At 45.9% G+C, this 125,751-nt stretch overlaps 1 protein-coding gene across 1 annotated transcript; it reads right to left on the bottom strand.

The window, feature by feature from the left end:
• Positions 1-32,664: 32,664 nt before the first annotated feature.
• NFYC (nuclear transcription factor Y subunit gamma) lies at positions 32,665-117,532 on the bottom strand. The gene is made up of 10 exons (XM_048500419.1): positions 117,340-117,532; positions 62,119-62,231; positions 54,453-54,524; positions 53,791-53,904; positions 51,427-51,522; positions 42,808-42,981; positions 41,293-41,451; positions 35,200-35,307; positions 33,818-33,877; positions 32,665-33,565 (listed from the first exon to the last, which is right to left on the bottom strand). Exons 2-10 carry the CDS (start codon positions 62,221-62,223, stop codon positions 33,446-33,448), a joined length of 1,008 nt encoding a protein of 335 aa, XP_048356376.1. The 5' UTR covers positions 62,224-62,231; positions 117,340-117,532; the 3' UTR covers positions 32,665-33,445.
• Between the last annotated feature and the right edge of the window lie 8,219 nt (positions 117,533-125,751).

The following is a 125,751-nucleotide window of genomic DNA, read 5'->3' as shown; positions in this document are numbered from 1 at the left end:
AGATGGCCCCTTACCTTGGTATGGTTGATCTGGCCACCTGGATCCACACCATGAAAATATAGAGACTAGATTACCACAGTGCACTGTACATTGGTCAATCCTCAAAATCAATTTGGAAACTTCAGTTGGTACAGAATGCTGCAGCTCAACTTTTATCAGGATCTGAATGAAGCACACACATTACTTCCACACTGGATGCCCAGTTGTTACCGGGCTCAGTGCTTTGGACCCTCATATCTGTGAGACTGTCTTTCCCCCTATGCTCCACCATAATAGCTTTGCCCATTGGAGCATGGTCTTCTGCAGGGGCCATCCCGCAAATGGGCAAAATCAATGTGTGCATTCTCTGCTGCCGCCGCCCACCCCCCCACCCCCCCCGCCTTGTAGAACACCCGGCCTGAGGAGGTCCAGACTGCTCCCACTTTTCCTGGCTTTCTGCAAACTATGCAAAATTGAATTATTCATGAGGACTTTCTACATGGACCCAAAGCTTGCACTGTGCTAAATGATTCACAAAGATACCAAGACGAATTATTAGGGATTGTGGTCTATATCACTGTGATACAGATCACATCTGCATCATTTAGAAGAAGATTTTGGATTTATACCTCACCTTACTCTCCTGTAAGGAGACTCAAAGTGTCTTACAAGCTCCTTTCCCTTCCTCTCCCCACAACAGACACCTTGTGAGGTAGGTGGGGCTGAGAGAGTTCTGAGAGAACTGTGACTAGCACAAGGGCACCCAGTAGGAATGCAGGAGTACGGACAGTTACACACAGAGGTGGGATCCAGCAAGTTCTCACAGGTTCCCGAGAGTAGGTTACTAATTATTTGTGTGTGCCAAGAGGGGGTTACTAATCGGTGATTTTGCCACGTGATTTTTGCCTTAGTTACACCCCTCCTCTCAGCAGTAGCACGCAGAACTGAAGCAGTCTAGCAGGAGGTGCACCGGCGTGCGTGGCAGCCTGTGCCTGCGTGCATTCATTTCCTGCCCAAGGACCGGCGCAGCGGCTGCGTCCTTGCCACAGCCCCACCCAGGAATGCCCCGCCCACAGAATGCCCGGCCACGCCCCCGTCGTGCCCCACCCAGCCCCACTGGCGCTACGCCACAGTTTGAATCCCACCACCATGGGAACCTGTTACTAAAATTTTTGGATCCCACCACTGGTTACACATCTGGTGCACCAGATAAGCCTCTGCCACTCAGGTGGATGAGTGGGGAATCAAACCTGGTTCTCCAGATTAGAAACCAATTGCTCTTAACCACTACATCACGCTGGCTCCCAGTTTAATATGTCGTGCTAACACTTATGCTTTACTTCAGTTCTGTTTTGTATCTTCTGGTTGGTTGTACAACCCTAATCCTATTGCATTGTTTTTTAAAGGTCCCATCCAGTGGTGGGGTTCAAAGAATTTAACAATTGGTTGTTTATAAGCACCATTTAACAACCGGTTCTGCCGAAGTGGTGCGAACTGGCTGAATCCCACCACTGGTCCCATCCATCAACTATATTGACTCACTCAGTATTATCCACCTTGAGTCCAAGTGAGAAAGGCGGACTGTAAATAATGTTAATAAAATGACATAAAAATCAGAACAATGCCATATGGACAGTGTATACGTGGTGCACAGCAATATAATAAAATTGGATTCCCAAATTAGAGAAGGATGCACTTACGTTGTATCATACATACAGTAATGCAAGATTATGGGACTGGAGAATAATGCAGTAAAACAGAATATTATAGGCAGTAACTGATTATATAAAACTGGGTTACAAGAACAATGCAATAAAAATATGCAATGAACAATCCTTTGGGTAGCAGCTGAGACACTCTTAAAGAAGAAATGTTGTGGAAAGGACAAACAGAGGAGTCCCTCCCTATATTTCTGCATGAGTTGCTCCACTGGGGAGATCTCACTGGTGCAATAAGCATAGGCACTCACAGTAACCCTCACAGAGATACTGCGGTCAGCCTCCTCCGAGGACTGGCAATTTTGCTGCATCTCCCCATCAGGAATAGTTGAATGATTCACTCTCATTCCATGTGGAGAAGTGACAGAATTACCTGCTCTCAAAGCAGAAGCTGATGGAAAGGAGCAGTAGACAGAACAAAGACTTAGGAAAGAGGCACAGCAAGCAACCTTCACTATGGTTCCTTTGGACTCCCATGACTCATTTTATTTGCTTTCTTTCTTGCTTGTTCATTTATTTATTTTCATTTACCAATTACTGTGTTACAACTGACACCAAATAGGAAACACTGAAAGGAAATTAACTTCCTCAACACTGTTAACCGATACAGATCTACATCTTAATTATTTTTAAAGCATTTCGATCTTTATATTATTGATAGGAAGAAAGAGCAATGTTAATATATAATGCTATAACATTTTAAATCCATGACTCGGCTAAATGGAGCGACTCCAGAATTACATCTGAGTGGAGTTTAGAGAAGTCTCAAGCACCATAATAACACTACTGTTCCCAGTATCCCTTTCATATAAAGCTGTTCCGATTGGGATAAAACCGGAAGGGGTCTCAAAATCATTCAGCATATTTACAGCCATTAAAAAACACACACACAACTTTTCCCATTTGGAGAGCAATTAGATTTTCAAGAGGTTAGAAAAATACCAGTCTGCAGAAGAAAGCAATGGCAAACCACCTCTGCTTTTCACATACCTTGAAGCTCCTTGTTAGGGTTTCTGGTAAGTAGGTTGTGACTTGACAGCACTTGCATATGTAAACAAAATACCACCTATTCGAGGCTTAGCAAGGGCAGCAGGCCAGACAGGAGATGTTACTATAGCTTTTGTTGGCTCTTTGCCTGCGAAAAACATTCAGCCATGATTGCTACTAGTAGAGGGGGGAAATGGAGATGTGACTGAGACAGCTGTTTTGATTGGACAGCAGCAGTCAGCACGGTTTAGTTTTTCGTTATAGAATAGCTAGAGCCTTCTAATGAAGCTGGAAGAATGTGGTATTTCAGCAGCATGACTTTTAAAGGTCCACAGCCATTATTTGCACATCCCAGATTTCATCACATTATCAACCTGCATGGGGGTCAGTCCAAAAATAACACACTTCCCTTCATCTGCTTCCAATTTACTTGGAACAGTCTCTTTTTTCCCCTCTGGAGAATTATTTCACCCTTTGGAGGGATGTTCATTATGCTTTTTACAAGGTAAAGCGTAGAAGTGGTCTCCTCTGGGCAAGCCTGGGTCATTGCCAATCCATTTGGCATGTATGAAAATACCCTATAACTTTGGTGCCTTGCCTCCTCCCCCCATTCCATAGAAAATGAAAAGTCATCCCAATGAACTTCTATTAAAGGGACAGGACATTTTTTCCAGGCTGTCATCAATCCTAAACTAGATTAGGCAATAGTCTGACTTTAAGGCTCCGTGCACTCAGCACATGCTTTTTGGCACACATGCACCAGGCCCCCTCCAATTGTGGTGACCTAGGTTATCTCCTAGATTTTCCTAGATCTCAGGCCATCCCTGCATGAAATGTTTAGGCTCACATCCGTTTTTGAGTAAAGGAGGCATGGATACATGTTGTGCATGTGGCAGGTCCAGCACAGGTGAGAGGTTGAAGAGGTGTCACTACTCAGAGAGGACAGCTTTGGGCTGGAATACTTGCTTTGGTAGAAAGACTTGTCCCACTGGGAGTATGCACCAGCAGAGGTGTAGCTGGGCCAAACTGCACCCAGTGCACATACTATAATCCTCCCCGCCCCCCCGTGGCACCCCCCTCCCGCGGCGCCCTCCCTTCCCACACTTACCTTAGTTCCTTTCCTTTTTGAGAACTTTTTTAGGCTGCAAAAGACCTGTTCTCAGTAAAAAAGGCCTGACAAGAATTATACTTCCCAGGAGACCTTGTGAGCCCCAAGCACCCGCGGGACCGTCTTGCCCCATACGTCCCGAGTCGGCCTCTGCGCTCGGCAGAGGCCAATTTGCTGGTGGTCCCTGGCCCCTCAATGATGTGGCTGGCCTCCACCCGGGCCAGGGCCTTTACAGCCCTGGCTCCTGCCTGGTGGAACGCCCTTCCTCCAGCTGCCCAGGCCCTGCAGGACCTTAGTGAATTCCGCAGGGCCTGTAAGACCGAGCTGTTCCACCGGGCTTTTAGGGAGACCGAGCGCTGATGCTCCCTCCCTTTATAACATCAGTGGACCCTGCCGCCTCCCCTTCTTTTAGGGGGTTTAGCTATGAGACACCATCTGCTGTGTTGTGTAATTGGTACACTGCATTTTAAAAGGGGACTAGTTTTAATATGTGCAGAGCTATAATTTAATTATTTTCGGTTGTTTGTTGATTTTGTTTGTATTCTGCCTGTATATTCTATGTTCACCGCCCTGAGCCCTTCGGGGGAGGGCGGTATATAAACATCATCATCATCAACAACAACAACAACAACAACAACAACAACAACAACAACAACAACAACAACAACAACAACTGTAGTTCCTTAGGCTGTTTTTACTGCGAACAGGCCTTTTGCAGCCTGAAAAAGTGCTGAAAAAGGAAAGGAACTAAGGTAAGTGTGGGAAAGGGGAAAGCAGTGGGGGGGGGAGAAAGGGGGAGGGGCCTGGGTGATTTTCTGCACCTCCAGGCGTGCGCCTGGTGCACGGCGCACCCCCCCCCCCATCCTCTTGTAGTTTCACCACTGTGCACCAGGCATGCGAGTGCCTTGTTCTGGCATAGGCTTTGACTGAGATTAAAATCCTGGTTTGCTCTCCCCTTGGCCTTTGCTGCTAGAACCACTTGTTCAGTTACAGATGGATCCCCAGAGAAATTGGGTCTACTTTCAAAAATGGGCTGCATTTCCTCCAAATGCACCCCGGGGATCCCACTTGCTTAAAGTCAAAAGGAACAGGGATGAAAATTAAAGGCCTGTATTAGTGAATTATTCAATGTGTGGTTGAGGGGTTTGGCACAGGTGCCCAACTCTAATGAACGCCTTTGCGTTTGGGAGGCACTTAGAAACACAGGCTATAAAAACATCAATAAGTAATACTTCTGCCACCTACATTCTCCTCCCAGCGAAGAGGTTTTTTAATTGGTTCTTGGTAGGGAGAAGGGGAAAAAAACCAGGAGCAGAAGCAAATCTCCTGGAATCCAGGAAACAGAGGGGAGTGGTCGGCAGTAGCGTGGCAGGACCGCCCTGCAATACCAGCTGGCCGACAAATAGTTAACCTAGGGTGGTATGGCAAACTCCCAAGCCTCCTGGTGGATCAGTCTGGTCCCTTGGATGACAATCCCTGACTGGAAATCAATTCATTTACACCAGGGGTGTATCCAACTCTGGCGCTTCAAATGTTCATGGACTACAATTCCCATCAGCCCCTGCTAGCATGGCCTTGGCTATGCCAGCAGGGGCTGATGGGGATTGTAGTCCATGAACATCTGAAGCACCAGAGTTGGACACACTCCTGGTTTACACTAACAAGGAAGTAAATCGGTTTAACCAACCATTAGGTGGATCTGGAGATTTCCCACTGTTACAATTGATCTCTGGACTACAGAGGCCAGTTCTCTTGGGATTAAGAACAAAATTGCTGCTTTGGAAGGTGGGTTCTATGACGTTGTACCCTGCTAAGGTCCCTCTCCTCCCCAGCCTCTCCCCCGTGCGGCAATCTCCAGGTATTACCCAGCCTTGAGATGGCAATTATAATTTAGCAAATGGAGGAATGAAAGACGGTTGACAGGCTGTCCGAACCAGATGTGTTTCCGCACTCCTGCATTCCTGCTGGGTGGCCTTGGGCTAGTCACAGTTCTTCAGAACTCTCTCAGCCCCACCTACCTCACAAGGTGTCTGATGTGGGGAGAGGAAGGGAAAGGAGCTTGTAAGCCCCTCTGAGGCCCCTTCCGCACATGCAGAATAATGCATTTTCAAACCACTTTCACAACTGTTTGCAAGTGGATTTTGCTATTCCGCACAGCTTCAAAGAGCACTGAAAGCAGTTTGAAAGTGCATTATTCTGCATGTGTGGAATGAGCCTGAGTCTCCTTACAGGAGAGAAAAGGTGGGCTATAAATCCAAACTCCTCCTCCTTCATGTCGCCGTTCCACGAGAGCATAAAGAACGCAGCCAAGGTGCTGTTGGAAGCTGAAGTCAGTCTCCTGAGGATTTCAGCTTAATTTGTCTGCCTTTCTTCCCACTGAGAGACAAGGCGGATTACACAACGATAAGTCAATACAATCAAGAGGACAGGACGTCCAGTAAACAATATGGATTCGGCTGGCAGAAACCTGAAGCCAAGCAGAAATTTGAATGCAGAGCTGAAACGATGCATAAGCATTAACATGACACGCTAAACTGTGCAGGAAGTTACGAGTCTCGGCCCCTAATGGCTGCGAAGAAAAGCGTGGACGGTGACTGCTGAAATTTCAGAAGCCAGAGTGGGTTGCTGAGGAAGGTTTCCGGAGGGCTTTGGCGCCTGGTATACTTCCGTGCCCTTTGCCGAGTGGTGCCTATACAAGATCTGGCACAGCTGCCATTTGTCAGCACCTGCATTAAAATGTCCCCGATGGAGTTTCTTTAAGGTCGAGCTTTTGGTAATCTCAGAGCTGAAACGTCTCTTTAAAGCCAAATACGGCACTGGCTCTCTGGGAGTCGACCTGGCCGTCGGAAGAGCTGTAGCCAGGAGTCATCTAGCTGAGAAGGGCCCGCCGTTGGGGATGCTCTGAGAAACCTCCCTGGCATGGGCCAGTACAAAAAGCCAGTCCGATAATGAAGCAGGACAAGTGCTCTACTTTTCCATCTACCCGTCGCTGCCTCTTTTGAACCTGGAAACTTCCTCAGATCAATTTCATAGCCAAGAATGTATTTTGTTATGTTTTGTCTCTGGTCAAAAGCCAAAGAGTCGAAATCAATATGGCACCGGAGTATCCATCAGATCTGTCATGGGTTTCGGGAAGCCGCTTCTCTTTTGCTCTTTCACCCTCGCCTGCTGCTGCCACAACCTCATCTGGTTGGGCAGGGCTCAGGAGCGTTCTGTTCTCCTCCTCCTCCTCCTCCTCCTCCTCATGATGAAACTTTAAAAAGGCTTTCCAAGGCCTGATCTAATAAGTACGGGGAGTCCTGAGCGCCTGGAGCCCTCTGTACTCTCGGGTCTCCGGCTACAGTTCCTGGCATGACTCTGAGGATAGCGGTTGAATCCACAGGGTTTCCTGTAAGACTTGATACATGCATGCAGCTCAGCTGGTGGGCGGGGGGCGGGGGGGGGGAGGGAGGGAGGGGGAGGATGACAACACCCTGTGGAGAATCAGGATTTGCATCCTTGGCCCACAAGTCGAAAACTCGAGACCTGTTCCTACAATCTGTGCAGTTGCCAGATCCTGAATTGGACTAGATCAGATTGCCTATGTTGGGGCCTCATTCAGCCAAGATTTGGAGGGCTGACCTGGTTCCCTGAGGTCAGATGCTAGGGTCAGAGTTGGTGCAGGAGAAAGGGGGACTTCCCAGCGACAGGAAGCATCTAATTTTCTCCCAGGCCTGGCCAATCTGGAGCATTTTTACTGCCAACCAGTAGCAGCAACAGCTATTCCATTCTCCTGTTTTCTTCTGTGCCTGATACTTCAGTATATGCATGCCACAGGCAGCTGTTCACCAGGTTAGGTCCCAACCCAAAAGTCCCGATTTGAGTGCTTAAAACAGGTGTTCTTGTGTGGGGCAATGTCTGATGTTGCTCTGGAGTAGAAGCTCAGAACATGGCACCTATGCCAGTGCAGCTGCCTAGTGCCAGGGTGTGCCCAAATCAGAGACAGGTAAAGACTGGTAATGAGAGCAAAGAAAGTGAGATGGTGACCCTTCTCTGTTGGTTAGGATTCAGAGGTAGACTGCCTCTGAGCATGGAGGTTCCATTTAGGTACGGAAGACAATAGCTGTCCATGAGACTACCCTCAATACATTTGCCTTACCCTTCATCTTCAATGGATTTTGGAAGGGTTAATTCTTCAAGTCAGTTGTGCTTCTATATGCATAATAGCGACATCCTCATAACCAAGGTCATCCTCTCCCTCACACACACACCCCTTTACCTTGCTTTGGTTTAACCAGCAAGCCTAGGGGACAGTCAAAGACATGCCCATCCCAGCCACTGAGTTGCCAAATTCCCAAGGGTCTCGATCTCACCTTTTGGGAAAAGAGATGCCAAGGTAGGTCAACAAGTGAGCTGATCTTCCTTGCATCTCAGTGGACATAATGCAAAGCTTCCTGCTTTCCATTGGCTGCCCAGAACCTAGGGAGAGTTGCGAAGGAGATGAAGTCAAGAAGCAGCGGATGTTAAAAAATGAAATCGAGGAAACAGGTCTCTCTCTGCACTTGTGATGATACTTTTGGCACAATTGGCACTATACTTCACCACATGTTAGAATACAAGTCGAGATGAGGGTGGTGGCGGTAAATAAATCTCCTAAGGCCACGGAAACCCTTGTGCCTGTCCTGATCAAGGAAGCCTTTCAAACATTTATGAGCATTCAAAAGGAGGAGCAGGACACAAAACACAACTCCGGAGTCCCAGGACACATTCAAACACTTAAATGAGCGCTAAAGCCTATCTTCTTCAGCCACCGCCAAGCACTGACTGGCCTGTGCTGGAGGAGTCGTGCTAGAACGGGAGCAGCTGTAGGGAGCAGCATTCAGATGACTGTGCCGCTGAGAACTCTCTCCTGGACTTTGAAATCTCCACCCTTGAACCTGCTACTTAAACCACAGCGAAAGCAATGCCAGAAAAATGCTCCCAGGATCGATATTTTAATATTTGCATTCATTAAGATCATATTCCTAAATGCATACCTAGAGCAAAAACATTAAGTCTTCATGATCCTCTTCCGAAGGATTGGTTTCAGCCTCAATGCCTGAAGACTGCTTTAAGTCTTCATCGGTCTGTCTTGTGTGCATCTCTGGCTCGGTTTGCCAGTGAATAGGCTACCAAATGAATGAATTTTCAAAGGCTTGAGCATCTAGCAAGCGGTGCTGGCCAGACTCCCAATCAAGGCTGGCGGTGCAGGCTCAGTACAGTGTATCTTAATCTGCAAAACAGGAATGGATTTCCAAGCAGACCCTCTGGTGAAGGGTTCTACGATCTATGGTTCTAGAGCCCAACGGGACTCAGTAAGGAGCCAAACAGGACTCTTTAAAAAAGAAAAGTAAATCTTTAAGATAAGGCATATTGGAAGGATAAGTGGCATACTAGAATAAACAGCATGTCAAGGGAATGGCGAGTGAAGATCTTTTCATGAGATGAAAGGGCTTGTATGAGATGCTTTACAGAAAGGGAAGTGATAGAGGAGAACAGTTCCAGTAATCCAGGGGCAAACTATGTCAGATTTATGCCAGTGCTTCACAAGATTGTGCACTGATGTGGTGGCAGGATTTAGCATTTTTAAAATACCTTACCCTCCCCAGAGCTGGCCTCAGAGCACCTAACATACATCTTTAAAATACAATAAATATCATACGTGATTAAAACATTCCCAGTAATACCCTGTTTCCCCGAAAATAAGACATCCCCTGAAAATAAGACGTCGTAGAGGTTTCGCTGAAGTGCTAAATATAAAGCATCCCCCGAAAGTAAGACGTAGCAAAGTTTTTGTTTGGAAGCATGCCCGTCGAACAGAACACCAGAGCATGCAGCTGTGGAGCAGAAAAATAAGACATCCTCTGAAAATAAGACATGGTGCATCTTTGGGAGCAAAAATTAATATAAGACACTGTCTTATTTTTGGGGAAACAGGGGTATTAACAATGATGATTTAAACACATAGGACTACCCCACTGAGGTCCCTTTCCTTGCCAAACCCCGCCCTCTCGATCCACACCTTCCAGGAATTTCCCAACTCAGAGTTGGCAACCCGACCTCCCCAACTCCAAGCAGCTTCCAGATCCCCCGGGGCAAAGGTCAGGCTAGACCTGTAAAAGAAGCCAATCAAGAGTTTGGCTGAGGCTTCCCTTCTGCTTTTCTCAATCAGACTCCAGGGGCAGCCCGGCCGTTAATGCTAACGTCGGGTATTCCTCGGCCTGCTGCTCTGGGAACCGAGAGCGTTTATGAAAGTTCTTTACTGCACAGATTTTGCTCTTTTTCTAACTGCTGCGCCAGCGAGAGAACGGAGTGCTGATCACCCGTTAAAGCTGCAATGGCCTCTCAGGGGAAAATCCTATCACTTAAGCGTTTTGCTGTCTTTTCCCACCCGCCTTCCATTTGCCTTGGCACAAATCGCTCTCCTGTTCTTTCTTTTTAAAACAGAGATGGGGGGGTGGGGGGAGGAAAAAAAACACATTTGTTTTTACCATCACCGCCAGAGGAATTTAGCTACTGCCTCCCCAAGAAATTTATTGCCGTTTGCTTAAACATACAAGCAAACAAATTACAGTGAGTCTCTTGCACAGGAGGAATGCTTTCCGCAAGGAGGGGCCGGCGCTGTGACCAAATGTCATGGCTCCTATTTATATATATATGGGCGAAGGTTTCAGAGTTGGCCCAGCACAATCTGGAGCATAGAAGTCCATGAGGTCCATACTCAGGAAAACATTTGTTTTCCTGCCACAGCCTTAGAGTTTTAAGCTAACAGTCTGAGAGGCAACTGTGTTCTCCAGTCTATTTCCCCCCCCCCCAACTGTGGCCCATTATTTTCCTTGCCCCTCCAAGTGAATTGGGTGAGTGCAGGGCAGGTTCACGGGACTTCGTCACTCCAAGCGATATACATTTCTCTGCTAGGCAGGGGCAGGCAGGGGCTTTCGCTGGGGATCCATGAATGGAGCAGTGAAGGCGTTTGACTGTGGCAATGAGAAATGAGCTGCTCGCTGGGTCTGTTTGGTTCAGCACGACTGAGTCAAACTCCTGCTGGACAAACTGGCGTTGGACTTCTACGCCCCCAAAAGTGGGCATGCGCAAAAACGCTCTGCGGATCCAAAACTGATCGGCAGCCATTAATGTCACTTCATTCCAATTAGGTGAACACTGAATGGTAGGATGTTTTAAAAGACAGCATTTGTTTATGACTGATTTGTATGATTTAATTGTACGTGTAAAGAATTCCCTGCTGAGCAGCAGAGGGATAGCAAGGGGGGAAAGCACCCAATGCACTGGTGTGTCCTCCGCCCCGTCCTGCCCCAAAACGCCCCCTGCCCTGGAACATCCTTGCCACATCCCCACAGGGGCGCGCTCCCGATTAGTCACGCACCCTCTGGTCCCCTTGGAGCTACGCCTCTGCTGAGCAGTACAGTAGAATGCACAAGCAATTGGGTGGGTGGGGGAATAGAACTGCCCTGGGCTTTGAGAGAATGGGCGTGTGCTATGGTTGGGGAAAGTGCTGCCAAGTCACAGCCAACTTGTGATGACCTCATAGGATTCTCAAGGCAAGAGATGAACAAGAGCGGTTTGCCATTGCCATTGCATGCCCTGGCTTACCTACCCTGGACTTCCTTGTACTATATTATTAAGAAGGAACTGCTGAAGCAACCTACCAAACAGTCCTTAATGACCCAACAAATAGATGAACAGTCTACTGAAAAATTGGTTTCTTGTTCACGAGTGGCAAACTAGAAGTGAACCGAACTGGCAAATGTTTGAAAAGCACTCCCCTTTGTCACTGATCACCACGAGCGAGCCAAGATCCAGTGGCCCGCTGTTTCCCACCATACTGTGCTGTCTTGCTGGGGTTGGGGCTGGGACAGAAAACAGAAAGGCAGTACATGCAGTTGTTAAGGATTTTCATAGGAATCATAGAGACCTGGGTTCAATTCCCTGCTCTGCAAAGAACCTCCAGGGATCTTTGGCATGTTCATACACAGACATAGCCATGACTTAATTTTCCTCCAGAAGGAGATAGAAAGAAAGACAGACAAAATCTGAACCCAAATCTTATCATTATTGACTCAATTAGGTACAGAAGGAATGCTCCGACAAGTAAAAATCAATTCTAGATATAAAAACAATTTCAAAACTGTTCTCGATACAGAAGAAGAAGAAGAAACAGAAAAAGAAGAAGAAGAATTGGATTTATATCCCCCCTTTCTCTCCTGTAGGGAGACTCAAAGGAGCTTACAATCTCCTTGCCCTTCCCCCCTCACAACAAACACCCTGTGAGGTGGGTGGGGCTGAGATAGCTCAGAAGAACTGTGACTAGCCCAAGGTCATCCAGCCCACTCAAACTAATCTGAATTCCCCAGATAAGCCTCCACAGCTCAAGCGGCAGAGCGGGGAATCAAACCCAGTTCCTCCAGATTAGAGTAGACTTGCTCTTAACCACTACGCTACTGCTGCTCCTGAGTAATCCTCAGCAATCCTGAGTAACTCATGGGAAATTTAACCCAGCTCAGCCAAAGTCCAGCATGCTACTGCCGCTGTCTCCCTTCAGGGACTCAGCATATTCACGGAGCTCAGTCTGGGGAGTTAAAATTTTTATAAGTGAAAACCAGCAATTGTATCACTGTTCTACCTAACATGGTTCTACCTAATATAGTTTGGCTTGGTGAAAAAAGCACTATCAAGCCCTTTCCTCTGACCTTGGAGGCATTGTTTAGAGGAGACCAGACCAATGGGGTTTGGAAACTGGCAGCAAGGCCCAGGGGGTGGGGGTGGGAGGGTGAAACACAACCACCAAGTCCCGAGTGTCTCTTGCAAGCTCTCGTCTTCCTTTTTGACATGGCATTTTTTGCTTAGCTAATCACGAGAGAGGAAGGGAAGCTGGAACAGTTCTTCATTGATCCTCCCAGACTTCTTGCAATGAATATTTGCAGAGGCGGGGGAGCTGCTGGGAGGTGTGGAGATCGTCAGTACAGCAGATAGGAAAACTTGACACCAATACACAGGCTGGCACACACACGCCTCTTTCAAATCACACCTCTCTGGAAAGATGGCCCAGCTAAATACCTCAGTTGCTTTGGGGAAAGGCACACAAATGATGTCGGCAGGTCAGCGGGTTCTAGTAGAGAGAACCTCACAGCTACCAGCAGTGGCGTAGTGGTTAAGAGCAGATGCACTCCAATTGGAGAACAGGGTTCAATCCCCCACTCTGCCACTTGAGCTGTGTGGAGGCTTATCTGGTGAACCAGATTAGCTTGTGCACTCCAACACATGCCAGCTGGGTAACCTTGGGCTAATCAAAGCTCTTTGAAGCTCTCTCAGCCCCACCCAAATCACAGGGTGTTTGTTGTGGAGGGGGGGGAAGGGAAATGAGATTGTAATCCCCTTTGAGAGAAAGGGGGGTATTAATCCAATCTCTTCTTCTACCAACATTCCACGTGCCTCCCCCCCCCCCAAAAAAAACCCATTTTCTTTTATTTGTTCCACATTTTTACATCCCATCCTTTTTCCAATGTGCTCCTTGGCATATAACAAGTGGAAGGGTGTTCCATTTCTTCCCTTGACAACATTTCTTTCCCCACTGAGGGAAAAGGCAAGATCTTCCTTATGTGTTAGATCAGTGTAAGAGAATGACAGGCCAAGGGATTCATGTAGGGATTTGAAACCAGGTGTCTCTCCTGCAAGTCCAAATCCAACCACGACAACACATCTTAAAACAGCTCTCCATGTTCGCACCAAAGCTGCATGACCAACCCAGGCTCCTAATAATCCCCCAGGGTCAGATATTTCTGACAGTTCTTCTTTGCCTCCCCTGGGCAGGAATTCTTGTACTCACCCTGGCCTCTGTGGGCAAGTCTGAAGCAGGGAAATGTTGAGAAACTGACCAAATTGTTTCATCAAACACACAAAACCTTAAGCACGTTTAATCTCGTGGTGGATCTTCAGATTGCAGAGTCTTGTAAAACAGCTGTCTCTTAAAGATACTGCACACCACTTTCCGGGAACCAAGTTGTTTCAACCCCCTTTTTTTAAAAGGCAGATTTCAGCCCAAGACAAAACCAAGAGACTAATTCACTAGGGAGAGGCCCAGACAAAAGGGAAATGAGGCCCAAGAAGGAGCACTGGTCCAGAACTGGAATTAGCACATGCCACATAGAAAACCAGGAGCAAGAGATGGATGAAATCGGGAAGCCGTAAGGTTAGGAAGTCTGTGTGCAAATGGATTGGGACTGCTGGTGTGGAAGGTCCCTGGCTGACCTTGGACCGGTCACACATACTCACCCTAACCTACCTCACAGGGTGGTTGTGAGGATAAAATGAAGGATGATAACATGTAAGGCACTTTTGAGTCCCCACTGGGGGAAAAGGCATGATAGAAATGAAATTTAAATATTGCCAGCCTGAGCTCCTCTAGTAAAGGGCAGGATAAATGAAGTCGGCCCGCGAGGGTCGCAAGGAAGAGGCGAGACGCGGAGATATCATCCGGTGGAGAGAGCCAGCAGCAGGAAGCGTGATCCGTGGATCTGGCAACTCTGCCGTGTGCTAGTCCCTGGCACCTTTTATTAGGGTTTACAATAGGGGCGGACCGGGAGGCGGGAGAGTGGGAGAGCGGGAGAATATCATATAATACATGACATCATGGGGTTGCCTACGTGCGGGAGGAAATGTTCGCGTCTGGGTCTAATCCATACCTGGGGGCAAGCGCCCCTTTGTCCCTTTGTCTGGGACACCTGGTGCCGTGAGTCAGGTAGTTCATGACCTCTGACTCATGGGGGTCTGGGGGATGGGTGAGCGTGTGCGCCCAGAAGGACACAGATGGCACAGGCATTCCTGCGCTCTTTCTGAGGCTCTGCTGGGTTCGCGGGGCTCATCCCTACAATAAAGATATGGTAAAAATATGCTTTAGAAAGGGCAGGATAAAGATATGCTAATAAAATTCACTCTGACGCACTCTGACATAAGTTAGGAGGCACACAGTGGGATTCACTTTTGAACAAACATGCCAATGACTAGGCTGCAAAGAGAGGTGGCATCATGAGCAAGGAAGGAGTCCACATTGGGACATTAGTCCACATTGGGACGGCGCATGTGCACAGCCAGCAACGAAAAGATCTTGAGCTTTTCTTCTCCAGAGGGCGCTCCTGCGATTAGATGTCCTTGCACATTTCCCTTCAAACAGCCACATGTGTAACGGTAGGATGCCCTCCCTCCAGTTCTGTTTTCGCCACAACATAAAAGGTTGTGTTTTTCCGAGCTGTGTGTGCACTTTGTTGTTGGCCTTGCTGCTGCAGTGGGGTGTAAGTAGGAGTGGCCTGAAGATGGCTTTGTTCAAAAAGAAATGTGAGGGTTGTGGGTCTAAATTGACCCAAACTGATGATCACTCCCTTTGCGTCATTTGCCCCCTGCGTCCCACTTTTGGAAGCCAGCGCACCTCCCTCAGGGCTCCAATGGCTAGCCCTGTCCTGCCACCCTTTCAAGCCTGGGGGGGAAGGAGACTCAGTCTTGGACCCAGCTCGAGCCCCTCACCATTGGTGGGCTGGGCTATGGGGGAGGGGAGAAGGGAGAGGGCTGCTCCCTCAGCCAGCGGAAGAGGAAGGTGGGGGTCCTGGCTGGCGGGGGGGCGTCGGGCGGGGCGCCTCTCTGGGGGAGGGGTAAAGGGGCGATTTTGCGCCCCTGTGTTTCCTAATGGGTGGTGCTCGGGGACATGTGACTAGAGGTGGGATCCAACCAGTTCTCACCACTTCTCTAGAAGTGGTTACTAATTTTTTCTGAGTGCCGAGAAGGCAACCTCCCTGCCCAATAGAGACTGGAGGTGCGCGTGTGCGGCGGTGCCACTGTTTGAATCCCACCACCATCGGAACCTGTTATTAAAATTTTTGGATCCCACCACTGCATGTGACCTTCCATGTCCCTCTGGCAGATACGCCCTGTCTGGCAACTTGAGTACTTCCAACTTTTAATGTTTATTATGAATGGCTGCTTTATCTCTTTTTATGGTATCCAAGTGAGATCTGGCAACTGGAGCACTTCAAGTCTCTACTGATTCGCAAGGATTTCACTGAAGGGATATTATTTATACAGAGACTCATGATCTTTTGTGCATATTTTGGGATCCTTCTCTGTCTGTCTGTTTGATCATGTTTTGCATTATTGTTTCCATTGTTGATATTTAGGTTATTGGGTATAGTGCTTTTAATCATTTCTATTAAAGTTTATGGTTTTATTGCTGTTCTTTGGAGCCAGGCAGAGTAATTTTTCTTCATATATCCATACTGTTTCTGGCTCATTCTTTATATTTAGGTCTCTTGGAACTGTCTGGTAAGAAAGCAAGAAAGAAGTCCAGGCGTCTGGAGGAGCAAAACCCGACTGTGGTTGGGGCTGAGAAGGATAAAGAGACTGGAACTGGATTGTTGCGAACTCCGATGCTAGCTCCATGCCCAGGAATACTGAGTCGAGGTCTTGAGCAGCCGCCTCCAATTGTGCCAGTTCCTCTTCCTATCGAAGCTCATCCATCGGTTCTGGGAGCTACAGATTTGGCCAGGAGTCTTCTGCAATCGCCTGCGTTTCAGCAAGCCTTGGGGCAGGTTGCAGCAGCACCACCGAAATTGATTTCAGAGGACTATGGTCTCGCTGATTTTAAAAGTTCTTCATAAGAACATAAGAAAGAGCCTGCTGGAACAGACCAGAGTCCATCTAGTGGCCCACCAGATGCCTTTGGGAGCTCACATGCAGGATGTGAAAGCAATGGCCTTCTTCTTCTGCTGCTGCTGCTCCCAAGCACCTGGTCTGCTAAGGTATTTGCAATCTCAGATCGAGGAGGATCAAGATTGGTAGCCAGAGATCGACTTCTCCTCCATAAATCTGTCCAAGCCCCTTTTAAAGCTATCCGGGTTAGTGGCCATCACCACCTCCTGTGGCAGCATATTCTAAACACCAATCACACATTGCATGAAAAAATGTTTCCTTTTATTAGTCCTAATTCTTCCCCCCAGCATTTTCAATGGATGCCCCCTGGTTTTAGTACTGTGAGAAAGAGAGAAAAAATTATCTCTGTTAACATTTTCTGTCCCATACAGATCAGGGGCTTGATTCAGACCTGGATAGTAGCCTGTGCAGGTTGGGGTGGTGGGGGGGGGGGGGGGTTGGGAGGGCAGATCTGGATAACACTTCACCTGATGATAAGAAGAAGAGTTTGGATTTATACTCCACATTTCTCCCTGTAAGGAGACTCAAGGTGGCTTACAATCACTTTCCCTTCCTCTCCCCTTGTGAGGCAGGCGGGGCTGAGAGAGTTCAGAGAGAACTGTGACCAGCCCAGGGTCACCCAGCAGGAGTGCAGAAACACATCTGGTGCACCACATAAGCCTCTGCCACTCAGGTGGAGGAGTGGGGAATCAAACCTGGTTCTCCAGATTAGAATCCACCTGCTCTTAACCAGTACACCACACTGGTACTGGTTCTGAGGGGTGAAATGTTTTCAGTGCCTCTTAGGGCTGATGGCATCTACGACAGCAGTTTGTCCCTTGGCTAGGCTAAATAAGAAATTTGGTTTTTAGATAACTTTAACCTGGAGTGGGACTCCCCTTATGTCAATATTACCATCCCAGGAGTGATTGCTAGATCATTGAAGATTTGGCAGACCCAGAGTTTTACTTATGGGGATGGCCTTTGGGATCAGAATGCATGATATTGTTGTTATGTCTAATGCTTAGATCAGGGGTAGGGAACCTTTAAGACTCAAAGAGCCATTTGGACCCGTTTTCCACGGGAAAAGAAACACTTGGAGCCGCAAATAATTTTTGACATTTAAAATAAAGATAACACTGTATATATTGGGGTTTTTTTACCTTTTACTCCGCTCATTCTGAGAAGCGCATGGATGCGTCCGCCCTGCTGCCTGCAGGGTGGGCAAGGATGGGGCCAGCAGCTCGGCCTCGCCGGCCGCCGGGAAAGCGTCCACCCCGCTCAAACGGGGCGGGCGAGAGGGAAAACCCACGGTGTGGCCCAGCCAACCGCGGGCAATTGGTGCGCCCGCCCTGCTGCCTGCAGGGTAGGCAAGGATGAAGCTGGCGGCTCAGCCTCACCAGCCACTGGGAAAGCGCCCACCCCGCTTCAACGGGGTGGGCGAGAGGGGAAGCCTGCGGCGCAGCCCAGCTGGCCATGGGCAATTGGTGCGCCCGCCCTGCTGCCTGCAGGGCGGGCAAGGATGAAGCCGGTGGCTCGGCAAGAGGGGAAGCCCGTGGCACAGCCTCGCCGACTGCCAGGAAAGCACCCGCCCTGCTCCAACGGGGCGGGCGAGAGGGGAAGCCCGCGGTGCAGTCCAGCCGGCCGTGGGCAGTTGGTGCGCCTGCCCTGCTGCCTGCAGGGCAGGCAAGGATGGGGCCGGCGGCTTGGCTCATGGAGCCACAGTGCAAGGGCAGAAGAGCCGCATGCGGCTCTCGAGCCGCAGGTTCCCTACCCCTGGCTTAGATCATGGCTGGGTGGGATGCTCATTATTTAGAGCATTCAGTCCAGGGGTCATGGAGAGCATGAACAGGGTTTGCATATAAATGTGTTAGAGCGAAGGGCGATTAAATTGGCCCTAATGTCCTTCACTGATATTTTGCAGGGGAGGTCTGTCTTGGTGCAGATGGACACACAGTGTGGCCAAGTATCACCTAATCAAGCAAAGGGGGGAACAGGATCCCACTTGATGAACACGGAGGGTATTGTTTTTTGGCAGTGGGCCATACAGTTCAATGTACACCTGCAGGCTGTTCACACGGAGAGTTCCTTAAACGCTGGGACAGATTTTCTAAGCAGGGTTAGAATAGAGAGCCACAAATGGAAGCTCAAAGACCAATATCTGGATGCTATATTCAAGAACTGGGGTCGGCCAGGGGTGGACTTGCTCGCCTCACAAATCAGTGAGAAGGCTCAGAGATTTTGTTCTCTTGCAGGGAAAGAAGAACAGTCAATGGGGGACGTGTTCCAGCTTTAGTGGAGAAGCGCTCTATACTGTGCATTTTTTTCCACTAGGCAGGGTTCTAGCAAAGGCAGCACACAACGGGTCCAATTTGATCCTCATTGCTCCTTTCTGGCCGAGACAGATCTGGTTTCTAAGGTTAATGAAAATGGCCCAAGGAATGTTCATAGAGCCTTCCTTTCCTGAGGTGCAAGGGGCCAGGCAGGAAGTATGCCATTTAAGGTTGGCTGTATGGAGGATTTGACCTTAGTAATGGTGTTTTCTGATTGGGCTGGCAAAGGTTCTGGTAAATTCCAGGAAAGCCTCCACTTATCACTAGAAGTGGTGTAGGTTTTAACAGTGGTTACTGGCTAATAATATGGCTGTTAACAGAGTGAGTAGCCACAGGTTTTGGAGTATTTGTTATATGTGAAGGGAGCAGGGGCTCTCGTTGTCTTCTGTGAGAACGCATCTCGCTGCGCTGTTTGCATTTCATGAGGGAGTAGGGGGACGTCTCTATTTTCTCATGAGACGTCTAAGAGGTTATAAAAGGAACTTGTAAATAAGAATCCTCCCAGGGTGTCTATTGTTCTCCAGTGGTCACTGGCCTTAACTATGTTCACGAATAAACAATTTGTGCCAATGGCAACTGCTTCACTGCAGTTTGTGTCCATGAAGGTCTGTTTTTGGGTAGTTATTACATCTATTAGAAAGGTCACTGAGTTGGCTGCACTTTGTATTGATCAATTTCTGAAGATTTTTGAAGAGAGGGTAGTTTTGCCTAAGGTGGTTTCTAGGTTTCATTTGGGGCAGGGTGTAGTGTTCCCTGTACTTTTTCCAGCCCCAAAATTGGAAGCTGAGACTAAATAGCTTGGATGTTAGAAGGGCAATATATATTTTATTTACAATACACAGGGACGTTCAGAATAGATAGACCTTTATTTGTGTTGCGTTCAGGTAGGTCCAGGGGTAGAAGGGCAACTTCACATACACTTTCTAGATGGATTGTGGCTTGTATTACGGAGTGTTATCAGTTAGCGGGGTTACATTGTCCTGTAGGAATACATGCACATTCCACTAGGTTGTACTCTTATTCAACTGCGTTCCTGAAGGAAGTGTCGCCAGGGACAGAGCGAGGGGGAAGTGCACCTGATGCACACGTGCATCCTGCGCCCCTCCAAGGCCCCCCCCCCAGAACATCCCATCCCGCCCCTAGAATGCCCGCCCTGCCCCTGGAACACCTCTACAGGGGCGCGCACCCGGTGTGTCGCCCCCCGCCCCCTTGGCGCTATGCCTCTGAGTGTCGCTAACTGATGTCCGAAAGGCGGTTACATGGGGAGGGAGTTTCTCACTTGTTGAGAACCATGGGATCCGCAACAAACTGAAATCTGCCATTCCTACATAAATAAGCACGAGACAACAAAGGCCAATTTACAGAAGAGCCCCTGCCAACAGAACCAGCAAGAGAACTCAGTGAAGTGCCAGTATAGGGGTCATCAGGGGAGAGAGGGCCAAGAGTTAGAAGGAGTGAGACTTGGTGGGTGGGTGGGTGGATGAGGGGGGAAAAGTTGAAGGAGTAAAGGCAAAGAGGCAGGAAGCCTGCCTCCTGAGATAGCTGGTGACGGATGGCGCCAAGTACATTGTGTCCTGCTGATCACCTCCCAAAGTAACAAAATCCAAAATTTTCCGCTGAGCAGAGACAGTTGGTGCCTTTTTGCAGATCTTAAATGTCCTGCCCTTGAGAGCCTTGGAGTATCCCTTTGTTCCTCAGCCCCAAGGGAGATGCCTTGACATTCGAAAATCTTCCTTCCTGGGCCAGTCTTCTGCTATCTTGCAACCACTTGCATTTCTTTTTATCCCATCCCAGAATCCCAGGATAACCCGAGTGTCAACTCTTAACATGGCAAAAGTCTCATATCTACAGATGTTCTGGGAGGCAGCCTGTATCTGAGGTGTTTGCAAGGGATGGACACACACACACAACTGGATTTACAGGTTGCCACCTCCAGGCTGAATAATTACTGGAGACTTGCCAGTACAGCCTGGGGAAAGCAGAGTTTGGGGAGGTGAAGAACCTCAGTGGAATATAATGTGAAAAGATGCAAAACTCTCATTTTCTCCAAGGAATCTGATGGTCGTTTCCCCACTTACCTCGACCAAAGGTTGCTGCGCACGACTCCCAGCGCGCGTCATTTCTGGCGCGCTCCCGAGCGTCCCCACGACCCCGCGCTCTCTGCACGGGGTCATCAAAAGGCGCCGTTTTGAGGAGCGCCAGGAATGACACGCGCTGAGGGGGCGCAACAGCGGCAGCATCAGGGCGGCTGCGTTGTTGCCGCCCCTGTAATGGGGAGTGCCAGGGGACCCCGTGCTACTTTGGGAGAGTAGCGCGCAGCAGCAGGTAAGTGGGGAAACAACCTGATATCTGGAGATGAATTGAAAAACAGGATATCTCCAGGCCTGGCTGGATTTTTTCCTTTTAGAACCCATGAGGAACATGAACCGTCCTTCATTGTTTGGGCCTGGCCCTTTTCCCTGGGAGGTGCTTGCAGGCTGTGAGCCCCCATCTATTTTTATCCACCTCCACTTCCTGGGAACTTGAGGCTTGGTTTCACTGTAGCACTGATTTTCCTGTGGGATTTGGTGCTTGCACGTGGCTTGAAGAAACTGGGCTACTTGCTGTACAAAGCAGCAACACCAACACCCACCCCCACTTTCAAGCAGATGATGTCAGGCACATGCAGCTTCCCATGGGGAGGCATTTACCTCAGAAAGTGTCACATTTAAACCAGGCATTCAATTTACCTTTGTGCTGTTCCCTGATCAATTCTTTCCTGCAGAAATTAAAACAAAGTGAACAAAAGGTGGGGGTAGGGAACAGGGAAATTTCTGTACTGTAAAGGATCATCAACTGAGGGGTGTGGGAGAGACACACAAACAAACCTACGGGGCCTGGCAAATAGTTGAGAATGGAAGAAATCAGAGAATTCTACCCTAAAAATTATTTTTTGGGATCAAAATCTGCTTTGAATTCACAGCATTTGAATGGGAAAACATAATTTGGATCCAGCAGAGCCTTGTTTTCAGTTTGAAGGTCTCCGCCTGAGGAGGAGGACTTTTCTGCATCTCCCTTCCAGTTCCAGACACCTGCAAATGTTCTCTCAGAATTTTGTTTTGATGAGGTTAAGGGTCCCCTCTAGGGACAGCATTTCAGCTGTTCCAAGACAGGCCACAGTAGGAGTGCGGAGGTAAGAAAGCCACATCCCACAGGTAGAAATCTTTCTGTGCACGGCAGTGCTCCAGTTGTTCCAAATCCCCAACTTGCCATGTTTTGTGATTTAACAGGACGTTTCCAAACACTGTAACGTTTGAAGGGAAGTTGTCAGCAACAGAACGTGGACAAACATTCTGCGAGATTTAGAGAAACTCTACAACAGTCCTAGGCAGAAACAAGGAGTCACTGGAAGGTGACAAAGGGGATCCCTCCCCTCCCTCAATTTCATAGTGAAATGGTTGGGGGGTGGTTTAGCTCCAGCCTTGAGTGTGATAAGATAAATACAGTATGCATTTTGCAGAATGAAAGCATAAAATGAATTGGATGCAGTAAGAAAGAGAGAAAGTTCTGGAAATTTGGGCATATCTCCACAGCTGACTGGGATGTGGATGGTATGGCATAGCCTGAGCTTGTCAGATCTTAGAAGCTAAGCAGGGTCAGTACTTGGATGGGGGACAACCAAGGAAAGCTCTGCAGAGAGGAACACTGTGGCAAACCACCTCTGCTTCTCACATATCAAAAGCCTCTGGTGGGGATTACAACTTGACAGCATGTACATACATACACATGGGATTGAAACTCCGTTAATTGTAATTTCCTTTCTAGCGAATCCCTGAGAACTGGAATTCCATGATACAAGATGGATGTTAAAGGCAGGGCTCTTAAAACCATTCAGTGCTCCACCAAACTACAGTTCCTGAGATTCTTTGAGGAGGAGGGGGGGGGGCAATGACAATCCTTGAACATCTACTAAACCAAGACTACAGCGGAGACCTGCAATCTTTTCCTTTAGATTTGCTAACCAAGAGACTCCCCGTACACAAGTAAACCCCGTTAGTGCAGTGAGGAAGATACTCCCTATGTGCCATTTAAGCAAAAATGCAGAACTGCTTCTTTGCAATGCTTCTGCTTGCCAAAGCCCAGTGACATGGCAACAGGGCATCAGCTATACATTAAAGAAAAAAGACAAACCTCGAAAGGGACATTTCACAGTTTCTGAACTGAAGAAGCAGGAAACCAATGGGAGATGTAGAAGTGGGTGTTATGCCCCCTCTAGTGGGCATGAATGAGACATGAACCCTAGGATTGTTTTTTCACTGCAACTTACATTCTACAAGGGTAGACCGCAATGTGGTTCTTTCCTTCCTTTCTCCCAATCAGGTCTTCCCTTCACAGTTTCAAACCATGGTAGCACTGGACACAATGTGTAACAGACTTCCCTCTGTGATACACCTCTGAAGATGCCAGCCACAGATGCAAACAAAACGTTAGGAACAAGATCTGCCATACCACGGCCACACAGCCCGGAAAACCCACCACAACCACATGATAGCAATCCTTCACAAGATTTCCAAAAGGCAGAAGTTGCAACATGGAGTAAGAAGTACATTTTTCTTAGACTGATTAACTACCATGTCCAATTGACTTTGAATCAGACTGTCCAACTAGGCTCTGGGAGACCCCTCTGCCATGGGTAATGTTGGGCCACCCACACTCTCTCAGCCTCACCAACTTCATGGGGCAGTGGTGCAGACGTGAGGGGTGTGCCTTGCACTGGGTGCACACCTGGGGGGCGTGGAAAATACCCCCCCCCCCGCAGCACCCCCCCCCACACACACACACTTACCTTAGTTCATCCTGAAAGTGTAGGCTGGAAAAAGTGGCCTGTTCACTTGAGGCTGAAAACGGCTTGGTGGGAACTACACTTCCCCAGGAGACCTTGTGAGCCCCACGGTCTCCTGGGAAGCGTAGTTCCCACTAGGCCGTTTTCAGCCTCAAGTGAACAGGCCACTTTTTCCAGCCTGCACTTTCATGCTGAAATGAGGTGGGGGGGCGGGGGGCAGAAAACGCAGAGTGCGCACCGGGCGCAATATGGCCCAGCTACGCCTCTGCAGTGGTGAAGAGACAACGGAAGTGACCATGTGTACTGCTCTGGGCTCCTTGAAGGAAGCGTGGGTTAAAATTGGGGTTGGTACAGAATTTTTAGACAACATGCTTGAAATTGTACACAGAAATACAGTTATGGAGTTACAATTTGACTTTTGTAGGTGCCACTAAAAGGAATGCATGCAGAATAGTCATTCCCTTACCTAGCAGCTGGACACAGAAGTAGGCTGTGGGCCTGTCTTCAGACATACTGTGAGGAAGCAAAACCATCAACGTCTCCCAAGAGGCTCAAACAATTGTGCTCAAGTTGCCTGCTGGATTTCTGCGTGAGGCACTAGAAGGCCAAAACAGGCAATCCGTTTATACAGGCGTAGAATTTAATCTGCAGAGGAGGCTTCATGTTGTTGTGTCTCTGTTCTGGGCTTGTATCATCTGCCCTGGGCTCTATTGTGAAGGACAACAGGAAGGTCCTCCTGGGTTTCACACAAGTTACGTTACAGCTAACAATAAGACTAGTTAGAACTATAAACATCTACACAGAAGCTCTCAGTCTGGACTCTTCCAGGCCTCAGCTACAACTGCTTTTGCTGGGCCCCTTAGCTCCGCCCATTAATTCAACTCCTTAAAGGCACACATCTTCCCCCCCTTTTGAGTCTATAACAACTTACAAAATTATCTGAATAACAATATAAATAAGTACGATAAATATATACAGGTTAACATCCTGACTCACAGCGGTGAGTGGACTATCATGCACCCTGATAGCACCTGGGGATTATTCTGCCCAGTAGTCAATTGCTATTGCTATCTCCAAATCAGTCTATATATCGTGCAGGTTTTCTGAAGTTTCTCTCTCTCTGGCTGACAAAGGAAAGGAAGTGGTCATCACTGAAGGCTGAGCTTGAACTAGATCTGGTGTAGGAGATTTAATGCTGGTTGGAGAATCTGGTTCTAGAGTCCCTGATTCTGGAGTCTCTGATTCTGGAGTTACTGGTTCTGGAACTAACTGGACATGTTTTCTATTTCTTTGAATAGTTCCAGTGTTGGTCTTCCTGAGGTACAATCATGGCATTTGGCATTGGTCCACGACTACTGCACAGTTGGACTGATCTTAATCATCATCCAATCTAACTAATATCTGTGATCCTATTGGCACTTTGATTTTCTTGTCATTAATTCAAACAGTCTTCAGATTTGGCCATTGAGGGTACAAGGCTATTCCAAAGGTAGGAAGTGGTGTCTGGATTTGGTGGTCCATTATCCTGTAGCAATTCCTGGAGTAGCACTGCAGGCCAGTAAAGCTCAGGCCTTCCATTGCCACTATTCTTGCATGTGGGGGAGAGTACTGAGGAGTTGTAGGCCCGGGTTTGAGTCCTGCCTGGTGGAGGGCTAGTGGCTATCTTGCTTCCCTTGCAGGCTCTGTAACTTCTGGTGCCACTGGTATGTCCTTAGCAGATGTTGGTACATTGCTGGCAGACCATGCTGTGGAGATGGGCCAGAATGTATAAAATTTGTATTTAATCAAGGAGGATTAATTCACATGAACCAAAGATTTAAAGAATCAAAATGGAAGCTTCTCTGTGTAATAGACCAGCAGGCCTGCATGTTACTAGCTTGCTAGCAAAAGATGCAGGCAGGTACAGATAACATCTTTAGAATCTTGTAACTACAGGTTACTATATGACAGAAGCCATATAAATTTTATTACCTTGTTTTTGTGGGTTAGGACCAGCAATAGGGGATAGCTAAATCAATGTGATTAATTAAATAAGGAAAAAGTGTTTTTCTATTTATGTTGAATGAACACAGAAATGAAAGATTCACATGTATTAGTATTTGATCATAATTCTATTGTTTTAGAATCGAAGGCATAATTGTTGTTAGAATCAATATTTGTTAATAGGTAAAATCATTGTATTAGAATCGAAGGAAGTTTATTATCTAAAAGTATGTTAAGCCTGCATTGCCTAAAGGTATAGCTCCCTCTGGGAGCAAACCAAGAATAACAAGTTATTCTTGAAGACAACAAGCTACCTTTATTGCTGCCCTTTGTATATGCACAGAGAGAGAGCACACACTAACAGCATGTAGCGTTTGACGTAGAATAAGGGGCTGTCTTCATGTGACCAGGAGACAGATCTGACCAGTGGGGTTTGAACACACATGGTAGCACGTGAAAGTGGTATGGACTATGATGACTGTGTGACGTTTGTCTTTTTGCATCTATAAAAATTGGTCCCTTTGTATCAAGGGTGTGCCTCTTATCCTTAAGGGGACACCCTGGCCAGATACTTATGCTGTCCAGTAAACTTATCTTTTGTTTCAAAACTGCTTCTTGGGTGTTTGCTAATTCTAAGTCTTTCTTAAACTAATTCAGCTGTGTAGGACCAGAGACGCTGTGCCCTCCCTTGATCCTTGGTCCTACTCATCACTGACCTGGGCTGCTCAGAGGGGATTATGACTGTATCTAGGCACTCAGTAGCCATATGGAGACCTGAGATTTATGCAGTGGCAGAATCCTTGTTTACACTTGAAACCCATGTGTGGCTAAGCCAGGGGTAGGTAACCTGCGGCTCTTCTGCCCTTGCACTGTGGCTCCACGAGCCGAGCCGCTGGCCCCATCCTTGCCCGCCCTGCAGGCAGCAGGGCGGGCGCATCCATGCACTTCTCAGAATGAGCAGAGTAAAAGGTAAAAAACCCCCCAATATATATAGTGTTATCTTTATTTTAAATGTCAAAAATTATTTGCGGCTCCAAGTGTTTTCTTTTCCCATGGAAAACGGGTCCACATGGCTCTTTGAGTATTAAAGGTTCCCTAACCCTGGGCTAAGCAAACAAAAGCTTACCAGTGTGTAAGCCAAGCAACACTAGGGGTTTCCAACTTTTTTGAGCCTATGGAGACTCTTGGAATTCTGACACAGTGGTGTAGATGTAGTAACAAAATGGCTGCCACAGTGGCTGGAGCCAGCCACATAACGTGTGCCACAGCCAGAGGCGTAGCAAGGGAAAAGCGCTCAGTGCATCGGTGCTTCCTCTGCCCCGCCCCGCAACGCCCTCACCACACCCCCACAGGGGTGCGCGCCTGGTGTGTTCCGCCCTCTTGGAGCTACACCTCTGGCCACAGCTTACCTGCAGTCATACAACAAAACCCTTTTGTCGTGGTAGCAGCTGCTGCAAAAGCAACGTTTATAAAAATCTGCTCAGCCAATCCTATCCCCATTGTCTGGCTCTGCTTTCTGTAAACAGTTGGTGGGTGCCAGGAAAATGTTGGACACAATGGTGCCCATGGGCACCACATGAGGGATTCTTGACTATATAATGCCACAACCCCAACAGATTTTGTGTTTTCTAGTTCAGAATTCTGCTGTGGGTTTGGGGAAATGCAGGCTTAAGGCCATTAACAGATTCATCCTGCTGGCCAGTCATTAAATCTGTTAAACTGTAGCAAGTGACCGACTGAGCACACATTTCTTTCTTAGAGTGGCTCCCTCTGGCCCTGCCAGATGCCTACAAGAAACCTGCTGGCTGAGTTGGCTCGTTCCTCAGTTAAGGCCAACTCCTGGCCAACCACACAGCTGGATGAGGACGAATGGCTTGTACAATTTTCCCCTGAAGGTAAGGGATGCAATGCTTTGGACTATCCCCTGTAATTTTTTTTAAGGTCTTATGTGTGTGTAAAGTGCGGTCAAGTTGCAGGCAACTTCTAGCGACCCCTGGTGGAGTTTTCAAGGCAACTGATTAAGCAGAGATGGTTTGCCAGTGCCTTCCTCTGCAGTCTTCCTTGGAGGTCTCCCTTCCAAATACTGACCCAAGATCTGACAAGATTGGACTATACTCTATACCATTCCACATCCTAAAACATTCTTAGGAGAGAGCAGCAGTAGCATAGTGGTTAAGAGCTGGTGCACTCTAATCTAGAGGAACCGGGTTTGATTCCTCGCTCCACTGCTTGAGCTGTGGAGACTTATCTGGGGAATCCAGAATAGCCTGTGCACTCCCACACACACCAGCTGGGTGACCGTGGGCTAGTCACAGTTCTTCTGAGCTCTCTCAGCCCCACCTACCTCACAGGGTGTTTGTTGTGGGGGGGAGGGAAGGAGTTATGTCAGCCCCTTTGAGTCTCCTTACAGAAGAGAAAGGGGAGATATAAATCCAAATCTTCTTCTTACAGGTAGAAAAAACAGTAGCTAGTACATCTCTCCGGTAGTCCCGTTCCCTCCCCTCCCCCCGACAATGTTTCTTTAAATGAGGAAGCTTTCCAAAAAGACCTCTTTGAAGTGGCGCAATCCACTGCACCGAGGGCTCCCACAGGCTACTTGTTTCACTAGAAATGTCCATCAGAGATATTTTTAAAACTCACGAAACTGACAGAGAAGATGTAATACTATGAGAATCCATCAAACATGCTTTGAGATGCAGTTTCATTCAACAAGCACGCACCCAACAGTGCACTGAACTGATGTCCCCAGTTTGTCTGATCCTAGCAGACGCTTGATGCTCAGCACCATCAGCCCTGGTTAGTGTTTGGATGGGAGACCACCAAGGAAGTTGAGGGCTGCTACATGGAGTCAGACAATGGCAAACTACCTTTGAACGTGTCTTGCCTTGGGAACCCTAAAGGTTGCTGTAAGTTGGCTGTGACTTAATGACCACCAGGTACAATAACTGAAATGTAGTCAGGAGGTTAAGTTTTTTATCAATTTGAAAAACTATTTAAAATCTGAATTTCACACACTATGTTTTAGTATTTAGTTAATAAAAATCCCTTTTTCTTTTGTAGTCAACAGGTGCTGCTGTCCTGTTCCTATTTTAAAATCAGAGCCCCTACATGTCCCAAAGCACCTTGGTGAAACTAATAAAACAACAGCCCTGCTAACACTTAACTCCAGGGACATTTTTAACATTCTAAGGGCACAAATACCCTTAGCAGATAGGTCTTTTGGTCCTATATTAGACTCAAATTCTGAATTTTTAGACTATGGAATTAAAGCAGACCCACATGATGCGAGACCCCTCCTGATTTTATTAAAATCCACCTTGTTTTACATGATTAAAACAGAAGTGTATCTTCATCCGCAGTCTCTGCCACGTTCTGTGAAGCCAGATTTTGTTCAGGCAACCAGCTCCAATGTAGCTATTCTTTGATCTGGCTGTAAATATTTTTTAGAGGAACAAGATTAGATAATAAATTCTCACTGCATCTTCTTTCACGGAATGTTGCTGGATGGAAATCGAGGCTTGCTAATAAAGAAGTTTTAAGTTTTTAAAGTCAATTTGACATTATCCCCCTTCTGGAGATTTGGTCTGCAGTGTTAAATGACATTGCCTGGATATCTTTATCAATGAGTGCTACGAATACGTATACCAGGGGAAGATTAAAAGGGTGGTGAGTTTAGCTTGTCAAAACATAGTTGTGCATTTGAAGGCAGTACTCATGCATTCTTCTCTTGCCCAAGCAAGCTTAATTTATGTGGGCTTATGGCAGCTATTGGTACTAAATGTCTATGTACACCGCCACCCCCACCCCCGCCCATAGTTGGTGGGATAATAATTAATGATGGGACACACTTACTTTGTTGTGCCACAATGCTGAATTTCTTCATCCTAACACTCCAATTATTTTGGGTGGGGATTTAAATGCTCAGATTGGCGTATCTTTGGAGATCTTCCAAGATGTGGAATTCTGGTTGCTGTATCATTTTTTCCCCTTCTTTCTCAGGCCTGCGATCATCAAAAGTTGTCATGGTAAATTCTGGTGTCCGTTTTTTCTTAGGTTAGTCACTAAATTAGGTTTGATTGTTGCAAATGGAGAAGCTAGATATGATAAAAGAGATTTTACTTTTGATTTTTTTTGGTTTCATTCTTACCTCTGTATTTGACGGATTTAATTCAGAAACTCCTTTGATAGCGACTGTTTACCTTTACAGATGGTGCTGAATTTGGGAATAAAAGACTGTTCTTCACAAATTATGTGGGAGGATGTTTTCTCTGTTAGAGCCAGAAAATGTCCCAAAAATTGGTTCAACAACTCCAGTTTCCAAAGTTGATGGCTATAAGGAATAGAATTCTTTCAGGATCTCTAGATAGTATTCTTTATCCCCCCCCCCCCCCCCAATTTCCTACCATGTTTCTCCGAAAATAAGACAGTGTCTTATATTAATTTTTGCTCCCAAAGATGCGCTATGTCTTATTTTCAGGGGATGTCTTATTTTTCCACTCCACGGCTGCATGATCTGGTGTTCTGTTCGATGGGCATGCTTCCATAACAAAAACTTTCCTATGTCTTACTTTCGGGGGATGCGTTATATTTAGCACTTCAGCAAAACCTCTACTACGTCTTATTCTCAGGGGATGTCTTATTTTCGAAGAAACAGGGTAGTTACAGAGATTATTACAATCCTTTTTTTTCACAATTTCAAGATCAGTTGTAAAAAGGGATAGTGGAACACTTTGGTCTGACAGATTCTGTAAAGCTCTGAAGAGGAGGAAATCCCAAGTATTATCTAACTTTTGTAGAAGAAATTCTCTTCTACGCTTCTGATATATTTACAGGCTAAATGTCAACTTACTAAATATAGTTGGTTAACAAAAAGGGTTTATCAGAAGCATTGTTGGTTGTGGGCAGGATTCCCATATATTGTGGTGTTTGGTAGCGAAGGATGTTTTATTGACTCCATTTGCCAGTAATGCTTACAGAATGAAATAAATATTTTAATTGTTTTTAATGATGACAGCTTTTTGCCTGATGGTCCTCTCCTCCAATTATAAATTTGGATGATTTGGAAATTTGGGATCCTGTTGCTATTGAGGACATGTCTATCCATCTGGCAGAATTGAAGGCTCTTCGCTTTGACTGGGTCCCCATTTAGCTTTTAAAGTTAGATACCAATTAGTGGGCTTCTATTTAGCAGCTGTACATACATAAAACCTTTATTAGGCATAAAACGAATATAACAACCAGCATTATCCAGACAGATGTTCCATATATAAAACCACCACAGGTATTATTCCAAGGTTCCTAAAAGGAACCTAGCTACAGAATTTAAAATCACAGAAGAAGAGTTGTTTAGTAGGAATGCCACCTTCCCAGCAACAGAGTATTCCTTAAACTTAGCAGGAAGGAAGGGTATTTAGCAGCTGTATTCACAGTCATTGATAATTCAGGTAGAGTACCAGATATATAGCGTCAAGCCATAATAATTCCTGTCCATGAAAAGGGATTGCTTAACCTGCTGTCTAATCGACATCCCATTCGTTTACTTTCAGCTCCTGGAACATTACATGCTCCCTATTTTAAGTTAATACTGTGTTAATGGATGAAAATATTTTCTGTAATTGGTCCAGAACAAATTGGTTTTCAGAAAGGTTCATCTATTCTCCATCATGCTTAAACTTCCTTTTTTTGGCAGATACGCATATTTCCCTTTAGTAGGAAGCTATATGTCACTTTTATTGACTTGCGTGCTGCAGTTGATTGGATTTCTCACATCTGTGGAGCAAACTGGAACAGTTATACCTGTCACCGAGAGTAATATTTTGGATTTTACATGAATTTCACATCTTTTGTTAAGGGTAGATGCCCTGTCACCGCAAAGTACTCCAATCTAATGCCAGTAACAAAAGGAGTTCTACTGGGTTGTATTTTGGCCCCAGCTCTTTTAAATTTGCATTTATACACTCTCCCTTGCAATAATGCTCATCCTCCACCAATTTTAGTTTTTCCAGAAAGTGGGCTGCCATCCAAACACCATTTCATAGACTTCAGGTTGCAGAGAGGACAAAATCATCATGTGCAAGTAGGCGTAGGAGGTTAAGAGCTTGTGTATCTAATCTGGAGGAACCGGGTTTGATTCCCCGCTCTGCTGCCTGAGCTGTGGAGGCTTATCTGGGGAATTCAGGTTAGCCTGTACACTCCCACACACGCCAGCTGGGTGACCTTGGCCTAGTCATAGCTTCTCAGAGCTCTCTCAGCCCCACCCACCTCACAGGGTGTTTGTTGTGAGGGGGGAAGGGCAAGGAGATTGTAAGCCCCTTTGAGTCTCCTACAGGAGAGAAAGGGGGGTATAAATCCAAACTCCTCCCCCTCCTCCTTCTTCTTGGCAGTGGTCTTCTGTAGCAATGTGGCCACACTGAACCCAATCCATAGTTCTGAGAAATACCATCAAGTATCCTTCTATGAGATGCTTTCTATTAAAGGCAGAAAAAGCATGGGTGCACACATAGCCAAGTAACAGGAGTTGGGGGCATGCCTTGGGAGAACCTTGGGACTCAGTCATGGCACAGAGGGTTTGCACTCCTGCCGGCCTTTCCCATAACGCATTGCTGCCAGCTCTCCAGCTAAACAAACAAGAGAGAAACTCTACCAAGGCACTGCAGCAGGGAACTGCAGACACAGTGGAGGATAGCCTTGTAGCACATGTCAAATGAGTGCTGTCCCAAGGAGGATGGAACTGTGTTTTAGAATGGCACTGCTTCACCCTCTGGGTGAAAGGTATGAGACACTTGCCAAAACAAGTCCATAAACTGGATCACAGACAGCAGAAAGAGGACCAAACAGCGTCCCTTTAATAGTGCACTGCAGGGCTGGACATCTCTTTAGCTTGGCACATGAGGGTGTGATTTACAGCTTCTGCCTCAGGCACCAAGATGTCTCGGCCCATCTTTGACCAGGAGTGGTGGTCTGCTGTGTTTTGAGCTGGAGCAGCTGATGAGACGAGACACAGTGAGACATGAGCAGCTGGACTCTCTTTAAAAAAAAAGTTTATTGCATTTCATGCAGCTTTTAAATACATGCACTGACTTTTTACAGTTGACCGATAAATCATATTTGTGTGTCCAAATTCTCTCAAGTGATTCCAAAATAGAGTCAAGCCACCTTTAAAGCCTTTAGAAAATAGACTTAAACATAGGGACGGCTGAAGGGGGCCTTTTCGTCCTTTCTGAAGCTGCAAATACCAATACTTAGGCATAGGAATTTCTTTTAAAAAATGGGAAAAACCCTTTCTCACACACACACACACTCACACACACGCACATATATATATATACAGATGCTGATGGAGCCTTGCTGAATTACAAAGGTGGGATATGTTTGTCTAATGTTAAGTAGGGGCGACAATAGTATTCACTGGTCAGAGAAGGACACAGAAAAGATGGCAGACTGCTGAATTAACAGGAAGTAGAATAACCATAGTGCTCAGCAAATCCCTTTTAAAAAAAGCGGGTACCAGATGGAATGGTAGAATTCACAATTTCCTTTTTAAAAATACACACACTCACACACACAAAAGAAAGAAAAATATTGCATTACTGTCCATTGGAGGATATCTCTCCTCCCAACAGACTGAAGCAGTTCATATTAATTACAGATCGCAGCCCTTGACGGCTTTGCCTCAAAGGAAGAGATATCATTAGAAAGGGATCTGGGGATGGGGTGGGTGAACAGGATTGAAAAGCATCTTCAGACCAGGTTGGCAGGGTGGCAACTCAGCTGGCGCAAGTTCTGTCCCATTAGCTGGGCCAGCTCAGTCTGCTGTGACCTGGGGGGCCTGCCCATCTGTTGTCTGATTGGTGGACTGGATGAACATGGGTTGGGTGATGTCCTGGCCAGCAGGCATGGTCACTTGCTGGATCTGGTACAGTTGCTGGAAGACAACAAAGCAAGGAGATCACTTAGATTTACCCCCTCTGACGGATCCACTCCGCACAGTGAGCAGTACCTTCAGAACTGTGAAGAAGTCACATGTGAGGAAAGCACAGAGACTGGGTGGGGGTGAACCTGCCTCACCCCACCCCACAGTTCCATTCTTGTTTTGCCATCACCAGATTCATCTACCTATTTGCAGAGCAGTCCTGACCGAACCATCGGTAGCTGCAACAGATTTTGGAAGTCATACCTGTCCGTCAGTAAACTGGCTGAATTGCTGCTGCCCCTGTTGGACCTCTGTCTGTGCAATCTGCAAGACACAATTGTTGATACATCTATATAGGTGATCTCACTCACACAGAAAAGATTCAGTGTACAAAACTTAATTAAAAAAACACACAAAAGACCTGGGATACCAGAGGCCACCTTGAAGCCAATACTTGACCACCTCAGCATGGCTCAACTCCTTGGTTGGTATCTAAGCACTTTGCAAACAGCAAAACTCCACATTGCTCTATTTAATTATTTACTAGCTGAAGGGGACAAAAGGAACAGAGAGAGTTAGAACTCTTTTTGTCAGATGCAAGCCCTGCACAGGAAGCGCACAGCAATTTGCAAAGCAAATTCCCTGCACAAGAGACAGGACTAGGAAATAAACCACAGGGGGCACAGACAGAATAATCATGGTGAGCTTTTGGCATGTGTAAGATTTCCATGCTATTTTTACTTCACTGATACAGAAGCCAAGGCAGGCACCAAAATGAAGGGAATGTCCACATGAGCAGGTGAGAAACTGAGCAACAAGACCATCTACATAACACTACCCTCAGCCAGAAACTTTTGAACAAGCAAAGAGGGCAGATCTTAACATTTGCTCTTCACTGGTGCCTTTGTTGTGGAGGGTCGTGTGGGTATGTGTTAAGGAGAGAGATGAAGAAAGGAGAAGCGGAGAAAGCAGGAGAAAGATGGCTGGGTATGGCACAGCATCATGCATGGGATCAAAAGAGACTCCAGGCCTGAAGAAGCTGAAGATTATGACTACACAAAATGTAACTGTTTAAAAAATGATTAACAGCAGCTAAAATAGTTCTTGCTGGGCACTGGAACTTAGATTTGGTGCCTGTGCAAAAAGAATGGTTGAATGAAGGCTGGCAGACAGCTAACATGGAAAAGCTGACTTACATAAAATGGGTAAAGGAATAGGATTGAGTTGAATTTCCTGGTGATAACTACCATACTTCCCAGTGCCAATATGGAAACAGTAGGACATTCCTTTTGCCCCCTATCATTCTGTTTGCTGTGCAAAAGATGTTATTTGAAAGCGGGTGCTGAATTTTTACTGTAAGTGATGAATCATTATCTCTACCAGTAAGAGGACAGATTAAGCAGGCTGGTTTCTGGGAGGCATCTTATATGCACTTGTTTGATATCTGAAGGCTGAGGTAACCACAAACATTCTGAAACTACTCTGTGGATCTTGTCCACCCTGCCTCGGGAAAGGAGATACATCCATGCAAACTGCAGAAACCAAAAAGGTCAGAAAAGCTGCCCCTTTGTAGGGGCCCAGTTTCTTCCTCATGAGTCAGGGTTATGTTATAAGCTGCTTTCAAGTCTTTCAGGACCAATCTATACCTGCTGCGTGTTGGCTGTGAGCGTCTGGATCTGGCCCTGGACCACCTGAGTGCCCGACACCGGCTGAGCCAAACGGATATACTGCAGCTGGCCAGCGTTGAGCTGAACCTAGATGGAAGAGAAGAAAGAGTTGCTTGAAACACAGTTTCTTGTTGCTTGAAACACAAGTCAGTTGCTTGAAACACATCCCCTTGCCTTCTTGATTTGGGGAAACATAACCATGTCCAACAGAATCATGCCTGCTGAATAAGGACTGCAGCTCTTTTGGCTTACAAAAGGGGTGAGATTTCTCCTCTTCGATGCCCCTCTCCCCTGCCCCAGCACCTTTAGTGAGAAGGTTCAAAGGGCCAGAAAAGGAGCTCTTCATTCTCAGCATTCAACATCTGTCCTCCTTCCAGAAGGACTGAGGCAGATTAAGAGAACGATCTCCCTTACACATAGGAAATTGACAGCAATTCAGCCTGAATACCAGGAAGCACCCCACAACCACTGAGGGAAGGAGAAGGGCAAGCAAGGCGGGGGGGGGGGGTCATCTGCTGGATGTCTCGTACTGTACCTCTACTATCCAATATCATTCCTTCCCAATGACCACATTTGATTTATTTAAAATATTTCTATCCCGCTCTCTCCAAAATCGGCCCAAAGTAGCTAAACAGGATGAAAAAACCTCTACCACCATTTTGAGATACTTAATTTCTCCTCTTCAACATTAGATGCTAGAATATTACATACAAGGTGTCTTTTTAAAAGGAACTGGGGAAGAAGCAGTAGAGATGGTAAGGTTTGTCAGACATGTTTTTTAGACAGACATGTTTTAAAAGCCAGTTTGGCCTGAGCTTGTCAGGAATTGGGAACTAAGCAAGGTCAGCCATAGCAAGTACTTGGACAGGAGATTGCCAAGGAAGACTGGCGTTGCTATGTGGGGGAAAGCTACAGCAAGCCTCTAGGACAGTGTTTCCCAACCTTTTCAACGTCGTGGTACCCTTAACCTCGCTCTTCATATCTCAGGGTACCCTTGAGGAAAACACCTATTTTTAATTGATTTATTTTTATTATTAGTGACGTGAGAGACGTAATAGTTTATTGCCTGTTTATTAATGATGTGAAAATGAACACAATTTAAACTGAAATGCTGGGAGTTTCAAACAGAAGTGCTCAAAGGCAACATAAACCAACTTATAATTTTAGATCTAGCTAGGGAAAATTCTCTAAATGAAGAACTACTACACCAACACACCTCATGAAAATTTTAAAAGCTTTCAGGTCTTCAACATAAATCACTTCATGCACCAGCCTTCCTATAAAGCAGCGGGCATCTCCACCAGGATTTCTATGTGTTCTTGGCAGGATGCAGATAGGATGCAACAACCTTACACCTTGGCCAATCCCCCATCGAAAAAGTCCACTATCTCAAATGCTGGAGGGGATTACTTATGAGCAATTATATTTAGGATTTCATTCTTACAGTTCAAACCTATGCATGTTTACTCAGCAATTACACAGCGGGGCTTCTTCTCTTAAGTACACACAGGATTACAACTGCGTCGAGGGGTACGCAGGGGTTGCGTAGACTGCTTGATGTTTAGAAGAACAAATGCTCAGCCCATTTGACTTCTAACTGGGAAACTAGAAAGGAACCTATCTAACTTTTTTTTCCAGGAATGCTCTCTTACACCGATTCTTGCAAAGCAAGACGCACCCTACTGTGCACAGAAACGAAATACAAATCCGCTACGGAAAGGGAGAGGAGGATGAGCGAGGAAAGAGCTACAAACTTTGTGGGTCTTTTTAAAAAAGATGCAGCTGGGACTGTTCACTCTGCCTTCTACTCCTCCATCCAGCAACACAGACGCTCCCCTCTAAACCGCCCCCCCCCCGCCCATGTCGATGGAAGAGGCATCGAGAGTTCAACTCCTCAAAAGTTTGCACCCAACCGCGCAGAAAAAAAGTGAAATCCTGGAGGGCTTCTGGGCACAAATCCCAAAACAACTGGGTCGCCACTTTCTGGCTGGTGCCTGGAAGGGAGGCTCACTTTGCATTCTGACGCCGGGTGCTGCTGCCCCTGAAGTGGTGCCACGGAGGGGATTGGGGGGGGGGGGGTTTGCAGCCGGAGCCCTTTGCCACGCAGCCCCTCCTCAAGCCTGCCCCCTCTCCCCTCACCACCCTGCCCTGCCACCGTCCTGCAGCAGCCACAAAGTGACCCCCCCACTGCCCCGTCCTGCCCGCCCGCCAAGCAGGGAAGTGGCTCCAGCCTCCAGGCTGGAGCTTCTGCAGGGCGCCAGGCGGAAAAGCGCCCAACTCAAGGCACTGCCCGCAAGGCCAAAGGGGAGGGAGGGAGATGTCGGGCTAAGGCCACCAAAAGCAGTGGAGTTAAGAGTGAGTTGGGGGGGGGGGGAGTGGTGACACAACCCAACCCAATCCCCGAGCAGGGTGCATGATTACTCCTTCCCCAAATGCCAGCTGCCCACCTATCCTTTCCCAAAAACACTTGGTTGCTTTAACTTGCTTACAGGCAGGATTCAGGAACCAGCTCAAAAATTGCCATGACGGTCTGAGTGCCAAACAAACGCGCCACTCGTCTGCTCCTGCGCCGCTGTATGCCTGCTGCCTTCCCCCGTTTCAAATCTCACTGCTTCACTTGAGGGGCTTGTAGTCAGCTGTTGTGGGGAGGGGGTGAGCCAGAAAGATGGTGCTCCGTTGGAATGGGCAGCCCTCCCTGGGACAGTACGCCACTGCGGGGGAGGGAGGGGGGTAACGTTTCCCGCGGTACCCTTGGGAAATGTCCACGGAACCCTAGGGTACCCCGGTTGAAAATCACTGCTCTAGGAGCAGCAGTGGCATAGCGGTTAAGAGCAGGTGCATTCTAATCTGGAGGAGCTCTCTCAGCCCCACCTACCTCACAGGGTGTTTGTTGTGGGGGGAAAAGGAGATTATAATCCCCTTTGAGTCTCCTACAGGAGAGAAAGGGGGGATATAAATCCAAGCTCTTCTTCTCTCTGCTCATGTTTTCGCTCGAAAATCTTACGGCTGGTGTGGTCAGTTGTGGCTTGACCACACGTTCTTTTTAAACACCTTTGCTCCTTAAATCAAAGTTCTGGAGCGTAACAATTTCTCCAGCACTCTGAAAGCATCCAATATTTATTCCTGAAAGCAATCACCCCCTCCTGCGGGGGGAGGCTTTTGCAACCAGAGCCATTTAGTTAGATTGTAACTAGAATAACTAACTCATTGGAGAAAATGGATTCCCAGGGATGCAACACTTCTCTGCTTTAAGCAACCACAGATTCTTTGGCTCAGAAGAGACTGCTTAATATTAAATGCTCCCTCCCCTACCAAGTTGTTAAGGGCCACTATCAATTTGTATCTGCAAAATGACTGTTAACATTTCCCTAAGGTGCAGCAGGTGTGTTTTGTACACATTTGGTGAGGATCTTATGTAAACATTTTTTCCTAGCAACGATTTATTAAGGTGCTGTGTGGTTTCCGGCCTGTATGGCCGTATTCTAGCAGCATTCTCAGCATTCTAAGGAGAGAATGCTGCTAGAACACGGCCATACAGCCCGGAAACCACACAGCACCCAAGTGATTCCGGCCATGAAAGCCTTCGACAATAGATTTATTAAGGGATTTTTTACCTTTCCATGTTATTTTATGGGTTGCGAACGATGCTAGTTTTATGAAGAAGGGCAGAACATACCGTATATACTCGCATATAAGTTGAGGCAACTAATTTTACCACAAAAAACTGGGAAAACTCATTGACTCACGTATAAGTCGAGGGTGGGAAATGGTAAATTTCAAAAATAAAAATAGATACCAATAAAATTACATTAATTGAGGCATCAGTAGGTTAAATGTTTTTGAATATTTATTTCAAAGAAAAACAGTAAAATAGCTCTGTAAGTGGAAAAGAGGGCCAACAAAAACAATATGGTCTCAACAATAACTTTAAAAGTACAAAAACCTTCGCTCAACCAGCAACCAAGCTACAACACAAGAGTAAACATCCTTCAAAACTGGATTTTTGGTAAGGGGAGGAATGTTTATGTTAGAAGTACCAACATTTCTGAGTATCTTTAGGAGACTCTCATAATGATACCACCCAGGTTTGGTGAAGTTTGGTTCGGGGGTCCAAAGTTATGGACCCTCAAAATGTAGCCCTATCTACTATTAGCTCCCATTGGAAACAATGGGGGATGGGGCACCCCTTTGGGGGTCCATAACTTTGGGTCCCCTGAACCAAACTTTACCAAACTTGGGTGGTATCATCAGGAGAGTCTCTGGAAGAATCCCTGAAATTTTGGTGCTGCTAGCCTAAATACTGCGCCCCTTGGCGGCCGACAAAGTAAAAACCCTAAAATATTTTTTAAATACACCTGACACGTGTATAAGTCGAGGGGGGCTTTTTCAGCACAAAAAATGTGCTGAAAAATTCAACTTATATGCGAGTATATACGGTAAATAAAAACCAGAGGGGCCAATCACAATGTTAAAAAAGCTCTGGCAGCAACAGAAGAAGTATTTGAATTTTATTTGCAGCACTAAATATTATTTATGACTCGAGCATACCACACAAAACACACTGGTAATGATTACAGGTTTCTTAGCTACAAGATGCAGCAACCTTAAGACAGGCAAAGCAAATGTTTGAAGAGGAACACCCACAGAGAGGGACTGGCTTGATGGATGGGTGAGGGAGGTCACTCAAGACCTCCTTGGGACTTCCTTCAAAACTTCCTGTCCTTCTGAGCCCCAACTTCTCTGACAGTCCTCTGTATATCAGTGGAGCTAAAGTGAGGAAAATGCTTCTAAGCTCTATTTCAGGGGTGGCCAACCTATGGTGCTCCAGATGTTCATGGACTATAATTCCCATCAGTCCCTGCCAGCATGGCCAATTGGCTGATGGGAATTGTAGTCCATGAACATCTGGAGCGCCACAGGTTGGCCACCCGTGCTCTATTTGATACATGATCCTTCCTGGAATTTTGCACCACTTGTTCAAATGGTCCCCCCAGCCTAAGTAGAATTCCCCCTCGATTCCCGAGACACCTACCCAACGTTTGAAAAATGCTGGCATTAACAATGAGCACCAGCCATGGTATAGTGGTGAAGAGCAGTGGACTCTAATCTGGAGAACTAGGTTTGATTTCCCACTTCCCCACATGAAGCCTGCTGAGTGACCTTGGCCCAGTCACAGTTCTCTCAGAACTCTCTCAGCCCTCGTAGAGACAGGCAGTGGCAAATCACCTTTTAATGTCTCTTGCCTTGAAAGCCTTGTGGAGTCACCATAAGCCACCTGTGACTTGACGCCATGTGCACACACCACACAGGTCACCAGCGGCAAAACAAACAATGACAAGAGAAGACAAAGATGTGCAGAACAAAAGAGGAGCAGGAATGAGAATTAGGAAGGAACCCAGACAGGAACAGAGCAGGGGAGGGATTATGGTTTGGTGCTGGATTTGCATGAAGGTTCTATGTCCAATCAGTACCACCACCCACCCAAATTTCCAAGCTAAAGGATCTCAGCTCAGACGTTCTCTGCTTCAGAGAAGACAATATGGAGCTCACCAGAATGATATAAAGAGCTTAATGGGCTCCAAGAGAGCAACAGGGAGTCCAGCAGGTTCAAGAGACTGGCCAACAACCGATTTCAAACATTCAGAAAAGGCATTTCAAGGGAATGCCAGGATGCGTAGGGAAGACTTTGGCCTTCCAACTAATGGAACTATTAAATGTGGGGGAGGCATTTAAACAAACAAGCCCTTACCTGCATTATGTCAGATCTTTCTGAACTTCGCTATCTGATAGCAGAGCTGACTTGATAGCAAGGAGAAGGAGGCTGCTACTTGAGGGAACAGCACAGCAAAAGGCAGAAGTGAGAGATGGAAACATGGGAGGGCTGCTACGTATTCTAAACAATTCTGGGCAGGAGATTCAAGGGTCATTAGCTAAAGAGGGGAGCTTTGAAGAAAGGGATTGAATGCATGTCCTCTGAGCAGAAGGGGAAAAATATGTACTTTTTGTGTTCAGTATTGTGCTTCAGCTTCCAAACAGAGGAAAGTCCTGCAGCAGAGACCACAAACGACTTACCGGTATTTGCTGGATTTCACCCGTGTTGGTGATGATCTGTTGCATGACTTGCATGGTCTGCCCAGTTCCGCTCTGCGCCGGCTGGGTCTGCCCTTGAGGCTGCGCCTGGACAATCTGCACCTGCTGGCCCTCTCCCACCTGCATGGTCACAGGGGCTGTCTGGGGAGAAAAAAGAGCACAAGAGGAAGAACCAGAAAAAAGAGCACAAGAGGAAGAACCAGAGTCGGCCCAAAGTGGAACCCTCAGCAACCAGACAAGCCTGGCCAGGTTCCTGCAACACTGCCAATCTGAAGGGAGTGTGTGTACACAGATCAACACACGTACACAGAGAGGGGGGAAAGATGACATCACGGGGTGAGGGCGGGGGGGGATTGTGCAGTGATAGATGAAAGGACAGTGCAAGAATTTCAATATTTCCAGACATTTTGCTTGAAACATACAAAGAGTGGAAGCAGCCTGGACTATTGCTGACCCACTGCCTGTGCTGCAGAAGTAGGCTGACAAAGCAAATGAAAAATGGTAGCCGTCAGCCTTTCTGGTAACAGAAAACTACCCAGCCAGCTTTGAGCAGCTGCATTCTCATAGGAAAAAGTGGACTGATTTTCAACTTGGGATAGTGTAAACATACAGCCTGCTATGCTGGAAGGTCTGAGGGCAAATAACACAAATTGGAGAGAGAGAGGATTTCTTATCCCACCTGGAATGAGGATGGAGAAACACATGACTTCTATAGCTGAACTAACTTAATTTTTCCCCAGTTACTCTTGGTAGTACAATCAACTTTGTAGTACAACTTGTTATTGCTGTCATTGTTTTATGTTTTACAGTGACTTGCTTTTTAAATTCTACTAGTGGTTCCTGGCCCCAAAGATGTACGGTAGCCTCAGCTAGGGTCAGGGCTTTCTCGGTCCTGGCCCCAACCCGGTGGAATGCTCTGTCAAGGGAGACCAGGGCATTGTGGGATCTGATGAAGTTCTGCCGGGCCTGTAAGACAGAGCTGCTCCACCAGGTGTACTGTTGAGGCAGCTAGTTTCCATCACTGGTTTCCCCTCCCCCCTCCCTTTCCTTTTCAGACTGGATGTGAAAGATTATATATCTGTCGCCTTCAGGTTTTTAATTAGGTTTTAACAGCGAATTGTATTCTGGTTTTATTCTATTTATTATAAAATGTGTTGGGAGTTTGCCCTGAACCTGCAAGGGGAACAGCAGCGTATAAGACTAAAATAAAATTAAAAATCGTGCTGTTATTGCAAATAGGCAGTTTTGAAGCTCAACAGGCAGCCTACAAGCGGAACACACATATAACACACACACACACACACACACAAACCAATAGCTCCAGTGTCCTTATATATGACCAGCTCTGGTGGAAGGCTCACTGTGTTTCTGAGAGATTTTTCAGACAGGTTGGCATGCCTGTATCCATTCTATTAAAGATGGCCTTTTGCCCCCAGCACCCAGAAACACCACCTGACACAAGAGTTTCCCTGTACTGGCAGAAGTCTGCTTACTGACCTGCCCCTGCTGAGGTTGTGCAATTATGATCTGCCCAGGCTGGATAGTGGTCGTGGATGAGGTGGTCTGCTGCCCCTGCTGCTGCCCCTGGACCTGGACGGCAGCAGGCTGCTGCGCGAGCGTAAAGTAGTACTGGACAGGTTCTGCCGGAGTCACAGCCTGGCGCACCTCCTCCTGTGCCAGGGAAGAAGACAGGAGGGTGAAAAAACCAGACTCGCTGGCTGAAGCACTCCCCTTGCTAGCTTGAAAAAGAATGGACTCGGGGAAACTCAGTGAAAACCAAAGCATTTCCAATTCCTGAAAAGTCAGCTAACCATTCTGCTTCCTCACCAAGAGGCACTTGACTGAAGTCATGAATCAGCAGCTTGCTGTGTTCAGGCAATCGCAAAGGTATTTTTCTTATTCTCCTGCTCACAGCACATTTTACTGTGGATGAGCAGGTTCAACTACAGGGGGTGAATGGCATGTGTAGATGGGGGACAACATCCAGTATCTTAGTACAAGAGAAAGGGTGGGAGTTCATAGATCTAGGGTCAGGGGTCAGGGGAAACTTATGGAAGTGCTCTGAAGGATTATTACATTTGGCACAAGAGTTGACAACCCTTTAACTGAACAGCCAGCATGATGTGGTGACAAAAGGAAGGGGGGAGAGAGATGACAATCAGGACTCCATTCAGTACTCACCCACTGTGGGACCACTGGTAAGTGAGTTTCTCTCCACCTAGCCACCTTGATCAGACCACGCCCCCCATTGGCATTTGATTTTACCTGCTGTTCCTCCACTCAGGGAACTGTATGAACCAGCAAGGATATGAACTCACATCTCTCTAATCTTAGCCCAATGCTCTTATACAAGCTCTGGCTCGCTCTAAGGGTAAAATGGAAGGATCCTTTGGAAGCCTTCCTTGGAAGAAGGGCGGGATAGAAAATGTGACAGAGACACCTCTCAGTGTGATCTTTGGCAGGGAGGCGAACACCTCTTGATACTGACTGCCGGAGAGCTACCTCAGGGTTTCACCTCTTCTGAAGCACAGCATAGTTGTCTGTCACCTGGAGGTGTGGTCCTCCATGCTATCTACCCAGGAAACTTTTTGGACCCTCCTCACATCACTAATTAGCATCCCCCAACTGGACCCAATGGAAGCTCAGATAAATTTGTCCAATACACCATTTTAAAAAAAAATTACCTCCCTTCATTTTGAATCTCTCCTTAGCAACCATGCAAATCTGGGGACGGGAGGCTCAGCAGAGCCAATTCTAGCCCCACCTCCTGACGCTGGCGGTAGCTGGCGTAAACAACCTTCTCCCAGCCACAGCGAAGTCACAGCTGAGAGTGTAGGATGTTTACACGTGCTGCTGCATGGGAAACGCCGGGCCTGCCAAGCTCACACAATGACCTGACAAGAGAAGATGGCTTGCAGACCGACTTCCACTGCCTTGCCTCTGATCCGCAATGGTTGAGAGCCATGATTCTCAGCTGAGGCTGGAAGCTAAGAGGAGATGGGGATTTTGCAAAAGCCAGTGGCAGCAGCTGAACACAACTCTGGCCCAGCGGCAACTTGCCAGACTCGGTCTCCTGATCCTGCTAAGCAGAAAGGTACGTGAAACAGAGAACCCTGCGAAATGCATTTCAACGTCCGAAAATATCCCCAAATCTCTCTGGGGAGCCCCTCTTGCACCTGATGGGTAGAGGCTGCCCATGATTTCTACCCAAACAGCATCAATTCCAATATTTCCTCTGCCCCGGGTACAAAGTTTGTGCGAAGGGCGGTTTTCAGGTTATTCTAAATATATCTCAAAAGTAACCGCTGTAATTTCCTTCCTAGAGACACATAGGTTTCTCTTTAATGCGCTCTAAAAATAATAATCAGAGTACAATTGTGCGCAAAACTGTTTTTGGATGGTTTTTTTTACATAGCGACTTGATTTTAACCGAACCAGTGCTGAAAAATTCATCATCGCAAACAGTCACGTTACCTTTTTTTTTTTTAATTTAGTGGGGGCCAAGAGGCAATGTTGCCGAGAATGGCTGGAAAGAATTCCACCCACAATGTGCCACTAGACTGGATTAAGGCAGCAGCCCCTGGCTCTAGAAAGCGGGCTGGCTATTTTTGCAAGGAGGGAAACATTCCTTTGTGACTTGAGGGCTGAAGACGGATTGCTACAACCAGACCAAATTCCTCGACATTTTTCTGTTCCTTCATCTAAGGCCAGGCACTGTCATGCCTGGCAAAGGCTGAATCGACGCACCTGAGCTTGCTCCAAATGAACGGATAAGCTGATATCGTTGCATTACTAGAGACTGAAAACAGACAGCCGTTAGCAGAAGCCGGGCCGGTAGGGACCTGGTGCCTGGTTCAAACTTCGCTGGTCTTCAGGATGTAAAGCTTCGTTTTGCCCCACAGCATTGTGAAATTACAACTTGATGCAAGCTATTAAGATGCGGAGGGTGACTTCACCTGCCCCAAAGCTAACGAAGATTGGAGTGGTGCAATCACCAGAGCTGCAACCAGCTCTGGTGCATGGCCTTCTGGGGCAAGATGAACTGCAAAGGCGCACTGGCGTTTTTAAGAACTGGTGGAAACAAATTAGCACGGCCTTGGAATTCATGAAGGAAAGAGGGAAACACAGAACAATGTTTCTGTTGGGATTGGGTCAGATGATTCCTTATCAGAGGACAAGGACTCCATGGTGGCCATTTCATGGAAGACAAAACCAAGACGGATCCTGAGGTGCCGGGGTCCTCAAATCCACACAGGCTCTCAGTCAACCTGCAGCCAGCTGCGGCTACCAGACCACAAGCTCAAGAGCCACCACCAGAACCTTAGATTGTTGAGGGACCCATGAAGGAAAGTGGCCAGTTATCAAGGCCCCCTGTGGTCACCCTCAAGAGCAGCACCAATGGCAGAGTGCACGACAAGCTGCCCAAGGCCTCTATGCAGATCACGAGGCAACTGGAGCTCTAGGTCCATCATAAGGTTTTACAGAATGCTGGACAAAATCCATCTGTGACTTCCCGCAGACTCCTGGTTACTGCTACAGCTACAGGCACTTACTCCTCTTAGGAGGCTCAGTTCAGCTCTGGCTGCCATAGGATCAACAGTTCCAACAGCATTTGCTATCCCTGCCTTGACTCCTTCCTGCCTCAGATCTCTGGGTGTCAACAGGATACTTTTAGAGTAACTCAGGCAGAGCTGGGACGTCTGGCAACACTGTAATACGTATCACAACTCAGCTCACAGTTATTTGGATCCTGCTGGCAGACTAGAAAACTCACTGTCCTACTTGACATTTTGAAGGATGGGTGGGGCGGAGGAACCCATCTTCCTACAACCTGCTGGGTAAGCAGCACTACAGGTTGTGTTTTTATTTATTTATTTATTAAGCCATTTATAGGCTGCTTTTTCCCATGGTTCAAGGTGAATTACAATAACCAAGTCCCTCCGCCCTTTAAAACATGTCTGCTATTCAAACCCCCTCCAAAATCTTGGCAAACAGGCAGGTTCAACTCTTCACTTGTTTGCAACATAGTCTCACGAGAACTGAATGGAGTTTAGTATGTATGTTCAGGACACAATTCCATGCTCCAAGTTCAACTGCTAACTCAATTGCTGTATCTGTTCTTAAAGGGTAGAGAACACCGCAATGCATGATCTAAAAGCACTGAGTAGCATTCAAGTATTTCCATTCACTTGAAAATGTCAGCCCTGCTCACCTGCTATAGGCAGCACAGAATACTTCAGCTACATTTTCCACTATGGGGGATTTTCAAGTCCCCTAGAGTAGAAAATTACTTCGGTGTCAATTCCAAAGGTTGTAACTTTATGAAACGCCTACGGAAGAACAACAAAAGGAGTCCCGCCGGCACCTGAAAAGATTAATGGACTTCTTGTTGCATAAACACCTATGGACTAGTGTTGCATTTTATCAGATGCACAAAGAGAATTCATGCAGGCATCTGATAAAATGGGCTGTAGTTCATGGCAACTTATGCAACAATAAATCTACTTGTTTTTAAGGGGCTGCAAGATTCCCGTTTTGCTTTTCTGGCATCATTTTACCAGCCAGTTTCAAAATTCCAGGCGTATGCATTCCACCAGAATGGAATTTGGAAGCAGGCGCTCCCTTTGGTCATCAGATGACAGAAGCCCAGGCCGCTGTCTTGATGTGGGATTGAATTTCAAAGGGAACAAACGAGGTGGCCCTCCCAGTGATCCTGCAGACTCAAGCTTCCTTGGAGCTGGAGAATCAGCACTGGGAGCTGGAGAATCTAAAAGCTTCTGCTGGAAGGCTTAAGAGAGAGCCTCAGACCTTCACAGCACAAACGAAAAGGAAGCAAACGGCAAGGGCTCTCTCTCTCACATTCCCCTGGTTCGATGAGTTCAGCAGGAGGAACTTTACAGCAGCAAAATAATTAGTAACCCAACAACTAACTGCCAGAGGCAATAAGTAAGCACTGTTTGCGCCTCTCTTCACTCCACTTGAAAAGTGTACTAGACTGGTCATTAACCCTATAATTTTCTTCCTTTCCTAGCAGGGGACTCACCAAAAAAAGAGGAGTGTTTACTGTTAATTGCAGTCACAGATCAAGATCGTATCCTTAAGAGGCATCCAAACGATCATTTACAAATGGTTGAAGACCTCTGTCTAACATAACCAAGCAGGCTGTTAATGACAGGATGTTTTGGAGGTCACTAATTCATCAGAGGGAGACAAAGAGTTGTTTTTGATGCCCTGATTTTTCTCTATCTTTAAGAAGTTGCAAAATGGCTTACTAGTGTCTTCTCCTGCCACAACAGACACCTTTTGAGGTAGGTGGGGCAGAGAGTGTGGAGAGAACTCATGGGGAGGAGTGGGGAATCAAACCTGGTTCTCCAGATTAGAGTCCACCATTCATAACCAACTACACCAACCTGACACAACATGATCTCATCCCGTCAGATCTCAGAACCTAAGCAAGGTTGGTCCTTGGATGGGAGACCCCCAAAGGAGACACTACAGAGGACGATAACAGCAAACTGCTCCTGCTTCCCATTTGCCTTGAAAGTCCCTTGCTGGGACTGATGTAAGTTGAGACTTGATGGCACTTACGTACCTAATTCACAGGGTCAGGAGTGACTGGACGGCACACAACACACACAAGGATGTAAAACCTGCATTTGTTCACACTTTGCTCCATGTCACCTGATCTTTCTTCTCTTTATGGTCACTCCCGCTATCAAAATTTAGAGTGCAAACTCCCTGGGGACAAGGACCTACTGTTGAGATGCTGGAAAGTAACACACAGGTGGATATTATCAATAGCAACAAAATAAATACATCACTCCACTGCTGCAGCATGGCCAGCTGGCCTATTTTTCTCATGTTCTTCCACATACAGTGTCTCAGCCAAAAGAAAGAAAAGAAAGGCAGGGAGATGTGGGTGAAGAACTACGGAGGCCACCTTTTTCTCCTTGGTGGAAGGGGTGGAATAAGAAGGCAGCAAACAATCCACACAAGCTACACGATACACAAGATATGGATCTACATGGAATATTTGTGTGGATGGATGTATTTTTTTTACTCAGATGATTAAGTGGAATGCTGTGAACTTATAAGTTGATCCTGAACAGATGTCACGCCTGCAAGCTTCCTCCCACCCAGGTGACTCCCCCAAACAGCTCTTCGATACAAACTCACTTCCGGTCAGGACTGCGGCAGCCTGCCGCTGTAAACATCCGACTGAAAGCCCTTCTGAGCACTGTACAGCTTCCAGTCAAGGATGTTTACAGGAGCGACGACGGCCCAGAAAGGTGCAGGAGATGGTGGTCCTGGGACAGGGAAGAGGATGCCGCTCACTTTTTGCCGTGGGGAGGAAGTGGTCCGCACAGCTTCTTTGAGGCACCGGTCTCGTCTAGAGGGCAGTGGCGCCGGTCATTATTCTCTCTGTACATCACTGCTCTTTTAAATGAATGTTTGAAAAATATCTGGCCAACATTTGACCGGCCCAGCTGTTGCCCCAGACAACTGTGAGAGAAACATCAATAGCCATCTCTAAAAGTCAACCACAAGAAGACCAAGAGGAACCGCCACATGCCAACTTGGGTGAAAGAACACAGCACCTCCATCCCATGCACCAGGCAAGCGATCACCTGGAATCAACTCCCAGTGTCGTGCGCAGATTATGGCTTATGTAAAGGAAGCCCGCTGTGCAGGTAATCAAGTGCCCAATTGTGTGCTATGCCTGTGGGGGAGCGCTGAGCCCTTCAAAATCAATACGCATGCTGCTTTCCGCAATTTCTGAAACATTCAATTACCTGCCTCTGAAGCAGCAGCAATACTGTTTGTCACATTGACATGACAGGAAAAACCCCCAAGGGCTTCAAAGAATCAGCACTGGTGAATACAGATGGCAACCTGACCCTGCCCCACTCAAGACAGCAGCTGTAGCTGGAGTGTGCCTGACAGGCTTGCAGCAGGAGTGGCTGTAAACTGTGGCAGATACCCCAGGAAGGTGCAACTTCCATTTATACCCAGCAATTTCAACATCAACACAGCCCTCTTATCCATTGTCTGGGAAAAGCATCCTGTGCTTTCCCCATCCATTCAAGCTGCTGTCAGGCCCCTTATTTATTTCCCTACCAGGACTTTTGTTGCTCTAGGGGATGGTGGAAGAGAAAGCATTTGAAGGCTGTCCTTAAATTGTACCCTATATTCTACACTTGGAAGCCTAAACCTAAATCTCATCAGAGCATGCAAGCTAAGCAGGTTCAGCCACAGTTAGTACTTGAATGGGAAACCACCAAGGAAGATTGGAGCTGCTATGGTGAGGAAGGCACCGGCAAAACCACCTCTGCTCATCTCTTGCCTTGAAGACTCCACAGTGCTGGGCCTGCCAAGAGTCGGTTGTGACTTGATAGCATGGAATTATTATCATTCTGCACTTGGCCACCCAAATCCTCCACCCAGTTAACTCACAGAAGTAGCCAGGGTTGGAGTGCACAGTGCAGAAGCATTCCCATCACCATTCCCATCCTTGTTCATGTTCATAAATCAGCACCTTGCTGTGAGCCCCACACACAGCTACTGGGACAAGGAAATAGTTGAGTGTCTGCTGCCAGAAACTCCATTCAAAAATCTCTTGAATATCCTGGCCATGTGCAGCTTGTAGAATAGGCCAGAGTTGGAGGAAATGGACTATTTCTGCTGTCAGCCCCAGAAGGAGGGCCCACATGCTGCCTTTAATTTCCATCACTACTGCTGCCATCAAAGGAACTTTTACAGATATTAGTCAAAGGATCACCCAGATATGGTGCTTCAAGGTGCAATGAAGAATCTGTCTTCCATGGAGATGATTCTTATGATTTCTTTCCTGAACCTTTATTGTGCCTTGAGAATGCCAATGGAAAGGGGAGATTGTACATCTAAGAACATCAATCTAGCATTATAATTGGGCAAAGCAAAGGGAATCCTATTTATGTATGGGACTGTAGCCGAATTCTGTAAACAGATTCCACTGCCTCACTGAGAGGGACAGAGGAGTAGACACTCTACCAGTGCTCAGCTTGTGAAGTTGCCTTACATCAGGGGTGTCCAACTCTGGTGCTTCAGATGTTAGTCCATGAACATCTGAAGCGCCAGAGTTGGACACCTCTGCTACACCAAATAAGACCATCGGTCAAAGTCAGTACTGTCTATGCAGACTGGAAGCTCTCCAGCGTCTCAGGCAGATGTCTTTCATGTCACCTACTGTTGGGTCGTTTTAATTGGAGATGTTGGGAATTGAACCTGAGATCCTGCTAACTGTAGATGCAAGTACGTATTTCTCTGACAGTTTTACCCAGCTGTGCCAAATATTCACTCCTTTTGTTTTTTAGGATGACATTAATTGCAGCCAGGGGGTGGTGGTGGTGGGAGAGGGGATATCTTTCCACGCAGTGCTGAGAATGTTCACTTTTCTGCCACGACTGACCACCCTCCCCACCCCCGGCTACTCTTTGGCCTTCTTTTCCCCTCTTTGGTACAATGTCCTACTTCATGGAGAGCAAGATTTAAGTCCAGTAGCAGCTTAAAGACCAACAAGCTTCCAGGAGCCAAAGCTACCTTTGTCAGATCCAATGAAGAGAACTTTGACTCTTGAAAATATATACCCTGGAAATCTTGCTGGTCTTTAAGGTGCTGCTGGACTTGAATCTTACTCTAGTGCAGACCAACATGGCTGTCCACATGAAGCCTTCAGGAAGTGACCCCAGGCAACCATGGATCATGTAGCAAATGTGATGACATCACAACTCTGAACAATCAATCAGACATTACTATGTGCTGACATCTCAGAAATTTGTCACCAAACTGTTCACAGCAGATTTTATAAATGAAAGGCAATCCAGAGGTTCTAGGACTGGTGGGCAGGGATCCTTGTCAAGCAGAAACTTGCTCCAAGAAAGGAATTTGGAGTGATGTTCTCTGAAGAACTGAACGTTTTTATCTCAGTGCAGTGACCTGCAGTGATCCCAAGACTAGCCCGCTCCCCAAAGAAAAAACACCAAGGAAAGATAGGAAATACTACAGAATGACAATGATTTTGACAAAAGGAGCCTCTGCTCTGCTCACTCACTGGGACATAATAACTTCTAGTCTCACCTGGCGTTTGGGAGGTTTAAGCTCATCCCTTGGAACAATATCGATGAGAAAGTCAAACTGATCAAACTTGGTAATGGCCATGGCAATGTCATTTCTCTGCAACAAAGAAGAAGAGGTGACATTCAGAACCTGTTACAGGTGCTTACCTGCATGTGAGTTGGAGACTGTCTCACTCGGGGTAACGTGCAATAGAGCCTCAGAACCACCAGAACCCAGCTGGCAATGAAACAATAAAATTCTCAACAGCTAAAAGCATTACGACGACCTGAAAGGCAAAGGGTATGTTTGACCTTTCCAGCCTCTTAAGTCTGGAAACACAATCAAATACAGGAGGTCTTATATGGAGCTCTTCTTAACTGCACTCAATATTATTCCTGTGGACAAGTCAAAATGTGGCTGATGCCAGAGTCAGTATCCATAAATACTGTAAATGTTACCAAGGGATCACAAGTGGCATCATTCAACTAACTCTGAAACTCGAGTCTCACTTATTCTGCTTCCTTTAAGCTCATCATGGGATAGAATCTCGGCTTCCACTTTTGTTCTAAATCCAATTTTTAACCCATCCCTGATGCAGAGACCACTTGGGACATGCAAAGACACTGTGCAGCTTCCTAATGAGGTCAGGATGAAGTTTCGAGGCAGACTTGTTAAAGCTAAGTTATAGAGTCTCAGCAGAGCGCTTGGATCTGCCAGAGCAATGGGCATTTAGTCAGGAGGTGCAATACCAAAATTGGGAAAAATCCTAGGACTCTGGCTGTTCAGGAAGCCAAGATCTGATACTAGATTTTTATTGTTTCAAATCAGCACAGCACTGTCTCTTTGAATTTTTTTTTTAAAGCAGGGATCTTTTGAGAAATTGAAAATATATTGCTAGACTCAGGCCCACTTAGTTCTGGTCAAAAAGCCATGTCTGAAAATTCTGAAAAACAATCCTACTAATCAGCTGGGTTAGTTCACTAAAAAGGAAGCTGGTTCCAGTGGTGTGACATGGTATGTGGGTGTGCGTTTGCACCATCAAGTCACAGTTGATTTATGGCGATCCTGGAGGGCTTTCAAGGCAGAAGGGATTTAGAAATTTTTGTCATTGCCTGCCTCTTCAGGGGCTGAAAAAGTTCTGAAGAACTGTGACTAGCCCAAGATCACTCTTAGCAGGCTTCATGTGGAAGAGTGGGGGGAAAAACCCAGATGAGAGTTTGATGCTCTTAACCCATATGCCATAAACTGTTTCTAGATTAAATTCTGAAACTTCCTAGATTTAACTCTGCATTTCACAAAGAGACAAAGGTTATTAAATGGAATTACAGTCAGAACTCCCATGCCATTCCCCATACCTGCATTTGCTCTGAAAGTTATATATAGATGATCCTGCACTTCATTGTGCATCAATAGCTACAAGAGCTGCATTAGCTACATTACTCTAGCATAAACTTTCAGGGCCTAGATTCCACTTCCTCAGATGCAAGAGAAGAAGTTCAAGGAGCAGAAGTACTTAAGGAGGACTCTTGTTGTTCTCTCTGCCTTCAAGCTATGTCTAAATTCAAACCAGCCCAGTTGCATCAATTAACAAGAATAGTTTGGCTGTGGTTCTAAGGGCCATTTTTCCTTGGCAGTTAGTTGCACAGAGGTTCAACAGAGACCCCAAAGATGAACACAAACTGAAGGCAGAAGCTTAGTGTGACCCTGTAAACTAAGAGTTGCCCTCACTATAGCATGGCTGACAAGCCACCGTTCTTCTGCCTCCAGCGCTTGTGCTGCTCTGGGGATGGAAGGCAAGTTATTGGGTTCATGTGGAATATTTTTAACACATTTTCAAAGGGAAAAAACCCCAAACCACTTAAAAGCACATCTCTAAAACAAATGGGGTAGAAACAGCAGATGAAATCAAGAGTAGTGGCACCAGAGACCTGTAAGATAACAACAGCTGCAGCAATGATGAACTGTACCAGGGAATCACATTTGCCAGTCTCCAAAGCCATTTTTGAAATGAAAAGGTCTTAACAGAAGGCCTGCAGGCAAGGAGTAAGAACTCGCTTGTTTGTTCAAAACCATGGCCTGGTGGCATCTTGGGGTTCAGCCTGTCTTACAGACCAGTATCTGCAATGGAGTGACTCTTTGAGGGAAAAGTGGATGGGAGAGAAGGCAGTAGCAGGGAGGAAAGAGAGGGAAGAGAAGGGAGTTCAGAGCCCCTCCTTGTTCTTAGATTCTTCACTGTAAATCAAGCTCCTGTGCACCAGAGAACTGGAAGAGAGGAGTTTGTATTCAAAAATTACCAGTGAGGACTTATCCTCTCTCTGCCTCCACTGAAATGGCAGTGGAGATGAATGGCTCCTTATGGTAACTTAAAAATAAGTATATGGTTACCTGCAAAGTCCTGCGTTTGTTATCTTCTGTGTGTATCCATGCCCGTAATGTCAACTCTGTGATGAATATCTGAGCAGCCTTGGCAAACAGCACAGGTGCTTCTGCACTGATCATCTGCAAGCAACATTGTCTATTTTACTCTTTTTTACTCTTACTGCAAACCCCCTAAAATCTTGCTTCATCAGCCCTCCCCAAAGTATGCAGCATTGAATTCCATAATAGGAGAAAGGTGCGGAATAAATGTACTGGGAAGGTAATAAAAAATGTTGGCTAAAGCAGAAAAGTCCCCTTTCCTGCGGAGAGGGTAGGAGACAGAGATGGGTTTACAGATCTGACATGCAGATGGACTGTCCTACAACTACCATGCCATGGGAGGGCTTTACTACATACAACAGCCTTGTTACATTTCAGGTAACAGCACCTGGCGTCAGAAATCCATCCCTCACAAAAAACAAAAACAAGCCAAAAATCATTTCAGTTTCCCACAAGGCTTTCCACTCTGGCTTCACCGCAATGCCTCATGTTATCCATTGAGAAGGCGGGCCCATTGAAAGCCAGACTGCACTCTCCAACGCAAAGAGATGCTTCAGGGGTGAAATTAAAGTAGCTCAGAATGCATTCATCCATTGTATGTCAGGTCAAAGGTCTCGCTTGGGGTTTACCTTCACATCTTCATCAAGTTTCATGATCTTCTTAATGCGTGCCAGAGGAAGCTCCTGGACCCTGAAGTCTTTCTGCAGAGTGCAACAAGGAAAGAGAAAGGTTGACACTGCCTCTGCTAGCCAGCAGACAACACACGCGTAGGGGTTGTTCAACAGTATCAATAAGAAGCAGACCATCATTGTCAAGGTGGCTTAGAAATGTATCGCACTCCCTGCAGGAGATTACTCATCCTTCTCCAATGATAATGCACTTGATAGCTCCTTTCATTAGCAATGTGCTTCAACAGTTACACAAGTAACCTGTACTTCTGAAAAGCACAATTTGGTTCCTGTAATACAATCAGGACACTCCACAGACACTTAAGAAGAAAGAAAACAGATGATTGAATACATCATGATGGCTTTCAAGATGAAACACATTGAATACATCATGATGACTCAACCTAGTGTGTGTATGAAACCAGAACTGCTGGCAACCACTCAGCTAAGCTTGGGACAACTCCTTAGCTTTATTTTCTTAGGGGGAAATCGGGGGGGGGGGGGGGGCCCACAAGCTTCAAGGCCCTGACCTAACTTGGGAATTGTGAAGTGTCTCGGATCAGTTGTGTGCTCCTGTGAAGAGTACATTAGACTTGCTAAAATGTATAATACAAAATTACTCCAAGAAACAAACCACAGAAACAGTAAATCCATGTTAGAATGCCCTAAAAACCCTCAAGAAACAAATAACACTGCACACTTTCCCCCTAAAGGTTAGCAAGCAAGGACAGGTGCTTCTAAAGGGGCAGTAGTTTCTGCAGTGTTGGTGCCACTGCAAAAGAGACGCTGCTGAATCCTTCATCTACTCTCATGTTCTTTGGTTTGCAAGCACAGCCTCACCAGAATGCCTTGATCTGGCCCATGGGAGAGACATGGGGCCCAGAGTGCACAAAGGGTTTGAAATAGTCAACATTAAACACTATGAATCAAGGTCAGAAGTACAAGAAAAACAGTTCAGTTAGTACAGTACAGGATGGATATCTGGAAGAGAAATGATACCTTGCTTCCATACCCTTTCAGTCCTCAAGGTTACAAAAGCATGATGATGGTGCCCACAAGCTTGAGTTCAGGAGGAGTAATATTGAAGTGATTAAAGATGCTTGTAAACACCGTCGATACATACTTAGCCAGCAGCAAAATGAAACTTAGCAGCACACCTAAGCGGCAAGGTTGCTCTGTCACTGGTACTTAATAGCAAAACCAGTTCACCAAGAGCACCTTGATTCCTTGCCACCACTCAGAAAAAGTGATATTCTGTGTCACTGTTACACAGAGGATAATGGAATAAAAATTAGTAGCCACAGTGACAAAAGTTGTAGACATCCTGGTTTTCAAACAGCTCCAGGGAACTGGGTGTGTGTGTGTGTGTGTGTGGGTGTGTGTGGGTGTGTGTGGGTGTGTGTGTGTTTTCGTTCCTTGGAAGCTTTAGGGGGTCTGTAGTGCGAACATACGTAATGGCAGACAAGCTCTCTTGGAGGACAGTGTGGCTATCTTTGCCAGTGGTATAAAAATCTAACTAATAAATAAATAAATAAACGGACAGAAATGCACAGGGGTTGGGTATGCCCCACTTGTAGTTTGGGAGGTATGATCCTGAGGCCCAGAACATCTGGCCACTATTTTACGTGAATCATGCACACCTCTCCAGCACACCTTGGAATCTGCTGCAGGCTATAGGGACTCCATGGCTACTTAACAGAGAATTCGATGTGGAAAGAACTCGGTGAATCTAGAAAACGTGAAAAACATTTATCTTGGAGAATCAACAAAGAGGTCTGTCGACCACTCAGTGAAGATGATACAAGGACAACCACTAATGATGGCTCTGTCAGGTCAGATACCAGATTGAAATGGGCCTTGTGCCACACACATTTATTTCGCTGGGGGATGGGGGTGGATCACATCCAAGACCACCATGCTGGGATGGAAGAAGAAGAGTTTGGATTTATATCCCCCCTTTCTCTCCTGCAAGGAGACTCAGAGGGGCTTACAATCTCCTTTCCTTCCCTCCCCCCAACAAACACCCTGTGAGGTAGGTGGGGCTGAGAGAGCTCCAAAGAACTGTGACTAGCCCAAGGTCACCCAGCTGGCACGTGTTGGAGTGCACAAGCTAATCTGGTTCCCCAGATAAGCCTCCAGAGCTCAAGTGGAAGAGCGAGGAATCAAACCCGGTTCTCCAGATTATAGTGCACCTGCTCTTAACCACTACACCACGCTGAATAGCCAAGATACCAAGGTTGCAGCAAGCAGCAGAAAACCTGAACTCTCTTGGTGACTTGTTTTGTGGACTTTTCTTTGTATGGGGAGATCCACACGCAGAGAGCATTCAGCAGATTGCCTTCAGAAGGCATCGTTTTGGTGCTGATTCCAAGCAGGGGAGCTGCAGAGGTCTGTTTTATAATTATCTTTCCTCCACAGTCCCTATTAAAATTTCCACTCAGGCAGACAGGCTATGGCTTGACATTGGGTGTTTTGTTCACTCGTAGTGCAATAAATTGATTCGTGTGATTAGGATGCTTGAAATTAAAAGCTGCCGAATAAGGCTCATAAGAGTTGAAAGCTCAGAACCTGCAGCTCTCGTGTGCCAGAACTCTACATGCTGAGGAATTGGAGTAATTAATTCTGGGTTTTATGCATCAAGATTTCTCCTTCTGCCTCCCGAAAGGCAGCTCCAAGTGTCACACTGAAAAGCGAAGCTTATCTTCAGCCTGCTGATTCTGAACTGCCCCTTTGTTTTAACAGGGGGCATTTTCTAAACTAGCAGTCTTTTGCTTTTGGAAAATTTTCAATTGTGTTCAAGACTCGGCAGTTAAGGACCAACCACTGTAATGTGGTGGAGATGCTGACCTCTCAAGAGAGCCTTGTTCTTGACTCTGTGCAAAACAAATGGGGGAAAGGGAAGAAACCCAAAATGAAGTTTACATGGCCTGTTCCTAGTCCCCGTATAACCATTTTAAACAACATTTGGCAAAATCATGATTGTTTTAACTCAGATTGCTTTCTTCACTGCAACCCAGACTGATGTTAAATATCATCATATAAATCATTTTTTAAGACTTCGGCATTCAAGAAGCGGGAAAGGGGAAGAAAGCGGTTTCTGCACAAATCCAGAAACCCCCTTATCCCCTCCCCCGCCAAAAAAAAAAATCCCCGCACTGGAAATGATGCCGGTTTTCAGAATTCTAGCCAGAACAGGCCAAAGTCAAGAAGAAGAAGAGGAAGAAGAGTTTGGATTTATATCCCCCCTTTCTCTCCTGTAGGAGACTCAAAGAGGCTTACAGTTTCCTTTCCTCCCCACCTCCCCCCACAAACACCCTGTGAGGTGGGTGGGGCTTAGAGAGCTCCGAAGAACTGTGACAAGCCCAGGTCACCCCAGCGAACACTGGGGACCTCCCCCCACCTGGGCAAAACACACAGTTCAGTCTAGTAAACCTCGTTTAACATTTTCTCCAGAATGTGAAGTTTCAGCAGGAGGCAGCAAAGCAAGCAACTCTCTTGCTGGAAAAAGTAGGCATGCCAGTGCCAATGGCAATGATTCTCTTGTGGGCAGGAAGTCTATATCTTCATACAATGAAGAGATCCAATTCTGTTCTCCCCTTGCCTCAAGAAGACAGCATGCAATACACAAAGTTTGGGTGCTGTGTGGTTTCTGGGCTATATGGCCGTGTTTTAGCAGCGTGTTCTGCTAGAACACGGCCATACAGCCCAGAAACCACACAGCACCCAAGTGATTCCGGCCGTGAAAGCCTTCGACAATACAATACACAAAGTTATTGAGATATAACTAATCTGAGATTTAAGACTATATAGCTCTGAGTATGGATGTGTGGCCACAAATGAATACCAGGGTCATTGTGCAGAGACAGGCAGTGGCAAATCACCTCTACATTTCTCTTGCCTTGAGAACCCTATGGGGTCACCGAAGTCAGCTGTGACTTGACAGAAACAAAACTCTGCAAACCATTGCCTGAAAGTTCTGCAGTGCTTTTTATGGGAAACCAAATGCCAGGAAAAGGCACTGCTATTTTTCTAGGCCTTTAGTGGTCTTGTTTTTCTGTTCTGACCCCTGTGATAGTGTCTACAAAAGGCTAGAGGGCAAAACACATAAATCCCAGGTTAGGGACAGAGACAGAGTATACAAGTGTCTCTATGCTAATAGTAGAAGCATTCGACCTAAAATGGGGGAGCTGGAGTACAGAGTTTTGAAGGAGGGACGCATTGATATAGTGGGCATCCACAGAGACATGGTGGAATGAGGAGAACCAAGTGGGATGCTGTTATCCCAGGTTTCACAGGCTCCTACAGGAAGAAGGATAGGACGAGAGGCGTATTGGAGGTGGGAGTGGCTCCTCTACATCAAAAAGAGAGCATAGTGTCACATATAGGAAATAGACAATGCAGGGGAGCTTGATTCCCCCCTACAGAAGCACTGTGGATATCAACATACCAGGGGTGAAGCATAGTTTAACATTAGGAATATATTATCGTCCCCCTGACCAAAGCGCACAAGAGGATTCTGAGATGGAAAAAGAAATTAGAGAGGCCAACTTAAAAGCAAAATAATATGTCTTCATTGGTAATGGGGCGTACTCTTAACTATCCCCATATAAAGCTGGAAAAAATGCATGTTCAAGGGTCCATAGTAAAGGAGAGGAACATCTCCTGGATATGCTTACAAATGACTCAGTGGCTTAGGAGCAGATGGTTGTAGAACCAACCAGGGGAGATGTGGGATCCTAAGATCCTAATTTCCTATGTGGGACCCAGGACCTGGTAAGCGGGAAGTCAGTGTTGTTGAGCCGTATTAGGGGAAACAGCGACCACAATGCACAACTGTATCAGATTCGAGTATCTCTGCATGTCACGAACAAGTGACAACTACTAATGTAGTTACATTTGCCTTCCAGAAAGGGAAATTTCTCAAAGATGAGGGGGATAGTGCGCAGGAAGCTGAAAGAGGAGAAAAAAATCCTCAAGAGAGAGAGTCAAAATGTCCAAGATGCTTGGAGGGTTATTTAAAAACTACAGTCTACAAAAGCTCTCAGCTGGAATGTGTTCCAAGCTTGGGTTAGGAAAGACAGCGCCCAGTCCAAAAGAAAGCCACCATGGTTAACAAAGGGACAAAGTTGAGGGAAATTATTAGGGAAAAAAAAGATGTCTTTAGAAAATGGAAGTCCAACTTAACTGATAAAGAATACCAAGAGAGAACACAAATGGTGGCAAAAGAGAAGCAAGTTAGCTGTAAAGAGAGGGAGGTGTGCAAAAAAAAAGAGTTATGAGGAACACATGGCTGTGAACATCAAAAGACCAGCAACAAACAGTTCTTCAAAGTACATCAAAAGCAGGAAAACCAGCAAAAAAAGGGAAGCGGTAGGCCCGTTGGAATGACAAAAGGAACAAAGGGTGTGCTAAAAGATTGACAGGGAGATTGCAGAAAAGCTGAGATGAATTTCTTTGCATCTGTCTTCACCCAAAGAGGGAGAAGTGAGGAAAATTCACACCTGCACCTGAACCAAGAAACTTCTAGCAGGAGGCGAATCCAGAGGGAACTAACAAAGATAGTGGTAGACAAGGGAAGAAGTTCTGGCAGCCATTGATATTAAACTAAATGTTACCAAATCCCTGGCCCCAGATTGCATCTCAACCCAAGAGTTCTTAAAGGAGTCTCAAGCATGAAATTGCTGATCTTCTCACTTTAATATGCAACTTATCCTTGGGAAATCAGGCTCCATCCCTGAAGACTGGAAGATGGCCAATGTCACACCAATCTTTAAGAGAGAAAGGATCTAGGGGGGGACCCGAGGAAAATTACAAGGCCAGTCAGTTTGACATCTGTTCCTGGTAAATTAGTGAGAATCTGTCATTAAAAGATAAAATTATAAAACATGCTTAAGAAAGAAGCAAAGACCTGCTGGAGAAAGAGTCAGCATGGCTTTTGCAGAGGCAAATCCTGTCTTACAAACTTACTAAGAGTTCCTTTGAGGGATGTAGAAGACAGGCATGTGTGGATAAGTGGGGGAACCAGTGGACATTGTGTTCTACTTGGATTTCCAAAAGGCTTTTTGACAAAGTTCCCTCACCTCAGAGACTATTGGAGAAAACTCAGCAATGAAGGAATAAGAGGGGAAGTCCCTCCTATGGATTAAAACTGGATTTGAGAAACAGGAAGCAAAGAGTGGGTGTAAATGGGAAAATTCTCACAATGGAGAGAGATGTGTAGGGAGGTAATTGTCCCCAAAGGATCCGATATTGGGACCAGTGCTCTTTAACCTATTCATAAAATGACCTGGAAGTAGAGGGGTGGGTAAGCGTGGTGGCCAAGTTTGCAGATGATACCAAATTGCTTGTAGGGTGGGTGAGAACCACAAAGGATTGGCTTGAGGAGCTCCAAAGCTGGACAGCTTGGATAAATTAGGTGAGTGGGCTAAGGAAATGGCAAAATGCAGTTCCAATGTAAAGCAAAACAGAAGTGCAAGTAAGTGATGCACATAGGGGGGCAAAAAAATCCAAAACTTCACATATACATGCTACTACAGGGGTCAGTGCTACATCAGTCACAGACCAGGAGGAAGGGATTTGGGCGTCTTAGTTGAAGTAGTTCCATGGGAATGTCAACTCAATGTATGGCAGCTGTAGAAAAAAGGCAAACTCTATGCTGGGGATAATTAGGAAAGGGAATTGGGGAGAATAAAACTGCAAAGATTGTCACATTGCCCCCTTATATAAAGCTGTGAGCATCGCTGACCCGCGCAGAGTAACTGTGTTCAGTCTCTTGGTCAGCCACATCCTGCAAAAAGGGGATATTGAAGAGATAGAAAAGAGGTGCAGAGAAGGGCTTAATGAGGATGATTGAGGGACTGCAGCACCTTCCTTAATGAGGGGAAAAGGGCTGCAGCGTTTGGAGACTCCCTTTTAAGTTTGGAGAGTGAGGCGTCTGAGGGGGGGGATATGGATTGCAGAAGTCCTATAAAATTATGCATGGGGTAGAAAATGTTGACAGAGAGAAATTTTTCTCTCTTTCTCACAATACTAGAACCAGGGGGCATTCATTGAAAATGCTGGGGGGAAGAATTAGAACTAATAAAAGGAAACACTTCTTCACGCAACGTGTGATTGGTGTTTGGAATATGCTGCCACAGGAGGTGGTGATGGCCACTAACCTGGATAGCTTTAAAAGGGGCTTGGACAGATTTATGGAGGAGAAGTCGATTTATGGCTACCAATCTTGATCCTCTTTGATCTGAGATTGCAAATGCCTTAACAGTCCAGGTGCTCGGGAGCAACAGCCACAGAAGGCCATTGCTTTCACATCCTACATGTGAACTCCCAAAGGCACCTGGTGGGCCACTGCGAGTAGCAGAGAGCTGGACTAGATGGACTCTGGTCTGATCCAGCTGGCTTGTTCTTATGTTCTTATGTTCTTATGTTCTGCCCTTGATTTGTTTCCAATGTTCTGCTGCTGTTCTCCTTTCCTGATGGTCTGCCACTCTGCCTGATTTTAGGTGACATTTAGACTTGTGTTGGGATGTTAATTGTAAACTGTGAAATTTTTTTTGTAATCTGCCTAGAAAATGGATTTGTGGGAGACAGCAGGATGAAATCTTTTTAAAGCAAACCAAGATCTTACCACGGTCAGGTTCCGAATCTCTTCCATGACCCGCGGCCAGAAAGACTGAAGGCATTGCTGGGCATCGCTGTTGGCCCCTGCACTAAAGCCGCCATCTGTGGACATGATGGTAACTGAAAAAAAATGAGGGACACATTGGAAGTAAGTAAACATTCAGGCTGAGGAGCTGCCAGGTTAGAATGAGCTCCAGTAACATTTGCCACCACCCCACCTGTCAACATTACTTAAAAGTCCAACAGAGGCTCCCCATAATGCTCTTCAGTCAGCACAGATTTCATTCTGCCTGAAGCATCCAAAAACATTTCGATTTGCAATTGAGCCACATATTCTCAGGGCGTGTTCCACTGCACATGAATCTTCTTGCCCTGTCAAACTGCTTGGAAGAAGCAGTGCCCTGCACCTCTGCCTTCCATACGGCAAACCCTGAAGATGTAGATCGCTCTCTCCAGCAGTACCCAAGAAGTGGAATCACCCAGAAAAGGTCACCCCCACCCCCACCCCCAGGAAATAGAGACACTAGAGGTGGAGAGGGATACAAGAAGAGGTGAAAAGTGCATAAAAACAAGGCAAAATAGAGAAATGGGAAGGCAAGAAGTCAGGAGCCTGGAAAGATCGTGCTCTCCTGGTCAGAGGCAGGAAAAGCACTGGCAAAAAATGGCCAACGAGCCTCTAACAGGAAGTAGCAGAAAACTTATTCCTGTCTCCCTGATGAAGGGGTGAGGAATCACCCATCCAAGATGTCCTCCACCTCCAGGAGAATAGCTAGACTTGAATCCTGTAGCACCACAGAGACCAACAAGATTTGGGGGCTATAAACTTTTGACAGTCAATGTTCCCCTTGTCAGATATTTACCTACAGCACTGCAAGAACCTGAAGTGCAGACAGAAAAAGAATTATAAATGTTCTAATGTTGTCAATAGTGCCCAGACTACTGTTACCTTGTTGATATGAAATGCATCAATAGATGGGGGTGTTTTTTTAAAAAAAGGGGCAATATCTGCTCTATAGGAAATAGCAGTACTATTAAATAAATGAAGACACCTGTTGACCCAAAGAAGAGCCTATGTACTGCCCCCTTGCATGTTTCACTGCATTAGTTTGCCCTCTGTCCAATCAGCTTTTGGGGGATAACTCTCATGTTTCAGCACTGGGCAAGACAGGAGCATTCATTCATTTCTCACATCAACATGTAGCAGAACTGGCTGCTCTTACAGGAGGAGGCTGCCATTGTTTCTTGACACAAATCACTGCCTCTTAAGGAAGCAGGAAACTCTTGCCGCCACACACCCCTGCCCCGCCCGGAGGTGAACTCTTCTGAGGGCATGTAATTCTTACTGGTAACGCATCCTAAAAATACCTGTTAGGTGTTGAGAGTGAAGCGTTCCTCCAATTTTAAATCTGAAGAAAGGGTGCTTGCCTCACCTAATCAGATATTTGGGAAATACTGTACGTTACAAAACTGGAGCTCCACACAACTCTTCTACATATCGTTTTAACATAGGTCATGAAATACAGTGTTAGGGCGGGCCAACAGCATTATGAGAAACGCCAGCAAAGAAAGAGAAGAGTTCCAAATGGTGATGGATCTCATGAATTACAGAAATCTACAGGACAAAACTTGCTCTAGGTACCAGAAATTCCAGATGATATTTACTACCCAACTGTGTAAAAGGGGCAGCCAGTGCATTCTTAAAAGGCTGATGGTGATCATCCCAGGACCAAGACCCAATGCTGCTTTTTGATCTGAGTTTGACATACATTTCTAAATTTGAACAGAAAGGGGAGAAGCCACGAACTGCTTTATTTAAAAGTCTGAATAAGCAGCTGAGTAATGAGAAATGGCTCAAAGCCAAGAATGATTCTGGCATAAGCGGGTTCAGTTCTCAGTGACTTATGATCCATTGTGTACTGAAGGTTTTATTTTGGTCTTTTCTCAGGCAAAAAGAGGGAGGAGCAAAAATTCCTGCTTTGGAAAACAAAAGGCGGTACTGAATTTGTCATTCTTTCACAAGAGGTCAGGTCTGTCACAGGCCTGAAACCTGCTTACACTGGACCCTTCCTCAAGTGCTAGGAGCTTCCATTTGTGCAACCCCAGAGCCTTTCATTGAGTCAGTGAAGGACCACCTCTGCTCACAAAGCACCTCACCACCTCACAAAGAAGCAAGGCTTATGATCCAGGCCACAGTCTCTGAAGCAGCGATTCCCAACTGGGGTTCCATGGTATCCTGGGGTGCCGTGAGCATGTCCCAGGGGTACCGCGACAATGCTACTGCCCCTCCTCACTTTGTGGTGTCTCCCAACAGTCCAGCCAGCTGTGGCCCTGAGGGCGCCTGGAAGCCCGTGGCAACAGCGGCACCTTGGTCCCGTGTGCCCAGATAGGCCTCTGGGGTGTGTGGCAAGCAGGAACACTGGGAGGGGAAGTGGGAGGTGGTGGCAAGCAGGGGCACTGGGAGGGGAAGGTGGGGGGTGGCAAGCAGGGGCGCTGGGGGGTGGCAGGAGCATACTACCCACAGGGTACTGTGAGATATTAAGAGTGAAGTCAAGGGTACCGTCACATAGAAAAGGTTGGGAAACACTGCTCTAAAGCCTTTATAAAGAACAACCTTTTTAAAATGTAACGAGCTGAGAGCCCTGATAAGATACAGAAATTAGGCAGTGATACTTAATTTCCATAACATATTCCAAGCAGATCACTAACATGGAGTCGAAAAGGCCAAAAAGCATGCAGTCAAATTCCCCGCCTCAAAATCAGGACCATCCACCCACCAACTATATGCATATATTCAACCAATGTGGTCCCCATCACACAGCACCCCACAGGAACAGCAAAAACACGTAACAGGGAAAGTCCAAAAGGCCTAGAGGAAATGAAACAGAATGGTCCATTGGTCACTTACCGTGAAGGGGCCTTCTCCTGTGGGGTGACGTGGGCGTCTTGGTTGGGTGTTTCCTAACCCTTCTTCTGAGAGGCAGGATGTTGTTTTTTCCAACTTCCTGTTGAAGGCCCGGTCTCCATTTTCCCAGTGGACTCCTGACAAAGCAGTGACGACTCCTGAGGCCTTCAAGAAAAAACAACAGGAAGACTCCCCTATGGGACTCCAAGCCACAATTACATTATGTTCTAGAGTATCATGTCTTTAGTAGTGTGTGCATCCTTGCTAGGTCATCGAAAAGTCTTGGAGATTGTATAATCTCAGGGAGGGGCCAAGACGCCCACGTCGCCCCACAGGAGAAGGCCCCTTCACGGTAAGTGACCAATGGACCATTCTCCTGGAGGCGACTTAGGGCGTCTTGGTTGGGACCTCCCCGAGCAGTGTCCCTTGAATCTGGGTGGGATGATCAGTCTCCGAAAATATGCTCCAAGACCCTTGAGCCGAAAGCACGTTTCAGCGGCCGGGAATCGGTGGATCTTGTAGTGTCTATGAATGTCAAGCTGGATGACCATGTGGCCGCTCGACAGATGTATGCTTCTACTGGCGTTTACCGTCCTTTCGAAGAGGCTCGGTACATTTGCAGCAGCAGAAGCCGTGTAGAGTGGGCTGTGATGATGCCCTGTAGGCGCTGGTGAGACGTGATGCCACCTTATGCAGGCCCCTACGATGATGCACTGTTTTGATGAATTGCTACTGGATGCGTGGGCCCGGGACATTTGTGCCCCCCCCATGTAGGGAGTGTGAGATGTTTATGAATAAGCTCCTCAGTCCGGCTCTGAGGGGTCTCCGTGCGACGGATGAACTCCTTCAGGGCTCTTTGACGTCAATAGCCCATGCCATAGAACCTCTTTGGGGTGAGCTGGCTTCGGGAAAAAGGTCGGGATGATGACCTCCTGTCTGACGTGGAATAAGGTACCCACCTTCGGTAGAAACGTTGGGTCTAAGAGCATAGCACTACTCTGTTCCTTATGGAACACGCATAAGGTTGGCGTTGACTGAGCAGTGCTCTGAAGTTGGATTACCTCTGCGTGCGAAGTGATGGCGGATCAAGAAGAAAGTACTTTCATCCCTCAGCCATCTGAGGGATATCTCTCGGATATAAGAGTTCGAAAAGGTGGTTTTAGTTAGCGCTTCGAGGAGGGACCGTGTTGAGTCCCCAATGCGGAAACCGGTGTATTGTTGGGGAAGCTGTCTCTGCTGCACCCCTTTTTAGGAAGCAGATGATGTCCGGGTGTCTTGTAATCGGGATTGTCCACTGTGACTTGGGCCAGAACCGTCGCTGAAAGCGCCTTACGCTTACCTGCACCCTGGCGTAGAGGTCGCCGACTCCGGTAGTCCTTTTGAAGCCCGCTTTGTAGGAACTGGAGAATGCGTGAGTACCGAGGGGTCTTACTTCGGGTCCTATTTGTTGATTTTTTAGCCCACCTAACAAACGCTCTCCATGAGCAGTTAGTAGATGTTGAGTGGTGGATTGTCTTCTGGATGCTAGTATAGTGTCCTGCTGACCCTCGGAGTACCCCTTCCTCCTTAGTTAGCTTGGCGTTCCAAGCCGCCAGGCGGTCAGACAAGAACCACTGTAGGGTTGGGGTATGATATGTACTGGCCCCTGGGGACAACATGTCCAGTGGAGTAAGGTGAGGGGTGGGGAGGTGGAGAGGTTGTAGAATTGAGGGAAAACCATGAGTCGTCCTCGGCCACCATGTTTTTTCACCAAGGATGATCTCTGCCTGTTCCGCCCTCAACTTCCTTAGAAGCTTGGGGATGACTGGCACTGGTGGAAAAGCGTACAGGAGGCCTTTGGGCCAATAGTGATGTCAAGGCGTCGGTTGCCACAGCCTGATGTTGATGGAACCGGGACATGAAAAGCGGCAGTTGGTGGTTCTTGTCTGAGGCAAAGAGGTCCACGAGAGGGTTCCCGAGGTGGTGCACCACCCACCCGAAGATCTCTGGATGCAGCTTCCACTCCGCTTCTGCTACTTCTTGTCTGCTTAACCAATCCGCCTCCACGTTGAGAGTGCCCTGGATATGCTCTGCCGTCAAAGGGAGGCTAGATTGTTCTCACTGCCCAGGAGAGGAATCTGGCATGCCTCCCGATGGAGGGTTGAGGACCTCGATCCCCTGGTTGTTGATGTATGCCTTTGTACGTTATGTTGTCCAGAGTCGGGATCAGGGCGTGTTTAGCCAAAGCGTAGAGTGGTCTTGGAAGTGCGTAGCAGGGCTAGGTGGATTGCCCTGGTCTCCAGGATGTTGATCTGGAGCGTTGCTTCCTTGGGGGACCATTGACCCTGTGCGTAACTGCCTTGGCTGGATGCCCCCCAGCCTGTGAGGCTGGCGTCTGTGAAGGCCGGCACCTTGTGCAGTGTGAGGTAAACTTTTCCTCCAAGGAGGTTGTCTTTCCGGGTCCACCATGCCAGGCTCTCCTTGAGTGCCTGGGGTAGGACCAGAGGCTTGTCCCTCTTTTCCATGATCCGTACCTGATGTGGGCGCAGAAATCTCTGTAATGGCCGGGCATGTAGTCTTCCCCACTGAATCATGTCTACTGTGGATATGAACAGTCCCATTAAGCTCGCTAGCTGGAGAAGAGATGTTTTGTTGGATGTGTGGAATGACGACGAAAGGCGAAGTATCCGCTGAGCCTTTTCTCGAGGTAGGAAGAGGGAGTTCTTGGACGTGTCGATTATGGCTCCGAGGTGTTCCATCACTTTGGGATGGAGTTGAGGGAGCTCTTTGGTTCGAGGTTTATCAAGTGAAGCCGTGTTTGGTCAAGACCTCTGTGACCCTAGCCAGGTCCCGCTTTTGCCTGTTCCTCCGAGCTTGACCTGATGAGGATGTCGTCCAGGTACGGGTGTATGTGGATCCCTTCCTGGCGCAGCGCTATGATGGGGGCCAAGAGGGATCTTGGAGAAAATTCTCGGGGCTGTGGCTAGTCCAAATGGGAGCGCTCTGTACTGGGTAGTGATCCTCCTCTGACTGCAAAACGCAGGAATCTGCGGTGGAGTGGGTTGATGGGGATGTGGGAGGCAGGCCTCCCTCGGTCAGGTCCAGCTTGACGTCCAAGGTAATCCCCTGGTTGAAGGAGTTTTCTGTAATGGATCTGGAGGGTCTCCCATTTTGAATTTGAACAGGCGCATGTGTCATGTTTCGGCCCGTGCTTGGAGATTCAAGATGGCTACGCCAGTCTCCGTTTTTCTTTGGCTTTACCCGTGAAAAAAGTGTGAGTAGACCCCTGAGGACCTCTCCGAAGTTGGCACCGGCTCGATCGCTTGGATTTCCAGCAGGTGCTGGATGGCCAGCTTTGTTCGTTGGCTTTTGTCTAGCCTGGAACTCTGATGGAAACTGCGGAAACGTTGTCTGGGTGGAGTTGTCAGTTCTAGGAGGTAGCCTGATGTAATGACCTCCCTTGTCCATCGGTCTACGTGATCGCCTACCCACGCATCCAGGAAGTGTTGTAGGCGGCCACCGACCGGAGTGTCCCTTCGGTCAACTGCGATTGGGGCCGCATCGGGCGAAAAGGGCTGTCCTTCCGCCTTACCTGGCTGGCGATTAGTTGCCGCTAAAGGAGCTGGGAGCAGTGCTCTGTGAAAGCAGACTGGCAGCTACGGCGAAGCGGGTTGTGGCTGGTGGGTTCTTCTGCCATCTCTGGTCGTTCGAGGCAGAGTCCGTTGTGATCTGAATGTAGTGTATGACTTGAAGCTGCTGGAGGATTGGTCCCCCCTGATGTATCTGGGCAAGGTTTTTCCACTCATATTGTCCCTTGGACTCCAATCTCGCCAGTACCGTAATCCAGCCTCCTGTCCAAATAACAGCCGTTTCCGTGAGAAAGTCGTAAGTAGCCACCACCTCGTTTAGAATGAAAATGTCGGCTGCCCAGGAGCGCAGCCAGGTGTCGCCGCACCACTGTTGCCAGGGCCATTGCAATCCTGCGAACCACCAGCATCATGGCATCGAGAAATGTGGAGTCCGGGCTAGGTAGGAGACTGCGGACAGCACTCTCTCGATGCACCTTCTCTGACTTTCGACCTCGTCTTGTGGTGCAACTCTGTCTAGGAGCCTTCTAGAAGCCAGAGATATGGAAGCTTCAGGGCCACGCGGTGGCTGAGGGTGCTAACACCTCTGGTCGCCAACGATAACCCGATCGTGTGTCTTTCTCAAGAAGGTCTCCATGCTGTCTATCCGTGGGGTCCTTCAGGGGAACCCTCGGCCATAAATTTGCGGTCACTAGGCCCCCTGACTGGATGGAAGCTACTGGGGCGTCCACCAGGGGGACCTGCAGCATGTTATGGACGTAATCCGGCACTGCATAGAGCCGCTTGAATGAGGTGGGAATCCCCTTGTGGGTGCCTAGGTTGGCCCATTCCCTTCTGATTCGCCTTTCAAAGTATTCTGGTAAGGGGAAGACTTCCTGCGCCTTCTCTTGTCTGGGAAAAATGTCCTTTGTCCCTTTTGGACACCCTTTGATTGGTTTGGTTGTGGCTGGGGCAGGGGCCGATGGGTCCTCTGCGTCCTCTGGGTCCTGCAGTTCCAAGGTAGAAACTGTCTTGGCTAAGTGAGGTGAGGAGAGATTTTCCCTGCTTGAAAAAACCTCAGGAAGGTCTCTCACTAGGTTCAGTCGGGGGGACTCCTCATTTTTCAGAGAAGTGGTCTGGACTGTTCCTCCAGTTCTCCCTCACTGTATTCCTCAGATTGTTCTCCTGGGACCCGCAAGGGTCCCCCTTTACTGTTCCCTGGACTGGGTTCCCTTCCATGTGTCGGACTGGGGGACCACTATGCCGTGGTCTGTGGCGTGGGGGACCTGAATGGTGACCTGGGCCTGGGTCTGCGTTTGGGGCGGCTGGCCCCCTCATGGTATCGTGTAATCTCCTCCCTCATGAAGCCCCTGAACATGTTCGCGGGGAGGCCCTGAGGGAAACCTCCCTCCATGACCCAGCTTCTGGGTCACTGAGTCAGAAAGTGAGGAGGGGATCTGTCTCCCCGTCTGCTGGCTAGCCTTCCCTCTGAAGGCAGTCTGGAGGATGACCTGTCCTCCCGATTTATGGAGAGTAGCCACCTCCGGAGAGAGGCTGATAGCAAGCTGCTCTATATAGTAATCCTGGATGGAGGATGCCCTACCCTCAGAAGGCAGACTGTAGGTTGCTCTGCCCTCTCCGCCCTACTTGGCCTTGGGCTGGGAAGTTGCTCTACCCTCCCGGGTAGCGAGGGATGCCCTGCCCTCCGAGAGATGGGATGGGGGTTGAAATCCTCCGGTTCGGCGGAACTTCCCCGTCCAACGGCCCCGGCTCCACCTGCCCTGATCTTGCACCTTGATTCCAGGCGATCCGGTCCGGGCATCCAGCGTGCAGCTCTCACTTGCAGCCGCTCTCCCTCATCAGCCCTGCATGGGAGGCGGCATCGTGGCGCGATCGTTCGTCCAGCATGGGAGGTCAGCAGTGCCTGGTGTGGGGGAGAATCGCCCTCAACGACCCTGCATGGGCCACTGGCGCTCCCCTGCGGCGGATCCCTCGGCTTCCGGGACTTGCCGCCGCGTTTCTTCTCCGGCGCAGCCGGGACGCGCTCTCGCGGCATTATGCCGCCGTCGGTGATCTTCCGGGCAGCCTGGGTCTTCCGGATGGCTGCCCTCGTTCCTTCTGCCGTTGACCTGTGAAAGGTCTCCGGCGATGAAGCCCTGGTCGCCATCGCGGCCAGGGCCGTCAAGGATGGTGTTGAGGTTCCCGGGATTTATCCCAGGGAATCCGGCGCCATCCGCTGCAGAGGAGCCAAGAACGCTCCGTCTGCGCCCAGCCGGGGGTAGAGGGGGCCCCGCTGAGCCTAAAAAATCCAAAATGTGGCAAAAAGGAAAAAACCTGGCTGCAGAGCCAGTAACAACCTGCTCTCCCTGCTTCAGGCAGGAAAGAACTGGGAAAATGGAGACCGGGCCTTCAACAGGAAGTTGGAAAAAACAACATCCTGCCTCTCAGAAGAAGGGTTAGGAAACACCCAACCAAGACGCCCTAAGTCGCCTCCAGGAGAATAAATGGCTCCCTGCCATGAGGTACTATGGCACAACATATGTGCTGTGTTGATGGTGCAACTAATGCACTCACATCTTCATACCAACATGAGCCCCTGCCAAGGATGCAGTTGCTTTGAGAAGCCCCATAAAACAAACCACAAAAGATATCCTTCAAAAACCAATTATATGGTATAATAACATTTTTCAAGGGAAAAAAACCAAAAAACAAACCCCTGCCCTTTGCCAAAATCACTGGAGTTCTTCTAATGTTTTGCGATTTCTGACTCTGTTTACATGATACCTTATGTGTACTTACCTACACATCATATGCTAATATCTGATGTTCTGGCCTTTCTTTTAGAGTAGTTGTTTTCAGAACTATGCATTAAGGGTTCCTCAGAAACTTACCGGGAATTCTTTAATGATAATGTAAGAATGGAGTGTAACGCGGTAACAACTCGGAAAACCCACAACACCGTAATGGAGTGAAACTTTCACCAATCCCATACCTCCAAGAGTTCAGAATATAAGAACGTAAGAACATAAGAAAGAGCCTGCTGGATCAGACCAGAATCCATCTAGTCCAGCACTCTGCTGCTCGCAGTGGCCCACCAGATGCCTTTGGGAGCTCACACACAGGATGTGAAAGCAATGGCCTTCTGCTGCCGCTTCCAAGCACCTGGTCTGCTAAGGCATTTGCAATCTCAGATCAAGGAGGATCAAGATTGGTAGCCATAGATCGATTTCTCCTCCATAAATCTGTCCAAGCCCCTAAGTTGTGAAGCAGACCACATTCCAGTCCAACTAACTTGACCAGTGTTTTAGATAAACTGAGGATGCACTAACAAATGCACTCCCTTCTCCATGATGTAGTGGTTAGAGTGTTGGACTAGGGTTGCATCTTAGAATCCCTGCTCTGTCATGTAAACTCACTTGGTGACCTTGGGCCATTCACACACTCTCACCTTAACCAGCCTCACAGATGTTTTTGGGAAGATAAAATGGAGGAGGGGTGAACGTTGCAAACTACTTTGGACTTGGGGGAGAAAAGTGGGATATAAACAAAGTAAATTAAAAAATTCTCCTAGGTGCTGCACTGAGTGGTAGTTCTGTGATGGACACCCAGAAGATTCCTCACAAGACCAGTTGATGATGTCTCAGGATTCTCTGAGGGTGGAGAGTTTAAAAACCACTGATGTAGACAGCTGCCTTGCCAAAAAGCACAGACTAGCATAAAATTCACAGGGAGACTAACTATGATCCATTTGCTGAGTTTACAAAATGGAGGGGAGGAAGGAATCAATGCTGGAAATGGAAAGGAGAGAAAACCTTCACAATCGCACAAGAATCTGTCAACACATTTCAATCCAAGAGATGCTTCCACAGCAGAAACAAAGTCAGATTCTTTTGCGTAAACCTCTAAAAAAGCCTGGCACACTCTTCTTGGGTAACATGCAAGATAGTTGCAGTCAGCAATTCTCAAGCTTTTTGTGGCAGGGCCCACTTCTCGACTTTCACCACCTTTGGGAGATGCAAAAAGGGAGGGCAACCCTGTTGACTCTCCTGGATCTCTTGCTGGCTTTCAGCACCATTGAACAAATTAGGCATTATTAGCTGGCTGGCTGCTGGGGGGCACTAACCGCCGGAGGTTTGATTCCTACATGCCAGACAAGAGTTGCTACTGTCTCCCCATGCTTACAAGAACAACTCCAAACTCTACAAAGTCTTACTGGGTCTCTGACCAGGATTCTCGAAGGACCACTGTCTCCCACATGAATCTGAGTGCTGATTGAGATAATCCACACAGGTTTTTCACTGGGAATCCACACACTCCATATACTTTCGGAAGTCATGTTGTGGCATTGAGGCCCCGGAACTCCCTTCTCCAAAAAGGCCTTATCTAGATGCCGGCTGAAGACACTTTTATTCTCTAAAGCCTTTTATAAGATGTCAGAAGAAGTTCCAGCGGAAGGTTCTATTTCCTGATTTTAGCTGTTGTGAAGATTTTTTTAAAAAAACTTGCTGTTGATTGTTTAATTTGTAGGTGGTTCTTAGATTATTATATGAATAGCTAAGCCTTTCTCCCCTGAGCAGGAAGACATTTTGGGTGTTTTCCACTGTCTGATTAGGGAGGCAGGATTAGAATTTTTGTCACTTCCTGTTGAGACTGTGCTCACTCTTTCCCCAGTTTCTTTCCTACATTCAGGGAGAACAGTTAGCTTTAGCTGCTTGAGCTTTTACCTTTATTTTCACTTCTATTTCTTTTGTGTTTCTCGTCTGATTCCTTTTCCCTCCTCTTTTACTCTTTTCTCTTTCTTTTTTGCCCCCTTTGGTCACTTTTTATAGCCTTGTTGGCTAAGACAAGGTGAAAGGAGTCAGAGGCAGCCGCACAGGTCTATCTGCTGAACAATGAAGGTAATGATGTCAGTGGCTGCAACAGTGAATAATGGATTCCTCTCTGAAGAGAACTTTGAAGTCCTGATCACGGGGCCACCTGAGCAGGCAGACCCCTGATATGGCTACCCTGACATCTGCTTCATCTTGCAAGACTTCCTCTGCGCAGCAAGGAAAGGGGACAAAAAAAATCACGCCAAAAAGCTGCGGGAGGACAAGATGGCCGCTGCTGATTTCAATACTGCTGCACTGGCCCCAGAGCTGCAGGAGGACTCCAAAGCAGTGGCGGAGGGAAAGGGAGACCAAAATTCAGCTCCCCAGACCCCTGGGGAGCAGACCTTAGATTGCCTGGAGTCTCTTGGCTTTCCAGAAAACCAGAAAAAGAGTTCCTTAACCTCTTCCCAGGACCTGGAACACCTGGGAGTACTAATCAACACTACCACCAGCTAACTGTTTGTGACTCTTCCGAAGGCTGAAAAGATCAGGGGAGTAGCCACTGCAGTGATTCGGAGCCAGTCTTCTTCCCTCCTCCCCTGTCCAGTCCCATGGGCAGACTCATCTCCACACTGGATGTGCTGCAATGGGGCAGACTATACTCCATGGAGCTCCAACAGTTCATTCAGCCCTTTTAATTCCAAAACCCAACAGGAGGGACATATCTCTCTCAAAGAAGGTCAAGTCCAATTTAGTGTGGCAGATGAATCCCAACAATGTTTAGCCGGGCAAACCATTTTGGATTGCATCCACCCAAGCAGTTGTTGTTTTTTTACCAATGTGAGTCTGACAGGCTGGGAGTGCAACTCTAGAAGAAGTCCTGGTACAGTGATGTTAGAGCCAGATAGAATCTCAACTGCCAATAAATTGTCTGGAACTCTGGGTGATTTTCTTGGCACTTCAACCTTTCAAAACACAGATTCAAGAATTCCATGTGCTGATTTGCACGGACAATGTGGCCTCCAAGACCTACATAAACGGACAAGGAGAGTCCAGATTGTTGGCCCTTCACAGGGAAGCCCTAAGGATCCTCAGATGAATGGAGCAACATCTACTGTCCCTTGGGGCCAAGTTCATGCAGGGAGTGATCAACATCTAGGCAGACTAGTTGAGTTGGCAAGACATCAGGCAAATAGTCCCTCAACAGGGATGTATTCCACTTCATTGTTCAGCAGATAGACCATCCTGTCTTAGACCCATGTGAGTCACATCTCAACTTCCAGATGACGAGGCTCTACTCTCACTTCTTCCGCCCCAGAGCGGAAGCAGTGGGTGCCCTGTTAACAGAATGGCCAGGGGTATTACCATAGGCCTTCTCTCCTCTTCTGGTGATTCCCAGACTTCTGCTCAGCATAAGAGAGCAACAGACAGAAGTGATCCTGGTGGCACCCAACCGGGCAAGAGGGTTGTGGTTCACCACCATACTGCTGTTATCAGCGAAACCTCCTCTGTGGCTGCCAGCTTGAAGAGATTTGCTTTTTTGGGGACCAATTTGGCATCCCAATCCAGAACAGTGGCAGCTGACCGCATGGCTTTTGAGACGGGATTGTCAGTTCCACAGGGCTACAGTTCGAAGGTGATGGACACCATCATGGCGTCTCAGCAGGTGTCCACCTCTAGGATTTACAACATCTAATGGAAAGTCTTTGTGAGATGGAACAGAAGAAAGAAACTTGATCCACTGGTTCTGGCCACCAAAAATACCTTGGAGTTTCTTCAGGATGGCATCAAATCCAGGCTGAGGGCTGCCACTCTCAAGAGACAAGTGGCAGCTTATGTCATTCCTTCCTTGGAAGGATGGGATACATCTAAACACCCCACATCCATAGATTCCGTAAGGGGGCGACCCTCACAGATAAACCACAGGTGCCCCATTTCCTAACGTGAAAGTTCAATACTGTGCTTTCCACATTGACAAAGCCTTCATTTGAGCCAATTAAGGACATTTCCTTGAAATACTTAAGACTAAAAACCATTTTTCTGGTGGCTGTGACTTCAGCTGGATACGTATCAGAACTAAGCGCCCTATCAGCCAACCCATCTCTGTGTGTCTTTCATAAGGACAAGGTAGTCCTCAGAATGGACCCGTCATTTATTCCCAAAATACATTTCAATTTTCACCGGCAGCAGGAAATCTACTTACCTTCCTTCTGCCACAATCCTAACTCATTTTAAGAAGATTTTTTGGCACTCTGTGGAGGTTGAAAGGTGCAAAAGCCTTTAATTGTGAGAAGGGTTCTTCTCCTTGGAGTGTAAGGAGAACATCTGTCCCTCCCTATTCATCGTTTTTTCAGGGGGGTTTTTACAGGCAACTAGGCATAGTTAGACAAGATAGTTTTGATAATTTTTAAAGTTTTCTAACTGCACTCCTTCCTGTTATTTCTATTATTCTCACTGTTTACTGATGTTTACTGGGTTGTTTGTATCTTGTTGATTTTTGTAAGACTAGTTTAGCTAACACTTGACTGTGTTGTGAGTACCAAAACTGGAAAAGAAGGGGTGAGCACTATCTCAACAGGAAGTGAAAAAATTCTAATCCTGCCTCCCTGATTGGTTAGTGGAAAACACCCAAGATGTCCTCCTCAAGCTCAGAGGAGAAGGACCCTTCTCGCTGAGTATCCAGTGGTCGTTTTGTGCTGTGGTTGCTTTTGTAGTACAACTCATTGGTTTGTTGTTTCTGTTGTTCAGATTTCAGAAACCTTTAATAGGCATTAGAAAAAAACCCATTTAAGGTTTCTGTTGTTCTGAAGTGTGCCGTAAGCCACCTTGAGTGTAGTCACAGAAAGATAGGGTATAAATATTTTGATATGATTTAGAACCAATGTGATATGGTGGTTAGAATAAAAAGGACACCCAATTTCAAATCGCCAGTCTGCCATGACATTCACAGCACGATCTTCAACATACCATTCTCTCTCAGACTAATCTACACTACAGAGTGGTTGTGAGGATAAAGGCTTACAACCATACTTGTCACCTTGTACCCTTTGGAAGAATGGTGAATGAGAGACAGTCAGAGAATTAGTTGAACATATTTGAATCACTGGTTGCTGGGAAACATTGGGATGGCATCAAGAATTTGAGATGTTTGCCTGCTTGCTTTTTTTGCACAAACAAGACAACTATGGATTTAAGCACACGCAAACTAATCCTCGGAATCTGCTCTGATCTGGCAGGAGACTTATATAACTGATCACCCAAAATTAGCCTCACTAGCACCAGAGGAGGACCTTCCCCTTCCCAAATGGTGATGCAACCTACTCAAAAAGGCAATATACTGTTTTCCCCATGCTATTTTGCATCCTAATCTACTTCTTAATTGTGTGAAAAGAAAGAAAATACTGACCCCATCAAAATCATAAATATAACAGTGGCTTGGAAAATATTCACTTCCAGCTATGAATATGGCCATTAAGTTATACCACAGGATCAAACAATTTTAAAAGATTTTTCTTGAAAAAAAATCATAACATATGAGAATGGCAGTGGGAGGAAAATCAAAGTTAGTGACTAAAATGAAAACATCTGATAATAAATCTGGAGTATGAGAAGAGAGGAAGAAGTCTGATTTCTTTCTCCCAAGAGGAATCTAAGAAATCTGCAATAAAAACATAAATACGTTTTATTTATCAAAAGTAAATCCCTTGCACAGCTGGGAACATGCAACCATTTTCCTAGCATGTACATGGTACAGAATGTCAACAAGAAATTAAAACTACGGTTTTCCAGTTTTCCTCTAAAACAAGTGACAAATCTGGATGAACAAGAAGTTAGAAGATTCAGCTCTGAATCAAACATGACTACTTTGAATCTATACTTTTAATATTTAATCAAGAAAATGGCAGCTGACTGGTCAGGGCTCTTTTCCCTTTTTCCATAAAGAGGACACAGTCAGGTTATGATCCCGCCCCCCCCCCCCCCCCCCCCGCAAACACAGATGCAAGTGTGGAAACTATGAAATGATGGTCACTACATGTACATGTGGTCAATGTTGTGGGAAGAAGGAGAAGAGTTCGGCACAGGGATGCCACTGTTACACAGTCACATGTTGAGTGCGATATGTCATTCCATGCTAACAGGCCATTATCATCATCCCTATATTTCAAGAGGGTGAGAGGCAGGCTGAGAAAGTAAACTGAATAAGACCACCTAGCAGATTTACTGCTGAAGCAAGATTTGGAGATTATGCTATGCTATCTCTCTGAACCAAGAGTAACGTACATGTGGACACAGGTTAAGACTGCAATCCTATGCATGCATGAGGTTGAACGTGTTGTCAAGTCTCAGCTGACTTATGACAACGTCACAGGCCAGAGACGGACCGAGGTGGTTTGCCATTGCCTGCCTCTGTGTAGCACCCCTGGACTTGCTTGGTGGTCTCCCATCCAAATGCCAACTAGGGTGGGCCCTGCTTCACTTCAGAGGTCTGTCAAAACCAAGCAAGCCTGGGCCATCCATTTCAGAACATGAAGGTATACTCAAAAGTAAACAACCCTAAAATCAATAGGACAAGCTGAGCTGAGCTCAGGAAGAGCATCTTTTATCTTCTTAGTCACTGCTTTTCTGGGGCAGTAGTCAAACCTGGTAGGTCTGACCATCAGCTCTCTTGACCCAGGAATGCCATCTAGAATGTACAGAACAATTAATAAAATTGTTTAGTTAAAAGGGAGATGACCAGGGTGGGCAAGCTGTGTTTTAGTGAGGCAATTCCACAAAAATTTGTCTGAAACCTTCTGTTCCTAATTAGCACGTGATGGGTATATACTTAAAGCCGGGGGGGGGGGGGGATCACATGCTCATTAAAGGTTTATCTCAAAACAAGGGAACATGTTTTTACAAACAAAAACCAATGTTTATTAAAAAGGATTATTAAAGAAAATTAAAGTGGGATTCAGTGCCCTGATATATAGTTAGAACTATCCTCAGTGCATTTTTTAAACTTGCCCACACACCTCTTAACTTAAAACCACAGGTCCACCGAAATTCTTCATAAATGTGGGGGAAATAATACTACCACCGCCATATGCAGTTCGGCTTAATTTGCATAGCTTTAAATATCTGACAACAGAACCTGTTGATTTGGAATCCAGCAGAAATGAGATCCCCTTCCAGTTCTGGGGTCACTGCACACACAGATGCTTTCTAAACATGTACTAATTTTCCACGTTGGGCTGCACTGTTCTATATTTATCTTTCAGAGCAAGGCTAAAGTGTACACTGCATGTTCTCGGCAATGGCCATTTCAAAAATACAGGATCATTTTACATTAGCTTTTCTTGGACTAGTTTATCACATCATTCCCAAAGTGATTAAATGGAAAAAGGGGAAAAACAAATAAACCTGAGTAGATAACATTGCACACTAGAGCCCAAAGGTTCCATCTGCCTCAAAACATTGCCCATTTTTTGCCAGGCCACAGAAATTTAAAATGATCTCTTCTTTAGCAACAGCATAAATAGCAATCCAAGAGATGCTCCTTTGTTCTTAGATAGCAACAGTCAACGATGAACATAACACATAATCATTCAAGAGACATCAACAAACTTCAAAAGAGACACATGTGGCAAAAGCAGAGTGAGGGGGAAAAGCCCACATCTGGTTCTTTACAAGTAGCGGAAGATGTTTCTCTCTAGAGTTGTTCCAGTCTTCCAAACTGTTGCCCTGCTCATGCCATCCCATTAAATAATAGCATCCTACAACATGGCACTCTGATTTATTAAGCATAACTTTAACATCCCACCTTTCCTCCTAGTTCTAGATGATTACCTCTGGGTACCTCTGGTTGCAGCCCTGCCCAGTTTTACCCCCCAAGGCACTCAGATAAGGCTGAGTACTGGAGGCCACCCCAGAATGAGGCAGCTAAGATGCCTCCAGGACCTGCCTCTGACATGCCAGAGAGTCTTAGGATACTATGCCAGCTTAGGATACTATGCCAGCCCTGAGATACAGCCCTGCCTTCCTCTCTAGGTTTAGAAGCTAAATCTCATATCCTAGAGCTCCCTACAGTCCCTGACAGGTCTCCCTAGCTTCAATTCTCAAATGCCACAAGGCCAAGTCTGACCCCCAACTCCATAGAACCCCTGCTGCCATAACTGGGCATTGTGTTTCTAAGAACTAGTAGTCTGCTCCTAGAGAAGAGGGGCTTGCATCTGCACTCCCTTGCAAGACTATTTAAGACCTCGGTCCAACCTCAGTGCTTTGGTGGAACAACATCTAGGTTCTTTGAATCACTGCTCCAGAAACATGACTTGTGGACACCAAGCAAGACAGCTAGATTGCCATGCCATCAACCCAGTCATCACTCCTATGAAACCCCATACTACCCTCATGCATTTGCTGACTAGCTTTCAGGCAACTCACAGTCCTTCAGGGTTGCTTCACACATGGCATTTGCTCTACATAGGCCTGCACAGCTTCAGAAGAAAACCCAAGCGGAACATGTTGTTTAGAGAGGACAAAGGGTCAATTTTGGCACACTCATGGCAGATAAATGTTCAAACTAGCAGCTGACTTATCCAAGGAGACATATTACTTTTACATGTGTATGGGCCCCTGTGCACAGCCGAATGCCAGTCTGCCCAGGGCTAGTGACACATGAATCTAACTCCTAGACCAGTGGTTCCCAACCTTTTCTCACTTGTGTACCCCTTGGCAACCCATTACCCTAAAATTGTACCCCCATATTAGCAAACTCGTTATGTAATTTTTTTTTGCATACTCCTGAACACTCTGGCGTGTACGCCTGGGGGAAAATGTACCCCAGGTTGGGAACCACTGTCCTAGACTGAAAATGGTGTGGTACTTAAGAGCTATACTCCCAGACTTGCTTGCAGTCTTTCAGGTACACAAGTAGTGAAAGATTCATACAAACAACTGCTAGCTAGAAATTCTGTATCTGCAGTGGGGTATTGCCCTGAGCTTAGAAGGAAGTAGGATCATGGAGACCAAACACACAAATGTAAGCACATACAACCAGGTCACATATTAGTCACACGTGGGGGTGAGCATGTCCCATTATGTCTAAAGCACAGGAAGGGATAATAGACAGCTTGAAAAAATGACTTCATGCGGAAGAAGTTTATCAACAGCTAATGGTCATGAAAACCTCTATGAGCAGAGGCAGGCATACCTGAAAGGCAGATTTCAGTTGAAAACAAGAACAACTTCCCAGAGGTACTTGGCAGGTCACTGTGAGGGCCTGCTTACACAAAGTTCTGGTGGAAGATACAATTTTGTATTGGCAGAGATTTATGTATACAGTGCATTTAGGTATCCAGATTTATGTATAAATGTACCGGGCAGCACAGAAACTGGCTATGTGAATGCACAGTTTTGAGAATGCACACCTTCACACATACAAACCAATACTGGTAACTTCAATACATCAGGCAGAGGCCAGCTCTAGGTCACAGTGAGCTTAATGACTTGGATGTGGATTGGCACTTGGATCTCCCTGGTCCATCCAGCCCCTACCAACAGTCATCACACTGGTCAGCCCAGGTTACCCTATAGGCAATGACTACTTTCTTTTTTCTTTTTTTGGCATATCTTCCAGCTTTTTGCACAGCTATGAGGACTAGAAACTTCATTCTTTGAACTGTCTGGAGGAAAAGAAGTACAAAAATATATTTGCCGCTGCCTTGAACACTATACTATGATAGAGAAGCAGAGTATAAACTCCACAAATAAACATAAGAGCCAAAAGGGCAATGAGAATTTGAAGGGACTAAGGTTTTTTTTTGGGGGGGGGGGGGGGGGTGTACTAGACACGTAATAGATGGAGAAACAGGTAGAACGCAGGAGCTACGAAAAAACACCTTGCTAAAAACACACACTTATACTGAGCACAGAATATGTCTCTTTCCCATCCTGGGCAAAGTATCCATTGTTGTAGGCTACTTCCCCATGCAACTTTGAGAATAGTCTTCAGTTTACCAAAGGAAATGGCCAGAAAAATTGTTGGAAGTATTTTCATTCAGCAAATTCACATACCTGGTCAGTTTTTTTGCTTAATCCACGGCATTTAGTCACTCTAGTTAATGTGGATTACAAAACAATTTGCAAAGATAATCTGGCAAAGAATGACGTGATGGTGTGGTGTACTGCTGAGCTTGGTCATTAGGCCTGGAGAGTTGTTGTTCCATGCACTTGAAACTCATTAGGTGACCTCGAGTCAAATCTGCTTCACGGGATGGTTGTGAGGACAACTGAGCAGGGGACATCTGTGTGTCAGTCACTATGAATATAGGATAAAAACTTAACCATGTAGACTTGCACACATGTTGAGCCACTATTGCATATGTCTGCAGGTGCAGGGAAAGGTTGCCACCATTTTCAAAATGGAGATGCATATAGAACCAGAGAGTCAGATGCAGAATCTGCCCATTAAGCACAGATCCTTCTGATTCCTCCTACTAAACTGGTATATTCGATCTACAAAATCACAACCAAGCTCATAACTAAGTCCCAGCAATAAAGTATCAATCAGTAAAGGCAAATGAAAAATAAATGACTTTTTCCTAGTGACCCCCCAGACTTGCACAATCTCAGCCCATTTAGGAAAAATGGTCGTTTAAAAAAGTAATCTATTAAATGCTAAGTAAAACTCACTGGCGTTGCCGTTTCCATCAATTATTATAGTGGCCTTTAAGCTGAGCAGTTCAAGGACGTTTAAAAAGGGTACTTTAAAAGTTAAACATTTACCAAGTTTTCATTAAAGGGTGCATTATATTAGGTCTCCCTACTTCCTCCCCTCCAACCTAGGTTTTCCTAGGTTAGCAAGGTGTTTTCCAAATTCAGAGCTGACTCGGAAAAGAAACTGTCAACTTGCTAATGCTTCAGAGCCACGACTGAAGGCAGCCTGGTGGTGCAACACAGCGCAGCAAGTACTGAGCAGCATCACAGGTGGTGCAAACCACCCTCTAAACCTGAGAATCTAGATCAAAAGCTCGGGCGTTATCCTTTGTGCTGGCAGCTGATCTATGGCGACCCTGTCCAGTTTTCAAGGCAAGAGAGGAAAAGCGATTGGCCAGGGCATGCCGCTGAATAACTATCCTGGATTTCCTTGATGAGCCCACATCCAAGTTCCCGAGATCTGATGAGACCAGGTCAGCCTGGACCATGCAGGTCAGGGTTCATCTATTCTTTACATTAACATAATTCTGGTAAGCAGCAAATCTGAGGCTCAGGACACACTGATTCCACTCCAGTCTGTACCTATTTCTAGCCATGCATTTTCAAGAGACATTAGGACACAGGCAATGGATCTTCCCAGAAATGATCCTTCCCAGCTTGCCTTTCAAATGGCCCCTTAAGGCATATCTTCACTCAATCATTCCAGGAAAGAAAGGGAACTGGAATTTTGCAAGGATCGTTGCCACACCCATCACCAAACTATAATTATCAGGGCACCAAGGAGTGGAGAAAAGAATCAGGATAGTAAACTTAGTGTAGACTTGGTTTAAACAGCTAGTTTTATTGGTGGGCTACGGTATGGAGGAAAATGCAGAGAGGTGGGCCAGGGTCTAGAATACACATGCCCATAAAAGGACTATGACCCATACCCCTCAAAAGTCCGCCACAAAATGCTCTCTACTTCCTGGTGAGGGGGACCTGCAGTGCATGATGGGCTCCATCTATGCTCTATTCACCCCGCCTCTAGAATAATTTCTCTTAATAGGAAAACAAAGTGGTTTACATTACGTTATCCTCACAACAATCCTGCCAGGTAGGTGAGTTTGGCAGAAAATGAAGGTCCAAGGTCACCCAGCAAACCTCCCTGGCAGAGTAGGGATTTAACCCTGTGCCTTCCAAATCCTAGCCTAACACTCTAACCACTATTTACACTGGCTTTCACTGTCCATGACACCCTATCTTTCACAATTAACAGACACTGCTTACACTTAGGAATCTGAGTAGGGATTTTTCTTTTTTTATTAGCCATTAGATGCTGCAAAGCATTTTCACTGGCTGATGTACACCGAACTAAAAAATATGTAAGGTAAATTATGTGGAATAGCAACCAAAAGTTATTTTTTTCTAGTTTGTATGTACAATTATTAATACATCAAACATACATACATACTCTTAAGCCAGGTCATGTATTTACAATCTGGAAAAAATATGTATATGTTAGCTGACCGCACATACAATATTTCCAAATGGGAAATGTGTTAGACAAGCTCGATTATGAAGTACAAGTTTAACAGCTTTACTTAGTAACAAGTTCACACATTTTAAATTGTTATAGCAATCAGTTAAACTGTTGCTTTGTGGCAGAAATATATCAATTTCAAAATGAGAAAGGTGATTTAAATCAACAATTTACACTCTTCGTAGTGTCAGAAGTTTATTGTTCTCTGGAAGAATTAAATCAATCTACCCTGACTCCAGGAGGCAACAATATAAACAGCCTATCCAGATTGAGAGCTTTCAATGCATGAACAATCACATTTAATTAAAATTTTCAATACATACCTTTTATTACCCTGGTCGCTACTGAATGTTTAATAAGAAAAGATACTGCTTAACCAAATAAAAATAAAGCCCTAACTTCTCATTAAAGGATGTAACTTCTGCCCTCTTCAGTCAGCGCTCCCAAAGGAACCAGAGTTTAGGTACACACCAAATCAATATCAAATTCCTTGAGTCTGGAAAGAGATTTGATTACTACCCCTTTGACTTGTCTTTACAGCAGAACGAAAGAAAAGTGATTGTTTTGTTTTCACATGGATCAAGACCTAAGAAAAATGCCTATATTTCATCCCCTGACCAATTCAGGGCAATCGCTTTCATTTTTAAAAAATACTAAATGAAACAGTAATGATTTGAGTGTCCAGTTTCATGGGTTAATAGTAAAAGTGGGAGGTATCTCAAATCCCAAGTGCCAATAATTACAGAGTTTCCAGATTTTCAAACTACCAACATATAAATGTACCCCTTTTAGTTTCATTTTGTTTTCTTATGTCATCTTTGTGATGATGTGTCACCTTCTGCTAGTTATTTGTCACCTTTTGCTCATTTCCTTTGGCTGTGCTTCCAAATAGCTGGTTTCCTTTCTGCAACTTTTACATTATAAGCAATTTGATGCCATTTTACATGAATAAACTTAAAGTAATGTAATTTAATGGCTGAAACGCGATATGAAGAAATGGAAAACTGTGCAAAAATAAAGATTTACAGGTTCAATCTGACCAAGGCAAAAGTGAGAATGAGCTGGGGATTTTCAGCTTGAAACAGGGGGGCTGAAAATTTGGCAGAATCCTTATTGTGAGCCAACATCAGGTTCAATCTACTGAAGCTTCGCTGGGAAGTAAGTTCCACTGCGGAATTCAAGGACAACTTTTATTTAGATATTTATATCCTGCTTTTCCCCCCCAGTGGTGACGAAAAGAAGTTTACAACAGCATTCTCCCCCCTCCATTTTATTTTCACTACAACTATCCTGAGAGGTAGATAAGGCTGCAAGAATGTAATCAGCCCAAGAATATCTGGCAAGCAGTGATGTGGGATTTCTGGGAAAATTTGAATTGGGAAAACTTCCAATGCAGGTTTAAATAAACATTGTAAACAATGTTAGCCAAGGGAGAAAAAAAACAACCCCAGCACACACATATCAGGTACAAACCTGGACCACTTACAAGTACTGGGGTCTGCTCAAGCTTCATATCCTGCATTTAGCCCATCTAACATGACTGATCTGCGGCACAAGTGCTCTGATATCTATGAACAAATTATATTGACATACGTGGGACAGATTTTTTTCCCTCAGAAAAATATAACATTGGAAAGTTTTCCACCCTGCATCATTGCCAGCAAGTTTGCATGGCAGAGTGGAGATTCGAACATCTCAGTCTGACATTCCAACTGCTACGCCCCACTGGATCTTGAAGTCCACAAAACAAGTCATCTTCCCCAACTAAAATTCCACAAAGGGTTAAAATAGCAATGCTGCATTCCTACGGAAAACCAAGTTGTTTTCAAAGATATTGAGAAATTCAATATGCTGGAGAGACATCACACGTTAGCATGGTCTCTGTTCTTTAGGTTTTGCCAGCAATGCCATGGGTTTTCCCAAACCTTTCAGCTAGACAAGATGGGAGGTTATCAAAGTCTGACAGCCCCTGACCCTGCTCAGCAACACACATCTCTATCTCAAGGATCACAGTTCAGAGAATAGAAAAATTGGCCACCCTGAGCAGAATTTAGAACTGCTTCCTGAAATCGTACCTGAAGCTGGCTTGCTTCAACATGAAACTAGTGTTTGTCACTCTGCAGTCTTCTAACAGCTGTCCTTCCTCCTCTTCATGGCATTCATTCTATTTCTATACCCCATCTTTCCTAGCAAATCAAGTCGTTTGGCATCTGATCTATTTTCTTTTAAAGACACAAACCAAGGCAATGTGTGGGAAAATACCCCTCCAGGCATAAGGTGCCAAATGTTAATGGCTTTCAAACTTTCCATCTTTCAGAAATGTTTTGCACACTGACTTTTCCATTCGGGAAACCCCTATGATTAATATCCTCAGAATCCCTGCATGTTGCTAAGGATTCTGGGGCATGATCTAAAGTGCACACTCAGATTCCCTGAGTGATTAACAAACCCTACTGGGCTTTACTGTTGCTTCTGATAAGCTGAGCACATGTCCTACTGAAAAGATACCCAGTATAACCCAGTAGCTGAGCTTTGAAGGGGAAGATTCGTTTTGATGGGCAAACAGGCTTTCAAGGAACCTTGTCCGCCATTAGAGGTGGTCTTCTTGAGAAACTCCTAACAAGTTTCTATAAAGCCCCAGGATCCCCCACAAGGAATACATCCAGAAAAATACTCTGAACAGCTGGAAAAAAAGCCAAGATCTAGATACTTTATGTGTTTATATATCCCTCCCACCAAAAGGGGTTCCCTCAGAGCCAAGCCTCTTAGCTGTTCCCCCACATACATTTATCTTCTTGGAATCCCCGATTTATTTTCTCTGAATCCCTTCTATTAGCCTACTGGCAACCTTACAAATACAGTGACCAAAGATGAGGCCTGAGCAAGGCAGCATTCCGACCACCCCAAAAGGCTATCACATCATTTTTTTGTTGTTATCACACTTCCTGACCTTTACATTAAGCTCTGCAAAAAAATTTAGCTTGCCAGAGGATTCAAGTGTGGAAAACATGGATAAAGGAGTGGAAAGTGTGCTTAAATTTTATGCGAACACACATAACTGGAAGAAACTGTGATCAGAAGAGAGGTGGGCGTTAACATAACCTTGAGAAACTGGGACACGGGTGCAAACAAGATCATCTTGTTTACGATTATATACACACACAAACACACCAGAGCAGCAGTTGCCCAACGCACACCTGGTGCTTTTTGTTTGTACTCAAGCAGGCAGGGAAGGGACTATTCATTATGAGTGATGGTGGCCAAAATATTGTGCCTCTAATCTTATCAGTCTCTGCAATCGAGAACCAGTACTGGCAGAGCACAGGAGTCCGTTGGAGAGGAATAAGCTTATTTATGTCAGCAGAACCTGCCAGCAGCACAACCCTTCTGTACAAGCCACGTCGAAATATATGGGAACTGCTCATGGGTAGCTCCAGCTCATTTCAATGGGGCTGGCAAGTAAAGGACTGGGAAGGTCTGGGAAGGACTGTACCCCACCAACAGGAGAGCAAACATTTGTCGAGGTGAGGGAAATGAAGACTTGAGTGAACTACACAGAGGAACGATCCTGTACTTGCAGGTATGTTTCAGTCTCTTAACATCTCAGTTGGTGCTTAACTGAGACATGATCCCAGGTGATGCTTAACTGAGACATGCTCAGTCCTACCTGGAAGTTATAGGCTCCAACCTGGAAGGCCTCCCTTCAGTAATCAGTGTTTACTTGACAACAGGGATGAAGAGGGGGCTGTGGCAGTTGAGTCCACCACATATCCTACTGACTGGCTTCTTCAGCAACTCCGGCTCGACAACCCTCCTTCCTTTTCCCATAATACCTGGAATTTTTTTTGCCACCACCAATCATGAGCAGGTGATATTTGGAAGGCTGCTGACATCCACATTTCAAAATCTCCACTTGGTAAAGTTTATTCCAAGTATGCATTCTTTCATTTCCCCTGTGCTTAACAGTCGCAAAACAGACGTTGTAAGATTGGTTGTAATTCTGTCCCACCTTGCAAGATAAAAATTGACACGCCGCTTTGTGCAAAACGTTACTTCCAACGCTAGCAGAGGACAGTTGAACAATGACAGAAAAGCATCCCAGAGACGTGCCATTCTGCTCATTTCTGACGGCTTGAAGTATCACAGTCACTTGGGAGAGGAAAATAAACAGCTTCCTGGTTCTTTATTAAAATGGCTTCAACTTTAGCTCTGAACCTATGCATGCCAACTACAGTTCTCTCAGCTATTATAAAACTATTATTTCCCTCTCAATTTGGATGCCTCTGGCCAGCCGAGAGGAGCATAAAGAAACTTTGTCCTGCAGTCATTCAAACTCAGAGGAGCCGTGCTTCAAGGTCACTCTTGCTCGCAGAGTAAGGCCTTGCTCCGGCAACACCATTCCAACAGGGGGCTGGGGCGGGGGCTCGGAGAAGGCTGTGAAATCCCTGAATGTCAACCTTTACTAAGGGCAAACAGGTGACACTCTAGCAGTGGAACACATTCCAGAACACATTTGTTCAACTTCTTCTGCTGCAGGGTAACAGATCTCACAAGCAGAAACGTTCTGGTGACCTTCAGCATCTATTTGCAACAGAGGAGTCTTGTATTTAGAAAAGAGTGAGTGGCAAAAGAACCTGGCCAAAGAGAGCCCAAACCTGACAGCACCTCCAAATTAACTACCACTGCTGCAGCCTGTAGCAGGAGAACAAACTCCTCTTCCTTATCCAAGATCTGGGGCAGAAATTGAAGGACAAGAGCTCTTGCCTCCCTTTAACTTTCAGACTCTGCCCAAATGTGGGGCTGGTGCAAAGGTTTCGTTTAAGAATGTAGCGCATGGAGACTGAATTTATGGCACAGGCGACAGGGACAGTTACACTTGCCCACTTTAAGGAGTGATTTTTTTTAAACAGGAAAGAAAGAATGCATCCCCTTGTGAGTGAAGCTGTATAAACACATGGCAGGGAGGGAAAGCTGACATTAAAAGTGTCAGCACTAAACATACTTACAAATACATGGCGTGTTCACCAAATCTATTATACACACACAAAGTAATGCATCCGTATGAGGCCTAAGATACTACAGATTGAAAAGTATGGCAGTAGGCATATTAATGTAAAACTCCCCCCATCCCTCCTCAGTGCTGCCTATGTCCTTTGTGTCTCCCAAAATCCGAAGGGCAACTGAAGAACAACTCCCTTATGTTTTTCTCCTTCTATGAAAGCTTCAGTGCATTTGAACAAAGACAAATTATCAGGGGGGAAAAAAACCGGGTGGGTGGGTGGGAAGAAAGAGTTCCAGCTTTTCAAGCCAGATCTTGCACAAAAGGGTTTATGCTTCTCTGTGCAAATCAATCTCTTTCCTCACACATCTCCTTTTACAGCTACAAAACTGGCAAGAAAAGGGGGGGGGAGAGTAAGCGAGCAAGTATGCACTGAAGGGCATGCACAAACCAAGGAGAGCAAGGTAAGGTAGGTGCTCCAAGAGGTATGCGAGGAATGCAAAGGGGGCCATTTTCTGAGACCGTTTCAACTTATCTACATTCTTGGATTCTTCACTACTGGCTAAGATCACTACGTAAAAGAATTTAAAAAAAAACTTACCAAGTACTGTGTTAATTTTAAAGCAGTTAATTATGTCTCCTCTGACAGAGCTAATTAAGTCATTCCTAGCCCTTCTCCACAAAAAACAGAGTAGGTGGAGGAGGAAACAAAGGCAGCAGGGGAGGCAGGAAAAGGTTTCTGGAATGTCCACTGCAGTACAAAACCGAACAGCTGCCCTTCCAACAAACTATTCGCCATTTTTCTTTGTCTTTCAGCTGACCCCTGCCTCAGAGAAAAACTCCCGGAGACTCCAATGAAACACTGTGCAGCCTCCTTCCACTTTAACAGTCAAAGACATTCAATCTAGCATGCTATTTGACACCAAGCCTCGCCTCCGCCCGCATCTCATTGGCTGAGCCTCTTTCTCTAGGAAGAGCCCAGCGCCTGGATTGGCTGCTCCCGTCATCACTAACCTCCTTTGTACACTTCCTGTTTTAAAGTTACCTTGAGATGCAGAACAGGGGTCAGACACAGAGACTTCAAACTAGAAACAACTTACATAAAAGGAATATTTGGCAAAGGCAAATGATAACTGCTTGAAAGCTGACAATATGTACTCAGTACACTGCCAGCTTTGTCTCTGACACTCACCTTCATATTCTAATGGAATCTTTTTGGCCCTGCTAGTTCCAGGAGTATTTTATGGATGATCTAAAGTCAACGGGTGGAAGGTAAAATCTAGCAGTATTGCCTGGGCCCCACAAACTGTATAACAACAACATAGTTTTGAGGGAACTGAAATAAAGAAACAAAAGTACTGACCAAAATACTGTTTTGGGGGAAGAAGCGAAAGAGAACTGCCTGAGACTTCAAACTCTTTGTTAAGAAAGTAACCACACACACACGCGCACGTGTGTGTGTGTGCACAGACAGAACTTACCATATGATTACTTGGGGTCTGTGGTGGTGTCCGGGGCCCCTTTTCCACCCATCCACTCTTTTCCGCAAAGAAGTCCCTCAGGCAGAACCAGTTGCTCCCCAAGGGATTACCTTACTGTACTGCAGTTTCTCACATATGAGTTCAACAGGAATGCTGCATTGTCATATAGGTTTCCTTAGATCCCCAAAGAAACATCAGAATTCCAATGAGGGAAACACTGTATGCTTCCATATATGCATTGTCTAAATGCATACCTTTCCATGAGAAGATTTCAGAGACTGTCTATGCCAAGGGTCCCCAACCTTTTTGAGCCTGTGGACACGTTTGGAATGATGACACAGCACAGTGCGCGTGGCAACAAAATGGCTGCCACAGGAGGCAGAGCCAGCCACAAAACAACTGTAATAGGTTAATATCAGTAACACAGTGAAGATCCTTGTTTTGGGAGTTGCTGCCAAAGCAACATTTTTTGTGAAAAATCTGCAAAGCCAATCAAATCTCCAATAGACAACCAGAAGCCTTGTTGGGCAAAAGCCCTGCCAGGCCCCACTCACATCCTAAAAACATTTGGTGGGTGCCAGAAAAGGTGTCAGTGATTGCCATGGTGCTCACAGGCACCATATTGGGGATCCTGGTCTACACGTGCAAACAATCTCTAAAGGCCTGGAACTCCCTCTCTCCCCCCCCCCCACCAGGTGTTTTCCCTCATTCCTTTGGAACACTTCCTATCACAGGTCAATTCATATTCCCCCCTCCCCCGCACATCCCCTGCCACAAGTACCGCCACTTTAACAGGCCTTTGGACTCAAGTTTTCACTATTTTTCTTATTCTAGGCCGGGGGTAGGGAACCTGCGGCTCGAGAGCCACATGCGGCTCTTCTGCCCTTGCACTGCAGCTCCACGAGCCGAGCTGCTGGCCCCATCCTTGCCCGCCCTGCAGGCAGCAGGGCGGGCGCACCAACTGCCCGCAGCTGACTGGGCCGCACCGCGGGTTTCCCCTCTCGCCTGCCCCATTGGAGTGGGGCGGGCGCTTTCCCGGCGGCCAGCGAGGCCGAGCCGCTGGCCCCATCTTTGCCCGCCCTGCAGGCAGCAGGGCGGACGCATCCATGCGCTTCTCAGAATGAGCGGAGTAAAAGGTAAAAAACCCCAATATATACAGTGTTATCTTTATTTTAAATGTCAAAAATTATTTGCGGCTCCAAGTGTTTTCTTTTCCCCTGGAAAAAGGGTCCAAATGGCTCTTTGAGTGTTAAAGGTTCCCTACCCCTGTTCTAGGCAATGATATGGGGTAGAAAACGTTCTGGTGTTATATTTTCCCATGGAGAATATTCCAACCCACAGATATACAGTTTCTCTACAGTTGTCAGGGCTCTTGTGCTACAAATCAATCATGTTTATTTATTTACAAAATCTATACCCCACCTTTCTGCCCTCATAAGGGCCACCAAACTAGCTAGCGAAGTAAAAACATATGTAATAAACTCACATCTTATAAACCATTAAAATCAAAACACATCATTCAACAATTAAAACCAGAACTAAAATACACAGAGAAAAATATAAAAATGACACGAAGCAGGAAGAATGGATCACTGAGAGAATGCCAAACAAAATAAAATGTTTTCCCTCACTGTTGCAAGATGGCAACAGAAGTATGAGCCTCCCTGGGGAGAGTGTTCCAGTGTTTTGGTGCCTCAATTGAGAAGACTCTCACCTGAGTCTAATCTCGACTAATCTCAGAAGGTGGGGGCATCTGAAGCAGAGCCTTGGCAAATGACCACAGTGGCTGAGTAGGTTCATAAGGCATTAGGTAGCCCATCAGATATTTTAGCCTCAGATGATATAGGGCTTTAAACATAACCATCAGCACTCTGAATTGAACATGGAAACAACTAGGAGCCAGTATAGATGGACCAAGACTGGAATAATATGGTCCCTATAACCTACTGGCTGCAGCATTCTATACCAACTGATGTTTCTGAATGCTTTTTTTTGGGGGGGGGGGGCAGTCCCACCCAGAATTCATTGCAGTAATTTAATCTAGATGTAAACACAGCATGTACCACTATGACCAGATCTTTTAAGTCCAGGAAAATTGCAGTAGCTAAGCAGACAAAGCTGGTAAAAGGGATTCCTGGCCAGAGCTGCCACCTGCTTATTCAAAAGTAGGCCTAACTCCAAAGTCCTCCCCAGACTATGGACACATATCTTCAAAGGAACTGCAACCTCATCCAGAACAGGCTGCAACTTAAATCCTGAGTCAGACTTTGAACTCACTAAAAGCACTTCTGTTTTGTTAAGATTAAGCTTCAGTTTATTAGTCCATATCCTCTCCAAAACTGCCTGCAGGCACCAGTTCAGGGTTTCTACAGCCACCTTGGGCTGGGCCAGAATCATAAGATAGAAGAAGTTTCATGCAGATGTTAAAGGAAACTGTGGACAAGTCAATGTCTTGCAGGTCAAGAACAGTCTGAGGCCAAAGGGGCTAAGAGCTGCTCTGCAGCATTCCTTTCAAAACCCCGCCCTCCAGGTAGGTCTAGATTAGAACCAGCAAAGTGGTGTCTCCCAGTCCCAGCCCAGGAAGGATGTCCAAAGGGACTGATGGTATCAAAAGCCGCTGAGAGGCTCAGGAGAATCAACAGTCACACTCCCTCAGTTGTCTCTACCAGAGGAACCAAAACAGTTCTAGTATCCAACCTAAAACCAGTTTGAAAACAGTCCAAACAATCTTCTTCATCCAGGAAAGTCTGAAGTTGTCCAGCCAACGTCTGATCAATCATCTTGCTCATGAATGGAATGTTTGAGACTGGTCGATAGTCATTGAGATCTCCTAGGTCCAGGGTAAGCTTCTTTAACAGTGCGCGTACCACAGTCTGTTTCAAGGTTAGGGTGATTACCTCCTCCCTCAAGAAGGCAGTAACTACCTGCTGGACCCTGTCAGCCAGCCCCTCCCAAACAGATTTAAGTAGCCTAGAAATTCCAGGGTGGTAGGTCTCAAAACTCCAAGGAGTCTATCCATATCCTCAGACTGAATAAAAGGAATACTATTCTGAACAGCTGGACAAGTCAGCGCCCTGGCACTATCTGACCCCGTCACTGCTAATGCAGAGTCTAAGTCAGAAGGGATGGGAGAGATTTTATCTGCAAACTGTTGAGCAGAACAGCCACAGCAGGCCACAGAATACCTTCTCTTGCAGGCAAGATCCCAATAGGCTACATACTGTATTATGTTTGTAAACCACCCATCCCTATACAAATATAATAAATGTGGGAAATGAAACATGGCCAAACCCAGTGACTAGACATGTTCTAGGCTTGCATGTGGCCTTTTTGCCTTCTCTGGCTACCATTATTTAAATCTGAATTTAAAAAATTTCTGGAAAATTTCCCCGGAAAACCCATATCACTGATTCTAGACTTTTCCAATGGCTAAGTATTGAACGAGTCAGCAACCTTTCTGTATGCTTCACCACTGATATGCTGGGGCAACTTAGCTAACCTAGGCTAGAAATTTCAACACCACCGTCACCAAAACCCATGCTAATCTGTCATTGTGGTGTAAGCAAAATAGCTTGTCTGAGTAAATACTTCTTAAGATGTACTACCCTGCTAAGAAACAGATCATTTGAGGGAACCTGAACTCTGGCTAAGCACATGCAGCACTGATTCACATGCTATTTTTTTTCCTTAACTGTCTATCCTAGGAGTTCAGCAACTGGAAGCCCTTGGCCCAAATTAAACCACACTCCGAAGAGGGAGGGAACAACATGGAGCAGGACAACAATTTCAGTTCAAGAAACCTGTGGCTCAAGACTCATGCACTTACAGTTAACTACCTCCCTGGGGAGAGAGAATTTCCTTGCCAAGAAGGAGCTTTCCCAACCATCCTCACAACTTGCAGCACAAGCAGATAAATTGTTTTATATTTATCTGCAAGACTGAGGTGGTTTGTTTACAATAATCCATTAAAAAACACATAGAAGTTAGAGAATGGAAGAGCAAGAGGGCAGGGTGATGGTGCTTAGATAATGCAAACTGCAGGATCGGAGGATTGGGGGAAAGTAGTATCAGTAATGGAAGGCACTGAATCTCTGTCACCAGACCCCTGCTTTCTAGCCTGGCATTATTCACAGGGCTCCAACCCTGGAGGGTTAAAAACTTGAGATTGGCTTTTAAAAATAATAATCCTAAGAACATAAAGCCTTCTGCCAGACAGCAGAGTCTATACTTGATCACCAACAGGTTGAGAGCCAGCAAGGTGCAGTAGTTACCTTACTGGACTAGGTTCTGGCAGAGCCAAGCTGGAATTCCCACTCTGCAATGGAAGTAAGCTGCAGTAGTTACCTTACTGGACTAGGTTCTGGCAGAGCCAAGCTGGAATTCCCACTCTGCAATGGAAGCTTTCTGGGTGACCTTCGTCCAGTCAGAGACACATTCTCAGCTTAACCTACCTCATATGGTTGTTGTGAGGATCACAATGGTAGGGGGGAGAACAACAGAAGCAGCTTTAGGTCTCCACTGCGGAGAAAGGTGAGGGTATAAATGAAATAAAACAAATTCCACAAAAACAAAGAATGCACACAACCAGCAAAATGCAAATCTGACTTAATTATCAGCCACTATGGGCTCAACTCATTTGGGACGAATGGGGTAAAAATCGAATAAATAAATAAATCTGATACGCTAAATTATTAAGCTGTGATTCATTTTGAAACTTTGATCACTTTGCCCTTTCAAATGCTTAATTTCTCCTCCTGCAATATCCAGTCCACCTGTTAAAATCCGCCTCTCAAGCCCTTCTCTCGGTGCCCTTGCCTTCAGACATTACTTGGGGGGTGTTACTAGAGATAGGACATTTTCAACAAAGGCAATATACCTCTGAAACACTCTCCCCACTTGACACTCGTCTGGCGCTTACTTTGCTTTCTTTTAAGTTCCAGGCCACAACTCATCTTCGTAACTAGACTTTTAACGAGAGGCTTTTATCTTTCTCCCCCTCCCCATCAAGTCACATCTGCCTTATGGCCACCCTGTTGCCTGCCTCGTGACCCTGGACTTCCTTGGTGGTCTCACATCCAAATTCTAACCACTGCTAACTGCTTAGATTCTGAGATCTGACGAGATCAGGCTAGCCTGGAATATCCAGGTCAGGGCATTTTTAAAATCTTATCAGGCTTTTTAAATGGTCTGCTTCTGCTTTATGAAGGTTTTTTTACACTGTTTATGACCAATGGCTTGTTGTTACATTGTTTTAATTGTAAGCTGCCTTGAGCAGGACTCTGAAATGGCAGTGCAGAAATATTCTGAATTAATTAATATTATTCTTGTCAGGAAATGCATATTAATTCTGCACAGAACATCCACTGTCTGAAGGATTTTTTTCCTACAAGATAGGAAGAAAATTGGTCCAAATTATCATTTCTTTCCATTTGGAGTTTTGTTTACACCACAAAATATACATGCTGCATAGTATTTGTACTCATTATAAACATTTTGTTCGGCTTGTAAAAAGGGTCAATAAAATGTTCAGCTACGATTCCAGCCCAAAAGAATTTACTGCAGAAGTAAAGAAGACTGATACGTTTTACTACAAGAAATCAATCCATTACAGCAAACAGGACTTTAATGTTTTAAAATGTTGCACGTGTGTTTCTTTAAAATGAGAGGTAAATTGTAGAAGGATGGTGGGTGAGACAGGGATGAGAGAGCAAGGAAAGTGACCATAGAGTCTGTGCTGAACTCAGAGAGTGTCAGATTGTGTGGAAAACTTAGCAGAGAGACAGTAGTCTGCTGTAGACTGACAGGGGGTCAGTCTGAGCTAAACTGAATCAGATTGCATACAAAACTTGAGAGAGAGTGAAAACATTATGTGCTGAACCAAAAGAGTGTGCACTCAACTTGAGAGACAGGAGTCTTTGCTGGAGACTGACAGTCTGTGCTTCACTGAGAGTGAGAGCCTAGAAAACAAGTCAAATCCGGATCTGATCTCAGAGATGTAAAAGAGTGAAAGTGAATTGATGTTAAGTAAAAGTCACCTCAGAAGTTGTTGCCTCCGTTGTTTTATTTGTTGCAAACGTTTTAAGCTTAATGTGGCCTAGATATAAATAAAATCTTAATTTGCTAGAAGTAACCTGGAATCCCACACTAGTAAATTCCTCGGGACCATACTATAGCCCTTTGAAACTACATTAAAGCTTGGACACACTACTTCAAGGGAAAGAATAAAAGAGGTTTAGAATCAAATTCCTAGTGGCAGAGAAATATAGGAAGAGAGAGAAAGAAGTAAACATTATTTTACCCTTCTATATGTTTATTTGTAAAGAAATGAGTAGACATCTTGGTTGGTGACAGCGGCAGGATAGAGCATCCTGACGAGAAAAACTTATTTTAGGCAGGAAAATACATTCTGAGGAGGGAAACACATTTTAAGTGGGATAATACATTTTGAGGTAAAGAGAAGACATAATTTTATGAGGTACATTGACATTGTTGGAATTAAAATAGTAAAAGTGAAAAATGGTTGCTTTTTTAAATATGAAGAAAAAAAGCTCTAATAAAATCTAAAGAAAGTCTTCAGCAATCCATTTGCTCCCTCTTGGAGGTGCTTGTTCTCCGCTGGCAATAACTGAGTTAATTTTCACACCCAGACAATAGCTGCTCTTGCCACTAGGGAAGCTGTGGCCAAGGCCCTGATGGCCATGGCTGTTGCTTCATGGGCCTTCCAGATGCACTGATCAACCTCATCGAAACTTTCCCTCGGGTGCTCCTCCCCATCCTCAGAGACTGGGCCATGGTTCTGCAGTGCCATTATCTACTAGGGGAATCTACTAGGGAGACCTGTAATAAATCACAAGTGTTAGCAGCCAAAGAATACAGGTTTTTTTGCCATGCTGGATATCTGCTTGTTGGTCACAAGTCTGGCCCATTCTGATTTCACCTGAGTTTCAAAATACTGAGGAAAAGGAAAAACGTTTCCTTTGGGGTGAACAACAGGTATGAACTCCCCCTTTCCCTCATGCATCGATTTTAAAGCCAGTTTATCCCCATCATCTGCATTAGGAGCAGTGGGGCAGCTTGTAAGGAATTCCATAGAAGCAGAAATAAAAGGCTTTTGGGGTAAAAGTCCATTTATTAAGACATCTTAGAAAGCTCAAGTACACGCAGTGGCAGGAATGACACTTCCCGCCAGAAGCACAGGTGCCATGCCCGGCCACCCCATGCAGCCTTCCTGCTTCCCATAGAGACAGAGGCTTCATCTCCAGCAAAGATAAAGTCTCCGCCGATGCCATCTGGCCCACATCGCCCGGTGTGTGGAATGCACTCAAAGGTTGCTTCACCATCAACACCATTGAATCGCCTTTACACTCCTGCCTCCCCTAAAGAAAACCCTTCCCCCCAGGTTTTGTGCGGAAAATTTGTGATTGGAAAGCAGCAATAAGAGGTGGGGGGGCTTCAATGTTTTCGGAATAAACCCATTGATTATACCCAGAGGAATATCCCGCCCAAGAAACTAAATATTGCAAGCGTTCGCGATTAAAGCGAGAGTCCAGGATAAGCGTCAATTTAAGTAGTGTTTGTGGCCATCAATAATAGTCGGTGGGGGCCTCTCCGGTGAATGCGTGCCAAGCATCGGAAGCGGGAGCCTCCTTGAAGTAAGCTGGAATGGAAGACAGGATGGATGTTACTAAGAGAGTTAGGCAAATCCCCTGGCGGGCAGTGACATCGGTAATCACTTTAGTAATCTGAAAAGGTCCACAAATCTCTTGCCAAGTTTGGAATATCTATGCGCGTCTCTGAGATTTTTTTTGTAGATAAATACACCCAGGGAGCCCTGCATGCAGAGGGAAATCCGAGCGGTGTTTATCCGCTTGCAGTTTTTAGGAGTCCTTTGCTTGTTGTAAAGGCGGTCTGGACCGACTTTACATCCCTCGGCTAGGGATGAAATCCATTGTTGAAATTCTGGGGTGTCAAAAGCCGCTTTCGCGGGCAGTTGTGGCAACGGCGGAAGAAGCGACTGGGCCTAATTTCAAAGGGGGTTTTCTTTGTACTACTATGAACCGCGTGTTATAGGCATTACTCCTTAAGCGGAATAAGCTCGCACCTGTTGTCTTGGTGGTAGTTGGTGTAACAACGTAAATACTGCTCTAGGGTTCTGGTAGTTCGCTCCGTCACCGCCGTCCACTTTGAAGGCGTGGTAGGGGGAAGTGACGGCCGAAGCGGCCCTTAACAACCCTAAAAGCGCCTTCCAGAACTTTGGGGATGAATTGGGGGCCTTGATCCGGAGACCACTATATGCCAGTGAGGAATGGAGGCGGTAAACATGTTGAATAAACAGCCGTGCCAACTTAGGAGCGGAGGGGATGGGAAGCACATGGAATAAAATGGAGAAACTGCTTAGAGAATAAGTCTACCACCACCCGCAAAACCGTATTGCCATGACTTTCGGGCAAATCTGTAATGAAATCCATGGGGAGATGACTTCCCAAAGAGGCGGGAAGCTACCGGGAGAGGTTTCAATAGTCCATGGGGCTTTCCCGGGATAGTTTTGGCTTCTGCACAAGCCGAGCAACCTTTAATGCTTGTATGCCTCAATGTCTTTGCGCATTCGCAGCGCCCACCAAGAACTGCCGGCGGGCTAGAAGTGCAGAGTTTTCAAAAAGCCAAAATGTCCAGCTGAGCGGGCATGCGTGGCAAGCTTCAAGAACGCTACTTGAGGAGGGGGGGAGGCACATACCAACATTCCCCCCTCCGCCAAACTCCATTCTCCAAAGCGCGGTGGGAGTCTCCCTCGGCTGCTGGAGGCTCCACGCAGCCCGCCTCCTCCAATTCCGCGGGAAAGGAGAGACGAGACTGGGAATGGGGGGGGTGGAGGAGAAGTGGACGTTTGAGAGCGGGTGACAGCCAACCCCAACTGGGAGGGGTAAGAACAGTGGCGTGGAATGTCTGCGTGGGCAGCTCCACCCCCCCCACTCCCGAGGTGAAATTTGCTAGCTGGCGTCAGCCAGTTTGTTGGTTTTCCCAGGGAAAAAAATGGACTGTAAAGAGAAGCGAGAAAAGAAATCGCATTAGCTTGAAGTTGTTTTGCGGACATCTTGAGGGGGGTGGAAAGAGCTGCCAGGTTTTATGATCCGACCTGAAACTTGGAAGGGGTGCTTAGCCCCCTCAGCCAGTGGTATGCAAGTGGAGAGTGCTGCTTTGATGGCGCGCAGTCTCCTTGTCTCCACAGTCCAGTTGAGTTCGGCACCAGAGAATTTTTTTTTTGACAAATAAGCACCAGGGAACCAGTCTACCATCTTTATTTTTCTGCAACAGGGCTGCCCAAGTGCTTTGTCGAGAAGTCCACGTGAACCACAAGCGGGAGATCCGGGTCCAGGGTGCTTTTAGGATGGGTTAAGGTGAGTAAACGCTTGATGAATTTTAATAGTTGAAAGGCTGTTTGACATTTCTCAGACCAAAAAAGGGGGGGCCGGGCTGTGGCCGGACAGTGGATCTTTACCCTTAGTCGCGTAAGAGGTCTGCTTGAGAGGGAGAGTCAGTTCAGCAAATTGGGGTATAAAATCCTACCGATAGAAATTAGCAAAACCAAGAAATGACTGGAGTTCTTTGCTGGTTGGTGGGGGCAGGCCATTGGAGGAACTGCTTCAATTTTATGCAGGATCCATTATTTAAGCCCCTCGAGGCTGAGATCGGTAACCCAAATAGTCAATGGAGGTCTGATGAAAGCAGCATTTGGAGAGTTTGGCAAAGAGAGAGTTGTCAAGCAAAGCGTTTCAATTACTACTCTCGAACCAATATTTTCATGCTCTTCTACTAGTTTTGCTGAGTAAATTAAGCAGCGATCATCTAAGTATACAACCACTCCCTTGTACAGTAAATCATGGAGAACTTCGTTCTGATAAGGGCCATGAAAGCTCCGGGGGCCCCACCTTAACCCGAATGGCATTATTAAATATTCAAACTGTCCAAACTTTGTGTTAAAAGCGCAGTCAGGTGTTCCATATCCTTCAGCAATTCTGACTCTGTAGTAAGCTTCTCTCCAAAGTCCAATTTAGTAAAAATCGTCCTTTGCAGAGAGTGCATCTAAAGGTCCTTGATCAAAAGAGCAAAGGATATTTATTGGACAGGGAGACACGCATTGAGACCTCGATAATCTGTGCAAAGCCGTAAAGACCCATCTTTCTTTTGACAAACAAAGCGGGAGCAGCGTGTGTGTGTTTTTTGAAGTAGCCCGTCATGATATGAAACATGAGCAAGGTTCTTATCTAAGAAGGCTCGAAGTTCCTTCTCCTCATTGGGACTCATGCTTGGTAGATTCTACCCTTGGGTAGTTGTGCCCCTGGTTGTATGAGCAATTTTACAGTCCAGTGTCTCTGTGGGGGCAACTGATGGCATTCCTGCTCCTGAAAAGGAAACTCTGGCTAAGATCCTGATATGCAGGTGGGATGCCAATAGAATCGGGGAGCAATCACTGAGGGGAAAGCTACAGAGAGGGGTGTGTCAGGAGGCGTTGGGTTTTCTTCCCAGTTCATGTGTTCACCACAGAGGAGGGTCAGTGCAATTCTAGGATCCCTCTCCTTCCAAAATGAATTTTTGGTTCATGTAACAATAACCAAAGGCATGCCCAAAACTATGGAGTGTTTGGCCACTGGCGCCAAAATAAAACTAATTTTTCTCCCAATGGTCGGCGCAATGGAGGAGAACCGGCTGTGTTTTGTACTGGGCCGGACCTTACGTTTCGAGGGGCTGCCCGGTCCATTTGCCGGTGAATGGTATGGAGCTTAGCCAGGGGAATTCGGTCCTAAAGCCGGAAGCTCCTCTCTGCCACCTGGGGCCGCATTAAACAGTGGGAGCAGCGGGAATCCCACAAGGGCTTCGAGGCGCTATAATGCGAGAAAGTGTGTTTAGCGGGGGTTGGCCAGAAATGCTTGAACAGTAATGGGAGCGCTGCCTTCACTCACCGCGTCCTAGAGAGTCGGGCCCATGTCCATGAGGGCTGAAGAAGACAAACAGCTGCTTCCCCCCCTCCTCTGGGAGTCAGCGCCGGTCACCGGGCTTTTAGACCCAGGCCAGTGGGGGAGGCTGTTCCTGGACCATGCGTGGTGGTTTGGCCGACGGAGTCTTGCGCCTTGTGAGCTGGAGCGGTTGGTTTTTTGCTTCTTAAAGGACAAGTTGGGAAGTGCTAGATGACCTGGCCCTCCGCCCAGTCAAAAGGCACAACCCAAGTCGGCGACGGGCGTTCAGAAGAGTGGTTTTCGGTAGGAAGCGGCTGGAAAGCGGTTGATTTGGTGGACACAGTAGTGGTTTTAGGGTACATGGTGCGGCCTCGCTTGATGGCTGTATTCCAAGCGGAGAGGGCCGCCACTTGAGACCCTAACTGGATCCAATCTGCAATGGTACGAGGAACCCGAATTAAAACACCGTTTCACGTAGTTTGCTGTCCACAGCATCCGAGAAGTATTCGCGATTTCATGCGCTCAGGCCACTCAGGAGGAAGTTCGAGCAGCCGCCGCACGAAATTCACGGACAAATTCTGCAAACGGCGGTTGCCTTGCTGGATGGTTTTGATGGTGCGGATGGCTTCATTCTCAGCGCCTGGATCTTGGAAAGCCGCTCTTAAAGCTTGGAGGAATGCGGGCACTGTGACGAGAGTCCTCATCCTGCAAATCCAAAACAGTCACGAACCAGTCGTGCTGCCCCATCCAGGACTGAGCCGATGTCCCGTGATTTTTTCGCGTTCAGACCGGTATAGATCATCATAGTCTTCCAGAGTGGGCATTGAGTTGCAAGATGAAGTAGGAAGTTTGGAAGCGGTCCCATCAAAACGGGCTGGTATCGGAGGCCGATAGTAGCCCCGTTCGACGGCTCTTGGCGCCTGCTGGGGAGGTGGTTGCGCGGGTTGAGCAGGTTGGGCAGGCAGCTGTTGTACGGGGGGAGCCGGAATCGGGGGCGCTGGCGGTGCCGCTGGCGTTTGGGTGGCAGGACCTAGGTACGTGGCCCCTGGCACCGGCATGATCAGTAACAGCATAGACTCCAACTTGGTCCTCCCGTCTGCTGCCTCCTTAGTTCCCTCTCCAGCGCAGCCAGATCCCTCTCCTTGCGAGCCAATGCATCCTGGTGCGCATGCAAAGCAGCTTTTTCTCGTTCCCAATTTAGCCAGTTCGTCCCGTTTAAGGGCTTCAGTGAGCTCACTTTGCGTGCGCAGAGCCTGAACGCTTTAGCGTTGCCGTTGTAAATCCAGTCTGGAATGTTCCAGGACTTTATCATGGACTGACCGATTCTGGCATATTGTCGCTGGAGCTGCGTCTTTGGCACGGTCCAACTCGAAGCTGGACTTCTTTGCGTTGCTGTTCCGGTCCCTCTGCAGGTTTTTGCTGCAACTGTGCCCGTTCCTCCTCCCATAGCTGGCGTTCACGGTTCCATGCCGCTTGGGCATCTCGCAGTCGCCCCACTTCCTCATCCCAGTCCTCTCGATGGGAGAGGAAACCGGTCCGGCTGGGAAGGCAAGCTTTCCTCGGACTCTTCGTCGTCTGGAAGCGAGGCATCGGAGGCACCGTAGCCGCCGTAGCCACCGGTGGCTCCCGAGGCACCTCCGTGCGGTTGCTGGCCCGGGATTAGGGGGTCCGATTGGGAAGCGGTACGGATACCCCTCCCAATTCCAGGTTTAGTCCCGGTGTCCTTTGGACGGGCCCCAGTGCTGTGCCACGGTGGTTCTTTGGGAGCATCACCAAAATACGAGTCCAGGAATCGTTCAATGGACTCCTGGGTTGCCGCATGAAAGGTGGTCAAGCCCGTCTCCTCCATGACAGGTTGCATCTGAGGTTTGTAATCCACACGCAAACGGGTAGAGATCCGATCCACAGGCCTCGATCCATGGACAGCTTCCTAAGCGACTCATGTAAGTCCCCATGGTCATCGTCCGTCCCTCGTTCCAACGTGGAGTAAAGGAAGACTTCGTGCTGATACGAGGACGGGAAAGAGCCACCAGCGAGGCCCGTTCTCCTGCTGGTTCCTCCAGATCCAGAAGGGAAAGGTCGGAGCCCTCTTTGGGGGCTACCGCACCTTCCGCAGTAAAATTCAACCTCTCCATCGCAAGACAAGAGGTCCACTGCACAGGAATATAGATGAATTAGGATTCCTGCCACAATGTAAGGAATTCCATAGAAGCAGAAATAAAAGGCTTTTGGGGTAAAAGTCCATTTATTAAGACATCTTAGAAAGCTCAAGTACACGCAGTGGCAGGAATGACACTTCCCGCCAGAAGCACAGGTTATAATACCAGCCACCCCATCCCCCCTTCCTGCTTCCCATGGGAACAGAGGCTTCATCTCCCGCGCAAAGATAAAGTCTCCGCCGATGCATCTGGCCCATCGCCCGGGCTGTGGAATGCACTCAAGGTTACTTCACCATCAACACCATTGAATCCTTTACACAGCTACAACGGGGACATCCGGGGACAAACACCCCTGGTAGCCGCTGTTGAGTCATGTGGGGGGGGGGGGGTACAGAAAATCGCCCCCACACTTCTGGCTGCCTGGGCCTGGGCACTACGTGTTCGTGCCTCTTGGGCAGGCCTTGGCTTGTTGTCTGTCCTGGTGGGCCGTGGGCGTGCTCTCCAGCTGCTGCCCAAGGGGCGAGCCGAGCCAGAGGGAGCGACGCAGTGTGTGTAGGCATGGAACCTGCACATTGCACTGCCCCCTCTGACTTGGCCCGCCCCTCAGACAGCAGCTGGAGAGCATGCCCATGGCCCACCAGGCCGGCCGACGGGTCAAGGCCTGCCTGGGGGATGCCTGGCTGCTCCGCCTCCTCATTAGCCAGCCAGCCTGCAGCCCAGGCTCCAGCCTCTGGCTGCAGGCTGGCTGGCTAATGAGGCAGAACAGCCAGGCGCTGCCCAAGCAGGCCTTGACCCGTCAGCTGACTTGGCTGCTGCCTGAGTGGCAGGCTGAGTCAGAAGGGGTGGTGCGGTGTACGCAGGCGCGACACCTGGAGGCGCAGGACCTGGATGCCCCCTCCTTCCCCCACCCCACGAAGCCCAGCAGAGGCCACTGTTGGGCTGGCCTCCCCTAGCCAGGCTCTGTGGAGGCCACTGTACGCCCCGGCCCGGCCCCACCACCAGTAAAGGTAAGTGGGGCGCAGGGGAGGTACGGGCATGTATGTTCATGGGGGGGGGGGGGGGACTGCCCTAGGCTCCTTTTTCCCTAGCCATGCCCTTGATTCTTAGGGTCTAGTGCTGCCATGGTTTTAGAAATCAAATACACATAATCTTCCCCACTCAAAAACCTGGTTATGAGTTCAGGGTCTTGGATATCCTCTCCTTCTTCTTTGTGAGGAATTCCCCTTCTTACCTGCACACCTCACTGTCAAAATCACCAGTAGAGTCTTTGAGAAGGGTTATGTTGGGCCTCTTTTTAGCAGCTTTGGTGAGCCAAGCTGAATTCCCCTTTTGTTTTTAGGCAGTCACCTTGTGAGTAGGGCAAGGATGAGGCCTAGACTTGGCCACTATGGTGAGCAAGGGAACTTTAGGGCCCCAAATTCCTCCCTCATGGTGGATTTTAGAAACCTAGCAAGGTCAGAGGGAGAATCAAAAGACTTTGAATTGGAGCTATTGGCCTGACCATAATTTTCAGCTGACTCCAAGAGACCCACAGGTCAAGTCCAGTGGGAAGCTCTCCTGCCCACGGCAACCACGTCTCCCTTGCGATGAGGGGACAGATTCTTTGCTGACATGCTTGCTCCAGCAGCCATCTGGCCCTGCTCATCCCATTTGGCATACTTTTGGCTGCACATGTCACCATGTTCTTGGCTGAGGTTGGTGCAGCCCATAATTGGGACTTCCCCGCCTGGACCAGTTCTCCTGAAGCTTCTGCTGCCATGGTCTCCTCCTCATCTCCCAAAAGGAAGGTGACTTAGTTATTCTCACCCGCCATTTCCTGGCACGGGCTCTAGAAAGAGCAGAACAGCCCAACGCTGAGCAGCACCCCCTCATCAGCCAGAGCCTGCAACAAGGCAGGGCGGAAGGAAGGGCCAGGCTGAGATGGTAGCACATGAGTGCTGGTACAAGTATGGATGAGGAAAGAGGAAGGAAAGGGCATTGTAGACTGAGCTGGACCTTAGGCACCGAACAGCTGCTCTCCACTAAGGCAGGAAAAAGACTGAAACTGATTGAGTAGCTTTCACAGGAAAAAGGAAGCAGAAAGTTTGGTTCCTGCCTCCCAGGTCAATGGTGGGAATTACCAGAAAGATGTCCTCCAAGATTTTTCTTAAAGATTATGTCCTTGTACTACAGGTGAAGTTGAGACTATGGGTCATGTTTTCTTCTGCTGTTGCCCTTTTTATAAGGAGATACAGGCAAAGATTATTCCCCCCCCCCCCCCTCAACAGCTTTCCAGCCTGTTTGGATAAGGATCACTTAGAAAAACTGCTAGCCGATGAAAAGTCAAATATCTTGAGGCAGGTGGCAAATTTCTGTCCCTGTGTAAATAAAACTCGTGGATAGCTGGGTTATATTGCTTTTTTAAACTAATATTGTTATCTTTTAAGAAATGTTTTTTAATTTAAATAGTTTTAGTTATTAGCTATATTTCCCTTTTATTTCTCAAAATATTTTTATAGCAAGTTTATAATTTTATTATTTTTATTGTTCCCCTTGAATGTCTTCCATTTTATTATTCTGGAACTTTGTTCTTTCAAGGATATTGGTCTGTGACCATAAATAAATATATACTGAATACACATACTATATTGGTTCAGCAACAAACTAATGTCTTTGTGATCTCCAAACTTCCCTAGGGAGTTTCACCTCAAGCTTTTTTAAATCTTGGGATTATAAACCGACTACTGCTAATGGTTAATGCAGCCTCGAAGAAAGGAGTGTGTCATCATGATTATTAACATCCTACCACTGATGTCGACAGCTTCACAATATGAGGAAGATGTTTCTTGATCCCAAAGAGCTTGCAACCTACAGAGAGCAAGAGGTAACAGGGATGATTGTTAAAGATTTTCACAGCCAGAATCACTAGGGTGTTGTGGGTTTTCCAGGTTGTATGGCTGTGTTCCAGTAGCATTTTCTCCTGACATTTTGCCTGCATCTCTGGCTGGCATCTTCAGAGGATCCTTTGAAGATGCCAGCCACAGATGCAGGCGAAACGTCAGGAGAAAATGCTACTGGAACACAGCCATACAACCCAGAAAACTGTCAACACCCAAGGGATGATTATTTCACTTTCTGCATACCCTAAATGCCAAGTAGTTGGGGCAAATAGTCACAGTGATGTAACTTCATATGCTCCAACTGACAAGCATTGTGAATAAATGGATACGTCAACCCCCAAAGGAGCTTGGCAGAGGCAGCTGCAGTAAAAGAACAAGTAAAAAATAACTATTGAAAAAAATAACATTAAAAGTGAGTCAGCCAGATCTATTTCCATATTTTTCTTTTCTCCCAAACCGCTCCATTTGGACATTCAAAACTAAACTCATTAACAATGACAGTGCTTCTGCACTCCCACCTGCTTCTCTTCCACACAGACTTTGAATGAAGGCTTCCTGCTTTTGGAAGTCTTCAGTCTAAGTCCAATGTCTCAAGAGACCCAAAAAAGGTAGCACCTGAACAGATTGGCTCTGTTTGCTTCCCAGTTTGTGGGGAAGACACAAACTCCCATTTGTTCAGCCATCTGCATTTGGATATACTAACAAATTGAACTTAGACTGAAGACTTCTCAAACAAGGGTATCTCTAATCACAGTCCATCCTTCTGTCATAAGCAACCCTAGTAACTAGGAAGAAATGTTCTTCGCTATCCTAAGTTTTTTCTTTCATGACATTCTGAAAGACCATTGCGCTTCGCCTAAGTTTAGTGATACGCATGTTCACGTGGAAGCAACTCAGCAATGTAACACACATGTATGCATTCCTTATATTGCTTTGTAGTTGCAGCTAAAAATAGCATACTAATTTAAATGTACTGTGCATTTTTGAGCCACGTGGATATTATTTACTCTTGAATTAACAATATGGAGGAGACCTCATTCACTGGTTTCTCTGAATATCTAAGAGCAAGATCTTAATTTTTATTTCTTTGCAGCTCTTCTCTCCAACCACAGTTGTCGCTGTTCATTAAAACTCTGCCAAAATGTTCAGCAGCCTTTTCCATGCCAGTGTCTCTGAACCACCAAGTGACAATTTTAGTTTCTCAATTCCTTTCTCTATCAGGGACAAACATCGCTTGATACTGCTGGATTCCTGAGTAGCATCTTTTATTTCTTGTGGAATAATTTCAAGTACATTTTCAGCTTAAAGCTTGGCAGAGTTTTTCCCACGTCTTTAGAAGAATCTTTCCTATGAATTCATTGGAAATATCTCTGTTAACATCCATTCATGAGCCTGTTAGTGAAACCTTTACTGGGGTGGGGAGTGAACTGTCCTTTACAGCTCTTCTACTTGGTGCTGCAGCTTGTCTGTTTCACACTAATAGCTTGCTGTTGTGTTGCAATTCATCCATCTTTTTACCATCCTCTTGCCGAAAGGTTACCGGATATTGATCTCCAGCTCTCTGAAGCTTTGACTGAGGTACCTAAGCCCCCAGCTTTAATTCTTCAGCTGTTCAACTTTCATTCTTGCCTCTCAGATTTAATTTTGGCTTCTACAGCCTTGCTGCAGATCAGACTGTATTTTTCTTGAATGTCTTCCTGAGATGCCATCTCTTTCTGTAACTCTACCCCAAGCTCTCTCTGTAAAGAAACATCTCACCAAACTGCTTCTGCAAAAATGCATGAATCTTCCTAAACTTTCCTTTGAGTTGTGGCAATGGATTTATTCCCTTAACAGTGCTTTCCACAAGAGGCAGCTTCTTCAGATTGAAATAGCCTGCCAATTACATGACTTTTGCTGATTCTGTTTTACTAACTGTATGTTTCACTCCCCAATTTCATTATTGAACTAGTTTGGAATGTAAACTTCCACAGTGTACTCAGATCTTCTGTTCCTCTGCCTGTCATTGAGATATATGTGGACTTGCTACTGTCTTTTTTAGGAGTTTCCTGTTTGATATCACACTACTTCCTGCAAGTTCTTTTCCTAACAACTCTGAAAAACTGGACTGCCATTTGAGTCAAATTCCTCAGTGGAACTATGATTACACCCACCATCCCATCCCCCAGAAATATCATTCACATTTCCAAGTCTCCATTTCATCCTTTTTACTATCAAGCCAAAGCCGACTGATCTTGTCACATGTCTGCCTGCTCTTGACAGAGTCGCTTTTCAACTCTATCTTCCCGCTCAGGATTGGATTTCACTTGGCCACTTTGGAACTTTGCCAATATTGCACTTGCATTATCAACAACTCTCCCAGAAATTTAACTATAAATCTGGGGTGAATCCATCAGCTTTTCTGCTAATGAAAAAGAAAGGTCCCTAATAAGCTGTAGAAAAAGAAAAAAGAAAATACAAAGTACGCTTGAAATGGTGGGATCTGCATGTATGGAAGTCACATGGAATGAAGGCTATAGTAAGGAAGAGAGGAAATGGGGAGAGGTAGAATGAAAATGCCAGCAAGATCCACTGAGCACAAAGTTTGATCTTCATGGTTTCAGCTACGCCCAAACCACATTGCTTCCTTTTCTGGATTTTTCCTCAGCAAGGTCCTTAACCTAATAATCTTTCCACAAACTTCTCATGCCTGTATAATACATAGATTTCCCTTTCTTAATGGCCAGAAATAATTCTCAGCATTGTGCAGCATAGTCTTGAGTACTTTCTGGTTATCCTTGTCTCCTCGCAAAACTTCCCTCTGCAACTATGATAGGGTAGCAGCAGTAAAGTTGCTGGGTTCACAAATCTTTTTGACTTCATTCTAATTTCTCTCTAGGCAGGAATTTCCAAACGACCTATCAAAATTAATTTTGTTTTTTTCTTGGCAATTCAAATAACCTGAAAACTTTGACTCATTCCGCACATGCAGAATAATGCACTTTCAAACTGCTTTCAGTGCTCTTTGAAGCTGTGTGGAATAGCAAAATCCACTTGCAAACAGTTGTGAAAGTGGTTTGAAAATGCATTATTTTGCGTGTGCGGAAGGGGCCTTTGATTCATTTTTCTCAAGAACATACCCATTTCTCATTATGTTTTCAAAATGCAGGCCCCCAAGGAGATCCACAATAAGGAGGAAGTAAAACACTGAGGAAAGTGAATTCTCAGCCCCCTTTCCCAAGGAGAGAACTGACCCTCATTATAGCTGTCTCTGCTTTGCACATCCTAACTTTGCACATGATACCTCTTACCAGAACCCCCCCAAAAGTTTGTGCCACATTTTCTTTCTGGCAGATGACAGAGACATTTGTCACCAACAAATGCAAATAATCATTGAAAACACAGATATTATCTAGTTAACCAACAATTCCTGTAAAAAATAATTAACATTAATCCCTGAGACTATAAGCAAGCAAAGAGTCTTGAAGTCTATATCCTCCTTTTCTGTCTTTCCTTATTCTTTTTTATTTATTTAGAATATTGACATGCTCGCATTTCTCCTACACGACTGGCAGTTACACACTTAATTACCTTGGCGTACTCTTTTCGAACACATACAGATCCTGGCCAAAAGTCATATGATGCAACCCAAAGTAAACTTACGCTCTTCGAAACCCTTTGATTTCAATGGACTTAGAAGGGTATAACTCTGCTTAAGAGTGTGCTAGAAAAGGGCTAGAGATAAACAAACAGCCAGTTTATTTACTGTCAGAGAACCACATGAGGCTGACAAAGATATACTTGGCTCTAAAAAACTCTTGCATCAACTGCAGATGCTCAAGTTTTCTTTTAAATCAATGCATATTGCTGATATCAGAGGAATGTCTGACAAAGGTGGCTCCTTCAGAAGAGGAATGCAGGTAAACAGCCGACAGACAGATCAAGATACTGCAATATAGTGGCTGCTTACATAGATAATCAGCATGCTGGATACTGTACATTGTCCCAGTGTTTGCAAATGAAGAGGTATTGTGATTTTAAAATAATGATTATACTAAGTAGAGTGAATAAACATCTAAATATGTGGTAACCAAAATCAGTGGCGAAGCCACCAGGGGACAGGGGGGATGTGCGACGCACCGGGCGCACCATTTCTAGTCACGTGGGGGATGGAAAAATCCCCCTGCAGCACCCCCCCCCTGCGGCGCACCACCCCACTTACTTTTAGGAATGGAGCAGGACGGAAGCCTGCCTGCATTGCCTGGTCCTGGTGGGAACTACATTTTCCAGGGGCTCCTGGGAAATGTAGTTCCCACCAGGCCCAGGGAAATGCAGGCAGGCTTCCGGCCTTCTTCTCCGGCCTGCTCCTTTCCTATAAGTAAGTGGGGTGGGGGGCGCGGGGATGTGTGTGTGTGTGCAAAAGCCAGAGTGCACCAGGCGCACTCTGGTCTAGCTACGCCTCTGACCAAAATACAGCTCAGAGTTATTGAACTCACCCATGGCTCTTAGCCTAACAGGGAAAACCCTCCCCTTCCCCTGGATACGAGACAGCACAACTCACAGTATTTATTTACTTTCCTTTATATACCACCTTTCTCCCTAATGGGAAGTCAAAACTGCTTACATCACTTTCCTCTCCTCCACTGTATCATCACAACCACTATGTGGGTCAGGTTAGGTTGACAGACTGTGACTGATCCAAAAGTCACCCAGCAGATTCCAACCAGGTTCTCCCAGATCCTAGACTGACATCCTAATCCTTACACCTAGCTGGCTTTCAGTACCAGATAAATGTATGGGCAGCAAGCGAAGACGTGATTTGCTTTTATTGCCTTTGCTGCTCACATCCCAGACAGGTAATCTAGCCATACAAATGGAGAAAGAACAGAGAGACCGAATAAAAGATTCTGATTACAAGGAAAACTCTGGCCTCTAAATAAGAATGCTGGTGAACAGGAATACTCAAAATTCAGGGAGGAAACGGTTACGAGGGAGAAGTATGGCCAGAGGAAAGACACAACAGAAACACATAACGGAGAAATCAAAGGTTAATTGGGAGACTCTCAAAGAAGAGGAAACCAGGCTAATAGAAGTGAGAAAAGAGGTGGGTAAGAAAAAAGGGGTCTGGTTTAATTAGTGGATGAAAAGCTCCACATTGCAGTAACAGAGACAGGTTCAAGACTGCCAAATCACTCCATCGATCCCCGAAGATCACTTGGGGGGGGGGGGGAGGTGGATGTATAATTCTGCAGTTCTAAGCAAAGGTATACCCTTCTAATTTCATTGACTTCACTGCACTTAGAAGAGTGTCACTTTTCTTAGGGTTGCACTTTAAATATCCTGGGCTTTTAGAAACCATCATTATTTTTTTACTTTAGTCTCATTACTTTTATTGTATGATGGAAAAAACCAATAATCCTAATTTGGAAAAAGTAGGTCTCTCCATATGTGAAAACCTCTTCTGAAGATGTGCTTCAGACTTGACAGTCAAACAATTAATACACACATTTTTAAAAAATCTGTGATTGCTTTGCTTAATTTCTATTTTATTTTTTAGAAACATTTGAAGCCATAGACTGGCCCTGGAATTCAAGAATAAAAACTACAGACACGAACTGTTCTGTGAATCAGTCATACGATAGAAAACTTGGTTAGAACTATTGAAAGCTGAATTGACTAATAAAGTTTTAAATAATGGACTAATAATGTTTTAAATGTTGATATCATCATTTTGCAATTTTCTTAAATTATTTTTGGAATAGAGTTTTAAAAACAAATCTATATTTTTATTCTTCTAAAAATATTAATGCTTTGAAAATATAAACTTTTGTTCGAGAAGTCAAATGCCGATTTGTGCATTATACCCTTTTTTTGTAGAATCAGAGTTGGAAGAGACCGCAAAGGTCATCCAGTCTAACCCCCTGCCATGCAGGAACAGACAATCAAAGCATTCTCAACAGATAGCCATCCAGCCTCTGTTTTAAAACTTCTAAAGGAGGAAACTCCACCACCCTCTGAGGCAATGTATTCCACTGTTGAACAGCCGTTACCATCAGGAAATTCTTCCTAATGTTTAGGTGGAATCTCTTTTCTTGTAATTTAAACAATAAAGAAAGAAAAGCACCAAAGTTGAAAAAATGTGGGACTGGAGATAAGCAAATGCCATATAAACAACAGGAGAAGACAATCCCCTTCTGGCAGATACCCAAAGATGCCTGGGTATTGGAAAAAGTATGCTGTACTGTGTAAAATGTTACTGGATCCACAAAGGCGTCTCCAGTGTTAATAGCAGTGTTTAAGTTTAAGCCTTTCACATGAAACAAAGCAAAACATTCCATCTAAATCTGTCCTATTGAGCGGCATCAAGTCAAATCATCATGGCAAACTGCCATACACATAGAACAACAAACCATAAAACACTCATAAGAACTGCATCTATAACCCGCAGAACACTAGCCAGCAATCTTCCATATTTTGCAGGCTGCCTACGAGCAGATGAAGGACTCCAAACGATGGAAAGCATATGGCATTTATTCTTGCCTGACCTGTACATGGAAAGGGGGAGGGGGGGAGATTATGAGCTCCCACTACCATTTTCTCTTCCTTTTCATCCTGGTTACTCTAGGGACCAAAGTCATACCTCAGTATTTGAGGTGTTGCATCACAGGAAGCATGCATTGCAATCCAGAGGTATAATAGGATTTAGAGAAAAATGGCAGTAGTAGCAAAAGGACAGAGTTTGAAAGAGGAACAGGAAGACTGGGGGAGTTTTGTCTTAAGAAAAGAACAGCAGGACCCACAACAATTCAGAATAGTTCCATCTTCTAATAACAGCCCTGTTTCTGTTAAGTTGGGAGTCACTCTTTAGACTGATATGCCATGGGGTTCCTCTTCACAGCTGTTCCTAGCACACTGCTCTCTCCCCAAAAACATACTGTAAGTGATTCCAGGAGAAGGGGGGCGGGGGGGATGAAGACACTCAAGGGGTGATTTACAAGTACTGAAGAGCATTGGGAATTTTAGGTCATCCCTTCTCTTCACTTACAATGGCTTCTCAGGAGAGATAGTTTTATACTGTTTACCCTGTACTGAGGATAAAACCCCAGATTCTAAACCTCTTTGAAGGACCCATGGAAACATTATTTCAGTTTGCTGTGTGCCACATCTTACATTAAAAAGTTGGCTAAATGCCATCAGGCACAAGGGTCTCACTGAATACTTACCTGACAACAGTGCATCATGTGCATGTATCACAAACTTAGAAGGTGCATTCTCTGGAGTACTGTTAATCTTTTGAAAAAACTGGCTATGAACCTGTTCACCCCTCAGATCTTTCCAGGACCCCATATTGGTTGAGACCTCCCTTCATGCATTCACGTGAAGTTTAATCACATGAAGTTATCTACTCTTTTTAAAGAGGCAGCTCTATCATTACAAAACATCCCTCAAATAAGATTTGGAGGGGCCAAGGAATGCCACAAATTTTTATCACAAACACATTCAACAGTCACCTTACCATGTTCAAGTGATAAGTTGCAAGATCATTACCTGATTTGTTCACTTCATGGAGAACAGCAACAAATGCCTTATGAACTCGTTTGCATTTGGTCTCAACTATATTATGCAGACGCACAGGTGCTGCCAATTCAAACCAAGTGGTGGCCACTAGAGCCACCTTGAGCCAAAAGGTTAATGAATAAATACATTTTACTAAAATTAGCATCTCTATGAACACTCCAGGGTAGGATTTCATTGAAGCACAACATTTAAGATTGATTCATGATTTGTGAGCGATCTCACTGCATGTTCAATCACCTACATAGTGGAGCAGTTAGAGCAAGAATGAGGAGTAGCAGAATTTGATTAGGCAGAATTTGATTCTGAGAAAGTACATATGCAAGTAACTAGTTGTGCTGCACTGCATGCTTAGGAAGATATAAAGGGAAGTAACTCCAACAACAGATCTACAAGCAATTGAACTGACAATGATAGTCAAGTCGACACTTTGAAGACTCGGTTTGTGGAATATTTCTGGATGTCTTAATATTTCACAGGACAAGAAAAATTCCGGGTTTAAAATTTAGTGTTGCTTTCCCTCTCTAGGGCAGTGTATACTCTGCTTTCACAAAGTAACACCGTTGGGTTATAAAAAGTTTGTTGCACTACCATTACAATTTATCACTGGGAAGAGATGACCCATTTACTCTCCTTATACACTTCTGATATAAACATTTCCATGAACAGTAGTGCTGATGATGCAATTCCATAAGCAGCTTTCCGCTATAGAGCTTAGCCGCCTCTACAACCATTAAGGAATCTGACATGTGTTTTACAGAAAGTGAAGGGATTGCACATCATAGTTCAATTAGGACTGCTTCATTACTAGGTACAAGAAAAAATTGAGATGCCAGATCCATTAATGTCTTCAGTTAGTATTGCTAGACAAAAGTGCACTAAAAAATGGGGAACGTTAATTAGTGTAGAAATTAGTTGCTTCCCAAAAGATTACATGACAAAAAGCAAAACTATGGCAGTCTGGACCTGCACCCATCCAAAGCTGCCTTATATATAGCTAATTTTACCTTAACGCCATTTTACAGATATTTAGTCCAAGTCCACAAATACATTGGAAACTTTTCGCTTCATTTCAACTACATTATCATGTATAGATGGTTTAAGGAAGCAGTCTGTCATGCTACTTTATTATTCATCATATACAGTTATAGAGCAGTAATAATCTCCCAAGCCACTATGCTAATCCCCATCCTCTGAAACTAAAATTCTGCACTGGCTGCCCATCGGCTGTTTACCTCCATTCATGTAAAAAAATCCTTTGTTTACACTGAACGCTAAACACTCATTCACTGACTGCCCTTTATCTACTCTACTATGCTCATTGCAAGCTACTTTCCAGATCTCTCTCCAGCACACATGCCACTAATTCTACTAGACTTTTCAACTTCCAGCACTGTATTCCATTGTGATCTTCACACTTGACTTCTTTCTCCACACTTCACTAGGATGATTGTTCCATTTCAAAACTCAGATGCACGTAGTTCTCTCCTCCCCTACACTTACATTTCTGTTTCTCAAAAGGCACATTTCTGTGTCTACTCTACTTACAAGGGTGTACACTCTTGATGGCCTTCTTCTTCCCCAGTTCTGCGCAGAACACAGCCCAGCTATCTTCTCACCACCTGCCCGCAAAACAACTTCACAACCTGCTTCTTCACTACCTATACTTTCTACCCCCACCACAGTACACTAAACTCTTCTTCCAGGCCTTTAACTCAAAGGTTGGTCCAGTACCCAGTATCTGCATCCCACACAAGACCCAAACCTTAAATTCCACCAAAGTGAAGGGTACTGACCAACAACCATGTTTCAAAAATTAACAAGAGGTGGATGAAGAGCTCACACTAGAGTTAGGAGATCCATCAAACACAAGTAAGAAATAGTTAACTATATGTGCTGCATTCAGTGAAACAAACTTAGTGCTGAAATGACTGTTAAATCTCAATATGTTTAAGAGATCAAGAGGAAAAGGTAAGAAATTTCATAGGGTTACACAACCAGTAAGTATGCTCATAACCGCAGCCATGAAGGCCTAGGCATCAACGAAGCAAAAATGTAGAAGCAACTTAAATCCTGACAATGTTAATTCTAATGTGAGCTTTCATGAGTCACACCCTACCTTAGCAGTAGATTTTTATTTTCTTTTGCAACAGACTAACATGGCTATCTTTTTGCTAGTTTTGTCTTGTGTGTCTAAAAGAGTCGACTTATGGCAACCCACCAGGCCTTTCAAGACAAGAGACTAACAGAAGATTTGCCATTGCCTTCCTCGGCTTAGTGGCCCTGGTATCCCTTGGTGGTCTCCAATCCAAGTACTAGCCAAGACTGACCCTGCTTATATTCTGAAATCAGATGAGATCAGGCTGTCTCTTGCTCAGAGCAGCCTAGAACATATCTCTAGGCAACTCTATTACTCTGAGGAAGTCTTTCCTCTGGTTGGAGGAATTAATCAGACACAGAAAAGGAAAAGGGTGGCTGGGATCAATAACCTATGTATGCCAGGAAAGCTCTAAAAAAACAGGCAGTTGTATAATTAAAATATGGTTTTATTAAATAAGAATAATGAGACAAGGAATAAATTTTAAGCAATGAACATATGCTCACAAAGCACGTAAGAACTGACTACGAAAAAAAGGAGGACATTGGATCAGGCTTCAGGAATGGCTGATAGCCACCAGCCTTGAAGTGATGTCCAGGGAAAGCAGAGGTAAAGAGGAAAATCACCAGTGTCTCCAAGAGTAAAAGAAAGCGCTCAGATGCAAGTGGGGGTGTGCGCACAGACCCAGAACATAGACTTTCTGAACATCCAAAGGACCAATATTTATCCCCCAAAATGGGTCCTGAGGTGATATGAGGTAAGCTGGCAGGAAAGCCAGACACAAATAATTGATTGCTTTTCCAGGGCTCCAACAAAACGATAGGAGAGGCTAGATGAGATGAGACTCCCTTGAATACTGATTGATGGGATGGGTGCGGATAAGTAATGATCTGCTCAGAGGACTGATTCAATCACCTTAGGGAAATTAGCTCGCCCCATTGTCCAGTCACGCACACCTTAGGGGCCAGGGGAAAAGTTCACAGGCCAATTGCCTTCCTGCTCAGGCTTGACACACACACCAGGCCACGTCAAAACATGATTCAGTGCAAGGAATAGTCAAATGCAAAAGCGGGTGAGGACCCCTGACACACAAAGCAAGTTTTCTGTTAAAAAAAATCATTCTTAAACTATCAAGCGGACTGAAACTGAAGTTGTACTGCAGCTATCCATCAAGAATGAAGCAGGCTGAGGATTTATACAACACGGAAATATTTACACAACACTGAAAGATTTATGCAACACTGAGGTCTCCGCGAGGCCGCCTTTCCCGCCAGCCGATCTATCATCGTTAACTCTTTCCCTTTTGAATCTGAACCCTCTTCCCAAGACCACGCCCCTCCCGCCCATCAGCAGTTCTGACCGCTGGGAGGCCATCGTTGTAGCGCTGTTCTGTCCTCTCCACGGTCCGCTGCTGACATTCACCCAATCCCCGGGCAAAGGCAACGCCGGCACGCCTCCCCCACGGCCCGCCAATCAAAACAGTCGGCGAGAGGCGGAGGGGGCCAAATTTCAACCAACGGCGAGCCGGGGAGAGTGAATGGCAGCGACAGAAGGAGGGGGAGGGGAAGGTAAGAGCCCAACCGCCACTCCCCCTCGCGACCCCCCTCCCTCGCTTCCGCGCCCCCGTCGACTCACCGGTGTAACTAGCGTCCGTGGCTCCTGCCGCGCTTTGGCGGCCTCAGCCCCCGGAGCGAATCCCGGGGCGCCAGCTCCAGCCGACGCGCGTTCCCGGCCGAAGCGAGGGGGGCGGGGATGTGACGAACGGAGCACGAAGCAGCGATGAAACAAGATGGCGGCGGGCAGGGACTGAGACGTCGGGAAAGCCCCGCCCCCTCACTCCTCCTCCTCTCGTCTTCTTTACGCGCCTGATTTCTTTCACCACCCGGTCTGGGTCACTGCGCAGGCGCGAAGACGTAAGCCGTTCCTTGCTCCATTAGGAACAGTCTCTACGCGATATCGCGAGACTTCAGGAATAAAGGCGTGATTTTGACCCTTGGGGCATACCGTAGCTGCTGCTGTGGAATAATGGGAACAGTAGTTTTCACTTGGTGTTAAGGAAATTATATTGTTAAAACTGATTCCTGGAAGGCGTCGTCCTCGTAGAGGTCGCCAGGGCTGTGGCAATCGCCATACTCTGCGTAGGGCTGCAATCCAGCGATTGCGGAGAGAGATTCCATTGTGAAAGTGTTGAATGGCATTGCATTTTATTAGTTTATATTGGCAGCCGAAGTGACTTATGATAGCATAATAATATAATCTGCAAAATAAACAAACCCCCCCAGCAAATAGCCATCTGCAAAACGGTGAATTGCACCATTCCAATCACATACACAAATGCAGTTATGCGTGTTAGATGTCATAACTGTTCTAAAAGCAAGGGCAACCATTCTAAAATGAAACAGTGGGCGGCACCAGAAGAATGGTATAAAAATAATCACAAGAAGTGTACAAGCGAGGTAGAATGAGTGAATGACTGTGTGTCTTTTTAAAAAAGGGAGTATGGGAGAGAAACAACTCCAGCCAAGTGCCTTGACCCTACACCAAAACTCTGAGACTACAATCGACTAAGAGAAAGCTTGACACAAACTGATTAGTAGGTTGCGAACTCTGCCTTGGAAGATTCCTGGAGATTCGGGAGTGCAAACTGGGAAGGGGAGAGTTTGAGAAAGAGAGGGAGCTCAGGAAGGATGTCATGTCATAGACTCCACCCTCCAAAGTTTTCACTTCCTCCAGGGGAACAGATTTCTGCAGTCTGGAGATGTGTTTGAATTCTAGAATTCCAGATGCCACCTGGATTGTAGCAGCCCTAGTCATTTAACCCTAACCCTTAACCATCCTTTGTTAAAGAAAACTGGATATAACATTTTATTTGAGAACACTGAAATTCTGGACAATACGGAAGGATACTACAGGGAGACCATTAAAATTCACAAACACCAAGACAACTTCAACAAGAAAGAAGAGACTGAAAATTAACAAAGCGTGGCTCCCAGTACTTAAAAAATGGATTGATAACCCCACCTGCAATACAATGCACTCAACCACACCTTTGCATAGCAAGTTCCACCCAAACACTTATTGATTGGTTCCCCACCCTGGGACATGGACAATATACCCCACTAAACAATCCCTTCTCACTAGACACAGTGTAAAACAGACTTTTCTCTGGGATACACCTCTGAAGATACCAGCCACAGATGCAGGCAAAACGTTAGGAACAAGATCCACCAGACCACGGCCACACAGCCCGGAAAACCCACCACAATCAGTTGAATCCAGCTGTGAAAGCCTTCGATAATACACCAGTCATTTAAGTTCCATAAGCACAAAGAGCACTTCCATGGGCCATTTCAGGTTAAGAAAACAATTTGGGGGAGGTGGCTTAAGCCTTCTCTAATCAGGCCCAGGGCACTTGGGATTTGATTTATCTCTTATCAGTAACACATAAAGTCATTAGTAGTGAAGACCACTTCTGGAAGTTGATGGTTGGATTCCCATTAGTTTTTCCTCTTTGGTCTGGCCCTATTCCCATTCTCATGGCAGCCTCTTCCCCCCACATGTTTTTTGTCCCTGCAAGACCCATAATCTGTAGCATTGCCCTTTTTGATAGTTAAAGGTGCCTCCTCTTTTCCCAGAGAAGCTGGTCTGATGCACCTCAGGGTTGTTTCGCACTAACAGTTAACTCAGTTGGTTCTGTAAACAGCAAAAATATCGCATCAAGGAATCACGTATACTTTTCTTGTTCTAAGAACATAATGCTGTAAAAGTGTTTGACCATTCTTTGACTTCAATTGACTTAACTTGTTTCTGACTAGTTAGATGCGGAACCATACAAGTGTCTGCTGCAATACCCTTTTTCATGTTGGAAAGAATGTATGACTCACTGGGGTGTGGGTTGGAAGGCTATCTTTCAGTCTAGCTGTTTACATCCATGGGGCAGTTGCTTAGCACTTCTTCATTTCTGGGGCCTGCCAATTCAACTACAACCAAAACTAAACTACTTAGATCATAGGTGTCAAACTTGCGGCCCTTCAGATGTTATGGACTACAGTTCCCATCATCCCCTACCAGCATCATGCTGGGAACTGTAGTCCATAACATCTGGAGGGCTGCGAGTTTGACACCTGTGACTTAGGAGATCAAGAGAAACTTTTCATTCTGACCTCTTCCCTTGTAAACTCATTTCATTTCTAGACGAGTCTCCTTTAGGGTCCTACCTGAGTGGCATCTGTGTGAAAATGTGCTTACAGATGTTCAGGGATGCATAAACATTCCACCTATTGGATATACAACATCTGGTGAGTCTGCTGCATGAGCTCCCCGGTGTGCTTCCAGCTCAAACGGGCATGTTATTTCAAGCAAGATGGTGAAGCTGGCTTGAAAATACTTCTGTCCATCTTTTTGTGTTTTGTTTTTTGAACTGTATTCTCCCTTACTCATTACGTGATGTTCCATTGCCTACCCAAGAGCCTCTTCATCAGAAAACAAGGCATTGTTCAGAATGACCAGCTTGCAGTTGGAAAATCAATTGCTCTTTGCGCACATCCAGGTCTCTGTGTGCCAGCCCTGCTGGTTACAACTTACAGACTATTGCAGAAGTTAAGTTTTTTTGTGCATCCTTGGCAGAATGGACCTCTGGAAGGGACACCTGAAAACGTTTTCATCCTTGTCTCTCAGCTTCTCATGGAGTGATGTCTGCTGTCCGTGACGATTCTGCTGTTTTGCCAGCCACTTCCTGGGGTGTGTTTGCTGAGCCATCAACTTTCAGGCTCTTGTTATTTACCTGAGCGGGCCTCTTCAAGTTTTCTGTAGCTGCACACAACATTAGAGGCATCTGAGCTTTTCAGGAAAATAGAGTCCCTACACCTTGACAAAGCCTACACTAAGAAATCTTTTCTCTTTAGGAATTACCTCGTCAGACAGTATTGACAGCTGATAAGTTCTTTTTTTATATCCCATCCTGCCTCCAAGTCAATGTACATGGACCACATTCCATTTTATCCTGACAACAACCCTGTGAAGTAGGCTGAGGTAGACTGCCCAACACAAGTGCATTTCAAAGCAGGGGTAGAACTGTAAATACCTCATAGAAAATACGGTCCTGTTTACTTATACCACACTATGTGAAGTGATCAGAGGAAAGGCCGCGTGGAATTGCTTGATCCTGGAAGCTGAGTGGGATTGGCACTTGGATGGGAGCCAATGAAGACTCTGCAGAAGAAGGCAACAGCAAACCACATCTGTCTGTGGAAATCCGTTGCTGGGGCTGCAATAAGTTACTTTCAATTTGACAGTACTTACGTAGGTAAAGTAGTTGGGACCCAGATTATCCCAAGGAGTGTCCTCTTAGTGAAGTAGCAGCATGTCGCTTTAGTAATAAATACATAATCATAATTGATAATCACTACCATGTTGAGAAATAGCTGCTGGCTTTCCCAAAGTAACCTGATTATTTTAGAGGACTGAAATGTTGGGTTTCTGTGACTCAACATTTCAAGTGTATTCATTTAAATTTATTCCAAACGTGTACCCAGCAAAATTATTTCCCCATAGCTCTTCTTGAGGCTTCTCACAGTGCATTTATACCAACAAAAGGAGTGGAAACAGTTGTGACTTTTTCAATTTTAAAAAATAAATTTGTCATTGTATTTTCTTATCCTGATAGAATAATGTGTATATTGTGTTCTCTGAATTCCCAGCTGTTGGTACAAAACTGTCAGTCTCTAGTACCCCTCATTGTGGAGATATGCCTTTCCTTTTATATCTCTATCTCTACAATGAAAGGGGCTAGAGACTTAACTGGGGAAAAAACTTTGATGCCCCGAGTGAAAGTATGACATATCACCTGTGTGGGACATGAGAACAGTGTTTGGAGATAGCCTTGTGGACATTATGGAAGCCATGAAGTTCCGATTCATACCCCTTGACTTCTCAGGAGGATCCATGCACTCCATAGTATGAGTATCCTGCAAGTCAAGTTCCTGAAAATTAAGTGTGAATTTGGACATGCTTTACAGCACTGTATATTGTACTATGAACCAAAGATTAAAGATTTGGGGACTTCATGAATGTTCCCTAGCTGCAATTTTGAGCAAAAGAGGTGAGGTGAGGGGCAGAATTCTGCAAAGGCTGCAGTACTTCTTATTTCCTCCAGGTGGGGGTAGAGAACAGTCATTAGTGTCCTTAGAACTGTCATATTGCAAAGATAAGGTTCTGACTTGTTTCAAAGTCAAGCCCACTCAAAACTGCCAGTTTCAAAGCCTGGGCAGCGACCACTGTTATTTCTCCTACAAGCACCAGACAAACAAACCTGATGTGCGATTGAACAGAGCAGCTGCTGGGAAAGGCTTGTTAAGGTAATCTGCTCTTCCTGCAAGGCTAACTAACTTTCACATAGTCAGTACCTGTACTTGTACCCCCAGCCACATCTCCATAGAGCAGAGGAAATGCTTCCTGGGTTTGTGTGTATTTGGTGAAGCCCAGTTCTTTGAGAAAGGGTGAGTCAGTTCACAGACAACTCCATGCCAATGCCTATTTAGCAGCTGAAGTTGTCAATTGATCTACTAATTAAACCAGCTGAGGGTGACCTATTTTTCTGGGAAGAAAGGGGAGAACAGGATAGACCTCCAATAGCATTTAAGACAGAAGAGTGCTTTCCACTGGGAAAAAATTTACCTGCCTCTCTGGAATGTTAGACTAAGTTTCTGAGATGTTAGGATTATTTTCTTCCTTTCATTCATTCTTTCCTTTTGCCGACAAAGGTGATATTTCAGGAGTGTAAAGTTTTATCTGAAAGAGCAATGTTTCCCCGTGTGTGTGGGGGGAACTTTTGCTGAAAAAATGCAGCCCTTTTCAGCTCTGATGACATGGGATCAAGCTCAGCATTTTGCTTCAAGTTGCCTCCTTTGCAGCAGCCACAGCAGCTCCTTTAAAGGAGGTGATCCACAGAGCAATGTGCAGTGAAATCTTAGGGAGAAATGTCACTAGAGTGATGGCCGTCTTCACCAGGAGCAAAATGGAAGTGACATCTGCTTTTGGCTCAGTACTATCAGGAAAGGGTATACATTTAAATCCCTGATCTGGATGGACTAGGCTAGCCCAATCTAATCAGCTCTCTGAAATTAAGGAGATTGGGAGGCCACCAAGGAAGTCTAGGGTTGCTACACAGAGACAGCCAGTGGGAAACCACCATGCCTTGAAAACTCTACAGGGCTACTATAAGTCAGCTATGGCTTGACAGTACTTTCTACCACTGTACATATACAATAAATGCTTACATACTCAACAGTCCTGCTCAAGTAGCGTTTTTGCCACACGCATCACCAGCTTTTCTAAGGCTCCTGCCCGGATCACAGCTTGTTGATAAGCTCCACAGTCCAAGCAAGCAAGTCTCCCTTAAATCCTCTTAAGAAGTGTCTCCAGAGACTAATCCAGTTATATTTATGCCCTGGTCTTTGCGGAAAGCCAATATTTCCAGAGAAAGTGTCCAAGATTCATCATCTCAGAGGGGTTAAATGTCTTAGAATCTGAAGAAGGAAAAGAAGGCTCAGTCATATGAGACTCCAGTTGGTTTTGCCATTCAAAATAGGTTTTCTGCTTTTTAAGCACCATTTGAAAGATGGGGAGTTATAACCTTTTGAAGACAAGTTTTTAAACATTTAAAATGTCAGTCATGCCTTTATTGGCATAAGTAGCAAAATGCAAATTAATTCATCTAAAAAGACAGATTAAAATATGTAAAAAAATTCATACAAGAAATGAATAAAACAGTTAGTGACAATAATAGGATAAAATTAACCATTTAAAATGGTCGTCAAGAATAGAGCTACCATATATGTTACATCAGCATTACAGTCTCCTAAAAGGAAAAACACAATAATGGGATTTTGAATTTTTCTTGCCACTAACATTTAAAATATAACAAAGCAGAAACTCACTAAAACTGAGTGAGGGTTAAAGGGTTAAGGGGTTAAACACCCTCACTGTGATGCATAGCCCTGAGGCAAACTGAGGCTTGTTAAGGTAATACACATTTCCCAGAGCGTCCAGGATGAACCGCAATGCATGACTACTGACGAAATTGACAAGAAGTCAACATCAGCATGATGAAGGAAATAGAGATACAGCCCAAACTGGCAACTCTGCATCAAGTTCATCCATCTTGATAGGTAAGTTTCCCAACTCTACTTCTACCTAACACTGTGTGGGGAGAAACCTGTCATAACTTTGTTTCATTGCACAGTGTGAGAGGAGGGCAAATTTCATGTGGTTGCATTTAATTCAATCCATTGGACCTCATCCAGTGTGAGGGGAAAAGGGAAAATGTGCTATTCCCTTTGCTATGAGCAGCAGCACATAGTGCTTAACACTACATTGAACAAAACAGCGGCGTGCATCTGGAATGTGCATCAGAAAGTCTGCGTGATTTAATGTAATTTAGTTTCAAAACTATCCAAAGAAATGCCTTGTGTTACATGGTGCGCACATGGAAAAATTAAGGGGGGTACACCTGCTTTCACTTAGTACAATCAGACAGAAAGGTGTAATGTCAGCACTTCATCTTGTGCAGGGACTGTTACAAATGCAGGAAAGCAATTGCTAGAAATCAGTGCAACCTTGTGTATTAGGTCCAGCACCTTTTTATAAACAAAAAAAGCACTGCCTGCTGCTACGTTTTAAAAAGGGGACCTAAACTGAAGTAGGGCAGAACCTGAAATTTACTGTCTCCCCCTCATTGCTTGTTATCTGGTAGAAATGATCTCAGCTTATTGGACCAGTAAAATCCGAGGTGACTGGCTACATGAATGGCAGAAAAAGATTCCAAGTCAGGCCTGAGCAGTTTCTAGGTTTGATTTTGACTGGCTGGTTTAGTTTTCTCTAGCCTGTTTGTCTCCTTCCATCTTTCTTCCAGGTTCTAAGTTCAAAATCAGAGCCTTTGGGATACTATTCTTACTGCACAGTACTTTGAATTTCTAGCAGGCTGCTTCTCCAGACCTACCTAACAATGCTGCCCTTGGGTCCCAATTGCAGTCAGTCCAGATCTGCTTTGCCTGCCTGCAGGCTGATGCAGATGCCAGTCGCTTACTCTTACAGGAGCTCCCTCATCCACTATATGTATGCACCTCTTTTGTCTGTGTTCTGCTAGAATGCTCCTGCCTCTTCCAAAGGTCCTTTGAGACAAATCTTTGCAGGGATGCTTTCACAAAAGAGTTAGGTCAGTGTGGGAAATCCATGTGTATTTTGCAGGCAAGAGCAAGAAGGCAGTATCCTGCTCATGCATCATTCCATGGCAACACACTCCAGCAAGCAAAGGGTTACATGGCAATGGCATGGATTTCTGGTCCATACAGGAAGGACAGAAGAGTGGCCTGGCCCGGAATTCAGGGATTTGCAGTTAGGCCAGCTGTGAGGAATTAATTAATTGATCCCCGGTCACATTGTGGCCAGGATGTTATAGCCAAAGCTGAAAGATATCCAGCTACAAATGTTGGACACCATGATTTCTTTTGAGCCAAACAGATTTTTGTTCTTTTTTTTTAACAGAACTGATCATAACTCCAAACAAACAAGCTAACTGTGCTAGTTTTAGTCTATGAATCATTTCCAATAATTGGCTTAGATTCCACTATGGGCATAAAGGGGGGGATGATAATTTTTTGCTCATCCCCCTCCGGACAGCAACTCCAAATCCCTCCTGAATGGCTGTGGGGAGGGGTTTTTTTCTCTGGAATAGCTTGTAAACAGAATCAGATTTCCCACAAGAAGGGAACACCCCTCATGGAAATTATAGGCAGGATCCATGTTGGATTGCCACCAGACCTGGAGAAAAAGATGTTTAATAGAGACTATAAATGTCTTTATGTAGAGACTATAAATGTCTTTAATAGAGACTATAAATATGGAAATGGGGAAGTGAGGCTTTTCATGGCAAAAAAAAAGGTCAGGGCATGTTTCTCCAGGCCTGTTGGCTTTGCCTCTAGCCACTGGCTTTGATGACTTTATGAGGGATCATTCAAATCAAAGGACAGATCTATCACAGCCAATTAA

Source organism: Sphaerodactylus townsendi, linkage group LG06, assembly GCF_021028975.2.
Source record: "Sphaerodactylus townsendi isolate TG3544 linkage group LG06, MPM_Stown_v2.3, whole genome shotgun sequence".
NCBI lineage: Eukaryota > Metazoa > Chordata > Lepidosauria > Squamata > Sphaerodactylidae > Sphaerodactylus > Sphaerodactylus townsendi.
This window is presented reverse-complemented; position numbering and strand designations above follow the sequence as displayed.

Excerpts from the sequence above, each read along its gene's own strand:
- NFYC (XM_048500419.1), bottom strand. The coding sequence starts at position 62,223 with ATGTCCACAGATGGCGGCTTTAGTGCAGGGGCCAACAGCGATGCCCAG. Across the intron at positions 53,905-54,452 it reads AACTTGATGAAGATGTGAAG|ATGATCAGTGCAGAAGCACC; the intron begins GTAAACCCCAAG and ends TGTTGCTTGCAG. Across the intron at positions 33,566-33,817 it reads GCCAGTTTACTGACGGACAG|CAACTGTACCAGATCCAGCA; the intron begins GTATGACTTCCA and ends GTTGTCTTCCAG.